This window comes from Salarias fasciatus, chromosome 16 (assembly GCF_902148845.1).
Source record: "Salarias fasciatus chromosome 16, fSalaFa1.1, whole genome shotgun sequence".
NCBI classification, from domain to species: domain Eukaryota; kingdom Metazoa; phylum Chordata; class Actinopteri; order Blenniiformes; family Blenniidae; genus Salarias; species Salarias fasciatus.
The window spans coordinates 23,418,450-23,559,768 of NC_043760.1; the positions used below are offsets into that span (position 1 = coordinate 23,418,450).

Sequence of the window (141,319 nt, forward strand, 5' to 3'; positions counted from 1 at the left end):
AAACCCACAATCTGCCATCACATGCTGGTTGTGGAGGAAAAAGCGTCTGGTGTCTATTCCAGTTCAAGTTTAGCGAGACTTTCAAAATGGAGTTTGCATGTTCTTCCTGTGCATGTGTCACATGCTGGTTTCCTCCGGCTTTTCTCCGACTTTCCCGTGTCCATCGTGTCTCCAGCTCCGGCTCCTTACTGGACGGTCTGGTCTGATACTGCTGCATCTTGAGTCGACGGTTTTATCTGAAATCTTCCAGACTTACGGCATCTGCTCAATCTTGCTGTTCTTCACAATAATAATTGATCGTTTTGGAGTATTTGTGTATGAACAGAGAACTTTTCACACAGGTGTTTGCCCTGGCTTCCTGTTACTCTGAGGATTTGGAAACACTTACAGCCGGCCTACTGAAAGATTTTAGCTTCACAATACTATTCCAAACTCCGGTTATGCTATCAGCCATCCAGACCTCCAGGATCGCTTTCTGTTCCCAGAGTCAGAAACAAGCACACATTTTTAGAAAAAGCTCCCAGAGAAACTGCAGGATGACTTCAACTCTGAGTTCTTTAAAAACGATGTTTTGCTTCTGCCTTTAACAGAGATTCAGTTTAAACTGTACTGTTTTTTCAATTGTTGTCTTCAGCTCTGATGGTTCATGTTGTTTAAAACCTCCAATGTGTTCATTCTAGTTAATGTTTGGTTGATATTATTCACCATGTGCTGTTGTATTTGTTATTATTCTATATTAGCTTTACCTTTTCTCAAATGAGTCCCATCCTTAGACTCACTTCAGCATACAAATAATTGAGCTAATGCTGTTTATAGAGCTTTTACTGACTAGGTTTGGGGCGATTTCTGAGAAAGTCAAAGGTAATCTTAACAGAAAACATCCACAAACATAAAGGGATCAAGGATTTAATCAAGATATAATAGGCTGAGTCCTACATTTAACAAGAAACCCCTCTTCAGGTTTGAAAAGGTCGTCCATACTGGCTGTTTGCTCTGCTCTGCAGCTCCTCGCCCTGTTTTCCACGCTGCAGACTTGTTGTGAAACTCTTCCCACTGAGCTGGAGAACAACACACATCGGCGAGCAGGCGTTAAGTGTTTCTCCTCCGAGGCGGCCTAAACTTCTTCACATCTCAAATCTGCGGCGACAGCTGTCCCCGGCAACATTCGTCAGATCGGTTTCAGCGCACATGTTGAAATGATGATTCCCTCATTACGTCGGCCATCAAATAATATCTCCAAAGCTAACAGTTGACAAAATCCAGTAAAAAAACATTCGGGGTGAGCTCTTAAAGGAAGAATTAATGGGAGCAAAAGAAAAACAGCTCTTAGACAATTAGCACCAGAGACCACTCTGTAATCTTAAGATTATTTTCACCACTTAAAAGCAGCACACATGGTTCGTATTGTGGCAGGGCAGAATGAACAACACTTGAGTGGATTTGATTTGGTCTCCCTAATCTGCATTTCCTTTAACATGCCTTTCTTCTGTTCCAAAATGTCAGCGCTGATCAACTCCAGCTGGAACAAGTCGGCGTCTGTCGGCCCAGTTGCAAAAAAAAAAAAAAAAAAAAATGTTTGAGGAGCTTTTTCCCAGGAGGACGGGCTTGAAGTGTTGGGTCTGAGGAACGTTTGTAGCCGCCGCCCCTGATGTTACGCAGAATCAAAACTCACTTAATTTGTTTTGTTTAGATCTCAAGCAAAACATCTTGAGAAGATAATGATCAGGAACCTCATCATGAGTGATGAAAAGATTTCCTTCCTATGAGAGATATTTTTATTTCCACTGAGATCCAAAACTGGACAACTGAAAATAACAATGCTGGAGGAAGACAAACCAGTGACCAGTTTCATCGTAAGGAGAATATTATTTTGTTCGCATTGCATAAAAACTACATTACATCTTCAGGATCACTTCAATTTTTCTGCACTAAAAACTAAAAAATTCGTTCATAAGACTTATCAAATCGCTTTCCTTGTGCGACACACCCAAGGTCACATTGGGCCGCATGTGGCCCCCGAACTGAAATGAGTTCCACACCTCTGATCTACAGCCTCCACAACACATATAGAGACGTCTCATTAATGACCCAAAAACAGACGATCTGATCTCCCCGTATGAAACAGTGAGTTAAAATAGAGTGAAATTAACCTACAATTCGTTTTTTTTTTTTTTTCTTTTTTTTTCTGGGGAGCCTCCAGGGCAATCTCCGGGACCCAGAGGGGTCCCCAGACCTCGCTTTGAGAAGCACAATATTGGATCTGGTTAACAGAAACATCCCAGAGCTATGTTCATTTAAATAACACGATGTACTACGCGCATTAAAAAAAAAAACTGTAATTGCAAAATCAAAAATTTAACCCTGGGGCTGGATGCTTAACCAAACATGCTTTGGCTGGTTAGGTTTAGTCACAGAGGAAATGTCTGGCGCACAGATTGAATTTGTTCTCTCAAAAGTCAAAGGCAGGAAAACAATTAAGTGTCTGCCGCACATTTCACTATAAACCACTTGACACAGTTTTTCACATCACTGGGGCAATTGTCTGCAGAGAGCGTCGAGACAAAGCCATTACTTCCAATGTCTTGAAAAGATGGCATTGTCATTTTATCATTTTGAAACATTTCAATTAAGCCCCTGATGGAGATAATAAACATAAGGATGTGCGACTCGCACTGTTTTCTTTTGTCTTGTCGTGTCCATTTTCGGGGACTGCTGTTCAAGCAAGAGGTGCATCAGAAGGATCTTTGGTCCCATAGGTGGGGTGTGTGTGTGTGTGTGTGTGTGTGTGTGTGTATGTGTGTGTGTGCTTTCCAAGTCTCTGGAGCCCTGTCCCCTCCTCAAACCTCGTCTTTCATTCAACGTCTAGTCCTTTCAAAACAAGGTGAAGTTCAGCAAAGTTTCTCTGCAGAGATGATCAAACAGTCACATCACTAATGGCGACGGGTGACAGGGCCAGTGAATACAGATCAGCTTTAATTGTGGTGGGTCTTACTGCCACTGTCTGTCAATCTGAGCCTTTGAATTGGTGAAAATTTGCTCTGTTCATTCTGTTAAATGATGTATCCAATTAAATGCTTTAGAATTCATGATCTTCAGTCAAGGTTAAATGAAAGCAGTTACTCCTGTCAGTAAAGTGATTAAAAGCTGCCTACATCAGGCACATTTGGTGCAAAAATTTAAATTTGGGACTAAAGCGCGGATCTTTATTCATTACGTGTGGTCCTGCTCTATAAATGTCCAGCACAGTCGCTCTTAATCACCTTGTTCATTTTAAATCTCACTCTAGTCCTTTCTATTAAAAGGCATCCTGGTAGTCAAATTACAGTGTTTTACATATTCTGATTAAACTGAGGCCGGTGAAAGCAAGTTTCACGATGGCAAATGAGCATTTAAAAAGCACATTTTTCTGCTGAAAATTCATGTTTGTTATGATGACAAAAAAAAAAAGAAAAGAAACCAAAAAAAAAAAAGATTTGGAGCTTTCAAAACATTTTCTTAACAGCCGGCAAACAATGCAACATGAAATTTCGTCCCATTACCTTTTTAACTATGATTGAATGGACACTGCGAGTCCTGCTAAGCAAAACAAAGAAAAAGGTTTTTGACTATTGACATTAAAATGAACAAGTGCACAAGAGCAAGGGAATTAATTTCCCTTTCTGCAAGATGAATGTCGTACCGGATTATTAATGAGCACATAATGTGCTTGTGCAAGTAAGTTTTCTCTGTCGTGGTGATGAATGTGACGATGAAGGTGAGGAGCATGTTGACTAATGAGTATTGTCCAGGGATCTGATCTCCGTGGCCTCTGGGGAGAAAACCACTGTCTGAATTTCACACATCACATGGTGTTAATACCCCGAGGTTCCTCAGTCAAGCTGCTTGTTAAAGACGCCGCTCTGTTCCTCGCGCCGTTTCCGACCCGTCCAGACGCGGCGGCGGTGCTGTACGGTCTGGGATGCAAATTAACGCTTCTTATTTACAGCTCCTTATGGACGGAGCGTCTTTGATTAGCATCAGATTATTGGGTTTAATAAGTCGGCCAGCAGCACTGTAATTATTTGCTGGCATTCAAATAAACTAATTAATGTAACTTTTCACAAAAGCCTGTTTACAGAAAACTAGTGAAAACATACTTTTCTTTTCTTTACCTATACAACAGGAAATGGCACTCAAAACTTAAAACCTAAAGAAACAACCTGACATTTATTGCTCATAGGTGGAAATCAGCCAGTCTTTGCACTTTATTTCTGAATCCAAGCTAATAACTGTCTTCCTAATACAGCCTGCAGCTCCTCCAGCAAAACAACTGCTCGTGAAATATTACAGGGATGTTTTGTATTTCGTGCAAAAATACCAATACAAGCTTCTTCTTTTTTCCTCCACATAAAACCAAATGTACCTCACGATGATTAAAGAAACAACCTTTGATTGTGGGATATCCTCAGATGTGCGAAGCGGGTTTGTGCATGGAAGAGCGATCAGATGTAAATGTCAAAAGTCCTCGATGGCGACGTCGGGGTGGCTCGTGTTTGCACAGCGTCGTAAAAGTTACAAGGGAGAAAGAATGTGTCAGGAGCAGCAGAGACACTTTAAAGGGAGCAAAATACCAGCTTCGTAGGTTTCTATCTTTCGAGTCCTATAGACGCGGGATGAAACACAGGCCCGAGGGCCGAGATGCACATTTGAATGACTGCCAAATACATAAACTAGGCTCACTTAGGGGTTCATGGTGAATAAAGAGGGCTGCGGATTACATCAAATCTCTTCTCAAACCACTACCCCTGCACGCCGCTCCCAGTGTAGAGACCATTTAAACTCTAGAAGGGGCCAAACATCAGCAGTTGGTCTCCTTTAAACAAGTCTGACTAAAGTAGAAAAATAAATAAAGCCTCCGGCGCTCTACTTTAATGTATTCAATTAACTGGGGTCCCTCTAGAGAACTCCAGCGCACACTTGGATAAAGAGAGAGCATATCGCCTGGAGATGAATACGCTGAATGCACTCATTCTGAAGACCATGATTGGAAATCTTCCTCAACAGGTTCTTACTTAATTAAACTTCCCTTCATCTGACTTTCTGTCGCTTTCGAGGGAAAATTGGGAGAGGCTCATTCAAAACCATGCAGAGAAACTTTGTTCACTACTGCATGTTGTTTACAGGGCAATTCGGGAGGGCTTGTAGGGCCCCGTGATAACCTCCACCATCGCCGCGGAAAGTCAACTCAGCCCTGAAAGAACAGAGAAGTATATGAAATCTCCAGTTCAATCATAGACAATTATGTGGTGAAGTGAAAGAAATTCAGCAGCCGTCAAGTCTGAGTGGGAGGGATAATTATCTGGCAGTCATTACAGCACCCATTATAGCATTTAACGACATTCATATACTGTATGAACATATTGCACTTGTTGGAAACATGTAAGTTGAAAATAATCAGAGCGACCGAGTTCCTGCGGAACGCGCCAAATCCCTGTGTACGTCGAGAAACGCAACATGTTCATCATGCCCTTCAGTGAATGATGTATGTTAGTGTGAAATTTATCTAATTATCTCAAATATGTCTCGTGAGAATCCATTCAGCATCCCTCCGCAGCGTATTCTCCCTCTGCAGCCTCAATTGTGCAGCAGAGCCCCAACAGTCTCCTCTCTCCATTAAAATCAATCCCTCATCGCGTTCGCCTACTTTCGCCATTCGCCGCACTTTTTCCATAACAAATCAACTTAATCAAGCTCATTAAGTGTCATTATTAGCTATTTATTGTTATCTCCCTCAGTGTAGCGCTGACAGGTCCACCCCGCCCACGTGTGTCCCCCCTGATACCGGGACCTTTTGCTTGTCACGGCGGCTCTGCACTCGGGTCTAATTGGCCTCAATTGTGTTGTTCTAGCAAAAAAAAAAAAAAAAAAGATGAAGAAGAAGAAAAAAAGAAGAGGATTGCAGCATCATTTTGCTTCACAAGTTCTTGAAAATGAAAAAAAAAAAACAAATCCCTGAGTATGAGGAGAAAGACATGCGTTCGGATATATTTTCTTTAACAGCCTTGAACTGGAGGCAAGTGTGTGGAAAACAGGCATGGAGAAAGGTGCCTCCGACTCCTTTTGTGTTTAAGTGTGGTGTTAAGTGCTGTGGACACTCCTTAATGTGGCATGGCGAATGTATTTCCACAGCTGTCAGGGTGATGGACAGAGGGGCGAGTCCCCGCTCGGCGGCGGCGGCGGCGTGTTTCTACCTGCACACGACGACGAGGAGCGGAGACTGATGAGGGAGAGGGGAGCAAGGAGGAAGGAGGGCGGATGTATGTGCCGTGGAGGTGGGGGGGGGAGGGGGAAGTGTGGGGGGGATGCGGGGGGAAGTTTGTCCCATCGCAGGAGTTATTAAGTTTGTCTCTCGGACACACTTGGTTTCACCAGGGTGCTCGTCCCTCATTCATAATAGATGCTAATCTGTTCAGGGCTGACTGATGACAGAGCTTCCTGCCCTTCATAGAATTAGTCCTCGGCTTTATCAAAGGACCCAAACTGCCTGCTAATTAGACTCATTTCCTCCAGCATGAATTATTTATTTCCATTGTAACTGATCAGAGGCGATTGTGACGCATCGCGCCGCCACCAGTTTTCACACAGATGCGCATGCCGCCACAAGGATTCGAACTCTCGCTTCAGTCGGTGGGATTTAAAGGCAGCAGGAGCTCGGCTGCTCCTGCACTAAATGACAGGTTTTCATGAGCGTTTAAATGGCGCAGGGCCCTATAAGACCTTATATATCAGAAATATAATAGATTGCAAATGCATTCGTATTTGACAGGAACATTTTGAAGAGTTATACTTTAAGAACAGGTGGGAAATGTCTCTTTCTCTTAAGTGAGCTCTGGTGGAATCAAGTACTTTTACACAAGCGCTCAAGTCGTTGGTCCTTCATTTGACTCTTCAGATGTTTTACTTCATACTTGACATTTACATTTGGTTTTAAATGTGTGCTTCATCCTGTCCTTATAGCTCTTCAAATCAGCAAATAAATCACAACGCATGATTATTGATCGTGGAAGAACGATGGCCAGAAGAATATTAAGTAACATAATTTCCAAACCTCTGTTCACTTCTGTTTTCACACTTTTTGGTTCATTTGGATGCTTTGATTTCATCGTTTTACTTCTGAATGCACAATTAACTTTTAAATAGGAGATCAGAGTATCTCTATACATGTTAAATTACACTATAAAACAGTCTCTACTGGCTGTGATTTTAACTCCTACTTGTCTTCTTTGAATGATTTTTCAGGTGATAAATGTAAAAAAAAGTATATTACTCGTGCAGTGGAAACATTAAGACAAAAATTAGGATAAATCTGTTCAAATCCAGCAGAAATCCTGCAAATCAAAAGTCTCTTCAGTGAGATTTGTTGTTGTTTTGGGTTTTTGGGCCTAACATAAAAACACAACGCAAGAATTTTCAATGAAATTGTTGAAAAACAGAAAGAAGAGTCTGTGACTCAAAATGGAAAGAGGCAGAATGATTACACTGACCATTTTAGCCTCCAATCTAGACGTGAATTATATTATGGCGTTGAATCTGGCTGTAAAGCACATTAAATAGAGCCACTACACAAATTACAAACACTTCCTATAAGCTCTTGTGTGGCGTTTGCCACAGTGAAGGTTTCTGGGTATATTCCATAAGTTCTGTTCTCATCAAAACATTCACTCCCTAATTACATCTACTTAAGCAATTTTGTGAAGGAAAAAAAAAAAAAAAAAGAAAGAAAGAAAAAAAAAACTGTTGTGCTTAATTGCATTACTATCTGGAAGGCAGAAATATGCAGAGCGAAAAAACGTATAGCAACGTGAGGGAACTGCTAATTAAGCCAGATATTTGGTATGCATTACCAAATAGCACATTACACCCCGCGCAGATAGGAGGCTAAAGCGCGCGAGGCTTCTGTTCTCCAAACTGTAATCAAACAAAGACAGATGTGCGGATAAACAGCGGAGGGAAAGTTTGAAACGGATATCCGTCGGCTCTCCTCGTGCACGGAGGAGATTTCTCCCGCAGATGAAATCCCTCCGACCACAATACCTCCTGATAAGGTTAATAAAAACAGTCCAAGTATTACAATAGCTCGAAATGCAGAACAGCTCAAATATTCATGATGGGGTATTGTACTGCCTTTCAAAAGCTTGTATTTACAAATCAGCCCAATACAATGTGCTCCTCGAGCCTCTCAGCCATTTTTTCTCCCAGCAAGGGTCAGCGCACAACAAGGCTCAGTTTTATCTCACAATTTGAAAGTTTATTCAGAGTTTGAAGCGGTCTTTAAAAATGCCCCCGTCTCCACAATAACACTCAAAATGTTCCTTTCGCCGCCGTTTTCCACACGAACAATAGGAAATTATGTCGTGGCAGAAGAAGAAGGGAGAAAAAAAAACCCTTTTTATAATGAACACCACCTTTAGTGATTGCAAATAATTGCGTTGAGTGGCTTATTTGCCTAAGGTCGGCGAGGGTGACTTCTGTATAACTAATATAAGGATGTGAACCCTCACCCTCACTGATGAGGTCTATTCACAGCTCCGCTGCCCTGTGCCCCCTCCCAGCTCCTTTACGCTCCCGCATGATGAAGAGTACGATGCCAAAGTTTCTGAATCAATGATTTTGCACAGTGATACTGGTCGGTCTGTTCGGCGGCGGGAAGCGGCGGCGCGTGCCGCGTCTGCCCCTCGGCACGACGCAGGGCAGGGGGAATTGTATGGGGGCTAATTATGCAGAGAACACAAAGCTCAGTAAATGAATGCTACATTACAAGTAAAAGATAAAAAAAAAAAAGAAAAAGCATGTGTGCTTTATTTGACTACTTTCATTTTTCTCCGTTGTGTTCAATCATCATTTTTAGTCAATGTGTCTAATTAATGCAGTCAAGTCAAGTCTGACACACAAAATACATGAAAATCCAGAAGGCCGATGCAGATAAAGCCACTTTATGAAAGGTTTTTAGAAGTAGTGGCTGCATGTTGAGTCTTTTTCTTCAATATTTTGGTAACATTTTTTGAAAAGCTTAAACAGTTTAATAATAATTATCATTATCACTCAGCACTATAAATGACAAGTTTTTAATTAAGTAGCATGACTGGGACATGAAGACAGATGATAAATCAACCTGTGACTGAGGCCTCAACTGCTTGTCTTCACTGGATGAACTCCTGAGAAACTACTTTTAGCATTATAAAATTTTCTTGAAATTACTCCACATATGGGACTAACACAAATGAATTATCATTGAAGAATCACAAATTTGATGAAAACATTTAAAATGATGTGTCGTCTTTGATTAGAAGAACAAAAAACCGCTTACAAAACCTGCTTCCATTCATATATATTTTATGTAATGTAATCAATCAAATTTGAAAAGGTCAGCTGGAAAAAAGTGGAAAATATTAATTGACGATACTTCTGGAAGAGTAAATAGTTCAAATGCATATGTGTGTCATTCCACATCATAACAAACCAACAAGGTCAGCAAGATGGACATAAACCTGACGCATAATTTTAAAACGAGTTAGAAAAAGATGGCCTCTTGACTACATGTCATTTTAATCTCACATTTCCATAAATATCTTTTGTATATTAAACTTCTGCATGTTTTTTATTTTACTTGTCGTCTATATGATAGATGACTTCACTGGCATTTTAGTTAGGATATTTGTATGTGTGAGTCTCTTGTATGTGTGCACACACACACATCTTTGTGTCACTGATTATGTTTACCTTTTGTTTTTGTCCTTCATTTCTAAAGGCACTTTATTATTGGACAGACGGATGGACGTCTCTGTCTTTCCGCCTTCAGTCCATTCAAGACTAACGCACATTAATACATTTCTAATCCAGACAGCCGTGCCGAAAGCCCGAACGCTGTCGGATGTTTTCCACTGACTTCCATCTGCATGTGAAACATAAACTTAATAACTCGATGATTCGACGTACCAGGTTTCACATGTATGGCCGCCATCCTTTCATTTCATCCGGGCAATTTAGAACAATCTTGAAGCAATCTGCGGAAATAAATTGCGCCGTGCATTGTTTGTGGACACATGCGATGCAACATGAAGCCTTCTCTAAACACAATTTGCAAACAAAAAAAACTTGATCTGTTTTGTTTCGGCGCTGACCCCTTCCCATTTGGCTGGGCCGGGTTACAGTTTACTGTCATGGATTATTAGCGGCATTCTGACTCGTGGTGGAAAACAAAAATACAGAAATGACTGCACACATTGTCTTCCATTTGAAAAGAGATACCCAGGGAAATCATCAAGAGAACAAAAAAAACAAAAAAATTCAGGATGCCGCCATAATTACTTTAGGGTATCCGCTACTCTCTCATGGAATATATCAGTGGCCACCATGTTTGGGGTTTGACCCACAGTAGCTGCAGGAATCTCGTGCAAACAGGGGAGAAGAAGCGTTCCTCCCATTATGGAGGCTAAAGAGTCCCTGGATGAGAAAAGCAGACCCTGCAGTAAGTGACCACCTGGATAATGACCACGAGCGAGCCTCCAGACTTTCCTCTACCCTCCCCAAGCAAGAGCAAAGTAACCGCTGCATATCGCCATCATAGAAAAACAAGCTTAAAAACAGCTTCGCTCCGAAACTATTCACATTAGATGAACTGAATGAGCTGGAGAAGTTTTATATGAAACGCTCTTCCTTCTGGTCTGAAACTGAAATGTATAAATTAACATGAATGGTGTCAATACAAAATACATGGCAAAAATGACTTGAATGTTATTTTTATCAATCCAAGTCTACACATACTGTAAATGACCATCCAATAGCTTTATTTCTAGCCCCATAAATAACAGTTTCTGTGAGATTTCTGTTCTGTCGCGGTTTCACTGTGCTGCTCTCAGTCATAATATTACATTTTATTAGAGGATAATTTAACACTTTAGCACTGCTTCAGCTAAGATTGAATTTGTACAGCTTATCAGCTTTGCAGTATGGACACTTTGAAGAAGAATCTAAAGGACTGTCAAGCTTCAACAATCTACTATAATCAACAATATACTGTTAAAATAAAGGACAAACAACCCAAAAATGTCAGTAAATGTGGCAGACCGTATGGTTGTTAGTTTCAATAAAAATAGTAAAAATTTCTTCACTGCTGAAATCCACAAAAGGAAATGTTTGCAATGAAGGAAACTTATTGGTAGTCAATTAGCTAATTTACACAAATTATACAACATGATTATATCACAGAATGCGATTTCTAAGATGATTAAGATAATGAGCAGCGATAGGTGCAGATGGAGTCAAGTTTTGCAGTTCACATGCAGTTCTTGCAATCACTGTAGGAGTCGACAGCCTATTAGGACTAGTGCCTGAGCGCCGCGCAATTAAATGTCTCCATGCAAAATGAGCTCTCAGGCCATGTTTAATGGGCAGAGAACTAATAAAGGTCGCTGTGAGTGGCAGGAGAGGTGACTCACCTTACTCTGGCTGCACAAACGTGCTGCAAAGACAAGAGCATGGAGGGCAGCTGGTCTCTGGACGGACTCCTTCAGGCTCTCCGCCGTCGCCATCACGCTCCAAGCTGTCAGCATCAGCAGCTGTCAGCACATCACACACCGGCAGCACGGAAATATCTTCAGGTCAGTTCATTCACTGTGTGACACAGGAGAAGCAGATGTATTTGGGTTCATATGTAAATGTGTATAGGGAAAGATCATGATGGGAGCTGGAGGTTTTGTCTCCTGCGACACACACGCAATGTTAGTATGAGCAATGTGGTACTAAAAAACAAAATCTTGATAACAAAAAAAAAGATAATGATAATCTCATGATATCCTTTAAAATGTGATTTCTTTCGCAAAAAAAATACAGTTAAAATTCTTCTTGCTAAGCAGGACAACCATGGCTGAACAAATGTTTCGGAACAGCAGCTCTTCTTTAATTTCTTTAAACAAATGCATTAGTAGTATCACAGTTAAACTCCAAATGAGAGACATTAAATGGAGAAACATTCAGGTTCTCTATCCTCTGAGAGAAATTCTGCAGCATAAAAGCCTGCAGCAAATAAGTCTGACTGTTATATTGCTAAAAGTGTCCTATACACGTTCTGAAAAAACATCAGGTCCAGAGTGACCCTGGTCATATAAAAAAAAATTAACATATTTCATGACTTGTCAGGGATATTTCTGGACTAAAATACCTTGATCCTGCCTGTTTGCAGCGGTCTGGACCACCAGGAGGGATTCAGAGTTTAATGACCAGGAGAAACACACATGAAGCAGCTAAACTGATGCTGACTGGCTAAGCTAATACGCTAACAGCAGACTCATGTGACATTAAATACTCGATAATGTAAGATTGCACGTCGTCAAATCAACATTTACGGTACTATCGAAGACAAAACACATTTTCCACACCTCTAGTATGAAGTCACATATTTACAAGTTGTTTTTTCCCTCTTTCCTTCAAGGCTACTCGGGTTGGTGTTATATCAGATACTCACTGAAGAGTCCAGGCTTGGAAGAGTTTCCAGGTGGAGTTTGCATGTTCCTTCTCGCCATGTGTGTGATCCTCCTGCAGTCCAGAAACATGTCAGAGGTTAACTGGGAGACTGAAATGCTCATATGGGTACCCTGCCTTTGCCCAGCTGCCACCACCTCCAGGGAGTAATTTGAACAAAGGCCTGGATTTCAACTCACAGCTTTCCCACTGTGGAGGGAGAGCGCTAACAATCTATATGTTTGCTTCAAAATTCCATGTAAGAGCAATTATTTTTTTTACTATGATAGAATATTAGATATATATTAAATTTATTACAGCAGCAGAGTGAAATGTTGGTTTCCTCCGTGGGCATGCACTGTAACTTCCATGCAACTCTGGAGAGTTATAAATGTGATATTTGCTTTAGCTCCAGCTATTTCCTCTGTAATAGCATACACAGAGAGACAGCGTGACACATACCATAAACCCCTGAGTCGATACTTTGCTTTTAATGGAGAAAGATGAAAATATCAATACAAGCTCATTTACAAATACATTTTGTTGCCCAGTTACTTATAGTTAATTGATTTTAACAGCTACACGAGAGATGAAGCGAGAAATCAATTGAAGGACCAAGCTAAGTGACTGCATGACAGCTCATATTGAGGACAATTCGACATAGTCTAATCTGAGGACAGTAATCCAACGAGAGCGAGGCGGGAGGAGTGAATATTGCAGCCCGGTTTGACAATTCACCTCCCCGCCGCCGCCGCCGCCGCCGCCTGAGCAGCAATACCAAGCTGTCTGGCAAGAAAACATGAGATGAAGTGGAATAAATTTTTCTGGTAAATGTTATTACAAACAATGTGCCTGGGTGAAAAAGAAAGAGGGGAGAGCAATCTGCGCCGGCTGACCATCCCGCGAACCGTTTATCAGCTTGAAATGCTATTTCATGCATTAATACTCCACGGACTGCATTCCCCCCAACACTTTCACTACAAAAGCCTCCGATTTATGATTACCAGTCAACTAAGCAATAGGCTGCGGCCCCTGCCGACACGCCACTTCCTTTTACTTCCCTCGCCGTGAGCTCATCTCAGGGCCCCTGCAGGTTCAGAGACAAGCCTGTCAGGATAATGTGATCAAGGTGGATGCAGGCAGAGAGGAGCTAAATCGTGGCTGGGCGATGACATTCTTTGATTTTTAACCATTACAGAGTTTTCATAGAGCTGCAGTCAATTTATTTTATTTATTCTAATGAAGAGCATTAGGAGTGCCATAGTGTGCTGCACTGCACATTGATCGCCTCGTTAATCACACTTTGCAGACACTCGCAAATCAAGTTCTAACAGCAAGCACTGAATCAAGTGCAATGAAGCATAAGCTCCTTCACAATTTATGATCTTTCAAATTGCATCTTTTCAACCATTAAATTGCAAGATACCATAAATTTTTATCCCCTCTTCTTCAGTCCTGGTATCGATTCTGTCGTGTGAAAAATAGAAGAGTAGTAAATTCAGGCAGTTAGACAGAATTTAAGCCTTGTCTTCAGAAAGGAAACTGAATGGCACGAGGAAGGCTGTTAATTTGCCATTGAGAACAAATATCAGGAGTGATAAAAATTTAAAAGTCCAACAGGGGCTTTAAAGACGTGGCTCCGACGGGCTCCAGTCACTCTGCAACCTTGAACTCTTTTACTTCGCCGGCTCGCAAATGCCCGTGCACCTTCAGGGTCTTTTACCGATCATTTTTTAAGGTTAGGTACCTGATGTGGTGAAGAATTAGAATTAAATCCCTCAACATTCACCGCTTGACAATGACTAGATCGTCATTTCTGTAACAGGCAATGGGATCCTGCAGCTTTTTGAAGATGTCAGAACAAACCTTCAGAGTTGACCGGCGAAGGAATCTCTAGGCAATATTTCACTTTCTTGTCGAACCCTGAGAAAACGGTCAGGTTTGAATGAAAGAAAAAAGAAGAAGAAGAAGAAAAAAAAAAAACACAACAACTTCCAAACTCTGAAATTCAGTACTTAAGAGTGGTCATTACATTTAACCTGTGGACATCTAAAATGGTTTCTACCTGCCCCATACTGTTCTCAGAAAATGGCATAATTGTTCTTAGATTGCGTCTCACTCACACCAAGCTGTAAGGAACACTTGTCAAACAATACAGTCAAATTAGTTCTCTGTGATTGAGCATGTTGAGGATCTATCCAGTACATTATATATCTAGAAAAAGAAACAGAAGTGCCAGGAAAGAGTCTCAATTACCGTGATAAGGTAAAGGAGAGGAAAGAAAACCGGCGAACGGGGTTCCAAAAGCGAAGGGTTAACCTCTTCACATCTGTACAGGCACCAACTCTTAAGTTATGATTGGAAAGAGGGCCTGCTGTTACGCGTGGGCATGGAAATAACAATGCCTGCATTATGAGACCCTGTCTCAGGAAAATTCCCAATTCAGACGTGTGTGTGTGTGTGTGTGTGTGTGTGTGTGTGTGTGTGTGTGTGTGTGTGCGCGCGCGCCTTTTTTCCAATCGAATTGTCCTAAAGGGGAGAAGCAGCTTCGCGCGAACGTCTTAATTGAGAGAAACACTCGACAAGGATTTAAACAGTTAAAAAGGAAATTAACCCGACTTAGCCGAAGGACGTGACTTTTCCAAATGTCTTAACTAGTTCTGAAGACTGTGAAGACGAGAGAAAGCCTTCATTAGCCCTGAGCAGAGAAAAGCAGGGCAGCATTAATCACGTAACGCTGGAACAAGGAGGTGAGCAGCCGCACGGCGCGGGAGGGAGACCGCCCGTCTCCGCATCCCAGCGCCGGTCGGGCCGGGCAGCCAGCGTCTCCGACGCAGACACTCCCCGAGGGGAAGGCAAATCAGCAGAGGAAATAGCACGTAAGGAAAACAAACCATAAGAAAAGGCATAAAAGCTCACAAACATTGGATTGATCCGACAATTACAACCCATCTGGCTTGTTAAACTCAATCTGCTATCGCACACACAGGCCTGCAGTTTGGCGTTCTGCATTTGGCTTGTTCCCAGACCTGCTGACAGCTGAAACTTAAAGGACGGGCCCGGTCTTACTCTGCATTTATCTCATATTGTTAACAATTCTCATGGAACCGACTGCCTCCGACAGGACTGCGCCAGTGAAGATGGAGTGCGAAATCTTTAAACAAGGAATCAAACATTGTTTATTTTATGGTTTACGAGAGAAATCTCTCATTGGTTGGTTTGTAAAATTTAAAAAGAATCATTTGCAAAACAACCTGAGCAACCGTACTCAGCATCTCGTTGTTTGCAGCACCAATCCTATAGTTCAGCTCTAAACGCAGGGGGTTTGACGGGCTGAACGTGTGGGCTCCGGCGCATCAAAACTCGCACATTTAGACCCTAATTTGATGATCCATGACTGAGGAGCTCCTGACACTCTGCAGTGATCTGCAGTCACAGCTCCACTGTACAATGCGCCACATTTACGCGCTCCTCCCGGCGATGACTCAAACAGATAACTGGACCAAAACATCGCCTGACTCTATAGGCAAGCACATATCAACCGGCGCACAATGGTGCACTCAAAGAGACACTTTCACCAGCCCAACAAAGGGAGATGCTACGGGGTATGACAACTTCTTGTGAACAACAAAATGCAGCCTGACAAGCTTTCAAGGGATGGTTGAGCTCTGGCAGATTACAGAGATCTTTATCTTTTCATAAAATGGAGTGCAGCATTTAAGTGCCAATGACTGAGAATACAATCTGAATTGTAAAGTGTGCCACAGCCATTACATGGAGATGTAGGGCCAGTAATGGTGAGAGTAATAGTGTGATGACAGTTTCACTGCACAGTGACATTCTCCAGGGCATTGTCATCATCCCTGACAGGTAATATGGGTCCACTGGGAATTGCGTGTGTTTTACAGTTGGAGTTTCTTCTTCATAAACACCCACCGACCCATCTTTACTTACAGCTTCGTCAAACCCCAGGACTCACCCCGGCTTTTCAATATAGCTGCAGGTCTGAGTGAGGTAATTAGATGTTAATGTGAAATAATGGAATCATGGCGGGTTGTTACATAGGGAGAAATGCAGACCGTGGCATGATCGCAGAGTGAAAAGCACAATTGCTTAAAAATCAAAACATGCTGTCAGCGGCTCACCTAAGCAGCAGAAAAATGCCCTGACTTTGGAATACATTACAATGGTAATTGCTTCGACGAAATTACCTTGTCTAAGATGAGCTCGACCAGACATCTGAGACATGCATGTCGATTGGCTCAATTTCGTGATCATTGGGAAGCTGAAATCAAGGCCTTTATGTGAGAGAAAATCAACGGGGAAATTGACATAAACATCTCATCGGAGGCATTACACTGAACAGCAGAGAGCTTCATTTTCACCGGGCATTGTTACAAATCTATTTCAAGTGAAGCCATACTCTAAAGAGCCATTCTCTGCATTACAGCCGCTAAACCGCAAGATGTGCATGCGAGTGGAGAGCAGAGGTGAAAGTAACAGATTACAAATACTCACAATAACGCAATTAAATACAATTTAGGGATACTTGTACTTTGATGAATAGTTCTTTCTGTGATCGTACTTATACCTGAGTACAATTTAAACCATGTAATCAACAAAAAAAACCTTTAATGTAGTTTTTTCACTGCTGTATATCTATAATTTTTTAAACTTTAATACATTTTGCGCATGTAATTTCTAGTTACAGTGAAATTAAATGTGGTTCAAAAGTAGCTTGAGTATTAACAGCAGTACTTTAATTCATGATAAACATTAAATGTGATATTTTTTTTTCAAACAACACATTTTATTTCTTTTTTTTTTTTTTTTTTGCAGTCGCAATAAATGAAGTTTTATGTGACATAAATGTGGAAATGCTGTGTTTTCACTGTGGCTTTAGTCACCAAACCTGTGCTGCTGCTGCTGCTGCTTCTTTTAAATGGGGAAAGGAGGCCGAACAACAGACGAGAAATGACTTAATAAAGAAAAACACAGCGTCATTCCCGGACGCCACCTTTGATTGTTAGTTGTGTCTCCTTCTGTCTGGGCTTTTCCTCACTCATATCAGGACGGGGAGAGTTAAAATGCTTCTCATGTCTGTGATCTGATGAGGATCACCTTCATCCATTTGAAAGGTGATTTCCGAGCAAAATTGTTTCTCCGAACACATGCTGCTTGAGCCGAGAGCACATTTTTCCAGCATGTTAACAAACATGTAATTTCCATAAACACGTCCAGTAATTGACAGCTTGATTTGGGCTCTGCCAGGAAGCTGACAGACAGTTCTTGGCTGCTTTAATGCAGACAGCACAGGCTTATGGCCTCACCAGGCTGTAATGAGCTTCTCAGGGCTTTGTCTGGATTAGAGCAAGAAACACAAACAGAATCTCACACAAATCCAATCCAACATTCCTTATCTTGTTAGAATTGTCATTTGCTATAATTCAAAAAACACCTTTTTAATAATCCATACAGTAAAATGCAAGAGGTAACAGCTTCAGTTTCTGATATAGTGAAGAGAGATTGTATGGAGTTTCTGCAAACATCACAGAGTTGCATTTAAAAGGTTTTGGACAGTTTGGGACTAAATATACTGCACATAAATACAGTATTGATTTTTAAGTAAACTAGAAGTACATATTTGTCTCTTTTTGTACAATTTGATTGAAACTTGATGATAAAAACGTGTTAGAGTATTGAAGGTAAGTTTTTTTAATTTTAATGTTGATGTTCAGTTTGATACATAAAAATAATAATAAAAAAAACTACAATTTCTGTAAAAATCTATCAAATAACAGACTAAAATGAATCAAATTATGCTAATTTGCATAAATATAGCATTTAAAATGTTCTTACTTTCGAAAAACTTCTTTAGGAACTCCCTAAATAAATAAATACCTGAAAACATAAATGGATCCACATGTATGAAAGTTAATTATTATTCTTGATGAGTTAGGTCACCTGTACTCGGTGCTGAAGCTGCAGACTGGCAGCGGGGTCTGCGCTGAGTCCTGCAGGGTCCTCGGTTCTGCTCGAGCACCAGCAGCACATTCAGGCCTGCTCTCCTGGTGAGAAGAAGCTGTGGTTGAAGAGCAGTGCAGAGATGATGGCGTGCACAAGAGGGGGAAAAATAGACTCTGATAAATCTGTATTGAACAGTGTGCGAGGGATGTTAATACATATTAATGGTGACAGGAATATTTGCAAGTGAATACACTGGTAAAGGGGATTAAACATAACTCTCCATAGAAGGGGAGGTATCATCACTCCCATTCTGGCGTGGGACTCGGCCCTATCAGATTCATCCCCATGCACATTGCCAGCAAACACTAAGCCCTTATCTCTCCGCTGGGCCTCTCCGGAGAGTTTACAATTTCTCGCTTCGTTGGAGCCTGAGCTGAGCTTGTTACTGGCACAAAGGCTGAGAGGTGGCCTGGTTGAGAGCACAAAGCCGCCCCCACCTCTGGACGGACACATTTCCCTCAGATAACGGACGACTTGTTGGACAGCGACGCGACACTGTCCCCATACAGTGCCGCAGCCTCACGTCGTCCCTGCAGCGGGACTCGCGACAAAGTTAAAGTCAAAAAGAAGAGAGAGAGAAAAAAAAAAAAGACACAACACAGCGGCATGGCGTCAGTGAAAGGTCCTTATTAATGAGATGTGTTGGAGGTGGCGGAAGGACGTGAACTCGGCAGATGCTGTCTGGTCCCTTGGAGACACTTTGCCTTCCCGCCTATGGGCGCTATATTCTCTGAGGGCACCGCAGACGACGTCCCATTTGCTACTCCGCTGATCACATAACTCCCAGAGGGATTAATGATAGGACCACAGACATGAAATTTAGGGTAAATGCGCCTTTTAAGCACACCAAAAACTAGGCTCAGTCATTTTTAGACAAATGAGCCCATTTAGTGGTTAAACATATCAGTGTGACGTCCACGCTCGTTCTCCAGCTACTAGACTCAGCTGTAACATGAAAACCACACATGATAAATACCTGATCACTGTGGATTTACAGCGAGAACGACGGCAATCATTTTCTGGATCAACATCTTTGGCAGTTCAGACATTTGAATAAAATTTCATGACAAGAACAGTTCATTCATTCATCCACAAACAGCTCTGACTATTGGAACATAACACAGTAAATAAAAATGTAATTTCATCAGTAGTAAACACGTCATGTAGCTTGAGTTTAACGATGCAAATTGATGCCATTTGAAATAAATAAAAGGGATTGTGAGTTTATGCATGAAATGATTTTTAAAAGACACAAAAAAAAAAACAATAACAGTGATTAACATGTGAAATCAGCACCTACATGTTGCCTGTTGTATTAAAATATGGTGTTTGAGAATAAACCTTGTCTGCATGGGCCTCACTGATGAATTATTCATGTGTAACTGACCCAGAGGAAACATCTTGGTTTCCAGTTTACAACTGACGAATAAACTGGAAGACTCGCGAGGCCAAGATACTTTCTGCACATGATGGTTCTGCACCGCCGAGGAAATAATTCAAAGCTGCTCTTGTTGAGGACATGCCAAGTTCAAATGTTGATACTGTAATTTCAGATTTTAGGGAGAGTTTTGTTATGCGCGCAGACACTGATTGCACTGTTTCAAACCACAGAAACGGACGGGTGATGGTAAATGGATGTATTTACCCCACGACAGGATGCACAGCGCTCCATGAAAACCGGCTTGGTGAAAACACAATAGCAACCGCTGTATGCCGCCGCAGCTTTGTTGAATGAAGGGCTGCATGCGAGCCTTGCTTTACAGCGGAGATGAGCGAGAAATCTGCGAGTTATTTCACTGCATTTCGTGAAAGAGAAAAAAAAAGATTTCAGCAGGTTTTAAGTTGACAAGTAATATTAGATTGCCGCTTGTCTTTACAGTGGGTCTCCCAGTGTCAGCAACTTCAGCAGACATGTTGCTGAGACAGCTCCGGCATTGTTTTCTGGGACACAGTGAAATTCTATTTTCAGTTTTACTTGGTGCAGTAATTATCTGCATTGTTGGTGAGAATAAAGAAAATAAAGTGCATGAATATGTGCCGGTCAATTGGATTCTGTCAGTTCAAGCAGAATTGGGTACACAAGCGAGCAGCTTGCCAGCTTGTAATAACGATGGTGTTTGCGTGGAACAATTTCCCCTCTAAAACAGCTCATCAACAGCAGAGAGAGTCTGTCACCCAGGGTACGGAGTGACAAGTCTTCTGCATCTCCGTCTGTTATTAACATGTCTCTTACGACAAGCTCAATTATCTGACACTGCCCGCAATTTCCATTCCTTTTTCTGGCACAATGTAAAGTTCCTCTCCTTCATTTTCGAAGCTGGTCGTTTTGGATCCGGCAAATACTGATATAAGACATGTGTGGGAGGAGGAAGTGAAAACTGAGGGAAAAAAACATCTGCAAGTCAAGTTCCTGCAGGCTCGCCGTGCCGAGGCCTCGATAATTTCTGATATTTGTCATTCAAAAAGCCTGAATGCTAAACATTTTATTACAATAAAGTGATTTGCCGGTTTCTATTTGACAATGACTGTGATGTATGGAGTGAGGGAGACGGGATAATTGCACCGGCAGCAAAACAAAACTTTCCATTTAAAATACACACCGTGTGAGAATTTTTGAAATACTGGAGCCTCGACATCATTTTCGGATTTTATTCATAGGTTCCAGCTTTCCTGGTGAAATAACCTGGTGGCAAGTTACATTAGTAACTTGAAAACCTTCCAGCCGGTGAAGCTATAGGTGATATACATCCTTTTAAACTTGTTTAGTGAAAAATCCACAAAACGCTGTCCATGTCTGAATTGTTGTGCTGTTGAAGCAGAGAAAAGTTGCAATAAAGGCTGATTAGTCTGGATTTTTAATGCTGTAGCAATCAGGGATCTGTATGTGTACCGACGTCTGTGACCTCCGCGCATTGTGTAGCCGCGCTCATTTAAATGCACAAATGACATATACAAATTAAGTTAAAGGTGCTTTTACACAGCAAGTCTTGATTAAATAATGCGGGAGCTTGTTTCTTATTTGCCTCCCTTTAACGAACCATTTAGACGGCTTTTCCACAGAACTGCCTAATGATTATTTTCAGACTGTACAATCTTGCAATCATTCTGAATACCTCAACTAAAATAGAAGATGAATGGCATTCAAATGACTAACTCCACATTCCTTCATATTTTGACTCAAAGAAAATAGGGGTAGGGATCTTTTACAGTCTTTTATCTGTCAGATTTTCTCGTCTCAGGATGCAGAGCCCGCAGTCTGAAAAGTTCAAGTCGGATCATAAGCGAGTCACGGGGGACGGCTCAGGAAGCGTTATGTTTGAGAGCACAGCTCACAGGTCTGTTTGAGGCTACCTCCCGGTTTTGAATCTTTACATCTATATGCTACTTCCACTCGTGTACATAGAGATACATGTTTAAAAAAAGGAAGGAAAAAAAGGGAAAGAAACGGCTCCTCCAAAGTGAAATATCGCTGTAGGTGGGAGTGTCTGGGTTGCTGTGGGGGAACGTTAGAGGAAGTGGTAATGATGACAGCTCTAACTCAGTGCAGGTGCACTAAAGCATGGCAGGTTGGTCAATTGCCCAGAACCCATTACTTCTCCCTGGAGACCAACCTTGTAATGTGCTAGGTACCTTCTGTAAAGGATTGACCTATTGTCAACAGAGAGATCTCTCAGGTTTTACATAAAGACGCGAGTGTACCTCACAAGGTTACACAGACGGGCTGGGGGTGCATTAATCCAGGGAGTGTGCCGTTTCCAAATATTACACATCACACATGGAAAAAAGCTCTCGAAACAGTGGCTCATCATTAATGCGGGGATCTTTATACTGAGAACAATAGAGCAGTAAAACCTACAAAACGCTCTACCTGCATTTCATGCCTGGTGCTGCAGGACAGGTTCATTACTGAACCTGTTGAGAGACACTTTGCATATTGTGAGCAAAGCGCACGGCGGCGGAGGAAGGCGAGATTCAAACTGTTTCTCTTTTGTGAGTGCCTTCACAGGAGCGCTAAACATTTGTGACTGTGGCGGAGATGGGAATAGGATGACCTTGTGTGCCAGATACATCTCTGTTCCCGTGTCATCTTCAGACAGCCACTGTTTGACCACTATCTACTAGATGCATTCTATCCGACACTTGTAACAATAGTGTAAATGGGACGAAAATTGAGCTCACCTTAAAGGCGGACTTCAGTCCTCTTGAAGGCTGAAAGCCTTGGATGAGCCCAGTGCCCAGTGGCAGCTCAGAGTCCTTGTTTTGCTCCCTGAGACGTGTGTAATCAGAGAGAAAGTCCAGCAGAGATTACAGTCTTCAATCAGTCAGCGAGGAAAATGATATGTACATCATTGTCTCTGCCGCACATCCCGGGCACTGTCAGCCTGCATGCATATTACCTGTGTCAAAGCTGCCAGCGACATGACGAGAGAAACTGAGAGCCATCACAGAGCCGCCACTCAGGGGGGTGTCGAGTCGCAGAGCGCGGCAGCCAGATTCAGTCTCCATGGGGACTCTACTCTGACCTCTGGGATGTTGTTGACACCATTTAATGTACATTTTCAGATACAAAATGTCTCCTTTCATATCTCAAAATCGTTTTCAATGGGCTAAAGGCCAGCTCTTGTCACCGAGAGAAAACACAGAGCACACACACTTGCAGTTTTCCTCCGACTGAAGTTCAGGAAAGTTGACGCCGTTTGACCTTGACGTGCACAATAAAGGAGAGTTATTTCACACAGGGTGGAAAGAACTATCGGACTGCTGTGAGGAATCACTGAAATTTATCTTCCTAATCTTCTCATAGAGCTCTAACCTTATCCTATGCAATTGTCTCCGCTCTGAAAAGAGACTCATACTGTGTGTGAGTATAAAGAACATCATAATGTGGGAAAATTTGATGTCTCATTGTTGTTGATTCAATTTTCACAGTCGGACGAGGAAAAATGTATATAGGATAAATGCAAAACAGTGGGAGAGAGGAATTTTATGACGCAAAGAGAGATCTGATCTGAACTCCACCCTCCTGAAATAGAACGTAGTCAGACCATAATTTCCCCGAGACGAGAGTGTTTAATTTGAGGCGGTGAAGGGCACCTCTGCGTCGGGAAAGAAGACGACGGTGGAGGATAAGCTGAAGCCGCGATAACGTTTACACACACACCATGTGTTCCTGCGCAGCGGCCTCTTTAAATTCCAACGTTACACTGAAAAAATAACAACCTAAACACATAGGAAACCAAATTCGGCCATCGGGTTTACATACGACGGCGGCGCTGTCCCTCACCGGGGATCTGTTCACCTTGAGACGTCCAGACCTTAACGCAATGTCAACAAAAGCACTTTCGACTCGACGATTCTATTTGTCTCCTCTGGTCCTGCTGGGGCTCCGGAGGGAGGTCACCAAATAGTCTCTGGAGTAAGAGGGGGAAAAAAAAAAAAAGCAGCGCTGACCTTCTGCTAAATTGGCCACATTCAGAAGACAGGGAATATCAGGTTATTGAGTTGATCCATGCTGTGTTTCCTTGCCTGCGGAAAATGATCTGTGCTATTGTGTGTCTTCTGCAGTTGATCAAGGGCAAGCATGTGCAGAGAATGTAGAAACACCAGGCACTTCAGAAAAAAAAAAAAAAAAAGGAGTTTCAAATGTCCTAATGGTTGAAAAGGAAAAACAGCATTAGTACCCTGAAGTAAACAAAATATTAAACACGATAGTAAGTGCTTTTCACTTATGAAGAAACCAGCGGTTCACACCCAGAAGAAAATTAAAGATGGGCTTTATGCTTTAAATTCTGAGATGTTTCAGGGGGAAAAAAGACATAAATGAATGCAGCTGCAGAACCTCAACAATTCATTGCACTGTACTTTTCAAGTTGTTGATTCCTTGAGAAAGGCAAATAATAGTCATTTTGGAAAATTGCAGGCCTATCCTTCAACAACTGGGGAAAACAGTTAAAATTGGCACGGATAGGGAAGAAGCAGCCCACTTGCTGAAGCATTCCATATATTTGGGACAGCATAATGAAATAAGTCACTTCTGCCAACAGTTCACATTACCTCCCAATGGTTAAGAACCATAATCCCAATTGCATTTTGAATTCTATCACACATACAGTTGGAAATGTTATTGCCTGATTACAGTCTTCCTTTCCCTCTGCACAGTTATTGTATTTATGCATTTTGCACATGAATTGGAAGAGGAGCTGAACACCACGTACAATTACACCACTATTCAGAAAGTGTGCTTGAAGAAGCAAAGCTATTTGGCACAATAAAAACAAACAACGTGTAGTGCTGCAATGTATGAAGTGATACCTGTCTATCACAAAAAAAAAAAAAAAGAAAAAAGAAAGCACAGCAGATGCATAATTGACAAAGCTTTTCTTGTACTCTCCAAAAATAAGACCCCCGGGCTGCTGAAAGCTTGGCTCATTATTTCAGGAGGTTATGTCTCCAAGCGCACCTGAAAAACAGAAACGAGAGGGAGCTCAGGAGCTCAAACACTTTGACAAAGTTGCTCTGAGACCCAGGTGGCCGGCTGGAGTGACAGCGCGGACGCTGCCACGCTCAGCAGCCCCCCGATCTGTTTTCCTCCCTTTAACCTGCCGAGGAGGATCGCCCACTGATGGCAGCTTTTATCAGCGGCGGACAGAAGAAGCGCGCCTCCTCCTGCTACGAGGCAATGGCACTTTGTCAAGCGAGACGACTTGTCCAGGCTCCGATACTGGACAATGCTGGGGTGCGATTTGCATCATAAAAGGTGAAGACATATCATACACAACCAGCAGCAAGCAATATTCAGGGTATAAGTGTAAATTCGTCAAAAAAAAAAAAGAAGAAGAAGGCTGAAATATTCCTGAATCTCAGATCTAAAAACATATCAAAAGGCACTCAGATTTAACCAAATTTGCAGCACTTCACAAGTGGGGGTGAAAAACCCCCCCTCATGATTCTGGGCTCAGATCGTCCCTGAGGTCTGTGTATCACAGATTTCATTCCTGCAGGGGAGCAAAGATTATTACAATATTCAGATTACCGAGCAGAGGAAATTAATTGGACTAATTAACATACAAGTAAATGATGATACCGTTAACACATTTCATTAACTCAAACTGTCATTCTATGTTCCTGGTGCACTTGGTATTGCATTACAATGAATTGGATTCATTAAATTATGCAAATGGAAAAGAATGACAAAACGGACGAGTCCTTTTCAACATTATAGGCCACATTTTCTGACTCGTTTCCGGCAAATTGACGAAGCCTCAAAAGCATGTGCTCCTCGCTCAGATTTACCAGATAAAGCTTTTCATAGACTACCATTCTAATTATGTTCACAGGCACTAAAACCAGGTAGGCTATAATGCGCTTTCAACTCCCCTATGCTGCCTTCTGGAGTCTAAAATCAAAGGGGGAAAAAAAAGCAACAGTTCGTAATTAGCAGAACGTCGTATGTAGTGAAAGAGACAAGGCATCTGGATACTGTGTGTGTGTGTGTCGGGGGGCTGCTGTAGGATCAAATCTACAAGTTTTGGTCATGAAGACTGTGCATACAGAGTCAGGAACCGTTTCTCTTCATGGAAAATCTGCCAAATTCATTCTAATTCATTCATGAATTCAGGTGAAAAAAAACATGATCACTTTCCTTGGGCGTCTCTGTAGGGTTTGGTCAAAGTCACGAGACACGGTACTTTGTTCCCCGACACGCCTGTGTGACGTTAACTTGTGGCTAATTGAGGGTCCGCACCTCCTGTTGGCCTCGGTGACTTCTGTCTTCATCTCAGAGGCACTACGGGGAGAAGGTCAAGGGGTCAAACATACCTCTCATCCTGCTCCCGTGGCTGCACTGACATCTACTGGACTACAAGCCCACAGTGTGAGCCGTGCACGGGGGAGATGACCCTCCTGGTCGGCCGGCGCCGCTTTAAACGGAGCTTTCAAGAAAAGTACAAGAACAGAGTAATGAAACTAGTCTTAAAAGAGGCAATGCAAACTTGAAATAAAGCAAAAACAGAAAACAAAAAGACATTCAAGTGTAACAGAAATATTTATATTGATGTTATATTGACATATTTATACAGAAGACAGGAGTGAGAAGAAAACTCGAGCGTACAGATCAGGAAGAAAAGCCTTTCAGCGTCTTTGCAATCTCACTCAGAGGGGAAGGTAAAATCTCCCGAAAAGGAGGAACATATTCTTCATTTGCTCAGAAAAACAAAACAAAAAGAACCTTTATGTATGTGTTTTCTGTTAAATCTGACAGTTTGAGGGTGTCTGAAGGGTCAGAAATCAGGCCAAAGCTTCACATGGAAGAGGGGAATGTAACATACAGTTAAAGAAAAGCAACACAAACACAGAAACATCGACAATGGATTTAACAGACAATTCCTTGGGAGGCTTACAAAACATTTTTTTTTATACAAAAGAATGAGATTAAAGTGATGAAAACAGTGCTGTTAAAAAAAAAGTACCACTTTCAGAAATACACAGACTTTTCAACCATGTGACTGGACAGCAGAATGCAGAGTTGTTGCTATAATATGAGCACAAAGTTGTATATAGAAACAAAAAAGGAAAAAAAGAAAAGAAAGGAAAAACGAACCCAACGTCATAAGATTTGACAAGCATGCGTAATATGATGACATCTTAATTCACCTTAACTTTTTCATCGTCACAGATCATTTCTTCACAACGCCCCACTACAGCCAGCGGAGCTACAGGGGCGTTTTATTCTACTTACAGGACACAGTTAGGAGTCACCCTGAGTTTGTGGTTCAATTTGGCAAATACCACCAAAAAAAAATGGCTTCTTCTTTTTGTTTTTAAATGTATATTACAACATGTTAACTTTGTTTTGAAGTCCTCGAAAAAGCTTTTACAAAAAAACACGTCTGAATTACACGTAACGGAGATTTCTGAAATACTCTAGACCTTTAATATCACAAATGCGTCATCGTCCATGTAAAGCCAAATATAAATAGCTATTCAGTCAAAATACTTATTAAGCAAATGAATCATATCAATAGTTTACAGTAAATGTTCAAGAGGAATTACTATACAAAAATTTGATTGTTTCCTATTACACCTTCAAAATCTAGCCGGTGTGTAAATTCATAAGAAAACTGTGGGAAGGAGGACTTCGCAAACAGACTGACTGCAAGAAAAAAAAAAACAACCCATAGCAACAACAATCATAATTATAATAATAAAAACAACATGAATAATAGCATGGACAAAAATAATAATGTTACTTTAGCAGGATAAAATTAGCTTTTGTTGTGAGATTTAGACTACGGAATAAATCTTGCTCACCAAGGACATAATTAAAAACACCATCAAAAAAAGGCAAAGAAAAAAAAAATCACTCAAGCATTTTTAATGAAAAAATATTAACAATAACAAATAGGTAGATCTGAAACAAACTGGAATCCTACACTTCCAACTCGACATTATAGTACAAAATAAGGCATTTCCTTGTGTATTTACTGCAAAGGTTTTCGTTTTTTTTCCCCCCGCCATTATCTTCTTGTCTCCACTTTGCTTGTTTCTTCTCAATAAAAAAACTGACAATGGACATTGACTGTGTTAAAATATATTCATATAGATATTTATATAGCTCTAATTTTAGTCTTTCCTTCAAAACTTGATTAAAAATGCAGGTAGGAGCATACAGTATGTGAGAGGTTGGAGAAGTTCGTCGGAGGAGCAGCGGTCACTCCATGACTTCGCTGGCAGCCACCGCGGTGACGAGCTGCAGCGGGATCTCGGCGTTGGCCAGGATGTCCTGGGCGTTGCTGGAGCCCTGCTGGATGTTGGTGAGAATGAGGGTGGTCCCGCCCGCCGTGGTGATGATACTGTCTGAGGACCCTGCGGATTCCATCGAGGCCACCACGGCGGCGCCGCCGCCGCCAGAGTTCACGCCTTTTTTGTTCTGATGAGTTTTAATGTGCTTCGCCAGGTGGTCGCTCCGCATGAAGCGCTTGGAACATTCGGGGCAGACAAACTTCTTTTCTCCTGACAGAGGGACAGAGAGAAAATATCGTTGAAGAGATCTGAGGCTGAAAACACTGGGAGACACATGCCACCCATCAAAAGATCAAAGAGCGGCAGAATAACTTCAGCACAACGAGTTCATGAAGAAACCCAATTCAGACACAAGGCTAAACTTACTTATTCAGTTCTGAAAAACACCCTTTCCTCAATCGATCGGTCTTCTATACTTATTTATTCAACTCGGGGTGACTGAGTGCTGGAGCTGAGCCCAGCTGTTACTCGGCCGTACTGTTAGTGTTGTTTATGTGTCGGCTGTTTCTACGTCAGAGTCCGTGGTCTGTGTGGTGCAGATCTGTATCAGTGTGTTGTAGATCTGTATCTATGTTGTCTTTGCCTGGCTGTTCATTCATTGTGCTGTTGCAGGTGGAGGGGTGTGACTAGCAGGGAGTGGGGGGGGGGGGGGGGGTTCCAGTATCTGGACAGCGCATTTTGCAACACTGTTCTGCCTTCAGTTACTCGCCTGCAACTGTTTGTTTTTAGAGCACAGCACTTAATTTTCCCACATATTATTATGTTACAGCCTTAATCCAAAATGGATTAATTTTTTTTTTTCCACAGAATTTTGCATTATGGCAAAGTGGAAAAATGTTTTTGGAAATAATAATAATATTAATTTTTATTTAATAGCACCTTTCAAGGCATCCAAGGTCACCATAAAATGATCATGTTTAAATACATTAAAAAAAACCATAAAAAAAGACATTTTAAAAATATTAGAAACATTGAGGGATTTGTAGAACGACATTGTTTAAAATGAATATGCTTGTTTAAAAGGATCTAAAAGAGTTGATTGGACTGGATGGGAGGGAGTTCCAGAGGTGAGGAGCCGAGCGGCTGAAGGTTTGGGACCCCGGGTCATATGGGCTGGAGGTACGGTGAAGCTGAGGGGTGAGGCAGATCTGAGGGCGCCGCTGAGTGAGAAGATGTGCTGGAGGTCAGTGTGATGTGGGGGACCGAGGTCACGGAGGGCCTCGAACGCCAAAAGTAAAAATCTGAACTGAATGCACTGCTGAACTGGGAGCCAGTGGAGTTTATAGCGAACTGGGCTTATGTAGTTGATGGAAGGAGTTTGGGTGATGATTCGGGCTGCAGCATTTCTGACCAGTTGGAGTTTTTTGATGGATTTGAGAGGGACACCAGACGGGAGGGAATTGCAGCAGTTCAGATGGAAGGTGACCGGAGTGTGGACGAGTATGGCGGTGCTTCTGGGTGAGAGAGAGGAGCAAAGGCAGAAGTGTGATGTTATTGATGTTTTTGGAAGCTTGAAACGGCAGAGTGCTGTCGAGGATGACAATCAGACTCTTAGCCCGAGAGGAGGGAGAAACAGAGGAGCCGAGGATGGAGATGGACAAACCGGGAGCTTTGGTGAAGACAGACTTGGAGCCAACGGAGAGAACCTCTGTTCTGCCACTGTTGAGTTTTAGTGGTGGAAAGGTAGAGCTGGGTATCATCTGCATAACAGTGGATAATTGCAGTGTGCCTGTGGTAAATTCAGTTGACTGAACCGTCACACTTGGAGGAAACCAGGCATCGCTTGCTCATCACCAGGCAAATACTATCCCTAGGGTGAAGCACGGTGAGGGCAGCATCATGCTGTAGGGATGCTTTTCAGCAGCAGCAACTGAGAGACTAATGAAAGATGAATGCAGCAATGTGCCGAGAACTTCTGGATCAAAACCTGCTCCGGAGCGCTCCCGACCTCAGACTGGCGCGACACTTCATCTTTCAGCGGGACAACGACCCAAAAAGCACAGCGAGATGGGAAAGGAGCGGCTTGAGGACAACTCTGCAAATGTCCTTGAGTGGCTCAGCCAGAGCCCAGACTTGAATCTGAAGGAACATCTCTGGGGAAATCTTAAAATGGCTGTGCACCAACGCTTCACATCCAACCTGATGGAGCTTGAGAGGTGCTGCAAAGAGGAATGGGGCAAACCGCCCAGAGATGGGTGTGCCTACATTGTAGCAAAAAGATGAGGCTATATCTGTCAAAAGTGAATCAACTTATGAACATGGAACTTCTTAGCTTATGTTTAGAAAATTGCAAACATTCAAAAAAAGTTTTCCAGTTGTTATTATGGGTTATATAGACTACAATTTTGAAAAAACATCATTCAATACATTTTGGAATCTTGCTGTAACATAAACTAAATGTGGGGAAAATGACGTAATGCCTACTGAAACGGACCCACAAAACGTGCTCACCTCAACCAACAGTGTACTGACATACTTAGGAATTTAACAATCATGAAGATTGCTGTTTGCAATGGATGAAGAACTCAAAAATCAAACATGAATAAATCTATTAAAAAGAGGCTGGAGTCACTTAAGAAAAGAGCTAATTAAAATAAAGCTAATTGAACATTTCCATTTGATGCTCTTCTTTTTTTTTAACTGGTCATTTTTAACAAGTTTTTGCCTTTGGCAAACTGTGATATTCTATTCAGCTATCTCAATTTCAAACTGCACCCTATTCCAATTAAATGACTTTGAAAAGATGAATATTTCTCTTGATTTGACTCACTGCTTGGTGACCAGTTTAGAAAGGCTGGGCTACCACATATTTAGGTTATTCTTTTTTTTCTTCTTCTTCTACTGCAGTTAGTGTGAACTGCTTTTTCTTTTATAACATGTTTTCTTTTGTTTACATTTAGTTAAGGAATTTGATTTAGTTCTTGTGCTTTTGTTTCATTAATTTTACAAAGAGGTTAAATTCAGGATTTTTAAAAATTAATTCTTGTTGTATTTGTTTCATTTATCAAAAGGTAATTTGCCTGTGGTTTGGTGAACGGAGGGGTTTGCTTTCAGTTTTACATTCTACACTAAGATGAGCAAGCCATGCCAGTCCATCAGATCAAACAGAGAGAGAATCGCTCACACTCACTCTACAGGCAAATTAGGGTCATCAATTAGTCTCGAATGCATGATTTTGGAATATGGAAACAAACCCGCGTACCTTTGGGAACACTCGTGCACGCACAGGAAAAACTTACTCGACACAGAAAGGATTCAAACGGGATATTCTGAGATGAGACTGCTGAACACTACACTAATGAGTTGTGTTCCAGTTATAAACAGTTTTTTACTCAAATATCAGCTTCCAAATCTTCTTATTTCCATTTTTTTTTTAAATGAAAAAGCATGGAACGTGCACCCCACCAGGAAAAATTCCCCCCTCTGGTCTAATAATTGATCAAATATTAAAAGGCTGTTCAGTGTAAGAGAGTTTTAGCATTTGCTCTTACTGGGTACATTATGACCTGTGGGTAATGTTAAATCGGAATTTATTTCCTAACGTCAATCTGTCACTGAAAAAAAAGAGAGGCTAATTGACACAGCACAACTGATTATGATTATTACCAATTGGAAGCCTGAAATTATTGAACATCGACTTGAAAAGTTAACTGTGAATGCTAACTGTTAACATCTCCTGCGGCTGACAGCGTAATGAAATGCCACTTCAGGCCGTCTTGTCAGAGGCTTCCCTGCCAGCGATACTGCAGCATAAGACAACATGCGCTAAGACAAGATATCTCTTTCAAAGGTCTGAGTGTCATCAGATATTGTAGGTCTACAGATCAAATGAATGGCTGTTTAATGCTTGAACATCTGAAGGTTAGTGTTATTTGTTGGCATTGTAATTATCATTTTAAACTGACATGTCACTACTGTGCCGCGAAAATAAAAATACAGTAAATACTGTTCGGCATCAACCAGTGTTAACAAAAGCAGCCCGGATACAGGTAAGCTCTGTAACATGAGTTTGTTATGGGGCTATGAAAACGACTACCTGAGAGCTATTTTAAGAACACGTATGCAATATGTCGTTTTTGTTTTCTTCAATGTGTTTTGTTGGAAAAATGGCTGCTCGGTGCCTTCAGGGCATTTCTGTGTGCAGTTTGCACGTGTGGGCTCTTGATCAGCACTCCTGTTTCCCCCAACAGTCCAAAAACATGCATTTGAGGCTAATTAATGATTCTAAAATTGTAAGTGTGGATCCGAGTGTGTGCGAGACTGTCTCTCCCGTCCAGGGTGAAGTCTGCCTTCACCTATAGTCAGTAACTGATGACGGCGACCCTGCCTTTAAGCTGAAAGCTTTAAAAATTTTTTTTACAAAAAACAACCTAGTTGACCTAGTTTTTGTCATTTGTGCAATAAGAATACGTAGTTTAATCTTGCCTTCATGTGTTATGGTCTAACGTTTTAGCACATTTTATCACATAAAAACAATTACAGCATATAATATCAATATGAGACTGTGCGCTTTCAAAAGCGTGTGACAGAGAAATATGAAATGTTGGATAAATTCAGTTAAATGAGTGTCGATATCATTTTTAAAGATAAAAGTTGTAGAAATATTAGTCTTTGATGAACATTTACTGTTGTATTAATATTTTTTTGCCACAAAAACTAAAGATAAATAGTTTTCATATGGTTATAGTACATTTCATAATAGTGTAATGTTGTAATTTAGTGGATCTCTCATTTGTAGCTCCATGAACGCTGAAAAAACTCTGCTCATACTGGCTTCAACTCACAGCTAACAACTGCTACACTGGACATACAATCATGATGAAAGACAAAAAGCTCAACTTTTCACCCCGACAAGCACTTGCTATAGCAAAGCGTTTGTATTTCAGTCTGATGTGAACAGAGCTCGGGAATAAGACCACAAAATAAACTGTTTACACCTCATTCGGAGCTGGAAAATTACCACGATGTCCTGAATCCTAACCTGACATTTTACAGGTAAATCCAGGGGGACAAACGCTGTTATTTTTTAAATGGCGTACACTTTGCAGGGCACAAATTAACACATTTTACTGATTTTATGGATGTTTTCCTGATGTGCAAACACGAAAGGGAGCTGAGAAAGGGCACCTGTGTGTGTCCTCCTGTGTCTCTGCAGCTCATCGCTGCGTGTGAACCTCTTCCCACAGAACATCCAGCTGCAAACAAAAGGGCGCTCCCCCGAGTGCCAGCGCAGGTGTGCTCGCAGGTGCGATGTCTTCCCGTACACTTTCCCACAGCCCGCTATGTGGCATATGTGCTGCTTCTTCTTCCCCATGCTGGATCCTCTGAGAAACACAGGTAAGGATATTTAAAACCCTGATATAAGCTCTGGCCTGCAGAGATCGGAGACTCGGTGAAAGCTTCGGGCAGACGCACTCACCTGCCTCCCGACTCCTTACAGTTGGGGCAGGTGCAGGCCACTCTGCGCAGCCGCTTGCCCTCCTGGGCCAGCTGATCGTCCTCATCCACCAGCCTGACCCGGATGTTGGACAGGTCGCTTGTGTTCAGGGTGGAGTCACCGCTTAGCTGCCACTCTCCGGAGTCTGGCTCTTCCTTGATTTGAATTTCTGAAATTACATGCAAGTTAATATCAACACCGAGTCTGGTGGTAATAATTTATCAGAAGCCTGAACGGTGACAGCTGCTTTCGAACAATGTGTGACTGACGGCATGGCAGAAAATTTTACAAGTTAAACTCCACATTAAGCAGAGTGATAAAATAATTACTGGATTGACAGGAAATGTATCAATGACAATTCTGATAATTAATTAAGCGAACCCTGTGGACTTTACGCACCACATGAGTGGCAGAAAATGGATGGATGGACTTTGCTGCAATCAAAAATTTCACCACAATGTTTTGACAGCTATAATTACATAAAAATGAAACACAAAGTGGCTTTAAGTATATGAACAATGTGATCTTTTGAAACACATGAAAGGTACTTGTATTTACAATAAAAACTAAAAAAAAAGAAAAAAAAGATAAATATTCCTCTGAAGAAATCCAGCCTGTGCTACTAAAAGCTTTTTTGCTTTTCATGTCAATTTATATTCAGAAACTTTTTTTTCCCCAGTCTAGACAGACAACATAAGCCACTTTAGATTTTTTTAAAGCAAATACTAATTTCAACTAATCACGGTCCAAAAACTGCTACATTAAAAGTGTTTCTTATCACAATATGACAGGGGGGCCAATGTGCAGAACGCCAGAACCCTGCTATAATAAAATTAATTACTATTACTAAATTCATTACTATGGATAGATGCATTGACATATTGGCATGTTTTCAGAGGAAAAAAAACAACAAAAATCCGGTTAAATGCACAAACGTGAGAACCTTCACACATATTCACTGGGCTGACCAGAATTGTAACACGAACTACACAAAAGTCACGGTGAACTTTTTGCTTTGCGTAACAAAATCTAACTTCCATTGACCTTCCCCGTACTACAGTAATGAATGTAGCAATTAAGTACATTGCAGCAATTCTAAAGTAATTTGCTCAAGTTAGACCTTTCAAAAAGGCATTAAAGTGGCAGGATTTTCAAGCATGATGCAAAAAAAAAACCTGAAAATTAAAACACATTTCTACATAATTATAGCATTTAAAAAGTAAATTAAAGAGCGTTTTGACTTTAAAACCTTTAAATCGGTCTGCCCACACTCACTGCTGCTTAGACTTATTTTCCCTGATGTGCTCAGTGGTGGAAGCAGCTGTGCAAGAAATTACCAAAGATCAAAAAAGAAAAAAAAAAAAAAAAAAAGATCGGTGTACTAATGTGGAAACAATGAAGGTCCACACTGCTTCAAAAAAATGAGCAAACAGGTGACAAATAACTACCAGTCAGGTACAGTAAATACACAATCCTGAGGAGAGGTCGAATTAATGAGATCAACCAGCTGGATGCATCATCTGTGCCTGTAAAGTTTCTTTTTCATGTTTGATCTTTTTCATTTAAAAAAAAAAAAAAAAAAAAAAGAAGAAGAAGATACCGTACCTCCGTGTGCTTCAGTGCCTGCTTCCTGTTGTGCCAAAGAGTTGACCGTCACTGTTTGCAGGTTGGGAATCTGCCCCGTGCCGATGCTGCCCAGCGACAGTGTCTGGACTGGCGCCAGAGTGATCTGCTGGGGAGGCGTGGTGGGCAGCTGGAGGTTCTGCAGGTTCTGCACTCCTTGCACCTGAAAGGTCTGCCACTGGATCTGACCCGATGGGGTGACTGTCTGGGCTTGTATGATGAAGGTTCCTGGGTTGAGCAGCTGCACGTTTTGCAGATTCTGTCCGCCTGCCGCCACAGACTGCACCACCTGACCGTTGGTGGTTTGGACAGGAACCTGCTGCAGCTGGATGATGGGCTGAGCTGTGGACGCCTGGACATTCTGCTCCTGATTTTGCTGGATGAAGCTTTCTTGGAGGTCCGAACTCGAGTTGGCCGGCTCAGTCGACGCCGACGACAATGACGTGTCCTGTGTCAACAGACCTGATTCACTTACTGGAACGTGGAGCTGAGCGGAAGACGTTGGCACAAATATCTCAGGATTTGCACTGGAGTCATTTACTGGTAGTGTCTGCGAGAGATGATCCTGTGTCTTAGCCAGAGTCTGTGAGTCGTCCACGGGCTGTCCCGCCATAATTAGCTGGCCATCGGCAGTGACCCCTGTAGCTATAGTCTGAGCACCGGACAGGCCGAGGGAGTCCAAGTCCACGCTATTAAAAGGAACAAAGGTAATGTTCCCGGGCAAACCCACAGGCACATTAGCAACAACCTGGCCCTGGTTGTTGAAGGTGGAGCTGCCGATGGAAACCCCCTGGATCTGGTGGACGTTAGCAGTCTGTGATATGAGGTTCTGGTTGTTGTTAAGGATGCTTGCAGTGGATGTCACGTTGAGACTCTGGCTACCATCGGGCAAGATCTGAATCTGCCCGGAGGCATCCTGAGTCAGAGTTGCTCCCTCCACACTGGACGTGGAGAAGCTCAGCTGTCCATCTGCTGTCTGAATCTGAGGAATAACTTGGTACTGAATGTTAGGCACTGAATTGGCAGAGGAATCGTCTGTTCCTGAAGTCACAAAGATTGGCTGACTCTGCAAGTTCTGGAGAGGAAGAACGTACTGTCCATTGGATGTTAAAATTCCTTGACTTTGGATCTGTATTATTCCAGACTCATCCTTTGCTGCTGTCGTGGGGGTTAACACCTCCCATTTGTCAGTCCCAGTGAGCTGTGTCGATGGATCCGATGTCTAAGAAAGGAAACGGGCAACATTAAAAGATGATTAAGCACCTGCTCATAATGAGTTACCTTTTGCAATGCAAAATACTCATTCAGAGGTCTTGCTATAATGACCTGTTAGAAGTTTGAACAAAAACCATTATTTTGGAGGAAAAGAAATCAGTATCACACTTGAAGGGCAAAGAAGAAAGTTTTGTCACCTGTATGTTGATTACTGAAAACTCATGGATTTAGTACTCTTGCATCAAGGGCTTTACACAACATGTTTATATATCATAAAGGATAAAGTGTTACTGTCAGAAGTCTCAATGGTGATTCAAAGACTCAATATCTGACTATTATTCTGCATCATTAGTGACAACACAGTCTTACAGTCCACAACACCACCCTCCTCACCTAACTGAGCCTGCTGGGTATGTTCAATCTCTCTGGCATCGAGTGCATCATCACTCATCCAATTGTGAACAACAGCGCTCATGAGAGCCAAAATTAATGTGAGCAAACACACTTGAGATCTTGACGACTGCATCAAAACGGTGCAGCATGAAGAATCACATGAGCTTCTTTATATACTCAACCAGGCTACAACAGCTGTGATGGTAAAGTTTGTTACTATTAACACAAATGAACTGTGTTCCAGTTGCATTTAGAACATTTCATATACAACACATGCTTACCTTCCATTTGATTTTAATGTACACTGGACACACCAGTATAGATTGATTAAAAAGCATTACAAGAAGGCAATAAACTATCTTATAAATACAAAAAATACAAATTTTAAATTTGTAGAAAATATGGAATCATTCTCCAATCTGACTCTGAATTGCAACTTAATTCTGAGAGAAGAATAAATAAACAGATTTTACCTGATATGACAATTTATCATAAAAAAGTTACCCTTGAAAGTTTGTCAAACGTTGGGATATTTTTTTCAAGCCACAAAGTTTAGCCTCAGTAACGTTTGCTCTAAGAACGTGTCTCACAGTTTCTGTAACTATTTGGAAAAAACTATTCAGTTGTATCAAGTTTCTTTCGTTTTTTTTTTTTAATGCCAAAAAGCAGCAGCTATGAATCTATTGATCACATGCAAACTTCACCTAAACTCGTACCAGCAGCTCTGCTTTCGTCATGATTGAATGCTTCACTTCTGCTTAAACATTAGCCAATGCAGCAGAGGTGCCGACTTACCACATCAGCGGCAGCACCTCTGTCCACCTCTGACGAAGGCGACCCAGCCTTAGTGCAGGTCGCTGCTAGCAGGTCGAGTGGTGATGGCTGAGTGTCCTGCCCACAGCGGGCGAGTTTAAGAGGAAGAAAGTGGGTGGCCATTAGTCTGGGCCACACAGAAAGTGTGACTTGTTGCTGAAGAGTGGAGACTCAAGAGTGGAGGTTAAAGTATGTTTTTTTGTGTCCGGGTTGTTGCCCCTCAGGCAGCACCTGCAGGCGCCCTTACACCAAACGACTTTTAGAGTGTTTCAGCACTTTCCCAAGCTGTGAATCTTTAACATGACTTGCTGCACATTTCCCTCATCTTAATCGTTTGGTGGAAGTTAGTCAACAATACTAACAGCCTTGTTTTCATGCGGCTCATGCAAAGAGTGACGTTGATAGTCTCAAAAACCAATGATCTTGCTCAGATAGCAAAGCAGAGGCAGAAAGCAAATGCAGCATATTGACAAAAAGCCATGCACACTGTATTGTATCTCTTAATGGCAAATAGTCATGGTAAAATACCACACTGGAACCTCTTCTGGTTTGTTTGACTGTAAATATTTGTTTCGGAGGGTTATTCAGTGTGCTCACAAACATATTTATGTGGTCAGCAGCTTCTTGTTACACTGGAAGCTACAGTGAAGTGGATGAAGCAGTTAACAGGCAAGGGCATGTTAACAAAAGTTAGAAAACACTGTAAAGTTTGTACGAGAGGGCAAAGAAGCAGCGAGCACAGAGCTACGAATAACTATACATCTTACGTATAAGGCTGGTCCAGAGAAAATGTCTATGAGCAGCAACCTTTTATATACATCTAAGAAGCAATTTGCTAGTTTGACATCATAACTGTCGCAACCTGAATTTGAACCCCTCACTCAAACGAAAAAAACAATCTGATCTGTCAACAGGGAGGACAACAGGCATTTATTCTTGACAGAAAGCTTAAAAAAAAAAAATCACACTTACAGCCTGACTGCATTGCCTGTCTTAATCTAACATGTACAATAACTGTACAGTGATGTACATATGAATGAACTGTTGCATTCTTTTCATTTTGGTAAAAAAAAAAGGATAAATGGTTCAATCATTCACCATTAGCTTGGCCCAAACAGAGGTTCAATGTAGGTTTAGTCAATAGGTTACAAGCAGTGGTAAAATATGGCTGAGTAATTTCAGAATTAAGACTGACATGTAGAAGAAATAGTACCAATGTGCTATTTGCTTGTCATTTAAAGTCGCTGATGAAGAAAATCCACTTTCTTGACTGACGTGGCTTTTAATCGCACCTATTTTTTCTAAGATTTATTTGAGGCTAAAAATTAAAACGGAGGTAATGTTTGGAACCGGCTGGAGTTTACAGTCTGTCACTTCAGTAGTAGCAGAGGAGGCGGGATTTGCAAGCGGCTTGAGAGGAGGTGTTGCCTGAGAGGTTCAAATCAGGGTACAATACCCCTCCAAGTTTGAAATGTGTGAACTTCGGTAGGCACTATCTCAATGGCAGTCACGGCGCAAAGCGGGTAACGATACCTGGTCGTCTCTGTCTTCCTCCTGCTGCAAAAAGTCGCTCCGACTGCTGTCCACGTCCAAGGCAGCCATATCATCCGCTTTCATCGGCTGTTCTGGGGCTAAGAAGTGAAAAAGCACAAGTTACAGGTTAGCTAACCTCAACTAAACAAACCGGAGACACGCACAGAGCATTGCCATCGGCGACGTACCTGCAAACTATAAAAGCACTGCTGATGAGGGCACCAGCTTCCATAAAACCCAGAAGGTAACAGGAGAGCTGTGTAGCGTTATGTACTGAAAATGCTAATGCAGCTAGCGAGCACAGTGTTAGCTCCCTGTGCTAACTTAGCCGGAGATGATTAGCATTATCAGCAGCCAGCATCCCCGTTAGCCTGCTAGCGAGCTAATTTAGCCAGAGGATGCCTCAGATAGCTTGTTAGCTTACGTGGGGGGAAAAAATAAAAAAAATATTACATACCAGTCATTGTCGTAAAACGCAGGGTTCTGATAGTCACCAGCCGCCAGACATGATCAGCACGCTATACTGATTGTATAAGCACAGAAATGGGTGATAACTGTCAGATTTGTTTCTATTTTGATTGACGGGCGGTGGGTAACACAAAGGGTGGGGCCTCCACTGTAGTATCTGCGTCACATACAGGAAGTCCCGCCTTCATGCGTGAAGCTGATTGGTCATTCATTTTTCACAGGGTGTGCTTATTTGACAATCGACATGTCAATCATCTTTTGTTAGCTTCTTTTCCTGTTTATTATTCTTTTTACAGTGTTGTTGAATGTGAATAATATTGATGAATTACTTAATTTTATATATTGTTAGCAAAGAATCAGACCTGCTTACTGCTGCTCCCGTTTTCAAACTTTCACTTGAGACCTGCAAACTGTCACAAAACTTTTCTGGAGAAATCCCTCTTTCATGATCCTGCTGGCGAGCACATCATGTTTCTCCCACACACATTCCCACAAATACTTATGAAATCAAGTCTTTTGCAACTGTTGTGATTAAATCTGAACACATCTTTCAAAGTTCTACAAACTTCTCTAACATTACAAAACTTTTAAAGTATAAACTATCTGTCTCTGCCATGTAATCACCACCAATTTAAGAGGACTGCAACAAATGCTTATAAACTTTTTTTGTGTTTCATAAGGTATATTTTCATCTGGGAAATGTGCAAAAAAACATGTATGCAGCTTTGACCCACAAGTAGTTTTAAATGTGACCATCCAGTTTTTTACCCCTTTTGAGGTGTAATCAGAAGTCACAGTTCTGACATTAACTATTAATCTACCAAATAATCTTAAAAAAAATCTGAAGAATAAAAATCAAGAACTAAGTACAAAAAAATCATAAATTTAGGGTTAATATCTCCTTTAAAAAAATGTCTACAAAATCCTCCTCCAAATTCTGGGTTTATTGATCTGCTGTGGTGAGACTAATTCAACATCTATATGGTCATGAGAATATATGCCTGTGTATATAAAACACAATAGAGCTTCTTTCTTAACTTAAATGATGCTAGACATGCTATGTCTGTTTTTATATAACATTCTCTTTAAAATGAAATGGCTTTTAACATATGTGGTCTCCCTCAGATAATCCAGACATTTTAATTACAGCTTGACTTTATTGGCCCTTCGCACAGATTTATAGGTTATTTTTTGGACTGACATTAGTTGGTAATTATTTAGCCAACATAAATCAGTACTGAACACACAGATAATTTCTTATGTGCTATTTATTTAAATGTGTAGACATGTTTCTATCTGTGTGGAACTATGCTGCAAGAATGTCCCTCTGGGATTTATAAAGTATTCCATTCTATTCTATTCTATTCTATTCTATTCTATTCTATTCTATTAATGAAGTTTAAGATGTTATGTGGCTTCATGAAAAGTTTGTGGCCCACTTTGCCCGAATCATTGTGATTGATGGATAAAATAATGCAGTTTATTGTAGGATTGGGTGTGTGGTCAGATCTGTTTCTTCCAATTTTGCATGTGCAAAGCTGATTATAGCTGGGGAATGGGAATTTGAATGAATGAGAATTCTCTTGCAACTGTTATCTTTTCTCTCATCTGCATTTTCTTATTTGTAAATAAAACTCTTAGGCGATTTTGTGTCGATAACTTGAGGAAAAACGCACTTGAGGCAGAATCTGAGTTTGTATTTGACTGGATTTCTTCCCCTCCACTTGATTGTGTGCATTACAACATTGTGAAAGTGCATTGAAATGAGAGCCTGCATGCTATTGTATCTGCTCTATGGCTGTGATGCTATCAGGACCCCACTTCTGAGTATTATTTGTGGTGTGTCAGTTCCTCACAGTGCGCGACCGCAGTGAGGCTATTTCTCCCAACCTTCAATTCAAACTTGGCCCATTACAGCCAGACTACAAAAGCACTTTCCGTGCACTCAGGAGCTCACTGCAGTGAATGGTGGATATTTCCAATCACTCTGCTGTCAATCCAAGTGTCAGGTAAACACAGGCCAATGGAAACAGCTTTAGAAAAGCCTTGCAGCTACGTCTGTCTTACTCCAGGAGTCCTTGGAAACGTATCAACAATTTCTACAAAGACCTCCAAGTTAAAGGGAAAAGTCAAATATCCTAAAAGCAACACAAATGCAACACCCGGACGGACGCAGCGGCCCTACGCCAGACATGTGTATCTGGCACTGTGTTTGTCTTCAGACCGGTGAGTGTTGTCTCCACCTCGGGCTGCAAACAAAGGAAATGAGATTGTATTGACAGACCTTGTATTCACCTCATGAGAGGGATCTCTCAAGTCTGTAGTGTAATTACCCAGTGGGAGTTTCAGCACATCTATAAGGATTCAGTGTGATAGATCTAACAGTAAATAAGGACATCTATGGCCTCCCTGCTGCATGAACACAGACTATTTAGCTCTTAGATTATTTTTTTTGTACAACCCTGGCAACATGTGAGACTATTATAGCACTTTAAACTTTGACATTATTCATGAAAAATTGCAAGGAAAATATGTTTATTCAGTTGTCACTGTCCTCCGGAGGTGGGCATGGTTGTTGTGGTAGAAATGTGGAAGATAACTGAGTGAGTCCACAAAAGGTTCTGAGTGTTTTGTATTAACATATTGACAGTTGTTTTCATGAAGGCCAGTCCAAGAGAGAGTGACCCCACGGAGAGAAACTGCCCTACTGGAGGCACTGTAAATGGGACCTGAGAGAGAAAATTGAAACTGGTGCAGCATGAAGACATGTGGATGGAATAACAAATCTGCCTGTGCGAGACAACTGCGAGGCACCTGCGACAGGAACAATCACTCTGCTCTTTGTTTGAGAAACCAAGAATTGACAGTTAAACATACAATCAAGGTTGAGGTCAAATACGGTTTACTGAAAAGTTTTTACACTTTTTCTTGATGAATATTCAATATCTTTGCTTTAGCTTGTGGTTTCATTTCCTTTTAAACACATTAATCAATCTCATCAGCCAACTGTGAAAATATAAAGAACTCCAGTTCAGACAAAAAGAATCTCTCGCAATGAAAAAATGAACACATATAACAAGGTTCAACAGAGTTGCTTACAAAACAAGAAGATATATAGGAAATATGGATCTGCAGAGCCAGAGGAAACATGTAGAGGTGCTGATTATCTATGTGGGGACATTTAAACTCAGTGGCCTCCTTGTGTAGCTCACTTGTGCGATTGACTATAATCCAATATTGTCGTGCCATAAAGTCTGATTTAATAAGCCCATAAAGTTTATTGAAACGTTTATAGTTTTCATTTAGTTTCAGTGTTTTAGCGCTGAGGTCAGAGTCAGTGACAGTAATGGTCCAGCGGAACATGTTATATTCATTGTGGATGTCAACAAAGACAACAGAAGAACAAACAGCATCTCTTGCTATGAAGTGATCGAGAAGCAGCATTAACCGTGACCTAAAAGAAGCGTTATATGGCTAAAGGTACACATACTGTCCACAGACTGAACTAAAACAGATTGTGGAGGTGTTATTGACATAGTGTCCACTGTTTGTATGTGTGCAGTATATGCGGCGTAGTTACACAAAGTTAAAATGAAAATGCATAATCAGTACATTATGTGCATATAAAATGCGTACAGGTTTGTCTCACATGAATTGCTCAAATCAAATGGGGAATTTAGCTGCTTACTGATGCCTCTGATTTAGAAAGGTCCATTGACAAGTCAAATGCTGAAGTCATAAAATGCAGAGAAGTTGTTCCTGTAGCTGGAAGAAGTCAAAAGAAGGGAAACCACGCTCCATATGTTAGGATTTAAAGACAGCTTTATGCACCTCCTCACAGCTGTTTATGGCATTTTTTTCACTCAGCGTTGTAGTGACAGCATTTTATCACCCTGACAGGAACGGTCATAAATCACTGTGTTAAGCGGAATCATGGCAGTACAGCACGAACGAGAGCGAACTGTTGCAGAAACCCCTCCTTAGTGGACATGAATCCTTTATTTACTCAAGTCCAGACCTAAATTCAGTCTGTGCGTTCTCTGTTTTATGACACAAAGCAGAAAAGGCACACAATAGGAGCAATTACACAACAGTGTATGTATTGAAATCTGAAATAAAGATGATTTTCCTCTGTAAAAAAAACCCATTAAATTCCACAACACAAAAATACATCTTTTTTTTTTTATTTGTTATAACTTGTGCATTCTTTTTTTCTTTTATTCTTCAAGGCCTTGAGTGTGCATGTGATTTATAGCAGCAGGCCTGTGGTTTGTTTGCTGGGTGTGTTTAAAAGCCAGCCTTCCACTCCGTGCACCTCTTGGTTTGATGCCGCTGCGGTTTGCCTCGGGGCAGAGTGGCACCGCTTGATTGATGGTGCTGACAGAAGATTTGTACCAACAGAGATTCACTCGCTTCTCCGAGCCCGTTTTATGAGTCCTACCGGGCTCCTTTCACAAGTCAGCTATACGACCACTTGAGGATGTTTGTGAATAGTTTAATAAGTACTTGTTCTCTCTACTAAAGGTGGGGAAATTCCTGGATCTTCTTACTTATTTTAAGTATTAATGCTACATTGATTACATTGTTTCCAGCTGTTGCTACAACTAAAGGAAAACTACAAAGTACACTTTTAAATCTACATAAAAGTTACTTTTTTACCACAAAATATAGTGAAAAGCAACTAAAACATTGAGTGTTTTTCAAAAGGATTTAGAATTTAAAATGTAGCTTTTTCAGTACCAGATAATTGATTCACCTGTATACAACTATATGTTTAAAGCACATTTCTTAGATGAAAAGTAGCACTGTATTGTAAACAAATGTAGATCTCAAGAATTATTTACTCTATTAAAATTAGACAATTTTTGGTCACAAAAAGAATGAAGGTGGAAAAGGTGAATAAATTCAATTTGTGCACTTCCTCCACAGTAACTCGTAATTTTCACAGCAGCAAAGTGAATCACAGGGAGTAAATTCCTAAAGGTACAGAAAAACACCACCTTATAATTCACTTCCATTCCTGGTGGTGGGTTGTGTTTGCATGTGTTTTGGAATTACAGTTCGATTCATATATTCTTCTCCTATTTCCCTTTATCCAACTGAGGAGAGCGTGGTGCTGATCCCAGCTGACGATGGGTGACGGCAGCCGGGTCTCTCCTGAAGAGACATCAGTCAGTCACACGGCAAACACAAGTCACATGCTGCTACTCAAGCCTACGGGCGATTCAGAAACACTCATTAACTTGAAGCACATGTTTTTAGACAGTGGGAGGAAACTGGAGCGCGCCCACACAAAAGAACAACATGCAAACTCAAAAGAACTACAATATAGGGATATCGTGGCAATTTTGCAGAGAAAAATCCAACAAATAAGACTGTATCCAGATGTAAATTTAGATTTTAAAATTTCTTGTCAGTGTCATTTCTGCAAAATGGCCAGTTTTACAATCTGAAGGAGCTTGTTGAGAATGTACTTTCAGAACAAGATGATTTAAAGAAAAATAAAATGTGTTGTTCCAACCCGTCAGTATTGTTCTAAATAGCTTTGTTACTTCCCCTGAAAAAGATTTATCATCACTTTATGAAAAACTAACTGCTTCATGACCCAGACCAGTGAGAAATACCCATCAATCCCTCGAACCTCAGTTTTGCAGCAGATGAGTAATTTTGTGTGTGGGCTTCAGGCTAACCGCCACCACCACCACCACCCTCAGAACAATGGAAAAACTGTTTTGTCTCAAGCTCCCATTGCGCTGCTCAGACGATTTGGATAAGCTAGGTTTCACCTAGAAAACAGTCAGTTAAAGCTGAATTGGTTTAAAAGTTTCTGGCCTATATGTTAAGTATAGGAGAGTTGCAACATCTTCAGTTTGCTGCTTGACGTTTTTAGTGATCTAAATCAATGGTTAATGGTAAAGCCACCAAGTGATGCCGGCTTTAATGTTATTTCATACATATGTTGTCATCCATCATTCCTTCTAAGTAACCACAATAAACACTATCCTATATTTTGCCACTGATCTCAGACCGTAAAGACTATAATCCACCTTATTTCCATGACAAACACTATGCTTTGTAGTGCTAGCACAGGCTTTGCTCCATAAAACATCCCATCCAAAACTTGGGATATCTTTCTGTAAAATGACCATTTTTATTCAATCTTTTTGTTCCCATCAAAAGGCCATTTTATTCTCTGCAGTCTTAATGGTTACAAGATATTCAGCAAAGCACTGCTGATCTACAGCTCTTTGTTCGGACTCCCACGAAGAACACAATCTTACTCTGAAGCGCTGCAGCCATACAATTCCATCAGCATAAACGTTTCACAAACACTTACACACAAAGTATAGGGGCGAGAAAAACACTACTTCAGACAACAGGAATCGTTTTCTGGTTGTGCTTGTGGATTGTGCCAACTTCTATTTTCATACTATACAGAATATTTGAACGTGTGGATTTTTTTTTTTTTTTGGGGGGGGGGGGGGGGGCGAGTGGATTGAATGAATATTTGTCTTTGTCGTGTTGTTGTGTATTTGCCCTCATTATTCAGGACGAGGAGTAAGAAACTGTATACATGCTATTCTATCAATATTTAAGAGAGCACACACACAGAATAATTGTAATAAAGTCTGTAAATGAAAGGTTAACTAAATCTATTTATAAATAATAATTTAAAGTGACCACTTCTTTTGGCCGAGGCACCTGCGTCCTGGCTGCGCCCTTCCAAAATCAGCATCACTTAACAGATTTAATTATAATTGTCCCCTCTATGCTACAGTCAATGTCAGCTGTGTCTTTTAATTCTCTAATCAGTGGTCGGCAGGACCGCTATCACCATCGCCATGCAGCTTCCCACTCAATACAGACATCCCAAAACACACACAGACTGGTTTTGTCAAATGTTTTATTGAGTGTAGACATCTGGGCTACTGTAAAACATGCATTATCTGCAGAAGGGGGAGAGGAGCAGGTGGCATTGTCCCCGCTGTCAGCTGTGTCAGTGTTGGCACCCGTGATGGAGATTAATGAAGTATCTGGAGAGTAATATGCTCCTTCAAATGCTGCTACAATTTGGAGTGGGGGGCGATCCTGATCTTAAATAGCAAAGCTGTCAGAGTTTACTGAACCTGTGCTTTGGCACACAAGGAGGGATTCGATCCTACAGGGTGGAAAACAAAAAAAAAAGTGAGAAAGTGGCAGTGTGTAACGGCCAAAAATAGCGACAATAGAGTCAGTTATGTAAACAAACACATTGTTCCGGTGTCACTTTTTCTTTGGTGCGTTTGGTGCATTAAATTTAAAAAAGATGATGTCTCCATCCTCCACAATGTAGTTTCTTCCTTGTTGTCTGTATTTTCCAGCTGCCTGTGAAGAAAAAAAAAAAAAGAGTTAAAACAAAAGCTAATGAAAAAATACAATATTGTATTTGTCTAATATTAGTTTAATTAGAAATACAAAAGTGTAAGAACAAATTACTACAGTATTAAATCCCAGTCTATTTTGTCATCGCACACGTGTGTGCACACACACACACACACGCACGCACACGCGCACACACACACACGCTCAGCAGCATGCATGTTTTGTTCAAGGGGGTGCCTGAATTCCCACTGAGTGAATAATCCTCTCCTCTGCCCATTTCGGTTTCATGTGCAGAAGCACAAAATGTTAATAAGTCTTTGATTACAGCACTATAAAACTTCTCAAGGAAACAAAATAAGTTCTAACATTTCTTTTGTATACAGTAAGTGTTTGTTCTGCTTCCCGGCAAACTCAAAATAATTGACTTGAAGTGCTAATACCGACAGGTTTATGCATTCTGGTTCTGCACAGTGCACAATTAATTAGAAGAATCAATGTCCCTTTAAAGGCTCAGGAGACCATTTAATCCAAGCTCAATACCACCAGAAACACTGGATGGAGAGGGAGACAGGAAAAAAAAAAAAAAAAAATCAATGGCTATTTGTGATTCCTGAGTATGTATTAAACCAGACACGTCTAACTGGTTCATTTGCACTTGAAAGCAGCCATCTGGAGCGGCAAGCTTGGCTTAAGCAGATATGATTACTAATAATGTGATATCCCCATACACTGGCCCTATTCAGACAGCCTATTCCCACAACTGGCATTAAATAGCACGGACCTTAATGCCACAGTCAGAAACGCTCCATGTTCTTCTGAGGCTCAAAAAGGGATTAGTAAGAGAGCATGCAGTAAGGACCTGACACTCAGATCTCAGCCTCGGATAACAATGGTAAACCCCCCCTAGAGACCGGCACGTTTCACTCACTGTTTGCATCTTATGAAGGGTGTGGACAATAAACTGCCCGCTGCATTAAATATCAAATATTTTATTTCTTAAAAAAAGAAAAAGCGAGCTTGAATAGTAAGGAGATTTAAATATTTTTTCAGTGCTTTCTTTCTTCCCTGGTCCCCTCGGGGCCTTTGTGTCACTATAATTACATTAGTGGAGCCTGTAAGTGGGCACATGGTGTTGATGGCGATGATGGTGGGACTGCAACAGCCGCGGTTCACAAGTGTCACAAATATCATGGCTACAACACTACTGTTTTTATTCTTTTTTACTATAAATCTGAATCAAGAGGTTTGTCTTTACTGCTATCCTATGGAACAGTGTCGTGATTTTCTTAGTGTGGGGTGGGCCTCCCCTCAGAGGTGCCATTAGTTTTTGGTGGAGTAAATAATAATGAATACAATAATTATCGATTGATGAAGTGATTCATTTCTTTGTCGTTGCAGAATTTACATTCCGTCAATGCAAAGTTCAACTTTTCGTAAGGTAAGGAAAGCACATATCGATGTGTTTTACGATGTGCCGCCTACTGCTGGCATTCAGTTATTGTCTTCACAAATTCACCATGAAATCAGTTATTTCATTTGACAGCGGTGTGCACATGAACAACCTGCGGCACAGTTAAAAGGTCAAAACAAACGCTGGCCATCGTAAAAATAAGATATGCAAGACACATTTCTGTGCTGCCCATCCATGAAACAGTCCTTATTTGAGGAATTTCACACTTTATTTAACTTGCCGCTTTATATCACTGTCACATGAGCACGGCGCCTTGGGAATTTGGCGACGGAGCGCTCTGAGCTAACAGCGCACTCTATAGATCTGATAAATGCCTGGTGAGGTGAAGAAGTGCTTCCTCTGAGCGACTGCGCCGCGCGACAAGCAAGAACTACCATCAGCCAGTTAAGGCACATTGTGATAAAGATATGCACAGCTGGAGCAGAATGGCAGTGTTTAGAGCCAGAATCAGCTGGCTTGTCAGGAGTGGCGCTGGAGTGTGTGCAGTAATTTCTTCCCCTGAGTAAAGGTGAAGAGCAGTTTTCAGTCGGAGCTGTGTGGCGACTGTCAGCTCCACTGATCACAGGAGACTTCCCCTCATCTCCTCTGGCACCCTGACTGCTCACCTTGACAGCGCTCTCACTGCCTTCCTCTTTAAAATCCTGGAATTTCATTACTTCCGCCATAATGAAGCCCTTCTCAAAGTCTGTGTGGATCTTCCCCGCAGCCTGTGGAGCCTTAGTTCCTTTCTGTCACGGGGAAAGGGAAAGAGAGGACAAATGAATTGTTTTGGAGAAGATGGATTACAGCACGCGGGCGACATGGTGTTTGATAGGGTGATAGCGTTGTGATCACTCTGGGGGTGTTTTCAGTCCGGGGGTATTCTTGCCTCGGTCCTGATTTCTGGATAGCTTTCCACTCGGCTGTGCCCTGCTAGGCCGGCCTGGACACCGATAAGGACCCAGCACTGCTATCAATGCCTTCTGATTCCCATTCCATGGTGGTATTGATTTCTGTCCAGGCAATCTTGCCTCATTGTGGGTCGCTGCTCGGCTCTCTGGTCATGACAGCAAGAAGACCCAGTGTTGCAAAGAGAGAGGCCAGAGCGGAGCAGACCTCATTGCATCAGGACCAACTACTGTGGATTCACGTCATTCAGATTCAATTCAAAGCTTCAGTAATATTCCACTGACGTGGATTTATAGCCGAGAACTTTTTTTTTTTTCAAAAATGAACTCTGAATAAACAAAGCGATTTTATGTTGAAACATACATTTAGAACTAAATCTATATAAAAACGACAATTTGGAAAACACACATTACCACCTTAATATAAATAAATGAATATACTTTTCTGCCTCGAAACCTCTCTGGCACTCTAGGAAACAACTGTGGACGTTAAAATGTGCAATTTATATGCACTGAAATAATGCTGGGCGGAAATGACAAATGACCCAAATAAGTGACGTGGCTGCTGTGTATCATTATGACTCCTGCCTGTCGACCTGCTCGCTCTCTCTCTGCTCCGCAGCTCCGTGCTCAGAAACTGTTGAGCAGTTTTAATTATGTATATAATCAGGTTGGGGTCAACATATTTCATGCCAAAAGAATGATGCGTATTTAATGACTCTAATACATTACCATCTATTTGCAATCTCATTGACAGAGTGCTTGTGAGCTTAACTACCATTAATCAGCATCAAGGTTTGTCTATCTGGAGAAAAATAGATTAAGGGAGGGATTTTTTTCATATGGCGCATTACAAGAGATCCACATTGTCCTAGTTAAGAGCTATGCAGAGCAGGCTGATAGATAATGGTCACCTCGAGGCTGCCTAATAAAGCATGTTAAAGGACTTAGGAACACGACATTACTGAGTGTAGTTTTTACAATGCAAGATGTATTGGCTTAATATAGTTACTCACTGATGCTTACCTGACTAAATGCCCCTCACACACAATCAAGGCTGGCTGTAATCAGTTATGTCGAGGAGGACAGGCGTGCTTTTTGAAGATGCCTTTGAAGTGTTTAGGCACTTTTCTGTAAATAGTGACGACACACGTGTGCCTCTAAACTCTGAGGCCATCTCAATAACATCCGATAACGCTGTGTCGGAAAGGTTCTGATTAAAAAAAGGAAAAAAAAAAAGATGTACATAGCTTTTTAAAACTTTTTAGAAAGAGGTGTTGTTCTTGATAAAGTCATATGGAATGACATTGTGTGCTGCTGTTAATAGATCAAGCATTGTTCTTTTAATCTGGCCTCAATTGTGAGTGAGTAATCCATACATTATATCAATTTGATTTCCAAGCGTTCAATACTGAAGTTTCAGCCCTAACATTCGCTCTCAGAAATGCTTTTTTATTTTCAGACTTGCATCAAATTTTCTATCTAAAATCACATCATTGGTCTGCGGAGTAAATTTTCGGTTAAAAAAAAAAAAAAAAAGCCAAATACACGTAAAAATTCTTTGTATTTTTTCCCCCCAAAGAGAAATAGATTAATTTTTCCCTCTAAATTAAAAAGTCAGTTGCATTGTTGTCTATCCATTATGGACAGTCGCTCTTTTCTCGCACTGATTTGCTACGAATATTAGAAATCACGGTGGTCATAAAAACATTTTCACTTGGAAAAAGTCATAACAAACTAATATGTGTTCAATTAAAGTCGTGAATAGAAAATCATCGTGGGAAAGATAATTATGCACAACACATGTCATTGTGCATATTCTGTGAGTAGATTCATAATGTCTACTTCGGATGAAATGAAGACTGAAGCAGCCTCAGTATTCAAGAACTGAAAACCCACTCCATCCGATTCTTCTGCCATTATTACTTCCAAATAAACATAGTTCATAGCAGCCCTATTTAAAGATTTTGAACAAACTGAGCAACATTTGTCAGTAAAATCTGAACAGTGAGCAGGCTCACATTTAGGGAACAAAACCCATAATGATCTGCTTGGTGACAAGTTCTTTGAATAGACGCCATTGTGGGAAATTGCAATGCTTTTTTGAAAACGGGCCTCCATTTTCAAATGGACCTGTTATGTTTATGGGGGACTGAAAGCATTCTGTGTTGTAAAATTTGATTTTTGAAATTACAATCCCCCTGAAATATCCGATGGGATAAAAGAATGGATATAATTGCATTCGACAGCGCGTACCCCAAAATCTTCAAAGTTTCCTGAAAAGTTACTGCGTGTAATTTTGAGCTACCTACGGCGTAACTCAATCAAACATCGTATTGTGTCTGAATCAAAAACTTGTATCCGCTCGGAGAAAAAAAAAAAAGAAAAAAAAAAAGAAAAACACAATACCAACATGCAAAGACAACATCTGTATTGATGTAAATCCTGCGATCCCATTGCACAGAGCTCCTGGCGGGCTGGGCTCAGTAAACTGAGACACACAGGGAGGAGGAGCCCCCAGCAAGACCCACAAACAGTCGAATGAAAAGCAACATCAATTTTGGCACAGACAACCTCCGTCACACAGATTAGGCAGGCACAATGCGCAGGCCCCTTATCTCCAGCGGCAGGAGGAGGGCAGGCAGATCTGCACAGGATGGAAACATTCTCATGGACGTAATGGGCAAAATCAATTGTTGCCCTCCTCAATCAATGTGGCCCCCACTTTCACTGTTCAGCAGCTCACCAGTAATTGAAGTTATCCTCGGTCTGTAATGACTAGCCAAAGCACAACCATGACAAAGTTGAAAGTGTGTGATATCAGTGAGGGTGCCAGCAGGGTGGAACATAGGATACTGTGTGTGTGTGTGTGTGTGTGTTTCTGGTGAACACCCTCCTGGTGCTCACATGCATGTGCGCCGCACAGCGGGGGGCCGGCTCTTACCCGAATGGTCCATGCGCGGACCTCATCTGGTCCGGCGGTGAAGAAGTACTCCAGCTGCAGGGCGGCGTAGCCTGCCTTGATGATCTTGCTCAGGGCGCTGGCGGAGGAAGAAATAAAAAAATAAAAAAATTGGGCTTGAATGGAGGGGTCTGAACTGCTTAAGTATTCTTTATTGCTGTTGATGCCTTGACAAAGTTCAATCCAGTGGCAAGGCCCCATTCATTTCAGTATAAACTCATTAAGGGAATAAGATGGGTCACTTCGTTTCACATAAGACATTCAACTCTCCAATGGTTTCTTTGATTAATTAGAAAGCTTGTAGACTCATTTAACATTTTTAAGAATTCAACCCAATGCCTCGGCCTGTGCAGCGAGAAAGAGAGAGAGAGAGAGAGAGAGAGAGAGAGAAAAAAAGAATCTGCTGTCACAATTTTTCTCTCCATAGAGGTTTTCACACGAGAACAATAAACCCAAAATGCCCAAGTTATAATTATACCTACAGATGACAGATGACAGTTAAAAACTTAATTTAGAGGAAAACCCTTTGACTGAGTTGTTCAGTAAGAAGAGGGATCCTTTGCTTTATAATGGTAATTACTCTGCCATTTATTATTCTATCAGCACATGCAATTAAAGGAGTGCATGGAGGACACAGCTGATAATAAAGTGTGAGGAGACTGAATGCTAATTAACCTCTGCGTCTTGTGCTCTGTGCAGTATTTCTCTCTCTCCTCTTCACTGCTGTCCTGTAGCTGGCTTTCCAGGCCTCCGCTGAAGGGGATGACCAAGGCGCCGGGGTCGTGACTGTCCACCCACTCCTTGATTTTCACCAGCCTGGAAAAAAAAGAAGAAAAATGCCTCAAAACTCGCCGAAGAACTTGATTAATAAGAAAGTATCTGCGGCGCCATGCATATTCATGAGAGCAGCTGAACATATGAGTGCTTGGGGGAGGCTGCGCTCCTGAGGTGGCGTTTGTCTCACAGAGTTTGACTTTTCCTTCTGTGAAAGTTTTCAAATACAAATATGAAGTAAAGTATCGAAGTATTGAAGATGGAAGTCTACAACGCTCCTGTACTCACCGAGCATTTGAGTGAAAATTCACATATTAAATAGATTAAAAGAGAAGAAATGCATTGTTAAGAAGCTAATAGTATCTAACTTTGTAAAAATGATTAAACTGTAATTTAGCTGTCTTGTGGTTCAGGAGTGTGAAAGGCACTTGATAAGACTTACTGTTGGAAACAAAGGGATTAAAAAAGAAAATTGATCTGCAGGGTTTAGATACTGTATGTCTCACGTGGCTGCAAAACATTTTGCATCTAAATAACGTCCCAAGCAATGTATCACATTAAAAGGATGTAGCTAATATTAAGCAAAAACGTTTCGATTGTTTTGCATATCTGTAGCAAAAAATATGCACAGTAGCTGGTAATTCTAGTTGGGAAAATATTTTTGAAAGAAATGTAATTGAGTTTAGAAAAAAAGTAGTTAGCAAAGAAAATACTCATGAAAAGAGCTTTTCCGAGCTTTTTGACACACAAATAAGCTTTTAACCTCATTTTTTTTTTACAGTGAAACCCAATTCAGTCACCTGCTGAGTGCCTAAATGAACATTTAACTGTAAAAGCCAGGAAGGAGCAGAACAGCTGAGCACTAAAGCCTTTCCTTACTTATGAATGTCTTTGTCAGTCTCTCGACTGCCTGAGTTTTTTTTTTTCAGCATTTCTCCAGGTTTTTCTTTCTGTCTTCCCGTCCAGCAGGACACCTGACATTGCAGGACAAAGATATCCTCGCACTTAATGGTAACGCTCAGTCAGAACAATACAAGGGGGTTAGGGCAATTATGAGATTAGCCCCACAAGCTCCGAGGCCGGGATTGGACAGGTCTCAAAGAACAGCATCACACAAATCCATTTTCACACGCCGGCTCCTGGGCTGGATTGATTCTAAGGGGTCCCTGTCATTATCTGTAATCCTAGTTTCCTGTTTAAAGCCCATAAGAATCAAAGACTGGGAGGGACCCGACCACCTCAATACCACATCTATTCCAATAACAATGTCACCGTTTTATCACCGGCCCCACCGTATCGCTGCTCCTACCTAATGATTATCAATATACAATACATGACGGGGTAACGGGCACAAGATGAGCGCAGTTCTGCTTTGATTGAATGTTTTTCTCACAAGTTAAAATAACACCAGAGGGTAAATTCTGAACGGTCTCGCATGCTAGTTTGTCTGTCTGCTCTGATGCTCCTCTATTAGGAGCCATAACCTAATATTTTCCCTTTTCTGTTCGCACCACGGATGCAGACAGAGCTGATGTCTGACTGCCGCCACAATAAGGTGGTAACCGACGTGTCACCAATCAGGGACGGGAAAATAAAACACATTTAGTCAAAGCCAAAATCCCGAAAACGCCGGAGACGGAAGGGCGCTCCGAGAGGGGAAAAAATCCAATCTGAGATAATAACAGCTGTAGTTTGTCACTTTTAGCAGCACAGCTGTCTATTTGGTGGCACGTTATTTGCATTCCTCAGGTATTGCGTTCTCTACAGGCGGCTGAATAATGATTCACAAATCACTCTCTCCACACCAGTCAAGGGCTGTGATCCTTTGAATAGACCATTGTACCTGAGACTGTAATTGGTGAAGACTTGACAGAGCTGAGCCAAGCTAGCAAAGTAACAAAGAGGCTCTCGGTAGAAAGCTGAGGGATGATTTTAATAATGTGGAGCCGAGACGGAGAACGTGAGCTGCAAATGAGCACGGGGGTCTCTGGGTCCTCGCACTGAGTGACACAGGACCAGACAAACACCTTGCCACAGAAACATGAAACTCCCCCTTCCCTCAACTCCAGAAACAAAGCACTGTCAATTAAGAGCTTTGATGCTCTGTCAACACGGCTCCTAAAACCAATTCTGTCAACTTCACCGCTGCGTGGCCATGCACTCTGCAATTTGTATTTATGTCCCTTCCAATTATTTGTCTGAAATTTTACACGGGATGTGTAAATTTGGGAGAATGTTCATGTAAAACATCCTTCACATTTGATTTCCGCCTTTCTTCTAATCTTGAAGTCATCGTAAATCATAAAGGTAATTTGTTGCAGATATGTATTTCAATTGAAGTGTGCCCTGTGTTTAAAGCAAATCATATTTAATGCAAAAGGAAAAAAAATAAATGCCCAAAGATTTATTTTGACAGCACTAAAATAGGCTTTACTTATGTATTCATTAAGGTTTACTTTTCTTTATCTTTATTTCTTGCATGATAAGGGGAACTTTGTAGAGATAATGTTGAATTCAGTCAAAGAAAATATATATATAAAAAAAATCAAGCGCTTAAAAAAAACCTTTCAAGTCTAAGCACACACAAACAAATACTTTTTTTTAATTAATCAGTGGTGAACATGGTGCGTGTGTGTGTGTGTGTGTGTGTTTGTGTGTGTGTGTGTGTGTGTGTGTGTGTGTGTGTGTGTGTGTGTGTGTGTGTGTGTGTGTGTGTGTGTGTGTGTGTGTGAGTGTGTGCGTCTTGTCAGTCTCCCATTGTGTCCCAGCACTGAGTGTCATCTCTCACTGCTCGGTTAATAGAAAGATTCAGCACTTTCTGGTCTTGATGTCCTTCTCTGAACAAATGATGCCTGAAATTTTTATTCTTTTTATAATGGGATTCCGATGGCCTTTGCTGCAAATCAAGTGGAAATTTTTGCATATCAAGTGGGAAAAATTAAATGTTAACCACGTTTTAATGTGATTAAGGGTGACAGGGACATTATTTCTGCTAATCATTCACCGGCTTGAAGCCTCAAACAAGGCTAAAGAACAAGCCATGTTTGTGCTTTTTCCCCTGCTTTCATATCAAAGAGAGGCTAAAGTTTTCACACACGTGCTGTGTCGAACGCTTACAAATCTAAAAGATGTGCAAATGATGAAAATGGTGAGAACAGTGTCAGCTATGGGCGCCATGCGACGCCACATCTCTTTGTCTTGCACCTGGAGTGACGGATGTCATCTTATTCGTTCTGAGCTTTATGCCTGTTGTGCTCAGACTACATCTAATTTAAAGCACAACGTATTGCAAAATGACAAGAATGAAAACAATTGGACCTTCCTCAACACACTGGCTCTGAATAGAGACGTCCCACAGGGGGCCACCCTCCGGAGCTACTCTATTTGTCTTTTTGTGTGGGAATCCTACGGGGGGGTAATTCCTGTGTTTCTGCATGCCTAGGGCTTCCCTGGGCTTTGTCAGGGCTTTGATCTGCTTAAATGGCTCAGGAGGGGAAAACAATGGGAGTTTCTAAAGTACAGGGGCAGCTACCTGAGAAATTGACCCGAGCCCGTGTCTGATATACACTGGAGCAGGTTGGCTTCATTATGAGTGCTTGGCCAGTTAAGCCTGTGAAAGGTGGGCCATCACCTCCAGTATGAGTGCTTCTTTCAGCCGCTGACAGACCGGGAGCATAATCCGCGGACCTGCAACCTGCACTGAGGGAGCACCACCTGAAGCTGAGCACAATATCCGAATATGTTACTGAACAACACACCTTGGCAGCGGTGGCTTAGGCACAGACTCATCAGGTAATAAACCCAGAGTCCTCTTTGTTTTGTTTTTTTTTTTTTGCCGCGGTCCCAGGTTGCAGGGATGAGCAACCTACTAGGGGGTTCGGGATGCTGCAGCATGCAGCGTACACAAACCCCCTCCCTTTTCCTTCTTGTGTGGAGGGAGACAGAAATGAGAGGTATGAGCTCATGGTGGCTTTTGAGGCTGGGGAGTTGGTGGCTCTGTGGGAAGCTTTTCATCCTCCCAGTGGTGAGCTCCTGAGCGACAAGAGTGCAGACGCTCTGTGCTCCCTGTGGCCATAGCCGGATGGAAACATATTACACATCAGTCTCTGAGAAATGAGGAGATCTGACACACACACACACACACGCACGCACGCACACACGCACGCACACACACACTATCGCCAATATCATCAACTTCTTTCAATCTTCAAAGCAATCATCGGCTGCAGGAAACAGAACATGGCGAACGCACAATGGGAGCAGCTTTAATTAAGAGCATCATCTCACATCGTATCTCAAACAAACCTTGAGGGTGTGCTGGTAACAAGCTTTTTTAAAACAACTTTCCTTTCTTTGATAACTGCACCCATTAAATCTTTGCGACTTTAAATGTTTGCACATGATAGATAAAAACCTTAACAAATCATTTGGTGCCAGTTTTGTCTTGAGGATGGTCGTTGAGAGGACATAATCAAAGCCGCAACCTTGTTTTAAGGCTGTTTAGGGGGGGATGAAGGAGTGTGGGGGTGGAGAGGTGTGTGTGTGTGTGTGTGTGTGTGTGTGTGTGTGTGTGTGTGTGTGTGTGTGTGGGTCGGGGTGGGGGTGCAAACATCAGAAATTCAAACAGTAACCCAGAAGAGTACATTCTACATCACCCAAAATAATTCGCTATATGGGGTATCCATGCTGTCATTCATGGCAGTTGACTGGGCGAGAGAAAATAAGGGGGCTAGGGTAGAGTGGGGGGAGTCATCAAGATGTGACAATTGTGACAAGAGCAGGCAAAGTGTAGCGCCGAAGAACACCACACGGATTTCTCCATCTCTTCTTTTTTTCCAGGATGACAGCTTAATGTCTACCACATGCAATATTTATTCTCATCGTGTGTCAGACTGTCTAGCTGTCCTAGGGAGTACAAAGAATGCCACTTATTAGAATAAAAGCAGAAGGAAGGTAATCAAGGACATATGTAACATCAGCCAATCATGCCCTCTTCCAATCCGACATCTTTTTTTCTTCTCCCCCATTCATACCGGTCCAACAATAATCCTGATAATAAGCGTTCAGGGGCTGTATGTGGCAACACTAAATTCATTTATTTGTCTCATTAGAGCCACCAAGGCTGCAGGCGACTCTCTGTGGCATGTGTTTGGTCCTAACCGTATCACAAAGATAATAAAAAGCGCTGCTCAAAAAGCCTAAACTATCAAAATGTATCATTAAGCAGACTTGAAGCGCACAGATTTTTCTTTTTATGGCCACAAACTGCAGGCTTTACAGGAGAACAATTCCCAGCGTGCCATCAGAGGGAAGTAAGCATGTTGTTCTGCTACAGAGGTGTCTAAATGTGCTGCGAACTGTGGGGGACTCACTCAGAATTTACCAGGCTCGGTCCCTGTAAACAAGGGAGAAGTGACAATCTGTGTTGTATTGTGGAGAGCAAACTGATTTTTCAGTGGGCCATTAAGGAGAAAACAAGAATAGAAACGAACCTCTGTTAGGCTGAAGTTTGGGCTCTGTCTCATTAGTTACAACAACTGCACTGTTTTTTTTTTTTTTTTTTCCACAGAACACATCAAAGACAAAGGGGTGACATGCTACATGTCAACTGTGTCCTTTCATTACCTGGACTGGGGACAGTCAATAACCGGGTTAACTGAGCCAACAGGACTTTACATCTGTTTCAGTTTTACGATACAGCCTCTCCTGTTGTTTTCGCTCATTGAAAGCCAGCTGAAGGCATCCATTAGGACTGACTGTGGGCAGTAGGGCACACATCTTTCCATGGGAAAGTGTTTCTCGGGATCCCACACTGCACAGGGAGAGAGTGGACGACTATGCACAAAATCAAAAGCACTATTTGATCGTATGTCTCCCAAGTGGCTTTGAAAAAGTGAACTCAAACTCCCCGGATAGTAGTTCCTAAAAACTTGGATGGAGTCAGCGGTTTTGCACTCAATAAAGTTTCAGTTGTGTTTATGGGAATTATGGTTTGGAGTAGCTGAAGTGGGTTTTGCAGCGACTGCTTTCATGTACTGGCTTTCAGTGAATCATAATAGTCCCCTCCATTCTCAGTTTTCCCTCCGTCTGTAAAACTTGACGGGCGCTGCTCGGAGCCGGCTGGTTGTTTGTCGAAACGATCAAGGCAAAAAAAAAAAAAAAAAGAAAAGAAAAAAGAAAATGCATATTTAACTTAATACTTTGACTTTTCAAAACCAGAAATGGAGGTAACAAAATTCAAGTCAACACTTAACACCGGGCTGATGAAAGATCTTTTCCTCATATTATCTGGTCTGAGTGCCACAAGCGACATGCTGCAACTGCTCCCAGGGCTCATGCTTTTCTTTCCTTTTTTTTTTAATTGTCAAAGCTCCTCCTTCAGGCAGCCTGCAGTACCAAAGACAGGAGAGACAGCTGTCTGCGCTCACTTCCTGTGGCTAAGTTTTCCTAAACTTAAGCTGTGATTGCTTGCTTACCTAATACCTAATTATTCTACCTACTTCTCTGACCACAGACTCTGCAATAGTTACATTTTCATGATTCTATTTCCTTTGTTGAATCATCCTTTACCAGTAATCCTCAAGCTAATTTAAATACACATGAACTAATTAAGAAATTAGGCAAAAGGGGATTTCTTATCTGTTTAGTTTTTTTTAGCTATTTAAAATTCAAATTGAAGCAAAAATGCAGTGTTGGGAGGCTTTTTTCATTGTGTTTCTTTATTTGCAGGTGACCACAGCACAGCCAGGTATGATATTAAAACAATGCGCTCGCACAGTAGAGGAAACCATTCTTACTAATTAGAGAAACTGTTTTGGTGATTTTGGCTATTCTGTTGATTTTTTTGACAAAGATAGCAAAAACACAAAACAAGTCAAAATCATCTTTGAACTTATGATGATTAAAGTAAGTACAGGTTAAGTTAGTGTCTCACTTAATGATACCCTGAAAGAAAACAATTCTTTAACTGAGATAAAAACAAATTATGTACTTTTTTTTCTTTTTTTTTTTTTTTAGAGCGAAGGGGGGCTGCATAATCTTTTGAACACCATGGTTGTCTTTTGACATGCAAGGCATCCAGTGGAAAGAAACAAATCAGAACAACAACATGTGCAGAAATGCGCATTAGTAACAACACATGCAGGTATAGCTGAGCTTCAGCGGCTGTGGCTTCCTTTAATAAAACATAAAGAATACCAAGGCAGAAGAAGCAGATGTAACACCCGCAGAGAGGCAAAAAATGTTCCAGAGATTAAAAAAAAAAAAGTGTAAGTTTGACAGAAAGTACAAAATACACAAACCCAGTCCTATACAACATGTATATATACACATACCTGCTGTTACATACAGGCAGACAAACAGATTCCAGAGCCCCCCCAACCCCACACACACACACACACACACACACACACACACACACACACACACACACACACACACACACACACACACACACACACACACACACACACACACAGTTAATAAAAGCTACAAGCATCGGTACCCTGCAGTTCTTCCACTCACTGGGAGAACCCACACGGCAGAGGCACTCACAGACAGGTCACGCTTGCTGGTTTCCTTAAAGGTCAACTCATCTACTTAAGAGGCACCAATTTACTTTAATGCACATTGTCCAAAAGAAGAAGGGGGAAAAAAAAAGGACAGAAAAAGAAATGACAATGAAGGAAAACATCAGAGCATTGCTGGAATATTCTCAAGTGTGTCTTTTGCGAAATATGACTGCTCTGCGTTCTCCGCGAACCATTAAATAAATATATGATATCAAATCTATTTAAAAAAATAAAGACTGATAAAGTCGGTGTGGCCACATGCTTGTAAAATAAACAATATCTCAGGTGACAAGTTAAAGACGCCAACGATGGGCCGACGGCAGCCACCGCATCGTCAGCAGCGCTCTAATGACCTTCTCTGACACACAAACTGGGGCATGTGGCTCAGAAACAGTCTTCCAGGCGGCTCACCGCCGCCGCCGGTGGAGGAGAAAGCCTCTTGATAGACTCTTCGAGATGCCATTCCCTATCACGCAATGCCTCTCAGTCATAAACACATGACAAATGCTGCCTTAATCATTTTTTACGAGCGGGGATGTGCAGGGGGCAGTGCATGGCTGGAGGGGAGAGGGGAGCGGCGAGCAGCAGGCGGCCCCCTCTGCACAGAGGAGAGGGCTGTGTGGTAAAGTCTCCTCTGGAACATCACTCGGCCAGCGCCGCTTTGATCTCCACACCGCAATTACACCAGCATCCAAATGAGCATGGAGTCGCCTCTGAAACAGACTTCAAACATGCACATGTACGCATTCTCATACACATACACATGCACTGTATAGGATTGGAGCCATGTGCTCCTCTCGACAGTAAATGATGTACTGTCTCCAGCAGTGAACCTGGGGATGAAAGGAGGCCTTGCTCCTCGTCTGATCCCTCCATTAATGATGGCTTGCTAAAGCTAATACGGTGTATTCTTGTCTAAACAAGAGCAGCTTGGTATGTGGTTCCCATACTCCAAACAGGGTGATCTTGGTTAACAATGGAATGTTTTGGAGGCTGACAATCTCTGACAGAAACTGTTGAAATCACTCATGTGTTAAAAGATGTCGCGTGTCTCTCTACAACCTGCTAATAGGTGCTCATGTTAATAAAGTCAATTACCATGCTTACATTAAAGTTGAAAGAAAAGTTTTGTGGAGCAGGCTGCTAAAATTAATAACATTAACCCAAATCTTGGCAGCACACCTCTTATATAGGGCTTAAAAACACACACACACACACACATAGAGGGAAGTGAAACTGTGAGATGGCCTGAATGGGTGTCCAGAGAGAGACACAGATAAAATTGGCTTATTTGCCTCATTCTGCGATTCGCCTCCTTTTCCTCGACACATTAAAGCTGAGATTGCAATTTGTCTTGCTGTTTGCTTTGAATAGTCCTTAACCGTATCATCATCTCAACTGTGCTGGTGGAAAAACACGGGAGCATGGCGACAGCCAAATGGCAGTCTGGCGTCTCTGCTGCAGACTAGCTGCCATTAGGGCTGAGAGCAGCATTTATTGTACAATTAGGGCCAGCCAGATCTACCTGTAATCATCTCCATACAGGTGTGAGCTCCTCTCTGGACAAGGGAAGTGACTCATCACTTGTCAAACATCAACACTTTGATGTCGGCATTGTTCATCGCAGAGCCCTCAGGACACCTCAGCACTACTGTTTGCCTGTTTAAAATGCTCTTAGATTTATAGCATTTCGCGCAGTTAAAAACACACACACACACACACGCACAGAACATGAAAAAAAAAAACCCCTCTCTTCCTACAGATGACGGATGCTCCAGTTGCCATGAATCATTTGATTTATGAGTCCTCGGCCTCCTCCCCCCGTCTGACAGTCATACTTTCGTGTCAGGAACATTTTTAACAAACAGTCATAGGTAAACAACTTCCCTTGTAGTACGATGCTGCCAGGTAAAGCACCAAAAAAATTTTTTTTTGTAAGGGACTGACACCACAAGCCTAGAGGGCAATTGGAAAAGTGTGATAACAATCCACAAGTTGGTGTTATTGACAAAACGGCTGCGGTGTGGAAAAGTAGCCCTTTCAGATGTAATAGACGTGTAACGACAGCCTCCCAGACCTGCTCTCGCTGCGGCCAGATGACAACATTACAATAAAAAAAACAACAACAAGTGATCGTGGCACGGCAAGGGAGTCACGGAGCAGGAAACGCCGCATACAAGTTTTTATTAGTGCGATGAAGTTGAGACTCGTGCCGTGAGACTTGAGAATAGTGCTGTACCTGTACAGGTTAGCCGGTGTATTATAGCCTGTGCGTCGACACTACACTGTACCTCATGAACGCTGAGACTGTGGGAATTTTATAGCTCTTTAAGAGATGCTTGTAAAATAACAGTAACAACATGTGAAGGCAAAACTGAATATGAGAAGCAAAGCCATCTCAGATAACATTTGATGAGTCTTATCTTTGTGATTAATTGATGGCTTCCAGGTGATATTAATCACTTGTTTGCCTTCGAATGTACACGTGTTTGTTTTTGTTGTCATTGAAAGCCTTCCCCCTCTTTGATATCATATGGAAATGAGAAATTTTGATGGGAAATAGAGACCATATGGTAGTATGTGCCTAATGAAGTGCAGAGTCTGGAGGCTGGCTGAGGTTTGCAAGAGCTGGATGTTGTGTTGGAGCTTACTTAGTGCCACCTCCAGGCAGATTCCCTCACAAAGATATGACCGTTTTCTGTCAGCAGGAGACCACAGTCAGCCTCACACGCCAGCACATGAGCACACAGAGGCTCACACAGACACTTTCCTTACCCGGCTGCAGATCCAGACAAAGTTAAATGTAGCGACGGACAAAAGTGGAAGTAAAGCTGTCTGGTGAAGAATCTGCTCTCGTTCTTCTTCCAAGTGCTTACCATTTGTTCTTCCTCCTAATGTAGTCTTTCTCGGAGAGATTAACGAGGTAGATCATTGGTTTGGATGTCAAAAACAAGTATTTGTTCAACACTTCGATCTGTAAAGAAAAGAGACAGAAAAGGCAAGCGCTGAAAAGATCCTGACTTTATGAAGTCAAAAAAAAACCAAAAAAACAACAGAGACACAAACTAGTGAGGCCAAATCAAATTAGGATCTGGTGTATAGGCACTGTGGGAAGCAGCTATGAAGCTACAAAATCAAGATCAGCATGGCCAGATGTCATTAGCTTGTACAAAAGTGATGAAAAAAAAAAAATAAAAGTAACAAAAAAAGACTGTGCATAATATTAACTTGTGATTTGCACAAAAGACATGTTGCTGAAAAAACAAAGGAGGAAGAAAACAGCAGTGGCACTTTTGGGTCAGATGAAAAGATTAGGGAGATGAATGATTTTAATAAATTTGACAGTAACATCAAAGACTTACCTCCTTGTCGTTCCAGTCGAGATAGTAGCGAACGTGTTTCTTTTCATCCACTACCCAGCTCTTTATTTTGCACATAACGTCCTGTTTGGGGTTAAAATAGAATGAACAAGAAGCCATTAAAGGAGATGAAAAAGAATATAAACCCAGCAGGGTATGGGGTAATTATTTCCTAAATGCATGGCATCCTGATGCCAAATTGAACAATGGCTTTTTGCTCGCATTCAGGCAGGAGTGGGCCTGGCTTTGACAGGGATGGCATGCATAAGACCCCCATTCCTCCTTTAAATCACGACAAAATGCCTTCTGGGGTGTCTCTCAAAATCTCAGCTTCATACATCAATATTCCATTGGGACGGTTTAATGAAAAGGATACAGAGAGGAGACAAAATTGGAAAGAGCGGAGAACTAATTGGAAGTTGGTTAGTAAGGTGTGAATTATTGGTCCTTCCTCAGGCACTTTGCAGAATGTAGCCTCACTGAATAAGCACTAGTGAGGTAGAGAGCTAATTATTCACTGTTTCTTCTGGAGAAAATATTGAGTATTTTCAGCTATGTATACCACATTCATCACCGGGGTACTTGTGGGTTGAGACCACAGGCAAGACTGGGTCTTGACAGGATCTGGAAGCGGAAAAGGGTGGGAAAATGGGAGGGAGGTCGTTATAAAATTTGTAATAAAGAAATTGAGCCTATTATTGTTGATCCAGCCCCACAGAAATTAGCGGAACACATTCTTTTTGTTCCTGTCAACTTGACCTCCCCCTTCATATAAAAACTCCCCCACCCCCTGCAACACTCCCCCTACCTCCTTTTCCCTCCCCAAACCCTTGCAGCACTTCACAATCATACTCCCTTTTGAAAGAACTGAGGAAAAAATCCTGCCAGAGCCTCAATTACACAATGGCAGAAAAAGCTCCACACACTGACCCCCAGCCAGCTGCATTCACTCTCTGCACATCTCTCTCCACAGGAATTCTAAAGGCCTTTTAGTCAGGCAGCCAGAGTGCAGCCAGCGGGAGAGAGCGCAGGAAGAGCTGCATACACTCCGCCCGCGCCGGCCCAAGTCTTCACAGAGAGATTAATCATCTGTGAAATGGAAACAGCAAACGGCCAGTGACACAGGCTGAACCCGCTCCAGGTTTCCCTCATCAGCTCGCAGCCGCCGTGCAGCGCTCCTCTAACAGGCAGGTGTTAATAAAAGGCATATAGGTCCCACAGGGGTCAAACACATACGCTTGCCACCATGAAGCGCCGCTGGTGGGCTGGTTTCTTATTATTGTTTTGTAAGGATAGGGATTTTGAGGATTCGTATGGACAAAAGCAATGAAACATTGTTCTTGTAAACACAGCACAATTCAAAAGGATTTATATCTTTAGAACAATGCACGAGTCCTCTGCTGCTGCATGCACATAAAGACATGGACTGAGCTCATTAAGGGCTTTTTAATGTTATATGAATATTTCAGGCTTAACCAATAATTTTTATATGCATTTGTTTTTTTTAAAATCGATATTTTATTTTAAATTTTCTACACAATGATTACCGAGCTACAAAGAGAGTTATATATTACTTCAATTACACTGACAATAACAATAGAAAGAGTATGATTAAAAAAACAATCTAATATTTAATGTGCCCACTAAACCATTTCTAAAGTAACAATTTGATTCATTTAAATGTCACTTAAATCAAATATCTTTTTTGTTTCAATTTCAACAAAGTAATTTCTAAAAACTCCATGAAGCAGATTTTGATGAATAAATTTTAGGCCACATACAGACTTGCCCAGCTTTTGGACTGTTGAGTACAACAGCAGAAATTAAATTCTGTTTCCGAATTATTCAAATTAGTCAGCAAAAATGAAAAATTTAGGGACGTGATCAGGCTGTAAACAGCTGCACATAATTTTCCTGGTATTTGTTGGCATTCTTTGGCTCAGCAAAATGAACTGCAAGCAAGTTGCTTCTTGTAAAGTGTAGATTTTTAGAAGTCCTGTTGTTGCACCTCATAGATGCTGGAATAAACACGTGTGTGTGTGTGTGTGTGTGTGTGTGTGTGTGTGTGTGTGTGCCTACACACAGCAGAGTGTGTCAAACACTGAGCTTAGCCTGTGAGACAATCACACAATTCCTTCTATTTGAAAGCTTAGTGCAGCCTTTGATAGGCGCCATTCTTTGCCATCTAAAGAGGTCTTCTATAGATCCTCACTTGCCGACGCGTGCGCAACCTTTGACAAGTAATGTAGATCATTTTTATTCATTGCCTAAAATTGTTGGCAATTATGTGCGTAAGCGGCCACCTGCCTAGCCTGAATGGCTCCTGTCTGCGGGGCTAAAGGGGTGTGGGGAAGTGCTGCTGGCTGCACAGGTGGGAGGGGAGGGGGGTTCGTCTGAGGGGAACCAACCAGTCGCAGGGGCTTTTGCAGCAGGTGAAATAGCCCCTCTCGTTAGCGTAATGAGTGGTCAGATCCTCGGTGTGTTGGGGCCTGAAATTGGGACATGCTGCTCCAAGTGAAAAGGCCAGATCCCTTCCGCGCGCCGGCCCATCCTATACCGCTCCAATAATGGAAGGGCATCATGTGACATTTGCAACCAAATCGGCGCTAAAGTTGGCCAATCGGCCTCATTACCGTAACAATATCGCCATGTGACTGTGTGCGAATCAACATACAGTTTGATCTGACATCCTGGCTGCGGATGTGCAGGTTTTTTTTTTTTTTTTTTTCTCATCTTACCCTGCGTCTTGCCCTGCACCTCTGAGAGCCGAGAATCCCCTGTCAGAGAATATTCTAAACATTTACGGTATTCATAGCAAGGTATCGGCGCGTGTGTCATCCGCCGTATGGCCTCACACAATTTCCCGAGTTGCTGTAGGTGTATGAGCGTGAACAGGAGCGCTGCGATGATTTGAGTATTACTTTAGATGAAAAGAGCTGTGTGGAAACACTTTCATTAGCCCGGTGCTGTGACCCAGGGTCAGCAGCTGAATAAGTAACTCTCTATTAATGATTTCTACAGCAGAAAACCCCTGACCCCTGATCACTTTCAATCTCAGAATGGGAGAAAAAAAAAAAAAAAAAAAAAAAAGGGCCGGGGGAGGGGTGAGACCTATTGGAGGGAGATTAAAAAAACATACTTTTTTTTTTTCCCTCCTTGGCCATGTGTGTGGGAGGGTTATTATTTGTGCCTTGCTGTGAGGGGGAGCAAAGGGCCTGCTGGGACATTGACTCACATATTCTGGTTTGAGTTTCTTGTCACCGCCTCTAATGGCCGTCTTCTCCAGCTTGTCAATAATAGGGCCGATCATCTCCTCATCCTTCAGCCTCAGCTCCTCGTGGATGATCTCCATATCCCTGACTGGGTCCACCGTCCCCTCCACATGGATGATATCCTCATCCTCGAAGGCACCTGCAGTGACAGCCACACAGCGAGAGTATAAAATGATTTCAGTAATGCTGCTTTACGAGAACACGTATAATACAAACACCAGAATCAGAGTAACAGAATCAATGACATTGACTTCTTGAGATCAGATGCAATACAGCGATTAGATTCGGCCCGGGAAAATCATTATCTTTTGCAGAGAATATGGGAAAAAAATAAACATCCACACGAAAAAGCACCAGTGGGAGTCACAGGAAAGTCACAACAAATACAATCAAATATTCAGGAATACATTTAATCCTTCTTTTTTAGCCTGCATCTGTCAGAACTGTAAGAAACCAGCTCACAGTGTCAAAGTAAGTTCCACAGAAATTGCCTTTAAGTGCAACAAAACATGCATATCTGTCAATCTGCACCAAGAGGAGAGCATCTGGTCATGTATTCCCTTCCCCTCTCTCTTGTAACTATTAGCCATTAAGTTAAAATATGACAAACGCACAAAACTAAGTAGAATTTAAGAGAAAATGTCAACATTCACAAATGAAAGAGGACATTCTTCTAATCATTTGCATCTTAGCTGCGGCTGTGCCGGTGATTAGGTAATGACGCTCTGAAACAGACCATTTAGCCACCAGCGGCTCTCAGGACTCCTTGTGATTTCTCCAGCAGAGCTCAGGGGCAGCGAGAGGGAGCGGAGGGGGGTATGAGCGTACATCTGTCACACGGGGGTGACAGCCTTTAATATTAATAGTGGCGACTGTAGTGGACTGTTCTCCTCAGTGTTATTCTAATATGTTCTTTGATTTTTCACATCATACGATTCGAGCACAGTTTGTGTAGTAATATCATTTCATTTTACGTTTGGAAATAAAAAGGAGACCATCAACATAAAAAGAAAAAAAAAACTCAAGTGTAAATTCAGTCTTGAATATTTACCTGAAGTGCATTAAATCTTTTACCTAGATCATCAAACACTCACAATTATATAAAAAAAAAAAAAAAAAAAGGAAAAGTGAAAGTATGCAAACCTGTGCCAGTGAATCTGGAGATAACTTTTTTTTTTTTTTTTTTTCGGAAGAAATATTGCTTACTAAATACATGATAAGTACAAGTACCCCCGGAAACACTTGAGTAGATAATTGTACAGTGTAACACCACTAGGGCATCTCCATTCAAGACTTGTGGAAGCGACACCAAAGATTAACATTATGGCGTAATGCAAAAAAGCCACCTCATTTAACAGTGAAGTGGATGTCAGGCGAATGATGCCTCCAAGTGTTGAGGGACGCTATGTTTGGAATGTGCTCGGTGAAGTCAGTAAACGTTATCCGCGAGCCGTATTCATGTGTTGACACCTGAGCGTGCGAGGAAGTGTTGAGAGACGAGGCCCCGCGAGATAATGCCTCAGCACGTTCTGGGAAATACGTATAGAAAATATTGATGATTCATAGCTGTGAATAGTTGCCCGAGTTTCGGGTAAACCTTTGCAGAGTTGCATCCTGAGAGGAGTCAGAGATCACTCGAGAGAGTGTTTGCTGGAGAAAACGTAGTCTCTCCACCAATCATGGTCGAATCCTGTTTATGCACTCAGGTTACATTCACCTCGCTGGTAAGACCCACCGCAGTCCAGAGTTATCTCAGAATGTTCATGTTCCACAGCCATTTTTAACATTGCCATACAAACAACTGCATTTGCATGTTGAATAGAATTGTTGCATTTTTTTTTTAAAATTTCATCTTCAAATGTAGCTTTTATATATATTATTATGGATTTTTGTGTTTTAAGAAAAATAAATCAATTCTTTCATCGAGTGCGACTATATGTGGGCGCCCTGAGCTTATAGAGGCAGAATTGAGCTTCGTAAAGCTGTCGTCATGTTTCTACACTCGTCTATAAGAACCAGTACTTCATGGCTTCCGAGTGGCAGCATGAACATTCAGCATTGTAGATTTCTGTATGGCTCACTGTTAGTGTGTGGAGGCTGTTCTCATTGATTATTCTCATGAACTAGAAAACAACTCCTAATAGCAGGAGCAATTACAGCTGAGATTATAGAGAAAAATCAGGAAATGGACAATAACAATGACACCAGGCAACAACTGGAGGATGGTTTCTGGGACGGAGTCAGGGTCATATCTTTTTTTTTTTTTGTTTGTTTTTTTGTTTCAGTGTAGCCAGGTTGTTTTGGTGTCTAATCCTAACCAATGTTAACAATGTTTATATTCATTATGAAAAAGATAAGCATGGGCCATTAGACCGGCTGTTGATGCCATGAAATGCTCACGTGGAACTAATTTATTAGTTTAGAAACACTGAGTTTCAACTTATTTATCATTTGCAGACATTGCGACGCTGTAATTCCTTCTGGAGATTGGTTTGCAATGTAAACCGAGCCAAAATATACAAACTTTTAATGATGTCCCCCCCGTGCACATTATCATATCTTCTGCTGACTTACGGAGAGATTCGTAAAAGTACAAGCCTTTAACAATCTACCCCGACGAGAGAATGACAGACGACCAGAACCCCCTGCACCTTATTACTCATGCAGTTCAACAGAAGCTGAAGACTTTTGTGCAAGCTGTCATCCTGTGCGTTGTCCTCATGGTGAAATGAACTTATTCAATTACTCTTTGCCTAATCAGGCTGTTTTGGTTCCTCTCCTCTTGCAGAGGTACTCCACAGTATAAACAGTTCACTTACGCCATACAGAAAGGGCCTAATCAGTGGAATTATTGTTTTGCTGCTCCAATTTACCAGCTCCCTGTTCAGCACTGATTGGAATGAAAATTTGCTATTGTGTCTGCATGAACTCAGAAAATATAATGCAATGTAATCATTTTGTTAGCTGCAAGAATATACATACATTATGCACAATTATGATGTACAGCTTTGATACATTGTGGAAAAAACATAAATCTGTTGTTCAATTTAGACCTATTAATATTGATTAGAGCTCAGCGGTTTAAGGGAGATTTAGATGGTTAATAAAGCACTCGTGGTTGTTATGAGTCATTGTTAGTGGAAAATGCTTAAAAAATTCCGACAAGCCAGTCAGTTTGTGATTTTTTTTTCCAAAAAATAAAATAAAAAAGAAAAAAAGCAAAAAACAAAAACAAGACAATCATTTAGCAAACACACGAAACCCTTTGTAAACTATTGTTATGCATCTTAATAAAAACAGTGAATAAATCTAAATTTCAAGCAGGTTTTCAAGGAGCAGGAGCAGCAGCTGATCGCTCTGTATTTAGTCATCAGCCGACTCTCTCTGCTCACTGCCACATATTCCAAAGTAATTTGGTTTAATTAATTTCGCCTAATTTAACATTCACATCTACTTTACTGCCTCCCCATTGACGGCTCGGAGCCGGACAGCAAATGCACGAGGTGAAAGAAGAGAGAGAGAGAGAGAGAGAGAGAGAAATCTGATGGGGCACAATTAGTCTTTTAACAACTGGGTCGGGGTTGGGCTCTGAGAAGAAGACTGTGGCGCCATACAAAGACAATACAAACACAAAAAGAAGAAGAAAGAGGTCGGGAAGGCCCACCTTGAGGAGCCTCAGTTCAGTTTTCACAGTGTTCATGTGACACAGTGAATGCTCTGAAGTCAGTATTAACAGGTGCTCCTTCACTGACAGTACAAAAGGATTAGTCTTTGGGGGGGTGAGTGGCGTTCAGGGGCTTGATTAAGGATAAGCTCAGAGACAAAAAAAAAAAAAAAAAAACACTGCAGCAGCATTGCAGGCAGGTGTATCCTGACAACATATAACCTGACCAGCATATTGATTGTAATCTCAAAGAAGTCAACAAAGGAAAAACATCTTTTTTTTATTCTTTATTTGATGAGTGCATATTTTCAGTGTAAATCTAAATTTCAAACTTAAAACCAGATAAAATAAATTAACCGTCTGCCTTCAGGTAGGACAAGATCAACACCTACAAAGACCGAGCAAGCCGATGTTATCTTCCATCATTACTTTTCTTGTCAGGCACACAGACAAGGCAGTTATCTGAGTCAAGACAAGATCAATACTGATTGAGCTGCTTCCTCTGATGTTGCTACCTGGGAGGATATGTGGTCAACATAATTCAGGCAAATTACAGTATTCATTGACTTCTAACTTCCTGTGCATGTTTTCACATGCAGGACGGGGACGAGCACATCTAAAGAACTTGCATTCCTCACGCTGCTTTTAAAATGTTCATGCAAACTCAGTGCCGCAATTCTCCTGGTATTCAGAGCAGTAAAAGCTATTTTATGAGTCTGTCAGGAAAAGCACATTATGGATGTCTTCCCGGCATAAAAACACTGGCGATGCACATAAGGGTATTTATGTTCATTCAGGAAATATCTTCTTGACATTCATTTTAGGATACATGAAATTGACAGCAATTTGTAGTACGCGGCTTCTGTAACAGAGTTTGTAGAATATTCAGCCTTGTTTCTCCGCGTATGTCAATTACGGCAAATACATTTGCTGCTAAAAAGCAGTTTGATACCAGAAAATGGTGGGTTGGAGCCCTTGAGAGATACACTCATGTTTTCCACATGATCCCATCTTTCAAAATAGATCACAGAGAAATCACAGTTCTCAATAGTGTGAGTATCCGCTCCTCACAGAATGCCTCCAATCCCTGTGTAATCTATTGACAGCTGCAGCATCTCGCAAAAACTGAGTTTTAAAGGTGCATCTTTCAGACATTTTTGATATCACAGGTGAAGTAAAGGGATGAAAAAAAAAAAAAGCTATATGTCAACGAAAGTCGCACAGAAAAAAAGCCTGACCAGTGGGCAGCTGAACGCTGGACGTAATGGGGGGAGTCTCCGGCTCTACTGAACTGCCAACGGACAGAAAACAACAGGATTAATTGCCTTATTATTAGCTTAACCTCTGTCCTTTCATTTATCCTGTTGAACCACTGAGCATGAAAGTGCCATGATTGAAAGGAGCTGTCATATGCAGACCAGTGTTGTCCCACATCATTCAGAGAACAAACCTTTTTAGATCCCTAACTACTATAGTGCTGCTGATTGCACAGACACCAGCAATTTCCTAACCAACCGCCACCTGAACAATGATGTGTTCAGCTTTCAAACCCTCCAGCCTTTCAAAGGTGAATCATTTCACAGTTTGGAACGGGATCTCCATAGCAACTCCCTTTTGAAGGGTTTAGAATCACCATCCAATAATTCTATGATCATCGGGCCCTCGCCATTCCCAATGGTTCTTTTCACGGCGGACAGGCAAAGGGGGGCACGAGGAGGAAGCAGGAAGATGCTACAGTCTATTTCAGCAATTCATCTGGCAGGCCCATTAGAATTCAAAATATTGCGACCTTCAATCACCGAGCGTGTTATCTGGAGCTGTGGCGATCTCCAGTCAAGATGGGGTAGACATTTTTCTCTAATCATCCACGATGAGTGGAGGCTGACAAAAAACTCTTCATTCTCGCTGAAGCAAAATGCTCATTTAAATGCGGTGACAGCACCTCGACGGGGCCCGGAGGCACATAAAAGGAGGACTACCCTGCCGCCGATAAATGCTGGAGATTTTACAGTGGGGGTATTGGTTAAAACAACAACCGACGTAAACAAAGAGACACAGAACCTGGCTGGTGAGTTTTTCTGACCTATTTTCAGTGCGATATTCTGACTTTCAACCCAGATAACCAAGAGACTGTCACTGTCACACCACACAGGCTTCTGCTGCACTGGTTTAGGGAAAGAAGTGGGTTCCTTTACTAGTTAAACTTGACTTAGTTCCATAAATTTTTTTTACAATAATATTTATTACATACTTCTGACTTTAAAAAGGTTGGGAGACACAACAGAAAATTGACATTGTAAACACATGTCTGATGATTACCGGATGTGTACATACAGACAAAATCCTCCCTCACAACCAGAATGACTTTCAAACAAATCCACGAATTGCTGAGTTCACCGAGCTGCGTGAGGTGTTTTTGGACGTTTGTCAAGTTTGAGGATTTGTGAGTTGATGACTGATTGAGCGATAAGGCTGAGTTTCTGGAGAGCAGCCATTACTGGCGTCAGCCGGTAAGCAGGTCGGCCATAAATCGTCTCGGTCTGAATAGTCAATCCAGTTTTCTTGTAGAGCCCGAGGCAAAACAATCAGTTTGATTTTGTCACTCTGAGCAATTAGCAGAGGTTGGGATGACGTCTGAATGAAGCAATAAACAAACACAAATACATTATTCTAGCATATCACTTATTGCACTCACTCTTTATCATCGCATTCCTGCATTCATCAGGTCGGAGTAATTCGTGGAGGTCACCGAGGACACTGAATTTGTCAAGTAGTAAACCTTTTCAAAGCTGCTGAAGAGGCACGATTGTTGCTAAACTGTGAGTGAAAGAGTTTGATTGGATCGACATGAAGAGTCTGAACGTGTTTCCGTTCCAGGGACAAGCAAATACAAGCAAACAGGTCCGGATTGAGACTATTCAGGTCCCAAATCGGACCCAGCTGACAAAAGCAATCAGGCTGTGAATTCTCTATTACGTGTTTTTGTAATCATATTATTCTTTAAACTAGAAGATGAAATAAAATACAAAACAAGCGTAAGAGAAAGATCATACAGTTGGTGAAAGTGTGTGAGATAGTCTCAGGACAACAACGTTTCAGGAGGAAACATGAATAAACAGGCCGTCTGCGTTACTACAATGTGACTGTACAGCGTTCACACAGCGTTCACACTTTCACAGCTCGATGTGGCAACACATGCAGGTGCTGACAAGTGGAATTTTTTTATGCTTATTTACAAGCTGACATATATTTATTTCAATTTAATATTTCCTCACTCCTTGAACTAATGTTCCTCAACAACTCCTCAACTCCTCAACAAAACAAAAAGCTCACAAACACAAAAACAATATCAAGCCTGAAAACTGTCAAGTTAAAGCAGATTCATCAGTCTACTGTTATTCTTCCTCCCTGGCTCATGGTCGGCCACGTTCTGTGCCCACATGTTTATATCTCTTTGACAATGTCATTTAATTTGTGCATGTTTCAGTGGTGAGGACTTTATTCTCTCTCGCTCTGCCCCACCTTCTGCTCTCTCCATCATTTAATTCACGTGGTGACTTGTTCTTCCTGTTATGACAGAAGCAGGTGAACAATTCCTCTGTGTGTGTGTGTGTGTGAGAGAGAGAGAGAGTGTGTGTGTGATTAGGACATGTGACGATGACAGTAAGGTGACTGCAGAGCGACTCACTCTGCCTGATGTTTACTTGCTTCAATTTGACTTTTTCGCTAAACGTGACGGGGCAAACTGTGTCAGAGAAAAAAAGAAAAACATCCAAACCACCAGTCTGGGTTATCTTGGTGTATCCTGCAACACAGATGCCAGTTTTTCAAGAAAAAAGAAAAAAAGTTGAATGCAGACTTAGTAACGTTTTTATCCCACATCCTGTCACTATGAAATATCTGGGATTTTTTATATAACAAAAATAAAGTTATATAAAAATGAAGACTTCCAAAATGTATTTTTGTTGACCAGCTTTCTTCATCAGCTGGTAAAACAGAAGCACGAACTTCAAGTTAATCGCAGATTCAGGTGCTGAAAGCATGAATGTCATGAGAAGAAAAACCCTTTGCCAGAAATAACAGCTACTTTCCAGTCTGCTGCCCACAACCACAGAAAGTCCCTTCAGATCAAATGCTCTATACTGCGATATCTTAAGGCTAAATTCTTACTGAGTGCCGCGCAACCGTAAATAAATCTTCATTAGAAGTGAACCAGAGGTTTCCTGCAGTGACGGGGGCGCGGTTTGGGAGCATTCAAACATCTAATTGCTGTAAACCAAACATCTGGGAATAAGGCCAGGTGAGCTGGCAGAGCTGCTGGCGGGGAGCAGAGCGGATGAAGTAGAACATGTCTGTGTCTTGTTTCAGACGCTGAGGATCCAACCACTTTCCAGTCACTGCAGAGCACTCCGCCTGCAAACCATTCATGTTCCGAGACCAGGAAACTCCATCCATTCAACAGAATCAGCTTTCAGGATGCCATCATCCACTTTAATGGTTTTTTGGAGGGTATTGTTGAACATAAATCCTCTGTTCAAACACGCTTTTTAGAGTCATTTGAGGATGAACAATATTCATAACGTGCAGACAAGACACCGAGGGGAAAATCCAGTTTAACTAGTCTCTGGAAAGAAGATGAAGTTATTACCGGAGATGGAGAATAAAAGACCTTTTCAGGCAGGAGCGGTGGAAACGTGCACGGACATCTAAAGCATTGCCAGACTTCGAGGCTTGATCCATTAGAACGGAGTCAATTGCTTGCATCCTCACTTTACATAAACAGAAACTCTCTCCCGTCCCTCTTCCTCTAATTCCAAACCAAAACCATACCACTCCAGACACACAAAGTGTGATTCCCACAACCGTATAATCAAGCTATATAAAAGCAGTTCCTTCGGCACTGCAGTCTGCTTAACAGCAGATAGATATAATTACAAAACAAAAGCAGCTATGTTTAACGGTTAACTCGTGAAACAAGCCGCACCGTCTCCAAGGACTTCCCAAGGGTGGAAACAATAGCATGTCACAGCAGATCGCTGCAGACGCACACACACACACACACACACACACACACACACACACACACACACACACACAAAAGCTACTTTTGATTTCTGTTTTCCAGTTGTTGTGGACGATTGTCTACTTTGTGTGACGAGAAACAAAAGAGTTGGCTTGGGTGGGACAGCATATACATTTTGGTCAGTCCAGGGAAAGGTATATGGTGTGTATATCTACCGTGTTATGTTCTGTTTCTAGCTCTGTTCTCCTCTCAGCTGCAGCTCCTACTCTGATCGCTTCCTGCTGTTCCTTCAACCCTTGGTACTTCTCAAACTTTTCCTGATGTTGCCGTCAGCTGGCACTGCCACATCTATCACTGCTGATCTCCTCTGTTGTCTGTTAGCCGCCATATGCCCGGCGCTGCTCAGCCGGCAGCTGTTTGTCAGTCTGGAAGCTGACGTCCCGCAGGACAGTAGCGCTGTTGATACGGCCCGCCTTCAGGAGGACGTCCCACTGGGATTCGGGTACTTCAGGTCCATACTGGGCACAGATGTTTCTGTACACCATTCCAGCCAATTGGATATACTCATGGTATAAATAGATATGGTATATTGTGGTATATCATGGAATGAAGTTGTCCCAGAAGGTGATTTTCTTCAAGAATTTTTGTCAAAAGTTTGTAACTTGTGAAAGTTCCTGAATAAGCCAACAAAAAAAGTGTAAATAAATATGCACTCTGGGCCCTGATCTACAGGTTTGTAGGGTTTTTATAAAACAATTTTGATTTGATTTTAATCTTGTCATGCAATTTGGTGATTTGGTGCAAATAGATTAGCCTCAGCTTTTTCCTCCTTTGGCTTCTATTTTGGAAACTGACATCGGACAACATTTCGCCTGACATCCGTTGTCCACTTTGTAAATCAGGACTACAGTGGTTGGTCTTCTCATCTCCACTCCTTACAGAGTCCTCCTCATGCAGAAAGGCTATTTGAAAATTGTGCTGCAACAGGAGTAATATGTTTGTCAGTGATACGCCGAGACAGTTCGGGAACAATATAGAAAAATGGACCTAATCTTAACCCTTTATATCCTTACGCTGTGAGCCTGCCAGCATCAACTCCAATCAGAGCTCCTTTCACGCAGTGGGAAAGTCAATAACAGCACACAATCAGCAAACAAATTCAGCTATTTTTAAAAGGGCCCCGCATTCATTTCAGTTGCTGTAGTTTGAATTATTCTAGCGTGTAACACTTTAATTGTCAAAGACAAAGACCGTGTCAGAGACACAGAGGGAAGAGAGGCTGAGGACGACCGGGAAAGTGATTTAAAGACTGTCCCCTGAGGGACAGGCTGGGAATAATTTACTGGGATAATTACATCTGCACGTTCACACACTAACAAGAGCCAGTATCTGAAATCACACTTTATAAACAACATTTTTTTGTAGAAATACTTGTAATAACAGACATGATCAGATCAGATTCAGCATGTAAAATTCAATTCGATTCAAGAAAATTGTACTGTTATGATTTGTTTATTAACCACTTACCTTTTCTGTGCCTGAAACGAATGAAAAGTGAAATGAGGAATCACATTATAATAAGAAGAAGCACTCCCTCTCCACAACGTTATAATGTTTTCAACCTCCTGAATATGTTCCTGATTGTGTGAAGTCTAAACCAGCCGCAGACGCTTTCGCTCCTGCGCCGCTCATTCAGGAAGCCTCCCAGTAGGAATGTGAGGTTTGGTCTGACTTCATTTATTCTGACTCTCATGTTGATCTTGGCACCAGCCGCACAAGATGCCCTGCGAGGAAAGCTCCAGCGAAAACTACGACTCCTGTTTTCCAAGCTCTCTGGTAGCCGAGCACATCCAAACGCTGTGAATGGAGTCAATTTAGCTGCTGTAAGATAAAACGTTCTGCACGTTCGCGTCACGATCTTTTTGATAAGAATGAAAAGAGGAATGAAAGCGTCGAGGCCCGGGACTCACGCGTCATGTGGAAGATGCCATCGCAGGCACTGATGTGGGACAGGAAGGCGTTTCCCAAACCCTGGCCGGCGTGAGCGCCTTTCACCAGCCCGGCAATGTCAACCACGTTAAGGAAAGCTGGGATTTTGCTGCAACCCAAGAAGTAAAAGAGAAAAAAAAAAGATAAAAATCTCAAATAAAGATAAAGCTTCATTTCCATATTGGATCAGATGAATTGAGTTTCCTAAAGAGGATAATGTTAAATGTTACTGATAAAGTAATTCACTGCTGTTTGAGTAAGACGTCAAGTTTGAAAAAAACAATCTCAAGTTGTCGTCCTGCCATCTGAAACCCCATGAAGCCTTAATATGAATCGTAAAGTTGGGTCGGTTTGCACAATATCTTTGAAGACACATGTTCCAAATAAAATAGAAGAAATCTGAGAATTACTCGTGGTTTCCATCAGGAGAGAAACATACTTGGTTTTGTACCAAAAGCAGGCTTGTTTTAAAGTTTCATTTTTCTTGTTTTGATCTGATTAACGTAAAAATATGGAAAGTGTGTTTAAGGCTGAGCTGCGTCGTATTTCTCCTGTTTATGAAATCGACAACTGATCGTGAAATCAGCTCAATAACAAAGGCCACATTTGTCTCATGGACCGGTTTTACCATTGTGACTCACTGAATCACCACAGATCCTACCTGTACTTCCCCTAATGCAAAAAGTAAAAACATCTGCGGTTAGAAGGAGTGCTGTGTTCAACTAACTCTTCATGCAACTTCCTTCACCTATCTGTGCCGATAGGCATCAGGATATGCTAAATATCTAATAATAGGTCACAAAAAACACTAAAACATGTTCACCAAACTAGAAATGCAGTGACACCAGTGTCAGGCATCGGTCCGAGACTGCACAGTACTTGTATTTTAAACTAAAAGGACATAACGTGTCGATTTCTCTGTCACTTTCAGGTTAAAGGATGTGTTTTATAATCATAGAGTGACAGATTAGAACTTTAAGCATTGACTGATTTCATTTGGAATCAATGAGAATTTGGGGGGAAACCGGAGTAACCCATCATTTCACAGGAAGGGCGGATGCCTCCCCGGGCCACCATGGACTCTCCGCCCCTGCAGCAGCGATGTTTAATAACATCCTCCAAACATCAGATCGTTGCTGTTTTGGCTCTTTCCACTGCGTTTTATACAGTATATATCAGCAGCCTCTTTTGTGAGCGGTAGCCCGTGCTGGTATGGCTACTGGAGTAATAAATAAATACATTCATATGGAATAGCTATGTTTACCATGTGACTGACTGATGGTACAGATCACATGAAGCACAACAAATCTGAATTCGCCCTGCTTTAACAGCCTCCATAAACGTGCATGATAACCAGGTCTATGAGGCTCAGATGCGTCATCTCCGTCTCTGAAAGAAGCCAAGTTGAGCAGCAATCTCCCATCAGACAGAACACATTACACAGCTACACGTCAACAGCATGCTTCTCCTCATACCTATAGCGGGGGGAAAAGCTGAGAGCACAGACCTGAAGTGTGAATAATACGACAACGATGAGGCCCCATACCTGGCAGGTTTGTGGAATTGGCAGAGGAAATCATAGCGTTCATCTGGAATGGGCACTCTGCTTTCATTTGGGTCAATGGTGCAGAAGGGGAAATTTTCAGCTGCAGCCTGACTCTTTGTGAGCACGTTGAAAAAGGTTGACTTCCTGAAAATAAAAACAGCAGTGAGGTCAAAACATCCAGAGCTGCCGGTGTGTCAAGCCCGGTGCTACAAAGACATGATCCTAACAAACTCCAAAATATTATGCGGGAGTCTCTCTTCTTTTCTATTTTCAACTAAGATCGTTTTGATTTTCCAGCATAGTGAACATTTAATCTGAAATCTTCATAATATGTTCAGCTAATTACAGAACTAAATAATCCCATCATAGGTCAACTGCAAATCGTATCGAGGAGAAATTTCCATTTCTGCTGGATTCTGCTGTTGAACTCATGTTGTGATCACAGTGAGATTTATTTTCTGTGGCAGCAGAAGTTCAAGTGTGCTTCAAAATCCACAGACAGTCCTGAGTGTCTAAGAGTAATAATGGCATGGCAGTTAACTATAATCCAGGAGTTTCCATCGTACTTCACATTCGAATGACTGTTGGCTAAATCCTACAACATTAAATTGCTTGATACTGCTAAAGTGCAGTTATTAATTTCTTACATAAAGCGAGACTGCCTCTAACATACTTAAGGCCTGTTCCTAGGTGACCTTGGGAGGTATGTCCGGATCTCTCTGTGCCAGGTATTTACCATCCAAAAACATGTTAGGGGCCAACGAGTGACTATATATTGCCCTCAGATTGGATTGTGTTGACTGTCTCTCTGTGTTTGGACCTTGATGGACTGGTCCTGGACGTCCCCTGGATGTGGATGGAAAATGATGATGATCTGGTGCACCATGCTGCATGATACGTAATCGGTGTTGGTCTGTCTGCTTACCAACTGCATTTACTACAGTAAAACAAGGAAATAATGTATCTGGTTGGTGTATTCTCTGCCCTGTTGGTTGACAACACAACCCCTGATGTTGGTTTGGACCGTTTAGCCTCCGCTGATGCTACTGTCTGTCTGAAAACAAACCAGTCATATTTGTGTTTCTAGGTAAGATTGCTGTGAAATGCTATGAGGACACCAACTTGAATTACAGATAAGTCTTATCTAACCAGTAAGTATTTTCTTTCACACATTTATTGAGTAACTGTGGCCTACAATTAAACTCAAGCAATAAGGCCAAAAGTGGTGAAATACAAAGATAGATTAATAATAAAATAAAAGACAGATTAACATGTAACACATATTCTCATTCATCTGTCTTGAGAGAGCCGAGTTGGTGAACCAGGTATCGCAGCGATTTACAGTATCTGAAGCACCTGTGTGTGAAGTGACTGATGTCTGAGTTCAAAACAACACATGTGAGAAACAACATGAGAAGCTAAACTCACACTGGTTTTCTCCCTGAATACTTTAATAATCCTAATCATTTCTGTCGTCCTCACAGAAGCTGCTTAATTTACTGATGAAGCTGTTTAAATGTTGTTTACCCTGAACTCACGTTTACTTGTTCATATATCAGAAGAGATGCATTAACATGAGAGACTTTAAATAAGAAAAAAACTGCTTTTTTCTTTTTAATTAAGTCACAAAACAAAATAAGTATGGTGCGACTGATTATGTTTTCAACAGGGGTTGAATCGATACAGGTGGGTAGACTTGGGGAGCGAATAGTGAGCCGTCACACAGGATTAAGTGGACAAGAATAAAAGTTTTCCTGAGCGGGAGAATGGCGGTAAACACTGAGCCCATGTGCTGCTCTAAGTAGAAATAGCTGAAAGCTCGGCTGAATCACGCTCTCAAGTTTCCCCATGTGTGAAGAATGGTCAGTTACGCCCAGTTAACAGCTGGCTGGCATCTGAGCATAGTTCATTCATGAAGAAACCATAGGAGGGTTGACAAGTTGTACTTTGACACAAATGTGGTGTGGCAGGCCACAACCTCAGCCAGTCCCACTCCTTATCCCAGGAAGAAATTGTGGTTTCTCTGTGGTAAGAAAGGAAAACAGTGGACGCGAGAGGGCTGGATTTTTCGTGCAATAATCTGAAAAGACCTGACAAAACAGATGCCAGCACACGCAACATGTGAACACACATCTGCAGAAAACTGAATAAGCAAGTTTTTTTTTCCACTACCAACAAACACTAATACATGCACTTCTGAATTCCTAACAGAGTCTAGACTTCTATTTTGAAAAACTGCATTAAAATAAATGCTCTTCTGTTGGAAATAAGGCAACAAATGTTTGAAAGATGAGAGTCTGTGATGTGGAGAGCGGATGAGCGACACTGCAGCCCTTCCTGTGTCTCGGTGGAGGCTGTACGGCAGTCACACAGGGTCAGCTCAGTGATTACACAATGCCACAGATGTTGCTGAAGGTCTTGGTAGATGCTGACAAAGTGGACCTGGTCTGACATCCAGACAGTATGTCAGCCTCTTAACTTACAAATTGCCCGAGGTACAAACATGTTAGTATAAGTGTGTGTAATTTCTTATTTTTAACCTGTGATTTGCCCACAGAGCGGTCTACGATGTACCCTGACCTTTGACCCAGAGTGTCTTATGAGTGATAAGTGGATATTCAAAACAAGAGTTTGTTAATGCATTCATTCATTTAAGTCTTACAAAAATTGAACATTTCAACCTCAAATTACAGATGAAAAGATGTTAACATCGTTTGAGTTCCATCAGTCGTACAGTTTCATTCAGATCTTGAGAATACTGGTGAGCCCTCATCAAGGAGACGTCACACTGAATTAAACTTCTATTTTCTCTCATTAAAAGACAAAGGTGCAACAAAAAAAAATCCACATCCAATAAATTCAAACCAAGAATTCAAGCTGCTTGAAGCATTTTATTAAAACCATGGGTTGTTATGAGCAAGAGCTCTTTAATGTCACAGGTTTACCCACAATCACTTTTCTGCTGTGACACTTTGAACAAAAAAGGACAACAGGAGAGTCTGGAGCTGTTTTCGTTAAAAAAAAAAAAAAAGAAGAAAAAAAAAAAGATTGGCCGCTCTCACACTGCCATTTAAACAGTTAGGATGCATGTAAAGGAAGACATAGCTTGAAGAGCACTTGTGGGATATGATCCCTGGCGACTGGGGGCAAACGTGGCTTCAGACTCGAGAGCCCACACTTGTAGCGAGACACATTTCCCACATGCAGCCATTGAAGCAGCATAAATATTGTCAAGCTGGCACATACATTCCAATCATGTAGATGATATCTTGGGTATGAATTGGGGCACACAATATAATTTTGGAGGACCTTTAAGCAAAGTCAACAATTTCCTGAATCATGAAGTGAATGTCTGCTCTTTAGACATAAACCCTACGTATATCCTGCCTTTTCATACATTTTTATATGTCACTGATTGCAGATACACTTTGAAAGCAGACAGGGAGAAGTCTAGAGTGCTTGCAAAAAATAAAATCAAAGTTTACTTACCCAACATTGGGCAGGCCAACGATTCCTATTTTCAGTGAAGTCCCAAATCTTCCAATTAGCGGCGGAGGCTTTGGGACATCACCGCCCTTCCCCTATGTGGACATGTGTAGAGTCAGAAAGAGCAGCTGCCATTACATAACCTGCAATGCGTGCTCTCTGGAGAACCGGCCTGTTACACAACAAAGACGCACCTTTTTCGGAGCCATTTCTCACGCTAAAGGTTTTCACTGAGTTCCACAGCAGCTCATCAAATCCAGCAACTATTTCATTGACAGAATCTGTGCTGAGCTCGGTCCTCACACGCAGGCGGTGGACTGAGCCTTAACTTGCTCTCTTGCTCGACCCCCCCCCCCCCCTCTATAAATAGAACATGCAGCCTTGTGGAAATGAAAGTTGACACTGTGAACTGGCAAGCTGACCTGCACCTCCAAATTTAGTCATTGATAATATTGTTGGTCCTGTTGGGTTGAAATGATCAGTAAAAGCACTTTGTCATTTACAGTATTGTCTACTTTGTATCGACATTGGAGAGATCAGCCCCTGAATTTCACTGAAGACATTCAGAAGTTGCGTCTCGGTGCTGACAGCTCGCAGCAATTTCGTCATGTCTCCTCATCTTTATTGCATATTGATTTCCTGCAGCAGTAAAACCTAATAGGCAAATGGTTCGTTTCAGTTGTGTGTGTTGACCCTTGCGGTGGGGGTTCTGTTTACATGGCACTAAAATGAGAATAAGTTGGACAAGAATACAATACCTTTACATTTTTAGGTAGAATAAAAAATAAGTAAATAAACTGTGACAAATTTTTGAGATGACAAAGTGAATACATCTTCAGCAGAAGCATCTTGACCACATTTATTGAGGCTCCACAGATCTGATGTGACACAGACCAGATCAGACTCAAGCCATGTACACATCAGCACCACTGAAATAAAGTGAAACACCTTTTGACTCCCAGCTCACCCCAGATCCCTTAGCAAGAAACAGGTGGAGAAACAAAATTACAACAATTAGCTAAACATCCTCAAATAAAGTTCCCTCTGCAGAAATACAAATTAAAGCACACTGGGGCACAACCAAAAACCATTGCCCAGTCCAACAGCCTGTCTGGTTTAACATGCAGAAAATGAGGCTCTAATAATCTGGATTTGAGGCAAGAGAGGTTGGCTTTGTAAAAAGAATTTAAATGAATAGGTTTGAATTAATCATTTATCTTTTGTTGATAGATGCACCCCCACTTAGACTCACCACAATAGATGCAGAGCGTTTTGTTCGACCAAATAAATCATTCCCATTGTTTAAGGTACATTGATCAATCTAATGGCTTGTAATAGGCTCCTAATTGCCACAGAGAAGTGCTCATGAATAGAGTCCAGAATTACAGATTCAACTCAAAATTTTCACTTGAATGACAAGGCGAGATTATGTTCACCCCTCTTCTGTCAAATACACATCCTCTCCCCCCCTCCAAATCACTCATTTTTGTTTCTACTGGCAGATTAAACAAATATCTCCCAGAGATAAATTAAAAGAAATAAGTAGGCATCAGCGAATGCGGATTATGTGACTCCTGTGGATATTTTAGAGGGATCATTAAAACTGAACGGGAACTCTGCTCATCAATAAGATGTAACACAACACAGTCAGTCAGGTATAAAGAACAGCTCCACCTAAACAGATGCCTAATATTAATTCACCTTAGAAAATCTGCAAGTGTGTTATTATTGAATAATCATCTAAAAAACATTTTATGGGTGAAAACATTTTTTTTCTGCGTGCCACATCAGGGAATTAAATTAAATAGAGATGCTCGCATTGTGCATTAAATTTCATCTGACGGTGGAATTAATTTAACTCTTTAAGCAACAATCAGCCCTGCTTATGTAGAATAGACTTTTAATACTGTTAACAACACTCTGCCAAATTGTCATGATTGCAAAAACGATTCCATTTTCTTGGCAGCGCTCAGTGTTTGATGAGACTGATTTTTATTCACCCTTCAAAAGGTGGGGATTTAAAGCAAAAAAAAAAAGGGAGTATTTGAACAAATTGCGCCAGTGTTTACTGGCAGCATTCACGCTCCATAATAGAGCATTATTTGCCCGTTTTGAATACTGTAATGCACATCTTTCGGTCAAGCCTTTTCTCTGGAAAATTGCTTTAACTTTTAGAGGGATGATGAATCACATCAGAGCAGGTCAATTTTACATTGTGCAATTATCCCCGAGCGTTTTAACAAGCTATGGAATAGCTATGTGGGCTTTATTGAATTGTATTCAGAGGAAGAATATTTTTTTTTATATAGATATGTGAGAATGTCGAGTTTAGGAAAATTGGTGAACGGCGGCATCTCCCCTCCGTGTCCACGGTTTAATTGAATGCGTGATGAGTTTGGCGTTAAATTTTACTCCTGGGCGACAGGACGGGCTCTGCGCCTCTTGTTAAATCAGTTTAATGGGCTCGTGGCGGCCTTGCAGCAGGAATCCGCAGGACGCGCAAACTTTTTTCCGTCCATAAAATACTTTTCTTTAAAAAAAAAAAAAAAAAGATGGGCTACATGCGCCGATAAAGAGAGCTGTCATTTTTAATTAACCCCTCACCTGCACCACCTCCTCAACGAGGAAGCAGAGGGGGGGGGGGGGACGCGTGGTGGGACACGGGTGCGCGCAAACAACATGTCCACACGCAAGACCACAGATTGCGCGCATATTTTGGTTGGAAGTTTTTGCTTTTAACAATGGACCAAAGCCAAATAGATTTTTTTTCTCAACAAAAGCAGCGGACTCGTCTTTTAATGCATTCAGATGATAAATAATGGAACTCAGAGAAGCCGGAGAAGTGACTCCTCCGCTGTCAGTTCGGTTTCTGAACTTAGTGCATCTCAATTTTTTTTTCTATTGTACACAAATACAAAAAAAAAAAATGTTGGATAGGACATGTAACGCCGACTGTTTCCCACTGAGCGCTCACTGTCATGATGCCAACACAGCAGCATGCAACACCGCTTGCTTTGGAGAAGTCGTTTCCAAGTCATCTCTCGTTACTCTTTAAATCCGCACTTTCTCAATGACGTGTCGCGCATGATCTGAATATTACAAACCACACTAACAAGTGTCCCCGCGACCCTTAACCGCTTTAAAAATCATTAAAAAAAGCTTACCTCTCGTGGAAAAGGCGCGTGAGCTCAAATCTGCAATGAAATGAAACATTGAGCCTTCGCGTGAGAATACATAAAAATAACCGTTTGCATTAAAAAAAAAAAAATACCAAATCGTGTCTTGTATGACAGTCTGAGCAGAGGCTGCACAACAGATGATTGACGGCGGGGTTTTTGCTGTTTCTGTCTGCGGTCGACGCTCCCATTGGCTGACTTCAAACCCCAGGCACGGATGCGGGCGCGGGATTGGCTGCGCGTCCTCGCCAGCTGTACTTCAAAGAACACGCGAACTACAACTAGGTAGTGTTGGGAGCTGCGAGCCAAGAGAGAACCCGTGTGACCCGCGTCCACACGGTGAAAATCTCATTCGAATTGGAGCCATACAGCACTGAAATCACAAACACTCTCACCACAGAACAGACCCTGGATATGGCTACGTCAATACTTGGGGTGAGTTGGATTTTGTTTTTTTTTACGCACACACACACACACACACACACACACACACACAAAGTTGCGCGTAAAGTTACTGTCGCTGCTTTTCTCCTGCAGCTGAACATGACTGCAGCTTTATAAACACGAATTAGTTGCCATATGTGGAAAAAACGTATTGTGGTGTGTCATTAGGTTGGTGAAATTCTTCCAGTTGTAGATTGTTATGAAAATATCTGAAGAATGTCGGTATGACATCGCTCTCAGACAGGAGCTCTTCAAACTTTGTTTTGGATGCAGCATTTTCCAGATCGTAGTTCATCAATGAAAAAAAAAATATTCGATTTAGAGTTTATATCTGAGTTCATGATTTTTCCAACCAGATATATTATTATTTTGATCTTTGCTCATAAACACCTGATTCCAGTGAATGACCCACTGTCAGCCGTCAGTATAAATATAAGGGCTGGGAAACAGAGACACAAGTCAGGCTTCATTTTAATTCACTTACTTCCTACACAAACAAAACATTTTGAAGATTTACAGTCCTCAAATAATCTCTCTGAAATGGCAAAGTAAACTTAAAGACTGACACTGGTGTTGTTGAGGTCGTGTTTTTCTTGGAGAAGTGAAAACTCCTGTTCCGTTTATGTCACGTCTTAAGTCCAACTTTTTCTGCTTTTTGTTTTCTGCTTCTCCTCCAGGAAGAACCGCGTTTTGGAACTACACCTCTCGCTATGCTGGCTGCAACCTGCAACAAAATCGGCAACACCAGTCCCCTCACAACTTTACCCGACTCCAGCGCGTTCTCCAAAGGTGGATTTCATCCGTGGAAAAGATCCTCCTCCAGCTGCAACTTGGGCTCCAGTCTGCCGGGTTTCACAGTAGCGACGAGCCGCGCGTCCACGGGACTAACGCCGACCAGTGGCACCGGCAACAGCGCCTTCTGCTTAGCCTCCACCTCCCCGACGTCCTCCGCCTTTTCCACAGAGTACAGCGGGCTGTTCTCCAACTCCGCCAGCGTCACGACGCAGGAGTCGGGACAGTCGGCGTTTATCTCCAAAGTCCACACGTCAGCAGAGACCCTGTACCCCCGGGTGGGCATGGCGCACCCGTACGAGTCGTGGTACAAGTCGGGTTTCCACTCCACCATCTCCGGCGACGTGGCCAACGGCGCGTCCTCGTGGTGGGACGTCCACACCAACCCGGGCTCGTGGCTGGACGTGCAGAACCCGGCGGGCACGCTCCAGACGTCGCTGCACTCCGGGACCCCGCAGGCCATCCACTCCCAGCTGAGCGGCTACAACCCGGACTTCTCGTCGCTGACGCACTCGGCGTTCAGCTCCACGGGGATCAGCCCCTCCGCGTCGCACCTCCTGTCCACCAGCCAGCACCTGTTAACGCAGGACGGCTTCAAGACCGTCATTCCCACCTACACGGACGCTTCCGCCGCCAACGCCATGATTTCGGGGGGCAGCTCAGGAATAAGCAGCTCCTCCCGGTCGTCCCGGCGGTACTCCGGCAGGGCGACGTGTGACTGTCCGAACTGCCAGGAGGCCGAGCGGCTGGGCCCCGCCGGGGCCAGCCTGCGCCGGAAGGGACTGCACAGCTGCCACATCCCCGGCTGCGGCAAGGTGTACGGGAAGACCTCTCACCTCAAGGCGCACTTGCGCTGGCACACCGGCGAGCGGCCTTTTGTCTGCAACTGGCTTTTCTGCGGCAAGAGGTTCACGCGCTCCGACGAGCTGCAGAGACACCTGCGCACCCACACCGGCGAGAAACGGTTCGCGTGCCCGGTGTGCAACAAGCGCTTTATGCGGAGTGACCATTTGAGCAAGCACATCAAAACGCACACGGCGGGCGGAGGAGGCAAAAAGGGCAGCGACAGTGACACCGACACCAGTAACCTGGAGACCCCGCGGTCCGAGTCCCCAGAACTTATTTTGGAGGGCGTGAACCCCAGAATCAGTGTTAAGGATCCGTCTCCCCACGACGAGCCGTGAGGCTGCACCTCCAAATCCCCAAAAATAAAAAAAATTAAAATTAAAAAAACTGCACAGCAATGAAAAACGGGTCCTCTCTGACAGACAATACAAGGAGAAAATATTTACTGAAGCGATTGCAACATGAACTAAAAAAAAAAAGTAAATTAAAAAAGAATTCTCCACGGGCGTAACGAGTATGTCATTAAATCCACCTGAAGAGAAGAGAGATTTACAGCTTCGGCCTCTGGAAACATTTTTAAGAGACAACTTGAAAAAGAAAACGGTTGTTTTGCGGAACCTGTTGAACTTTGGTTGGACAATGTGAGTTCCATCTTGTATATTGACCACTAAAACTCTGTGTTCTTTTCATGTAAATGTTAGGCTCTGATTGTTTTATTCGTGTTGGTATCCTGGAAATCAGGGAGTTTACTTTGGACGCACTTTGTGGATATGTATGTACACGGCTTTTTAAACTTTGGTTAACCATTTTTATTTCTTTGCTAAAAAAAAAAATCTATATATAAATGTTTACCTGTATAAAGTCACACGTATAAGACTTTCATTTTATCGTAATTAAAACATCTGAAAAAAGGCTGTAATTGTGTGATGTAGATTTTATATTTTGTTAGTATTTAATCAGATTAATTTTTTTTATTTAATTTGTAAATTATTTCGCTCCCTGTATGTTGTTGGTGGGATTTTTTTTTTTCCTTTTTCTTAAAATAACCTACAATACCTTGACTTCCACTATTTCCCCTGTGGAATAAATCGATGCTTAATGCCCCGGAAAAGACATTTCATGGCCAAATGAAAATCTTGTTAAATGGTATTAATTATGACTTGGAGCACATCGCAGCCCCATGTGTCTTGTATTTGCGATTAGGGATTCGTGTCTTATCAAATATCTAATTAATCTCCGAGACATCTTTTGTTCAGTTTCACTTTATCGGGGGGTTTCCGAGGGGCTCCGCTGACAAAGGTCCCCGAATATTTATTCTAATTGTCCAAATTAACTGCTTTAATTTGCATACCAATCGATGGACCGAGAATAAGGATATGGCTTCTTCTTTTTCTTTTTTCTTTTTTTTTTTTTTTTTCTATCCTTGCCAGGAACCACATAGATGTTCTGGGAACAGTTTTTTAAACTTTAGAAAAAAGAAGAAGGGGCAAAGAGTCAAATGCAAATGTTGAATCTGAAATGCTCTTTGCACGGCGCAGTCAAATGGTTCGTGCGTGTTATTTGAATATCAGTGGCCCCGCAGTGAAAGGGTTCAAGGATGCTCTCTGACTTCTTTGTGCTTACCCAGTGCAGCGTCCGATCGCTCAAAGAGAAAAGCCGGGGAATAATTACAGCGTGGATCCAGGACTGGGAACACGGAGAAGCATCTCATCCAGACACCCAGCCCTTTTTCTTTCTTTCTTTTTTTTTTTTTTTTTTTTTTAAGAGGATGTTAAATTGACCAGAAGGCAATCGAGGGAAATTATTTTCATTTCCCTCTGTGAAACAGCGGCTTTAAAGAAACCACCGAAAAACATCAAATTAGATTTGCAATTTGATTTACAAAGAAAATAGAAAAAAAAAAATCTAAATACTAAACCCTCAGAAAAGATATATTTTTTCTTTGCAAGATAAAATGTAAGGCTTTACAAAAACACTTGTTCTTGAATTAAATTAAAAATGAAAAGAAAAAACGCTCCCGTAAAAAATGAAAATATTTAAGTAGGCCTGCTTATAAATTTATTATGAGACGTTTTATAAATGGGAAACCAAATATCCGGTATTATTAACTGTTATTTCTTCTTTATGCGTCCTGGGTTCGCTTGTTTGTTACAATGAATTTTTCAAAAAGGGTGTAAAAAAAAATAGTTTTTTTCTTACTTTATGAAAACGCTGTTAAACAAGATTTAAGGCCTAAATCTAATCTGAACAGATTTAGAGCGCAGTAAAAAAAGAAACAGTATATTCGTGTTATAGTGTAATAAATCCAGCAGGTGTCCACAAAATAAAGAAAAAACAGTAAAACGGATAAACAGTCAGCGGAATCATTTATTTACACCGAATCTGTGATGGCATGATTTTCATACAGCGACATTTAACAATGTTTGGATTTAAAGTGAGAAAATAAAACTCAGGAATGTCCCAGAAACCTGAAAAATATCAACAAAACAAATCCGGTTTTCCTCTTTATAATAAAGTGTGAAGAGAAGCTTTAACCCGTGGAAAAACACCGCGACCCTCTGAATTTTCTTTGACGAATAAAATTGCGCAAAATATTTTCACAATCACCAGATCAGATGCAAAGTGATTCCTGCTGTAATCAATCAATTTGACCGCTTCACCCTGCAAACGAGCTGAGCTGCTTCTGCACATTTTCTGTCGATTGCTTCCCTCTGCTGGATGAAAACCAGACCGACACACAATTTCTGCTATTTGCTGCTCTAATAGAGGTTTTTTTTTCCTTTAAACAGATTCACAAAAAAGAAAAAAAAAATACCATTGCAATAAACATGCATCATATTTTTACTGTTTACTTAGAGGAACCAGACATCAGTGCCTTCTTTTAGTCCTGTCTCTGCTTCCCTCTCTGCTCCCACTTCTTCCCCTGCCCTCCCTCTCTTTCCTCCGCTCTCTGCTTCTACTCCTCCCATCTGCTGTTCGGCTCCTCTTCCCGTCGGTGCCACTTCTGTTCCTCTCCCCGTCTCTGCTGTGACGTCCGTCTCTGCCGTCCCTCTGGCGGCTCCGGCTCCGGCTCCGGCTCCGGCTCCTGTCCCTGCTGCTGTGCCTCTTCCTCTCCTGACCTCCGTCCAGCATGCCCTTCTTGCCGGGGCTGCTCCTTCGTCTGTAATCTCCCGACTCCTCTTTGTGCCGCCGAGGGCTCGGCGACCTGCTCCTGTGAGACGAGGCCTTTTTCTGACTCCCGACTCTCCGCTCTCTATCGGAGCCGTGATCCCGACAGGAATCCCTTCTCTTCTTCCTCTTCTGGCTCTTGGACTTGCTCCGACTGTCTGAATCTGAGTCACTGTCGCTGCTGCTGGACGAGTCGCTGGAGCTCTCACTGCTTTCAGCCTTCTTCTTGTGTTTCCCTTTACTTTTCTTCTTCTTCTTCTGCTTTTTGCTCTTCTTCTTCTTGGCCTTCTGTTTTTCTAGCCGATCGAGTTTTCTGCAAAAGAAAACAAGTGATTTATTCTTCTAGAAAGTACACAAGTCCAACAGACTTTCATCAAGTCTTAAATATAAATAAATAGCAAGGCGAAAATCAAGTTTAATCAAATAAAAACTATATTTGACTACAAACATCTGACAGATATGACAATCTATGTCAAATAAATTCAATATAAACATTCAAAAGCTTTTCTTTAATATTTAAAAGAGGTTACAGAGTGCCTGATTTGTACCTGAGGAGTTTCTGTTTCTGTTTGGTGGTCAGTGACTTCAGAAACTCCACTTCAGGATCTTCTTCTTCTTCACTGGCGACGTAATCCTGCGAACACACGCCGCACTTAGAAATCAAAATAGTGATGCAAGGGGAGGAAAAAAAATGTGATTCTCAACTGCAAATCTATATCTGATTACAGCTGAACACCTTTAACAAAAAAAAAAAAATCATTTCACTTGACTTCAGTTGTGGATACAGGCGTCCACTTTTGTGCAAATGTACGGTGGCGGTAAGACAGCAGAGCTGTAGTTAGCGCGGTCTGTCTCAAGGGTATGGCGTATACGTGCGCCCGTATACTGTCCGGCGTGCGCGGAGATGACAGTGTGAGGCGGACAATTACCTGCGATGGATCGCAAACAGTGGAATTCCTACCAAGGACACATCTTTTCAGGGCAAACCCACTGTTTCGCATCTCCGCCATTAACTCGGAGGGGTGCATCGACGGACCTGTTGGCACAAATCACAGCTTCAGAGTCCCATTGACGCCGAACCCAGACCATCCACTATCTCCACAGTGGGAATTTCACAGGCGGCTTTGTTAACAGAATGGGACAGCAAATCAACTCACTCCACATCCGGCTGAGCAAATCATACAATATCATTCTCTGCCAAAGCAGCAGTTAGAGGAATCAGAATACACAATAATTACTTTTTTTTTTTTTTTTCTTCCTGCCGGCGCAGGAGGGGGACCATTACGGCACTCCACCATCAACACCACTGACTGGACTCTCCCAGGGTAAACATTATTACTTTACTACTCAACTCCCTGATTGCACGAGTCGGAATCAGCCCGGGGCCGGGAGCTCCAGCTGAAGCCCGGCAGCAAAAAGTCAGGCTACGTGTGCGACAGACAAAAACTCCCCCCCCCCCTAAAAAACCCAACCGCCTTCCTGTTCTGACTCCTGGTTTTCCGTTTCTCTACTGCCTGATGGACGAAATGTTTCAAGCACAACAACTGGTCAGGATCATATCCCTGTCAGTAAATAAATTCCTTTTTTTGTTTGTTTGTTTATAAAAATAAACCTAACTTTAGTACGTCAGAATACTGTGTGGATTTGAATATTAGGTGGTGACATTTCAAGTTATGACGACAAGCTGCTTACAAATAATTCAACATTAAAATCTCACTTTCACATTTATTCACTTAAAACCACACACACATAGACACACACACACACACACACACACACACACACACAGTGCGATGAAACACAGAAAGACTGAAAGGGTTCCCAAAGCGAGCTTGCGTACCTGCTGCTTCCTCGGAGGCCACAGCGCTGGCATTGATACCCGACAGTCCGAACAGAGGACACTCTCTGTCTGTGTTCACGTGGCCCCATTTATGACATTTGATGCACCTCACATTGCGCACCTTAGGAAATGAAAAAACAACAAACAAACAAAAACCGACATTAACAGTGACAGATTCATTCATATTAATCTTCACTAATTTATGAGAGTGTGTGTACATATTCCTTTTATTATTATGTAATTTAATCCATTCCTCCTGTTGTGAGACTTACATCTACAGGAAGACTTTTGTTTTTCTTTTATTTCTTGAGCAGATGAAAGCATCAAATACCTGAGAATTTTCTCTCAAATCATGAAATATATACAAGAGGTTGAAAATGAGCAGTGTAGCAAAGAACTCCTCACATACCTGGATTCCAAACGGCTGATCTCTAATATTCATGTCATCTTTAGCGTATCTACAAGACACAAAGATATAGGGTATAGGCAACAGGAAAATAGAAAAAAGAAATTCATTGGTCTTGAAAAAAACAATGAGAATCATTACTTTTCTCGAGGCGCCCCCTTCTGCCACTCAAATTTGTACTCTTCCTCTCCCTCCTGGAAGAGAGAGAGAGAGGGAAAAAAGAAACTTGTAGAAACACTGTGTGGTAAAATGAATGACGACAAGCAAACTCCAAAGAAAACTTGTCCGGATGCAGATTGGATGTAAAAGGCCTTGAAGCTCTTTCCGTTCACTGACAGAAACACATTCAGCTGTACCTGTTTCGCCATGAGTGGCTTTAAAAAGAGACAGTTCCGTCACGTGAGAAACTAGTTACCCTGTTCTGATGTGAGTAGGAAATATAAGAACAGAATTCGACATGTCTTCATTGTACTATGAGAATAAAAGAATGATATTTGGCTATTGGACAGTTGGATTTTCTATTTCAGGGATTTTTTTAAGTTCTAATGTGGGCTGAGACTGGTTACTGATTTGAAAAGCTGTGGAGTTTCCATTTTCTGTAGTTTACCTCTTTGGTTTCCTCTTCAGGACAGAAGACATTTGTAGAAGGGGAAAAAAATAGAAGAAGAAAATGTTAGAATATCACACTTGTTTATTAGGATTCAAATCTTCTCAGTGTAACATATTACCTTTCGATGCTCCAGGTGGAGCCTCATACATGAAGTTGAGGCCATTTTTAACGCGATCGTCTCCCATCAACAGCCTGCAGGTGACAAAACAACCAGTTGAAAAGAACTTTTTTAATCACTTTTACGAGAAGTGACTAAGGAGGAGGTCTCAGGACAAAGTGCGCTGAATGCATTAACAGGATGGAGTTGACTCTGAATGTAGTCTTTCCCGTTTGCAGAATAAGTTGGTGAATTTGTGTTCAACATTGATGTAAATCAGTTTAATTTAATGCATCTGTTGTTGCACAGTGAAATGTTAAACGTTATAAAACAGAAGAACAAGTCACATCACAATAAAGCTATAAAGAAAGGAGCAAACAAAACACCACATCTGGTTCTCAGGAGATAATGAAACAGTGCCTCAGGTCTTCCTGAGCCCGGACGGTTGTTTTGAAGCCGACACACAGTTTTTCCACTGTGTAATTATCCAACCTGTTGTTGTAAGTGTCCTGCTCTTTCAGATACGCCTGCATCAGGTCTTCTTGCTTCTTCTTCTCGAAGGTTAGTTTCTGTTCTGCGATCCATACCTGTCAGAAAGAAACACAAACACTTTACACTCAAAGCAGCCACAGGGATCAGATACTAACGCGTACAGGTGTGTTTGATTTCTCATTTTCATGTGACAATTCATTAATATTACTGGAAATTTGTATTAGTTCAGTGAAATTGGATGAACATGTTATTTCTGAAATTCCAGAGTATCTCCAGTTAGTTGCAACCCTAAATCAAACATTGCTAGAGAGATAGATCAACAAAGAGTAAAGTTAAAGATTCTTTGATAACAGTGTTTGTATTTACAGTGAAACAAAGGCAGAACAAGGAGACAATCTAATTGTTTCCAAAGTTACATGATATATGACTAAGTACATGAGTTTAAATCACATCCTGGACAAACTGTCAGCCCTAAACACTAAATATACTACTCAGTATCCCTGAAAAAATAACACCATTTCAGCATTGATGTTACAACAACATTATTTCCACTGGAAATAACAAACTATAATACACAGGAAGTAATAAAAGAGACTTCAGTGAACGGAGCTAACGGCTACCGGAGCTTAGCTCTGTAGCTAGCAGGCTAATTCGACTCTTACCTTCTTGATGTTTGATTTCGACGCAGGATGAAAATCCTTCTTACACATGAAATTTGCAAAGGACTTCCCCATGGCTGACGACCTGTGAAGCTACTCAAACTGTAAAAACAACGCCACTTTTAGAGAACCGAACCGCTAACCCGCCGCTTCATGTGCGTGTAAACAACTCGGCCCGCGGGAAGATGGTTTCGTGTTGGTGCTAAATATCCGGATACGACTAACCGGAAACTAAAGCGTCAATAAAATAAAATAAAATAAAATAAAATAAAATAAAATAAAATAAAATAAAATAAAATAAAATAAAATAAAATAAAATAAAATAATTGATGAATATGAATCAAATCAAATACTCTTTCTACAACTACCAGTTGTACCTGCTGGTTACAACAACAACAACAACATGGATAAACACGTCCCATCCACATTTGGTGGTTTTTTTAAGATGTGTTTTTGTATCATTCATATCTTGAAACATGTTTCTGTTGTCTTATTTTTTTGTGTGTACATTTTTTTCGGACGAACAAAACAAGGCAGGAAACTGGAATTTAAAAATGAACATTTTGAGATTAAAGCTCTAACATGTTGCACAGAAAAACAATAAACAGAACGCACAGATTATCTCATCATAACGAGTAGATACAGAAATCATAACTCTGATAAAGCACCATTAATTTTTTGCAAAACAAAAGAAAGAAAGAAAGAAAGAAAGAAAGAAAGAAAGAAAGAAAGAAAGAAAGAAAGAAAGAAAGGGAAGAGGAGGAGAAAAGCAGTGCAAAATTTTTCGTGGAGGTGACTCTTTCTCAAATGTCAAAATAACTGTAAATTAAAACCGATTAAAATTCATAAACAAAAATAAAAGCCTGCACTTCCCGGCACACAGACGAATATGAGTCTGACTTCAGCTGAGTGGCTGTGGCGTTTCCGTTTCAGTGAACTTTGAGATTCACACAGAAACAAACAAGAATAGAAACTGATACTGACAGCACTGAAGAATAGCACAGGTACGTGTCCCACAGCTTCACACCAATACTATGCACTATTAACTTTACCTGCTTTATAAACTGAGCAGGTTAAGTCAGTGTTTCCCTGATGAACTCGTGTAATAACAGCAGTGTGTTGTTCAGCCTGTGCTGCCATGCTGCCATCATCCTGTGACACCTTCGTGGCTCTGCCCCCCTCCACTGAGGGACAACGCATCATTTTTGGGAAAAACTCTGACAGGCCTTGTGATGAAGTCCAGGAGGTGGTGTACTTTCCTGCCACAGACTATGGTGCAGGGCAGAAGGTGGAGGTAAGTGACACTGACAGCCTGTCATTGCTCTTCAGCCTCACCTGCTGACTGACTTCCCAGCTGGGGGGGTGACATTAACAGGCTTCTTTGTTCTCCTCTGTCTTGTTCTTCTCTTCTGTGAAAAAAAAGTGCACGTACATTGAGATTGACCAGGTTGGCCACACATTTGCAGTTGTGTTGAGTAAACCTGCTTGGCTGTGGGGGGCAGAGATGGGGGCAAATGAGCACCAGGTTTGCATTGGGAATGAGGCAGTGTGGGGCAGAGAGCGTGCTGATGAGGACGAGGCGCTTCTAGGCATGGACCTTGTTCGGTAAGCTTTCCCACAACACAAATGTAAATTAAATGAACCTATAAGTACCGGATCATGAGATAACTCTACATCCTCTAGACTTGGACTTGAGAGGGCCGACACAGCTTCGAAAGCGGTGGATGTGATCACTGAGCTGCTGGAGAAGTACGGCCAGGGAGGCCCGTGCATGGAGGATGAATGTGGCTTCACCTACCACAACAGCTTCCTCATCTCAGACAGGAAGGAGGCGTGGCTGCTGGAAACAGCTGGGAAGCACTGGGCTGCTGAGAGAGTGGAAGGTAATCAGGAAGCGATAACTCCAGACTGTGGATACCTTCACAGGGTCGAGAGTGTGAAATCATATATCGTACCAACACCTCAGCTCATTTTTATACATGTCTCCATCAAAATACAAAAAAAAGGAGGATATGAAGTCCCTTTAATGTCGTTTGTAATGTAGAGATTAAAACATAACTTGAATAATCCTAAACTTACATATTCTCTCCACCAGAGAGCGCCACCTTCTTCATTTTTTGACATAAGCATGTTCCACTCAGACTCTATCCCATGAACACTTCTAAATTGGCATAAGGCTCAGAAAGACTAATATCTGAATAAATTATGTTCATTATAAAGTTATGTGCTTCTGTCCTTGTCATCTTTTCCAGGTGGATATCGCAACATCTCAAACCAGTATGGCATAACAACCAAGATCGACAAGGAGCATCCAGAAATGAGGGAATACGCCCGAATTCAAGGCTGGTGGGATGGAAAGACTGAGTTCAACTTCGCCGCGGTCTATTCCTTTTTGACCACAGCGCGAATAGAAGCTTCTGGGAGCCGGTACTGTGAGGGGAAGAAGCTGCTGGAACAGAGCAACGGTGAGTTTCTAAAACCACCCTGGGAAAAATGCAATCGATCAGCGAGTGTGATGACTTTATTTTTTTTTTTTTACCAAAGGTCACATCACTGCGGAGACGATGATGGACATCCTCCGGGATAAAGACAGCGGCATCAACATGGAGGGCATGTTCATGACAACAGGAAGCATGGTGTCTGTGATACCGACGGACCCCGCCCTGCCCGGGGTTCACTACTTCACCGCAACTCCAGATCCTGACAGGTGCCACGCCTGTTCTCACTTAAGTACAGTTAAGCACGCTTTAATGATTCACTGAGCTTCTCCCTTTGTGCAACAGGTCCGTGTTCAAACCGTTCATCTTTGTGAAGGATGCTCAGCCCATTAAGGAGACCTCCTCCCCCAGCTACGGTCCAGACGACCCAGTGAAGAAGAAACCACGCTTTCAGAGCAAGCCTGACCGCAAACACGAGCTGTTTGTCAAACACGAGTTGGTGGCTGCCATCATGGAATCCTACAAGGTGTGGCCGTCGTTTCAAACCTGCATTTCACCTGAATTTCTTAATGTTGGCTCAGTGGGGCTTATAGGATGAAAACGTTCTCACGCCCCAGTTTTTGTCTCTGTAGGATCGAGAACAGAAGATCCGAGATGCAATGAGGCAGCTGGAGAAGAAGACGATGGAAAAGATGGAGGAGTTTCTGCTGCAAGGCATTGCGGAGCCGATATATCTGACAAACCAGTTTTCTGCTTCTGTCCAGGAAGAGATTTGTGTTTATAACAAACACTGACAGGCAGGCAACACAACTAAGAACTGAAACAGGTTTAAAAAAGCATCAGAATCTTTGTTAGTGCTGCTAATTTCCTGTTAGTCAGATACAGTCCTGTTGGTTTGATAAGCAACTTAAACTCAACATAATCAATCAAGTTTGCCTAAGAATGAACAATCCTGTAAGAAAAGGTTTAATAAAATTTATTTTTAAGCAAACATTGTCATCGGAAAGCATGAAACACACATTCAGGCATGATTTTTAAAAAAACAAAACAAAGCATTTGTTCCAGTGTTGTCAGGATTGAGTTAATAAACATTTTACATTTCAGTATTACACTGTGACACCTGAGCGTAAAATAGACAGCAGCAGCTTCAGCCTTTCAGCTTTAGGTCTACGAGGAAGACACTTTATATTTTTAGCTTGATTAACATATTTCTTCATCTTGTCTTTAAATTGTGCCTGTTTGTTCGACATATTCAGTTAAAATAACTGTTCATTGTTTTTTTTACTGCTTGTAGCTTTCTGTCCCTCCTTTTGTCCTTTACTGGCAAAGTCTGTTATGACTTAAAAAAAAAAAAAAAAAAAGAAAAACACACAGATGGAGTGTAACGATTGTTATACATCAGTGTCAAATCATGCGGCGGTAAATTGGCGAAGCAAGCTTTAAAACCGCATTATCAGAAAAGTAGCTGGCGAAACGAGCGCTATAAAGAAATCTTCCCTTCATTTCTTTGGAAAGGTGGAGTGATGGCACACACAGAGGCGTCACCATGTCGGTGAAAATAAAAGCGGGAGAGAAGGGTGATTTCATTTGCCTGCGTCTCTAATGTGCTTTCTGGGAACGCGTCTGGATGCTTTATCACTCCTCCGATGGCACAAATCACAGCAGGACACACTCCCAGCGCAACACAGCAGAGCGGCTATATGACCTGGAGTGTATCACACTAGTATAAAATACTGACACATGTTCAAATAAATTACATTTTAAATAATTAGTTAGCCTTTTGCGCACGCTCCTACATTATGCACGCGCTCGTTTTCACTGTTACACATGGCAGTGCACGGCAATAGTGCATTTTTTCACAGTCTAGTACTGCCATTACTGACTTCACATTTCACAGAAACCTCAATGATTCTCAAATGGCTAAACAGGAGTGTGTGTGTGTGTGTGTGTGTGTGCGCGCGTGTGTGTGGCTGTCGAATCCAGCCTCAAAAAAACCTGAGGCAGATTAAAAAAAGCTTCATCATTAATTGCTATGGAGAAGAATGCAGTGCAGGGCCTAGCGCCCAGTGGCCTAAACAGTGTTACACTTCGTAACACTTCCCTGCACCAACAGCAGCGTCTTATTTCAACACACGAGCCACACGTTGAACACCACAATAGTTCATTGTGCAACGCTGGGCTGCTCAGGGCGTGGACACCGCCGAGCCGCTTCAGAGGAAATATTTGTCTTTGGGATGAAAGAAGAGCCGAGGTTCTTCATGTCAGGAAGCGGTAGTAGAGGGAGCCGTCCTGGAAGTCGTATTCCTGCTTGATGTGCTGGAGGACGCCTCCGTGCTGCAGCCGGGTCCCGTACAGGACCGCTTCGCCGCGGTCCTGAGCCAAGCCCACCTGCTGCAGCCACTCCACCAGGTCGCAGCCCAGGAAGCAGTTCACCGCGGTTTTCTTCCCACACCTGAAAGGAACACCCGACTAAACGTTGACCGATCTGAACTGTTGCTATAAAAAGCAGAGAAGCGACGCAGCCCACACACACTGAAACCACAATACGAAACATGACAAACAGGTCTGTTGCGGTTTGTGAGTAATGGTCAGGAACTGGAAGCGGAAGCGGGTTAGACTAGACAGGCTCACCTTTGTTTCTTGACGATGTCCCGGAAACACTGCTGCTGGTGGTATTTAGTGAACTGGGCGCAGGTCATCCTGATTTCCTCGGGTAAATCCTCCCCTGGCTGCTCTTCTTTTTTCTTTCTATACCACAGATTGTATAATCTGAAGGAAAAAAAAAACATGAATGAAATGTTTTCTGTACATCAAGACTACGAAAATGTTTATCTACAAAAATCAAAATATAATGTTTTTTTTTTCTTTTTTCGTCAATATTCTTTACCTCCTCTTAAAAGGCAGTAAAATCAGGTGCTTGTCCAGGCCGAAGAGAGCAAACGACAGGAGTCCCTGTAAACAGAGGAGACAATTCTTGACTGCAGTGCTGGAGGACATGAAATGTCTGCGACATTAGGACAGCTCACCTGTCCGTAGTTGGTCACGGCGCAGAAGAACAGCAGCTCCAAGTACAGTCGACCAGGAACACGGTTAAACAGCAACCAAAGGCAGCTGGACAGGTTCTGTCAGGGCAGATGTCAAGAGGATCAGGTCATCTGGCAGCCGAAACAATGAGTTATGTGGCATTTTTGCATTTAGACTTCTTTGGATGTCAGATTATTCTTGCAAAAAAAAAAAAAAAAAAAGTTTAGTGAAATGTATTAAAATCAGGACAGCGTTTTCTAACTTTGCATTAGGAATACCCTCAAGCCAGTGTACCAATAAATAAATAATCAAAGAACCAAGAGATGTCAGAACTGGTTTTTAAAAGTCTTCTGACAGCGGTTGGAAATTACACAGTTCAGTCATTTGTATCTGATTTGGTTTGTGATGCACTAAATATAATAATGCAGGCGGATGAAGGCTGACTTCATGTCACTGCGGAGCTGAAAGGTAGTGGTTTACTCACGGCGAGCAGGCTGACAGTCAGCAGCAGACATAACAGCGCATGACGGGCCACTTGTCTGTCTGCAACCTGTTGGAGCTCCTCCGCCTGGACGAGGAGGCAGTCTGTGGAGTCGCACCGGTTCTGACACTGACCTGACGGTGGCGGCACACCGCAAGATTAATACTGGAAAACTTCCCGGAGCAAACACAGCTTACAGCACGCAGTGTGATGCATTAAGTCGAGCTGTACGTACCTGTATGACTGGTGGGTGTGCTGTTTGCATTTGTGCTGATGATCATATCTGGCATGGGCTGCGGTGCTGCACAGTCACATATGAGACAAGCTGGAAAAACAAGAAATGTGAAGTTGAATTTCCATCTCAGAGCACTAACTGTCACTTTTCACATACAGAACAATTTTTGTTGGCATTTCATAATGCATGTACAGTACATTGTGATCATGTACCCTCCGGGTCGGCAGCGCACGGCCTTTTTCCAGTGGTGGCTGGGACGCACACCAGCTGACTGCAACATTAGAAGCTATGAGTATCATCTTCTACTTAATCACATCAACTGAAGTTAAAAATGACTCACTTGTCACACAAAGCCAATACAAAAACAGAAGTATCTAGTTACTGGTTTTCCAATTTCACATTTGCTTTCCAGGGAAACAAAACCTGACTCACGAAGTCTCAGAGGTCAGAGTCATGTTACAATGTTTTGTTTTTTTCATCATCATGCCTGCGGGATTAAAGATGTGCTCACTGAAAGATCAGAACTTTAAAAAGCTTTCTAGTTTAGTTTAATTATGTGTGTTTTTACTATTTAAAGAACTTTTTGCTACATTGTATTTGTATGAAAACTGCTAGATAAATAAAGATTAATTAACTGAAAATGTGTTTCTGAGAAAGACGTTTCAGCATCGCACTTAAGTTTCAGCTTCTTGGGAAAAAAACCTTTTAAAAAACTATCTCTACAAGTTCCATTGATTATCAATTCATTTATCACTCACCTTTCATAACTGCTTTGGTAAAGTGACAGAAACAACTGTTGAGTTGTTACTTGAATACCAACTAATATTGATTAAAATCCATCAGCAAATGAAATACCTCTGTTGACGTCTGTTGATTCTGGGACTGCTTCAAGCAGATTCTGGCGATCAGATTCAGGATCAGCGATAAGTTCATCATCAGTGTCACACAGATGGTTTACGTTCTGGTTCTGGTCATTTGCTGTCCAACTGCCTCGACTGAGACAAATCATAGAGGCTCCTCCCAGCAGGATGCCGAGGGCCAGGACCACTGTGGTGATGATCACCTGACAAGAAATACAACACGAAAGGCGTTTAGATGCTTCATTGTCAACCGAGCAGGCAAGACAACACAGGTCCTACAACTTGTTACCTGCGGGAAGCCGTAGTAGAAAGATGCGTCAATCACATCAGAGACTTTTTCCCCAGAAAGGAGCAAAATGGCAGTAAAGGCAGCAGGAATCCTGTTAACAAAATTCACAAGATACATCAAACTGAATACAATAAAATAAATACATTTTTCATAAAATCAACCCTCGGTATTCTACTCGAACAGGAAAGTTACTTCCTTCATGGCACAACCATGTTGTCTTGTTGTCTGATAAACTGGTTTTCTTTCATTTGACCTTTTGTGGAGAACTCACTCACCCCCAGCCTGCAATCACCAGCGCGCCCGGAGGAACTATCAGATCCTCATATTTTTTCAAGAGGAGAATCGAGAGCGCGATCAGACCTAAGCAAAGAAAAACACTGGTTACACAACTACAGCCAAAGTCATGTGTGCTAGGTTAGGGTTCGTGCTCGTGCTCATACCTGGCCATATGTAGGTGCTGTACAGCGAGGTGCATAACAACGTCAAAGTCACAATTTGCCCGATGAAGTCGTCTTCCTTCACCACAAAGTTCCACAGGATCATCGCAATGCAGGTGAGAAACTGAAAATAAAAACCATTAAAAAAAAAACATTAACTGATGTGAAGTTCATTACAATTAAATTATTATTGCAATCAAAAGACAACTTTTGACGGTATTTGGTGCGAAGATTACCTGTGCGAGGAAAAGATGGACCGTAAATATGTGAGGTAACCTTTTAAATTTCTTACTGAAAAACATAACAACAATTGTCCACACCTGTTGGGAAAAAGAAAAAAAAAAACACACCAGATGATGACCTGAAGGGATAAAGGGAGCTTCACAGTTTTAAAAAGGTGGTACATTGAAGGGAAAACATACAGCAGAATCAAAAACTGAATTCTATTTCACCACAACCCAGTATGTAGCTTTCATTTTCAAGTTCCTTAACTGAAGGTGAAAAAGAGGAACGAAGTGGCTGTCTCAAGGAGACATCTGTGTATAAACAGAACTTCTCTAGAAATGATCCCTTCAGTGTCAGCTTAGCAGTGTTTGAAATATCTAAGCAACGATTTTCACATAGATGTAACTTCCATATTTAAAACAAAAGAGAGATTCTACTGCAGAAATATTTTTGCTGTGACTTACCAGTGCAACTAAGCTCACAATGCTGATGTTAAATGAGACGTTTTGCAGTGAATTCATTAAAACCCGAGGGTCCATCCAGCTGATCGTCAGCAACCAGGCTGAGACATACATTATGGGGCCGAGAGAAAAGTGCTGATCACCATACCAGACGTCACCTAACAGGAGGAAATGTGCAGAGTGAGTCACGAAGAGAAAGACAATGTTTCTGAAATAGCCGATAAGAAAATAATGATTGCAGATAAAGGCAGAAATGGATGGAAGCTAGAGACAACTCACAACTTCTAGTTCGGCGTTGTAATAAACAGCGTAGATGGCCACACTTGGGGCAGTGGGAAATATTCCATAAAGAAAGGCATAGTCCGAGAGACTTGAGTGGTTGGAACTGTTGCTTTTACTATTGTCCAACAAGTCCACCATGTCCTTACAAATCAGAGGCATTAGCAATCTGGAAGTCAGAACAACAGATGATGTTAAGTACAAATATTGTGTGAGGAATCAGTAAGCACTTCAGTTTGATATTATTAGCCATTATCATTATCTGTGTAAAACCTCCTATTGAGTCATCTATTTGGGAATAACAACTTGTGGGCTGAGAAAGGTCTGAGTCATTGAAATGTCTGCACATAACATGCTGGGGCCACTTCACAAAGCCCCGACCTGCTGACTCCGTGCAAAGAGTTCACCTCATCATAATAATACAAGGTTATCTCAGACCACAAAACCACCTGGAGCTCAAAAATGACCACCAAAGATTGAATAAAAATAAAATGTCTTGTACTCACAGTTTTGCTGTAATCAGTAATATCAGGGTTACGACTGTGGATTTGGTTAGTTTCCTCAGCTGTCCCACCATGGAGAGGCCCAGGTAGAACAATGCTGCACCCCCAAAAGAGTTGGCCAGGCCGTCCAAAAACTGAGACAGAAAGGCGGGAATCCTCTGGTGCAGGACGAAATGGGCGATGATGCCAATGACAACCATAAATACGATAGGGTTTCTCAGGACCTGGAAGATTACAACTCCCACGATCATTAGTTTGCTCTGTTGGTGGTTTCCCTGATCCTTCCACTTCTGGATCTCACAGAGGGCAAAGCCGATGGGATTCAACAGCATCAGGGACACAGGTGCAACCAGGTAAATGTACTGGAGGTACTCTGGGTGGGAGCTCTGGTAGAGGGCTTCAACTGTGGATGAAGATGGAGACAAATGACTCAAGGAAAAGTAGTCACAACATGAAGATGACCACACAGGGATAACTGACACTGATGCAAAGAGTCATTTATAAAGTCTAACCTAAAGTATACAGTGAGGTAAACCTAAAACTTGAGAGATTAGATGTGATCCTGGCTTATACTGAGAGCAGAAAAGACAATAATCCTTCAGAGTATATAAAAAAACAAGTAAGGTAAATAATGGATTAGCCACTAGAGTGACAGCAAAACAGGTTTTTGGAGATTACACATAGGAGCAGATGGTTTAGATAGACTGGTTCACTGGACTATAAAGCTATATTGCTGAAATGAATGCCAATGTCAATTGGAAGTTTGAACTTTAACTTGTTAAATCATGCTCAACTTATTGTTTTGGGATCTATGCAATAAAAATTTCCATGTCCAATTACATGAGTGGTAACATTAGTGTTTCAACCAAAGGTTCTGTAACAGTGTTTTGAGACCAGAATTGATTTCTGACAGAATGTTATGTGTGAAGAGTAAACAGAACTTTGCTTTAAGATGGCGATTTGATAAAGTCCCAACTAAAGCTGTACTATCACATTCTGTTTATGACCTCCGTCTGCACTGCAGCTAATCAATGATTACACTTCTAGATGGATGAATGAGGAAACAAATGTGACCGGATGATAAATAGCTTACCTATTGGATATCCCAAAGCGAAGTCATTGCTTTGGGTGGCAAATATTGAGAAGAGTCCAGCCTTGCTGTAGCGGCTGGCAGGACTGGCAACAAGCAGGGTGAGGACACACACGATGCAGAACACAGACACTTTGGCTACGAGGATGCTCCACAGGAAAGGCCAGATGACATTATTGAAGTCCAGCAGCACCATGTTCTTGAACAGCAGTGCTGGGAGGGCGAACTTGGACACAAAGTTCCCCAGGCCTTTGGCCTGGTTGGGGGTGATGATGTTCGTCCTCCCTGCGATGTACCCGCACAGTATGATCCCGAAACACTCCAGGAGAGCCGGGAAGAGCCTGTCAATGGACATGGTGGAGGAGAGCACAGTGGGGCCCGGGGTCTCCATCTCTCCGACCCTGAAGACGAAGTTAGCTCTGCCTTTGTTACCGGGAGCCTCCATCCTGCCTCGGATCAGCTGTCACGCCTGGTTTGCGGCCCCTGATAAGGTCGTGTCAGTCACTGCAGAGACCTGAAAGAGGGAGACGATGATAACGAGTCTAAACAACGTAATCTGATTAAAACCTTTCACCAGGTCAACCAAACCGTATCGCGATCTTCGGCAACACAATGAAGCGGTTGGTGTAACACAGCACAACATTCTTGACTACTTTGCGTATATTACTTGCATAACTTTTTAGATAAAAGTCACCCTCACCTCCCTCGGAACAGTTCTGTCCGCGAGCGTCCCATGTGCCAATCATTTCCCGGTCGGTGGACCGCCGGTTCACGCTAAACTGAAACTATACAGGCAACACGGAAAGAGCTACAAGTTAGATCAAAGTTTGCTTCCAACTTCAATAAACTTGTTCAGGAGGCTCTCTGAGTTGGAAACCGCCGTGTTTATCAGTCACACCACCGAGGGGCGTACTCCGTGTTAAAATACCACCCAACAACTTTCATAATCCCGAGTAACCTCCACGCCCCGACCAATCAGCGTGTGAATCGGGGGATAATGGCGGGGTTTAGTGAAAACAGCCAATCAGAGTCGAGTCTGGGCACCGTGGGCACTATGCAAATGTGTTGAGAGTTGAGAGGAGGCAGACCGGGAGGAAAAGTTTCAACCCCCTCTTCCCAGTGAGAGGAGAAAACAGTGGCACCGCATTTATTCATTAGAAACATTTTATGCTGGGTAAAAGCTGAATACGATGCATAAAAGTTGTGAGAATCCATGAAGGCCAAATCATGCGTTTGCAACATTGAGACTTACACCCCTTTTTATGGATCACAATGGTTTAGCCCACGGCCTTTCCGCATTCTACTACAAAACAGCGTGGGTCTGCAGGGTGAAAGAGTGTGTACACCGTAGACCTTAAGATTTCTCTTTATTTGTCTATAAACACCAAGCTGTGCTAGCCACGTCAGCCATTATTTTTTGTAACTATTTATCTGATGTGTCTCTTTGTTTTTGCCTCTGGGCCACATAGAAGACATGGTGAGATTAATCCAAACTGCAGTAGGTTTGCATTTAACCACTAATCACTGTGCCGCATGTTTGTGGAGCCAGGCGGCGGAAGTCGTTAAAATACTAATTTGTAGTTGGAAATCGAACAGATTTGCATTCATTATGCAGATTTTATGAAAAGGCTTTCTCCCCAGAAAAGGCTGGTAGAATTTTTTCTTTTCTTTTTTTTTTTTACTCAGTAATTGTACCAGACATGCATTTGTCAATTACGTATTATACAAAAAAAAAAAAAATAAATCAACATTTAAGGAGGGATAGCAACATTTTTTCACTTTTTTGTGAATTTTATTTGTTAACCATTTCTTTCATCTGTATCTATGCCTGAAAAGACCTTAAAATTACCTTTAACTGCTTTTCCAAAGCTGCAGGGCCTCGGTGCATTTCTGTGGGTAAATTCCATGTTCTTCCTGTACGCTGAGGGGATTCTCCAGGTTTTCCATTTTCCCCTACCCAGTGTGTGCAGTGCACCATGCCATTTCACTTTTTGAGGTTGGATAGGCAGTCTCAAACTCAGATGAGGTGGAGGTCATTTCTGGCAACACCTTCTCTTTAAAGAAGATTACAGAGATTACAAAACATGTATGTTTATTTCTGAAAATGTCTTATTTCAAAAATTTCATAACATTTGAAAACAGTACAGAGGTTTCCTATTATTTAACAATTTAAAAAAAAAATACACTAGGGGTGGGCGATATAAACGTATGTGATATAAATTTGGCCCACGATAGGGATTTTGGTCATACCGCCCAACCGCGATGCGAGGTGGCAGTAATGCAACGTTTTAGATGCCCGTTCCCAGTAGAAGTAGTACACAACAGCGATGGCAGCGAGCAGTGAACAGACAGAGGAAGAGCTTGTGGCTCGTGGATCAGCAGCAGTGTCTGCAGCTGGGTTTGTGATTAATAGCGAAAAGGATTTAGTTTTACTTTCTGTCGTTTTGATAAGAAAGATTCTCCATTCTTCCTTGTAGGGGTGGACGATATAAACGGTATGCGATATAAATTTGGCCCACGGTAGGGATTTTGGTCATACCGCCCAACCGCGATAGCACATTACGTCCTCTAGGTGGCAGCAATGCAACTTTGTAGATGCCCAGTTCCCCGAAGAAGAAGTACACAACAACAGCGATGGCGGCAAGCAGTGAACAGACAGAGGAAGAGCTCGTGAAAAAGATTGGTGCAACCATAGATATGGGTGCAACATCGGCTGAACAATATCTGGCCCTCCAGATGATTTTGAGAATCTGAGGCAGCTGCTTCACGGAGGCAGTAACACCGTCCATTAACCTGTGAGTATCCAGCTCCTCCTAAACCGCCTTCATTACCTGTGAAACACCTGGAAACCCTCTGATTCAGTGAAAAACCTGAGCCGTGCAGCTCCTGCTGCCTTCAGGGACGCTTTGTAAAAGTAGCCTGCTGATAGACGCTACTGGTCAGCTGTTAGCTTAGCTGTTAGCCACCGACGACAAACGGGGATCAGTCAAAAAAAATTGGCCAGACACCAAATCAAGTTGCCGACCCCTGATCTGTAATCTGGACATGGTTTGGGTTCAAAGTAATTTGACTTATGTTATTTAATAGTTTAAAAACCACTTCCTGCTTCCTTGTTTCACCATGTGCTATGGTAACCTAAGACTGTTATGCTGAAATTCATATATCAAACTAGAAAATTCCTGCGGAAATTTTGGCTTTTATCATGATACATACCGTCTACCGTGTAAGTTTCAAATTATACTGTGATATAAATTTTAGGCCATATCGCCCACCCCTAATATACACTATTTTTTTGTCTTGCTGGTGGAAACTGTTTTTTGTTTTTTGTTTTTTACATCTTCTGTTCATGACATTTCTTTTTTTTAGCTCCTACAATTTATTTTTTTAGGGGGATAATTGGGTTTGTATCATTTAAACAAGAAATTGACATCAGTTCACAGGCCAAAGGTAGAGATGGTTTTGGCCAAGTGTTTCCTCTGAGCCATAGTTTGAGACCCCTGCTGTAGTTGCAAGGGCGCCTTAAATTGGATGAAGTGGTTTAGAATATGGATGGAGTAAATTTGGATATTTGGGCCTAATATGGTTTTTGCTCTTCAATTTTCCATCGTCAACCTGTGTTTGCAAGAACACCTGAATATATTGAGACCGTTCAAAACTATGGTGACAGAAGAGGAGACAAAGGAAACAGCGGTTTAATGAAAACCTTTGTACTTCATGAACTTGGAAAATGGAGACAGTGAAAGCATTTTTCATTTTGTCTCTAATATGTTGGCATCCTGTGGAATTTCATCATGTCATTTTAAAATTCTTTTTCATTTCTTTACATGATTTGTCCATGACATTTTGCTTGCTAGAACAGATGAAATAATGAGTTGTAAAAATAATAGTTGGTGATAGGTCAGTGAATGGATACTTAGCTTTGTCTGAAAAGGTTAGGAAGGAAAGTACATCACATACAAGAAAACAGAACAGTACAGTGTGTTTTTCTCCGTGTATTTTAATAGTTGATGATTCACCTTAATCACTCTATAAAACAATATTATTGCATAAACTGTTTTCTGTATCAGAGGTACATTTTGGCCAATATTAATCAAAACCTGTTTTCACACTGTAACCAGATCAAACAGGCAAACAGGAAGATGAAGCACAACCTGTGGGGTATTTGCTTATGTATTTGAATTCCAAATGAGTTTACATGGGGGGCAGAACATAATATAAATTGTAATGGTGCTGTGAGAGCCATAAAAGAAAAACAAACAAAATAATTAAAAGTACAAGCAGAAAGTTGATGTAACTATTTTCATATGGATTCCTGTGTCGCTGGAACTCTGATACAAATGTTAGCCCTCCCAAAAAAAACCCAACAACAATAACACAAAAATCAGAATGTGTTCAGGGTGGGAGACAAAAAGAGGAACAAAAGTAAAGACTTATAATTTCTACAGAAATAACTGTTTCTTTTGTTTTTTCAGGTGAGTTACAGAGCAGACCGGTAAGTTTGCAGTTGATAGCAGTTGGGGCATTTTTTGTTGAGTGAGACAACAAAAGCTGCCCCACCCTGTACATAACTGAAGCTGCGCTGATTAGAGTTCGGCCTATATGATGAGTGTCAGTACCAACCATCAGCGTTTCTGCCGCCCAGTAAAAAGTACATCTGTTCTGCTATAATTTTAATGACTCTTCTCATAACTGAGATCTAAAGAAGGTGGTTGTGGTACCTGTCAGCTGCTTGAAGAATCGCTGACACATTCTCTTACACAACAATGTTTAACAACATATGACAGCCCGCTACATAAGTGCTCAGTTTGCGTGACTTACATGCGACTTCAGAGATCAGAAGGTTTTCTACTCACTTAAGACTGAACTTAAGTCAAATCAGTAACTGAGTACTTGTGCCCTACAGACATGTAAAATAAACTTGCACAGTATTATCTAAACGGCATATTTCTATTGACTTGATAAAATATCTTGATCCCACAGATGTTTCTGCATCCAACCACAGAAAATATAACTGCTTCAAAAATATGCAGCACACACAACACCAAACATTTTCATAAAGATAAACCTATACGCAAAAGAAACAGAAAAAAAAAAAATCATCCAGTTAAAAAAGCAAACAAGCAGAGATGGTTTGATGATTGTAAATGCTGCAGAGCCTGTCCAATAACCTCAAAACCAAAAACTGAACAAGAAACACCAGTCAAACCAGTCAATATTGTAGCTTTTTAAAGCATGCTTAGCTCAATAAGACGGCCTGCAAACACGCCTAATGTCCCAATTAGACACACAGCCATGAAGACACAGAGGAGGATGTGATCCAGCACCATGGCCACAAACTTCCACTCTTCAGCGGCCTGGAAATGGAGAACACACGTTATGTCAGATACTTGTTATACAACCACATTAGAAATGCTTTCAATTAAAGTATAGTATACATTGTTGGATTCTTCGTCCGATTTCATAGTTTCTGCGATGTACTTGACTCCTTCGATGGCGCTGCGGACATCGGGATTCTTGGTCATCGGTGACTGGTAAGGAATGGCAGAAGTCTGGTTTCCAGAGATATCTGAGATGTCGAAGTCGGCACCGTAGATGTTTTTGGTCTGCTTTTCTTTTCCCGGACGTTTCATTGTTGAGAAGAACATGATGTTGGGAATGGTTTCAATAAAAACCTGCCATAAAAGAAGTACAAAATAAGCACAGTGTGGAGGACTATACATCAATACATTTGTGGATTTAAAACACCAAAAAAAGTGTCTAACGTATGAGCCAAAACCAGCCCACCTAAAGGTCAAAGGAGACATTAGGGGCATATTTTGAAACGACTAAGTGCTATTCATAATTTGTCCACTGGGGGTCGCACTGTTTTTGTTGAATAAGCACACTTGACAGCACTGAGAAGAATTACAGCAGGAAGATGTTGCAATAAAAGTTAGGTCTTTATAAGCAAAATTACACAAGCATCTAATCCAAACTGAGTATGATCACGTGAAGAGACTCACAAGACTGCAGGAAACGTGCAGCCTGATAAGAGAATAGTTTCGTGCCAATGTTTATCTCAGGAGAATCATTGTGGGGACGTTAATGTCAGGATCCTGTTTCTCAAAGGTTTGCAATCATAAAAATATGCATTGAACGTGATAATTTTGAGAATGTACTTTTATAATTATCTATAAAAGAAAGGGTTTTAATAACTGCGTGGTGTGGTGAAACGTGAAACGTGTTTGGCGTGTGAAGCTGATGTTCTGCACGCTCCCACTAGATGGCAGTATATTACAAAGGAAAAAGAGAAGGAGTATAGTTTCCAGCTGAGACTGATTTATCTGGACACACTGAGCTCCACATCCATCAGCACACTGTGTTTTCCTTCCCTTCCCTCCCTCGTGCCCACCTTGCGGACCCACTCGGGCATGGTGTGGGTGCTGGGGGAGCGGTGGTGGGTGTTGATGACGATGACTGTGATGATGATGGAGGCGATGACGAACACCATGGTGAAGAGCATGTACTTCCCTATGAGGGGCACAGCACTGGAGGTGGAGGGGATCAGCTCCACGATGACCAGCAGGAACACAGTCAGGGACAGCAAGACGGAGATGCTCAGAGTCATCTTCTCACCTGGAAGACAGGGGGAACGGTCATTTTCACAGCTCCTCTGTTTTTTCTCTGTTACAGCGAGATTCTGAATAGTAACCACAGACTGTCACTGTATTGGAAATATTAGCGATAGTTTAAGAATATTCACCTTCCAGTTAAACATCAAACACTCATATTACTGTGGTATTTCAGGGTACTTGTGTTTTTCTGGTAATATAAGCTTATTCATACATGAAAACATCTTGCACTGTTCAGTCTACTTTAATATCACAGGTCACTGCTGACAATGTCCACAGTTTATGTTAATATTGAAGCTGTTGAATCAGTTTATTCCTCACACTGAGAAAAGGCCCGCTCCCTTACATTCACATTTCCAGACTGTTCCATTTTTGTTGACATCCTGTTAAAACATTAGTTTTGAGCATAAATGTTACAAACATAAAGAAAAAAATCTTTAGTATATTTGACAGTGTAATTGAATTAAGTTAAAATGTAGGTAATGCTTAAATCATTTTTCACTATGTTGTTCCAACCCTGCAGTTAAAAGGATCAGATGACAATTTTGGATCACAAAAAAGAAACAACACATCAGAAAAATTTTATATTTTTATCAATCAAAATCTTCCTGACAACTTAAAGAAAAAGAAAACTAAAAAGAAGCAAGATGGAGCCTAATAATTCAGGTGGGATTTTACCTTCACAAGAAAACAAAGAAGCTGACACTGAGTATTTCTTTCGACCGCCTCTAACATTTCATATGCAGAGGCATCTTAAAATAATTCAGATACTTATTAAAATAAATTAATGAGAAAAGGGTGATTAATAGATCTCAATCAGATTGTTTGTATTTGAAGGGACTCAAGGCTCACCGTTTGAAGCATCTTATTCACTGAAAATATAACATGTTTGTCTTCCTCAAATCTGATGTAATTTAAGAAAACATTGCGAATGTGGAGCAGCTATATTTATCTCGTGGTTGGTTCATGCAAACATGCGATCGTGTGAGACAGCCACATGGGAGGGCTGTTTCTATAGGCCCTGCTCCTGTCTGAGGCGCTGAGGCTGCCTGCAGGGCTGTCTCCTGTTTCTATGAGTCCTGTCAGCCAATCAGAGATCTTTAGTATTCATACATCATCCCAATGCTCCTGTTGTTCTGCGCCATAAGCAAATCATATTTCAAGAACGACAGCCAGCTTTTTCCTTTTTCATAAAACCGACAACAGAACAAGTAAACACATTCTGACACAGTTTCACGTAAGACAAGTTTTTCTGTTTTATTTTTGGCATTGTTGGGGTTGTTGTTGTTGTTGTTGTTGCCCAGTAAGAACAGTTATCCCAGAGAGAGCATATTTTGGCATCGGCTTCTCTTCCACACTATCCTGTCAGCAGCCACATCAGAAACAGGGATCAAGTGATGTATTATACATTAAAGCAAAGGCCTGCTTTCAGACATGACAGCACAGAGGGACCCTGGGTAATGAGGCAGGCCTACACACTGGGAACACGGCCAGATGTGCACATAAGCTGTGTAGTTTCTGTTGCTGTCGGTGTCGTGACAATCTAGACTGACAGGCAGCGTTAAATACATTCTTTTAAATAAAACAGGGATTATGCTGCACTAAAAAAAAAAAATCATTCATCAATTTATGCTCAATCAGGTTGCACTTTTCTACCATCCTCGAAATTCACTCATGTCTATAAAGGCTTTAACTGAAACCTGAACTACTTTACAGTTACTTTTGAAGCGACAAGGATAACGCGTCTGAAAAATAATGCCACATTCAGCACACTGTAAGGTCAATATATCATACATCCCGAGAGGCTTTTACTAGAGTGACAAACACTCACAGCATGCCATTTTATGACCATATAATCACTAATAATAAAAATGCCAAAACAGTTGCATGATGGACACAAAGAGTGATGAAGTAGCGTATTAACTTTGTTACTGAAAAACATACTATAGACTCTAAAAACAGGCTGTTTCTGCAGTCGACATTTAGAATCAATCTCATCGAATATCTCATAGTTAGTCTCACAAGATGTATTTGCTAAAAGTTGTATATTATATTCATTGTCTCTCAGTCTACAAAAATACCAATAAATCTTCCAGTAAGATAAAATTGCCAACAACTGGTTGATGGGAACAAACTAATATGCATCCCTCCGTCTTCTACACTGCTTCATCCAACTTTAAGCAGCAGATGGATGGAGATGATCAGATCTGAAGGCAGAGTGAATACCTAACTGCCGTCTGTAGGATATGAACACTTTAAGGCCGAGTTATACCTGCTACCTAACTTTATATATAATTGTTTAATGACAACTGCTGGAAAAGTCACTAAACAACTGAAGTCATTTCACAAATTATCACTGGTGGAAAAGCTCATAAATGCACACGCAGTGGTGAATGGATGCCATAAAAAAAGAAACAATTCATTTATCCCTCTACTACGCAATGTTCTAAAATTTAAGGTCTCAGAAATGAGCATGGACCAAACCAGGTACACACTTGCCACACATATTGTTTACACACTCTCATCTGCATTTGAATGCAAATTTCTTTTCGGCCAATCAGGTCATGCTGCTGGGAGATGGGCTGGTTTTATTAGCTTAACTACATATTTTTTTTACGCAAAAGCATCCTCAGGGTGTCATACCAGGGGTGTTTAAAAACTGTCTAAGTTATGCTTTATGAGTCATATCCAGTTTTATGTGTTTGTGTTGTTGTGAACTTGCCGGAGTCTGTGGGAAGGTAGAAGACCAGGCCGGTCAGGAAGGAGAAGAGCATGCAGGGAATGATGACGTTGACGATGAAGTAGAGCGGGAGCCGCAGCATGAGGAAGTGGTAGGTGATGTCCAGGTAGGGGGTGTCCGGGCAGCAGGCGTAGTACACCCAGTGCTTCCAGCCACGGAAGTCTTTCATCACCCACTCGCCACTCTCCATGAAGTGACTCAGATCGGGGCGATCGCTGTCCTGCGAGGAGAGGCAACAAACACAGTGACTGATTGTCAATCAACTGATTTTTCAAAGATTTATTACATTGGTCAATTTTATAGTGAATAGTAAATTTAAAAAAAGACTTGTCCAAAAATTTCATGCATTCTGTATTAAGTATTCTCAGCTTAAAAGTCTATTTAAGTACAGATGTGTCTTCAATGTTCAACATCAGAAATGTTTATGCAGAGCTTAAGGGGCATTACTGGGTTGATGACAACCAGCTTCCCGTCATACGTCCAAGTGCCGAGCTTCATGCTGCAGTTCTGGAGGTCAAAGGGGAAATGCAGCACTATGATTTCACAGTAGCTCTTGAAGATGGCGGGCGGGTTCCACGTGATCAGCCCCGTGTGCTCCAGCAGCACTTTGGTCTCGTGAACGATGGCGAAGTCGCCGTCAGCACTGGAGACACAGACAGACACATGCCACAGCGGTCGTCATTGTTGGAGATAAGTTAAATGTTAACGCGGAGAGACGTCGGCGCCCGGGGACGGGCGGGCTCGGCACAAGTGGCTGCAACAGCAGAGAGGAAACGGGAGTGTGTCAGATGCAGCATATGGTGTGAGAAAGTGGGGGAGGACCTGCGATTTAGAGGCTGGATTTAGCCTGATGAAATCTGAGCTTTCTCACGCTACGCGCTGGAGTATTGGAAAACGTGATTTCTAGTATCACTGACAGGTGCGTTGATTGTTTTTAGAGATCAGGATTTTCAGGCCACGTAAAGCTTTTGTAATTCTAATAATAATAAAAAGACAAAAAACAGATGGCATGGAAAAATAAAGCCTGCTAGCATACTTGTTGTAGAGAACCAGATCAGGACGCCAAATGTCACCAGAGGGAACTCTGATCTTTTTGATGCCACCATAATCGTCTGGGTTCCACTGCAGGTTCACGTCCTTCCATTGCTGAAACACACAAGGACAGAGTGAACAATGGATGGTATTTCCATACAATAATAACCACCAAAATGATTAATTTCATAAGGCAAACCTATTTAAACATGAAAACGTGACGGTTCAGTGACATATATTTTATTGAAAAAGAAAACAACCTTTTGCAATATGATGGCTTGTCTATATAAGTCTATATTTAACTATATCACAAAGGACATTGATTTGTGACACAAACCTGCTTCAGTCGTACGTTGCTGCTGACAATCTGGTTGACCTCATCCTGTGAATCGACACAAATGTGTTCAGACAGTGGATGACAGTGAACGGTTCTGCAGACGGGGGCGATGCGCGGTGTCAATAGACCTCACCACACTGATGAGCTGGATGAGCTGAAGGCCCACGGTCACAACCACCGGATCCTTGAAGTGACTGACAGGACGGACGGCCTTGTTGTAACCAGTGAAAAGGGTTTTTACCAGTCTAGTTTCATCAGTGGAGGCCCAGGCCGTTCCTGAAACAACAGTGAACCCACAGATACTCGATCATGGGCGTTAACTGAAGGAAAACTAACATTTGGAACATTCACAATCTTTATGGGGGGGAAACGTGGCTCTTGAAGGCATCTCACTCATGTGCTGGGAAGTTGCTGCGCTGCGTCAAAGAGGAGTGTCGCTTTAAGGCCATCCGACACTTGAGATGAGATCATTTAAAAATAGACCGTCAACTATAGGTGTAACCAGCTTGTGAGTGTCAGTGCACAGCAGGCTGAGCCACTTCTGCACGTAGTGTACAGGCAGGATTTTAAAATCATCAAAGATACTAAATAAATTAAAAATAACAGGGAACTTTTCTGTGATGATGTTAATTAAAAGAAAAAGGCCACGTTTTTGATATGACAATATACCTTTAAGTTTCTAATATGATATGGACACAGTCATAGAGTAACACATTCAATCATGTGTTCTCTCACCTGTCATCCCAAAACAAAAGAATGCACCAGAAATACATTTAGACAAACATGCCAGGCAAGACTTGATATCTAAATTTGATGATTTGAGATATAAATGGCAACACAGGTGTTTACAGAGGTATTATTTTTGTTATCTCTGCCACATATCTGTCAAAAGCCGGAGCAGGATCCCTTCTCGTGTTTCAGCTGACCTTGAAATGAAGGTCATTCCACAGCAACATGCTTCAATGCTCGAATGGTTCTGGAGACGTTCAGCACAATACATTAAGGAACTGCCTGTCTGTAATTATGCAGCTGACTTCATGCGATGACAAATGTAGATCAAGAAAAAGACAACAGAACATGTGCCCTTGCCAAAGAGTCACTTTGTTCAACATAAAAAAAACAATAATTATTGCTTTATAGCGTTATAGCTTTGTTGTTTGGTTTTAATCAGCTGACGCTGAGATTACCTCCATTACACACAAACAGTGAAGAATGTTAAGTAATTATATATGGATACAACATTTGACTGTGCACATTCAGCTGGCTTTAATATGTTTGAAGCACTTAAAGACAAAATCTAATTTCAGCAGAAATTCGAACTTCAGATGATCTCTTACCAACTAAAATGACCAGATGAAAGGTGAAAAATACAGCATTCATTCTTTCCATTAAATCCAATTCATCCAAAAGCAAGATCCAACTTCCGACGGGTTGGCCGTCGACTTGAGAACTTGGAAGGTTGAGAACTGAGAAGGTCTGGCCGGCCTAAAACATGCTTTCAGCACTGAACGACTCGCTGCAGAGCCTGGAGCTCTCCGCCCGCTGCCCGGTTGTTGTTGTCTGACAGCTGATGTGAATGGCTGGCTGGTCATTTGAGAGGACCACATATTTTGTCATGTGTTATAAGATCAACATGCCAGAGTAATCCAGTACTAAAATACCCCCACGGTGAACTTCCCACACACGACACACAACACATGCCCGCTGCTCTCAGGAGCTTGAACTGTCACCGGAGCCTCAGAAGCTTGAATTCTGCCTCAGTGTCCGGGAAAAGCAACACGTGATGCCTGTGCTGAATAGACAGGATGAGACACATGCATCAATGTAGGGAATATGATAATAAGACAAAGTTGTAGCATGTGAATAAACAGAATAAAATAAATAATAATAGTGATAAATTCACAGGAAGTCATAGAGTTACTTTAATTATCTATTTACTAAAATGGAAAACAAATCATCTCTCAGTAAGGTTGTCTTCATGACATGCATGGTTGTGTTGCTGAGTCCTCAGCTCCATATGGGTCGCTCTAATAACTAATTCACTCAATGAGTTCACATGGCGTCGCATCAGATAGTTGGGAGTCAAATTAGGGCGCACGCGATATTGTTGATGTGTTAGGTTTAATTAGTCAATGTCTCCTGTTGTAATCACTCATCTGCTCACAGTGTGAGGTGGATGTGATTTCCTGAAATGCAGAGCACTCCAAAACACCTGTTCTCAACCGTCTACAGCGACGTCTGCCAGCAACAAGGCACATTTCTGTCAATGGTATTCTTGTCAGTTCAATTCTATTAGCTTTAAAATATTGTGGGATATCTTTCGGTTTAATAAAATCAGGCTCCAGGACCCCAGAATCATGGATGATCATGTTTAAACAACTGCTTGGATGTCCAATAAATTCCTATAGAGAAACATATGAAGCATTTAAAGACTTTGTGTCCTAATTTTCTTTTCCAATCTGAAATACCGGAGAGGGATAATAAATCTGATGAAGAGGAAAAAGCAGGAAATGAAAATGAAGATAAAGATAAAGATGTACCTTCCAAACCAGAGTCTAATATTCTAAACCTGCCCAGATCAAGAGCAGCTCCTGTTGCCAGCGCCAATGAATATTCAACAGCAGGGAGGCCTCCCAAGATCAGTAGAAAATCTACCCCCCCATTAAAACTTCAAGCTGCATTTTTTCAGAAGATATCCTTGAATTAATTTCAGAGCAGTCAAATCTGGATGCTATAAAGCATGACCCCGAAAAACCCCGAAGCCTGGAGCAGCTCCTGGGTACTGAGTTAGGTGTCGTTGCATAAAGCCAGTCGAGTGTCCCAGGTAGCCGACACCAGGAATCTGAACAATGACGAGGTGTCATGAAAACCGTCCTCATGAGTGAGAAGTTTGCCAGATGTTGGAGTAAACTGGTAATGATGCCGTCCACCTGTCCCAGCTACGTATGACCCGAGCAACAGAACCCTCAGCTGTTCTTTGACAACTGGTTCGCGTGCGTCCCTTTTAAGGAATTCACCCGACTGGTACCGCTGGCAGCAACAGACTTCCAGGAGTCAGTCTGATATCCGACACTGAACTGAACTGAAACAGACGAGTGGCCGAGGAGACTGCCGCGGCTGGGGAAATCACTTTGCATGTGTTGAGATGGTATGATAACCGCTCGATCAAGCCTCTCAGTAACTACATTGGTGTGTATCCAGACCCTGAAGTAGACAGATGGGACCACACAAGAGGAAAAAAAAAAAAAGCCATCCATGTCCCCTGATCTGCGCTGTGATTGAAAGATGGAGGCGGAATCAGAATGTCACAAATAAAATCAACATATTACATTGTAGTATTACAGTTTAAACATTTTCAACAAGAGTTTTTAATAATGAAGCGTTGCTTATCAGCACTGCAGTGACATATTGCAAGCAAATTTGCCAGAGTAAAAGTGAAAAAAAAAAAAGTGCATTAAACAACAGTTCCTTACACAGAAGTAATAAAACGGTCTTAGATATTATCACGTTTCCTGGAGGCCAGGTGTTACTCCCATTTATCTCTTCTTGGCTCGGCACTACCCCACCCCGTCGGCCCGTGATGGGTCAAGCAACTCAATTTCCTCACATCCCCCATCCGTTCAATCAGCCAGCTACTCAAGCACAGGCCTCATTCATCTCACTTAGGGACAAATGACCATTCTGGCAATATGTGAATTAAGAGAGATTTGCTTCAACCCTCCCCCACACCCCCTTTTCTGTCTCTCTCTCTCTCTCTCTCTGCAGTCACTCAGGTCGCTCAGATTTACATCATGTTGCCATCACTTCTCCTTTCTCTCCGCCTGTCATGTAGCGCAGGACAGACCTTCATTGTACATGCTCAGCCGACCTTGTCTTCGCCGGACACTTTCTGGTGCTCCGTCCGGTATTAATTACGCCGCTCTGAAGCCTCACGCGGCGAGTGCACTCTCCGGAGGACGACGGGCTGTGTATTTACATCTCCTCAGTAAATTATGAAGTGTTCAATGGATCTGAATGGAGGCACCTCTGTCATATCTGCAGGGGATGGATGAAAAGTGGGCAGCACACTGGATATTTATGCCTCGATGGAGATTAAGGGGATTAGGGTTGGTATAGCAGCGATTAGGACATACTGTGCAATATATTTCACACAATGTTCCAACATCCAACATTACACAACCTGATTCCTTCATGGGGCTTTTATTTAAGTCTCCGCATGGGTAGTTTCATTTCACATTTTCAGACCAGTTTTTTTTTAATGTTTGTAAAACCGTCAATGTTCATGACTTCTGACCTCATGTATATATATATATATATATATATATATATAAAACATATCAAATATTTCACAGGAGTGAATTAATTTTTTATGAATACATTTTCAGATGTATTCAGGTCAGTCTGCTGAAAGCACTTCCATGCATTTAAGAGAGAAAGGTCAGTTATCGCATAGACCACAGCCTCTTCGATTTAGTCTCATTGCTGTGAATAATGCACATCCAGTCACTACACAACACGTCTGGCAGACCCAATTCGGCGTTATCGCGGCATCTCGCCGAGCGATAGAAAGCCTGATAGCTTTATTGGTGTGGTTTACCTCCTTTCACAGTCAATGACTATGAGGTATGATATATTTAAAAAGGCTGATAATGGCGGGGAAGGCTAAACGGTTGGATGAAAATCCAATTTCGCCCCACAATCGCCGGAGACAAGTCTGAATTCAGCCTGCATTAAGCCACTGTGATGTGACCACAGTGCCTGAGTGATTAAATGTCAAATGTGATTGCTTCTCAAATGCTTTCTGTTGAAATTTGAGGCACAAAGACCACAATGCAGCAGATTGTTGAAAGCAACGCTTTGGATGAACTGGTCCAACATAACTAAAGTTGAAGGAAAAATGTGATGTAAAATAATATCCGAAGTAAAAACAGTCTGAGCAATGCAAATTTGATCTCTGACCCTCAACAGCGTGAAAACAGAAATGGTTTAATGAGCAGCTGATGACGAGCTTGACTGGTTCTTGGAAATTGCTCGGAAAGACATAACCTGTGGGTAATTAAACTTGAAAATCGTAAATTTTATGTGACATTGTTTGCACATATATCCAGTAATTAGCAGCCTCCCCAGAGCATGGTGTTATTGCCTTAGGTAAGGTGGCTTTGCTTTTAATCTCCGAGTCTGTGTGACTGATGTGTTGTTGGGGGGGGGGGCGACTGTACAGTCACGTGCGCTTCAGGCACACATTGTCATTGTCATTATACTGAATGAAGGACTGCCAGGGTCATTCTGCACCCTCACACAAACATATGTAATTTTAACACTGGATTTTGTGTCAGTTTTTCCTTCTATAAAGCAGACAGGAGCAGTGGGCAACCTGCAAACCATGTGCAGAAATGTGAGAACGCTTCAAAAGATGGCCGTGGAAGAAAGAAGGCAAACAAACCACATTTCAGGCCAATATTATTTTCAATTATTCCTTGAGTATTGGCAGAGTAAATGCATTTCAAGGTGCAAATGATCAAATGCATGCAATTCATTTCAATCAGCTCAATACACAACCCTTCAGTTCGCTCTTTATGTTCGATTGTGAGCTCTAATTGTCACACTTCATTAAATAATCAAGCACAACATGGCCCTCTGGTAGAGAGGAAGGCTTTTCTGTGTCCTTCACCATGATCAAAGAAACCCACCCTGCTTCACGAGTTGCACCAATACGTCCTTTCTGTTCGTACGTCTGATGTCTGTTTGGCTGATTTCATGGAAGTCAGCTTGTGATTATCCTTGGAGGAGTTTTCTGTCTGTTTTTGATGGAACAAAATCCCCCGTCTCTTTCCACAGTGTGCTGCTCAAACCCTTACATACATTACATATCATAGGATACAATACTAGCATCACCATATGAAATGGCACAATATTCAAACACCAATAATTGCTTTATGATTAAGAACAGTGACTTTTGAAAAGCAAGTCACAAACACAAATAGATTTAAGATTAAAGATAAGCTGTGGCGCAGCCCAAGTCAACAGTTGCGCACAAAATATAAAGACCGCAAAGCATCTGACAAGCAGCAAAACAGCTTCCTGTCTTTATCGCCTATGGATCCGAACAGCTGTTAACATTACTTTACATTATGTTATTGTTTAAATCGCCAAAGGCAGAAAAGACAGAAGGACATCTGCACGACTGCAAGGGTGTTCTGAGTTTGCATGAATGACTGTCGATTTCCAGTATGGAATCATTTCTGCAGAAAACTGGCTGTTAAGTGCCAAATTCTTACTGGTATTTAAAAAAAAACAAAAAAACATTCAATTTCAACCACACACACGTGTGAACTCAGACAATCATCAGACACATCATTTCTCAGAGTATGGTTTTAATAAATTAAAATGATCATGCACAATTTGTGTACAAAAAAAAATTACAATAGAAAATTAAACTCACAGACAAACCCTGTTTATAACACAATAAAAATGTTAAGTTCAAGCAGTCGTACCAGTGTGGACACATTGAGAGGGAAGGCTCATTTAACTAAAAACTGCAGGTGACCTACAAAGATTTGAGGAGATAAAAAAATACAGCATCATAAAAATTACCCCAGAAAAAATTAGTAGCTTATTTTTACATCCAGCTATACAAAGTTTCACAGAAATAACTGCACAGGGGGCAGTCTGGGAATTGTAGAAAGAAAATAATAATAATAATAATAAAAAAAAAGACCACTACAGAAGAAACAAAAGTGAAATCACAGCGCTACACAATCCGAACACATGCTGGGTTACGACTACAAAGCAACAAAGGCCGTGCACCATGCAGGCTGGTCTGTCAGCTCCTAAAAAAAAAATCCCCCGACAAAAATGGGGAGACACGTAAGTACGTACAAGTGTAAGGTTCATCATCCACGCCCGGTACAGGGGGGAACAGATGTTAGGTCAGCACTAGTCCATACACAAGGCATTTAAAAAAAGAAAAAACCTGTATCAATCAGTGTAATACAAACAGTCATTCAAGTTTGTACACGAAAGAATGATTAGAGAGTTGTTCTGAAAGTCCTGGTCTGTGCTCAGAAGAGCGCCTCTTCGTTTTTAATGAGCACCTCCACCACCTGCCTCTGGTGGCGGATGTCATTCAGCGCCGTGATGGCGTCCAGGTTGGGTGCGCGCATGAGGGTGGGCCCGAAAACGATGGCGAGGTTTTCTGCATTCATCAGGTTGAATTTCTCATTCTGTGTCACCCTGCAAAGTGTGAGAGACACGTCAGAATGTCGCCTGCAATCTGGCAGTTTAATAAAATCAGCTCCTCAAATTCCCGACAAACATAAAATTTTATACTTTGATTCTCAAACAATAAACAGAATGTCTATCTTAATAAACGCAGAGAAAAGAGAAACAACTGTATTTAGCCCTTTCTGCTCCCTCTGAGCCTCAGGGTTCATGTTGTTCTTAATTCTTTCTCATTTAATTCACCTTGATTACTCACCTTTTTAAGTGGGCCATGAGGTACTTGAGGGTTTCGCTATGTGACGGCGGTAACAACCCCAGAGCCTCACGGAAAGCCTCCAGCTTCTTCTCTGCGTCTGTGAGCTCTGGGAATCACACAGAGTGCAGTTGTTAGTTCAGTCAGTCTACAGTCACAGTCTGGATTCATTGTGGTTTGCCGGTTAAGGGAAGGGACTGAAGCTTGGCTAAAAAAAAATCAGTTTTCTAGATGGATAACTTTGTACTCATCCTGAAGTTTATTTTCCTCCAAAAGTTCATGATCACTGCTGATTTACAAATCTATTAATTTATTTATTTTACTTTCTAAATATAATGCTGTAACTGTAATCACATCTGAGGAAATTTAACAGTGTTCTTCAAAGTTAATGAAAAAGGCTGAGCTACATCCTCCAAATGTGTCTAAATGTATATATCTCCGTATTACACTTCCAAGGCACATTTTTTATAAGGAAATCAAACACTGGTTCAAGAGTTACGTAGCGTGATTTTGTGGTTTATATTTTAGATGATAATTTTAGATGATGTCCATGATTATACTGCAGCTCAGAAAAGAGTGGAAAAATGCTCTGGGAAATATAATTCACTGAATCAATGAAATCAGTCATTAGAAAACTAGAGGGGATGGTTTTTCTATCTTTTTCCCAATATGAGACAATGAAACTAAACGGAGCTTCAAACTGAATATAACTTTGATGAAATGAAGACAAATTTCATTTGAAAACAAACCGCTGACAACATTGAGTGGAACAGGTTTGGCGTGGGAAGTGATCCATAAGTTCAAAATGCAATTTTCACTCTTGGTTTGAGAGAGTTTGCAGCTCTACTTTAGATTTTATTTGTGTATATTTTAGAATGCTTGGAAAAAAATGTTTTTCAATGTCCCGAACACGCTGATGCAGCTCTGTCTTATTTGTTGTGGATTTTGCTTACTTGCAGCCTCGATGAATCTGGGGTAAGCGTCATAGGAGATTACAGGAACGGGCAAATCCCTGAGGTACAGTTTCAGTGCACCGGTGATGATATTGATGTCTTCATAGGCGTTCACTGAGATGTCTGTCTTCTCGCCATCTGTGGAGACGTGCGATGGCAAAAGAGAGACGGAAAAGAACAAAATGAGCTTTCACACTGACACACGAGACCGCTGACGGGAGCCATTTCTCCCAGTGATTCGAGGAATGAACTGTGTTACAGTGATGGGAGACCCGCGCTCTGCTCCGGCTCCGGATCTCCGCAAAGTAGCAGCTATCATCCGCATGGCCTGTTTTATTCTGACTTTCCCTGGGTTATGCATGCTTTTCAGAGCAGGCCGTGGCCTACTTGTGCTGGCAGACTGAACATCACAGTGCTGTGAGCTGGAATGACACTCTGTCATGGATGATCTCCCACATGTGGATGTGGCTAAGAGTTCTGCCCACTGCTGCAAGCTTTCCTCGCAGTTAAAATTCACACTGCACTGGGCCAAGACAGGTTTATTCTTACTAAGTCTGCTATTGAATCTCAACACACCAAAGAGGTTTTTTTTTTTTTTTTCCTTTTCTTCTTCTGTCTTTTCTTGTCCACATTTAAGGCAGTGAGAGTACAGCTGTGGTTTGTAACCCCCGAGGTCCCTCCTGTCTGTCCACATGCTGAAACCCTGCATGTGAGCGACATGTCAGTACAGGCGCTGCAATCCCAGATGGAGACTAATCCTTCACAAATGTCACTTTGTCATTAATCTCAAGTGTTCCCTGCGCCTCATGTAAACATACTCTTGCACCCAATGTCCAGTGTCAGTAATCTGTAACGCTCTGCGTTCGTTATGTAAACATATGCGAGCGCGTAGTGTCCGGGGTCCTGCTGCGTGTCGACAGCTATCCGTTAAACACGGATTACAAACCTTTGTCGAATCCCATCTTGACTTCCTCCACCGACTCGCTAAATCCCGATATTCTGTAGAGGCCCTCCGATTTCAGTCCTTGAAGAGCAAACACGAAACAAACAAGCTTTCAGACAAAGCGCCGGCTGTCAGGAGTAATGCTGAAAAATCCCCTCGCACATGATCACCTTGGGTGATTTAGGAAACGCCATTAAAGACTGTTAAATATGCATAGAAAATTAAAGACAAAACGTCCACAATGTCACACAATGGAACAACTTGGGTAGATGCAAATAGTTTTCTGCATCACTGGGCAAAATAATAAAGACATAAATCAAACTTAGCTACAGACACATATTAGAGGGCAAACAATGAGGGGCTACAACGAGTTTCCCTGCATAGTTGAATGATTTAACTGAAGAGCAATCAACGGAGGCAGCAGGAAACAGAGTAATGTATTCCTCATTACGCATTTACAATTACCAGCAATCTCATCACTCCCCTCAGTCATACCCCACAAAAACATTAACTCAGTTAGTAATTGAATCAGACTTTTAGCACCTCGGCTTAATTGGTATATATTGCAGCTCGCTTACTAAAATTAGGGGAACAGTTTTTACATGGATAAATAGTGCAAAACAGACTACTTAGTATAATTTTGACTGCATAGGAAAGGAATAGATATGGAAGCAATCTTGGAAAAATGTATGTTTCTTTGTTTTTATGATGCTGAATTAGATAAAATTATTTCATGATAAAGTGTTATAATAACCTCCTGATCAACAAAAAATCTTGACTGGGTTTGCCAGAATAATTGGAGGATGTTGTCCGGAAGCAAATAATGTTTTATTAAGGCTGTTCATGGGTTCAGTGATTCTCTTCTCAAGTGGAAATGCTTCAGTTGAATGGGATTAACGTCAGCCAGGGAAAGCACAATGACTCCCACTATAAGTCGCACCTTTGAAACAAACATATTCATGCATGGACACCCATAAACATGTTGAACTGACCTCTGGACTCAATCTCCCGTATGCACATGTCCACCACCATGGGCCGGGCTGTGTTGCACGCTTTAACGAGGGTCGTCAGGTCGCAGCTGTAAACTTTACGGATGTGTCTCAGGTCTGGCTTGCAGTTGTTCGGCACCAGAGCCGAACACTGTTTGTGGACATTCATACCACAGTCTGTGGAAACACACATAAAGAGGCTTTAGATCAGAGCAGTCTATTTTTAATTTCTCTTCTTTTCAAACCAGAAAAGAGGAATGAGCAGTTTGTTTTTATCTGTGAACTGGGACATGCCATTAAACAGTTCATTTGAATTCGGTTCATTGGCGAGACATTGTTGGTTTTGGCTTGTAAAAAAAAAAAAAAAGTGTTAATCCGCTTGGTCAATGTCTGCCGCTGAAATGTCACACGACCACCAGAGAGCTATTTCCCTCTATTGAACATGGCATTGGAGTCACCTTCAGCTCTGGATAGACTAAAGTCACCTCCAGAGAGCCAGATATAAAACAGCAGCAGCAGCAGCAAAAACAGTATTGAATGAAAAATTATGGAACTTATTTGGCAAATAAATGTCTGGTAACTGGAAATTCCCTTTTTTTTTTTTCCTAACATTTTTTCCCTGCTGCAGGACATTCTCAGGCATTTAGAGGCAGCTCGCTGGGTTTTTAAATGCCACACCAGTCATGATGTTAGCATGAGCGCCCCACGCTGCGTTTTGCCTTCAGTCACAGTGGATGAGACCGGCGGCCCGGCCGTTTCAGGACGGGAATCACCTCGCTGGGAACAGGGCTACCCGAGGAGATCAGATACTGGGAGAGGCTGTGGCTCTGCTTTGTAGCAAGCAGAGAATTAGAGGAGCTCTGATAATGCTTTGGCCTGGAGGAGGGACAGCCAGCGCTGCTGCATGCTCCATTCTTTTCCAAATCCCAGCTCATGCACAATAGCTGTGGAAGCAGCGATTCAGGCGCTGCGGGCTACTGTAGACCTAGTTTCCCAGACTAAAATGGAGCAGCTTTTCCATGCTCTTAAATCTTCTGAACCATCTCCAACTTCCAAAAGGTTTTTCTTTCTGATAAAAGTCATGTGAATTTTTTTTTTTTTTTCTTTTTTGGAAGCCTCAATAGGATTTATCTTTTTTTATTTTAAATTAAAAGGCTACCTCTGAAAAAAGCCTATGCTGCTGAAGGGCCTCGGACAATATTTTGATTAATATCGGTCCCCAGAGAAATTCGCACAGCCTGGATTTATATGCATTGATGCAGAAATGTAATTACTTTAAGAGACTATTCTCTTAAGGACATGAGACAGGCCGTGTAATGGTGCCGGGCCTGTCAGCACACCCTCACTCTGCCGAGCCCCTGTTGTCTCTGTGAGAACGTTGATGGCCCCGGGGTCCCAGGTGGGGTGAATGAGGGTGAGACAAGGCCCAGGGGACCTCCGGGATGCCGCCTCACCGCTCCGTCAGCTCTGTCAGCGTTTCAGGCTGCAGCTCGTTTCTGAGTGGAGGTTAAAGGGTGGCTGATCGCTAATTTCCAATCGGCACATTATCACGATCTGAGAGCTCCCGGTTGAGACTGGCCCATTTCTGAGAGGAACTGAAAAGAAAAAGTACTATCAGAATTTGTTAGAAGGTCTTTTTTTTTTTCCCCTCCTCTCTCTTCTATCCAAGTGTTTAAGTTAAATAGGGGTTGAGCCGTGTGACCCAGCTCTTTGGTTGAAGTCGGCTGAATTTTAATGTGTGCAGAAAACAGAGCTCCTTCCCCGCACTCCCAGCGCTGCTCCTCATTAAAGAGACATGCCAGCTTTGTTTTCCTTCATAGGCATGATGGGATGAGGCTGGGGGGCGTACTCTGATGAGGAAATGTGGCACAACAAGCACAAGCAAGAGGCTGGCTCTCTCTGGCACTTGGCCAAAAACAGTTCGCACACAGAAAGAGAAGAAGGGGTGGAGGAGTATTTTTTTTTGGTATGCAAATGTGAGCATCATGTGAGACTTTGCTGCCCTAGATTTTGGTAGCTGAGTGTGAAGGAATGGCAACATTTAAAGACCGACTCCGAACGTACGTGCCTTCATCTCGATTGTTGTCGGTTTCCAAAGTCAGTCCATTAATAATTGAAGTCAGAGCTCCCACTGATTTGTGTGACACACTTTGATTCATCAATAAAACATCAAAGACACACATCAGATTATATTACAGTGCTATTCTGGGATGGAGAGCGAATTGGTACGAGACGTAGCCCACAGTGAAATCGAAACCCCATCCGAGTGTTTGACATGCATGAAGTGGATGTAATATTTAATAAGATCCTGACATTTTTAATCCTGGGTGAATGAGTGGTGTGTATATAGCATAACAAATAATAATATTTAGAGGTTATTCAATACAGAAGATTTGATAGATTATGTACGATTGGATGTGCATGAAGTCAACTCAGTTTATGAGGTAAATATTCATGAATTCATAAGAAATGGTCCTTATTGTGTTTGCGATTGTTTATACAATAAAAGGACTCTGTAACTGAAATGAAGTGAAAAAATGAAGCTTTGTAGTAAATTGTACTTCACTATATTTACATTTTATGTTAAAAAAAAACATTCCTTAACCCATCATCCTCCATGCTTTTGCACCATTCACTAACCTAGTGAAGAAAGAAGTGGGTCATAAACACTGTTTTCTATGTCGTGTACTATATCCATTACGTCATGCCCATCGAAGCTTCATTCCATTCGGTTATACAACCCATAATCCTCAAACTACTGTTGAGATTTTAGATTAAAACTCAATAATCCGGCTCCGGATGCACTGAAAACCAAGTAACCCATATACAATAAAAATGCTCACTTTGTTCCCCCACCGACGTAATGAGAAACGGACGTAAAGCACTTTATGTAAGGCCTATGTGTTCATATTGCTGAAACCTCACCTGCACATTTGACCCCCTGAGCCATCAGCCCCCACATGAAGCTGGCACAGTGTTCACACCAGTGAGGTCCCCGAAAGGTATGGACCTACAACAGAGAGGAAGACAACGGTGAGAGATATTAGTGATGAAGTGCACTGACAGGACAGAGAGTGAACAGTGGGTGGCAGAAGCATTTTCCCTCCGCGGACACCGCATCCCCTTTCTCCAGCCTGCCAGGACACCCCGAGGTGCTGCCATCATAAATGACACAGTGGAGGAGGATTATCTGTGTGTGGAGGAGGATTGTTGTTGTTATAGACCCTCGAGCTGACGCCAGTGATGTGGGTGAGCTGTGATTTCGAGGAGGCTTTGCCGTCATGGGCGCGATAAATTGTGACGCCCTCGGAGAAGGAGGAAGCCGTGGAGAGCCTCCAAGGATCATGTAAGGGAGGGGAAGACCCCCACCGTACTCCAGCAGGTAACAACAGCCCAGCCAATCAGAGAGGCCTCTGAGAACAAGAGCAAACCACAACTCTGCCAGCATTTCTGCATTAGGTCATCTACAACTACAGCGGGAAGAAGGAAACCCAAAACAACCATTTTGCTTTAATGGTGATGTGAATAACACTTTAAATACAAATAAATGGACACCTAGAATGTTGACATCAGTGAATTTCCCTGACCATTTAGAATGATGTGATATGTTTTGATGTTTCCAGAATTAAATGATTAGTGTTCATTCTACACATTGTAGTTCAATCACTTCAGTGTTAGGTTCATTGAGATCACAACAACAAATCTGGAAAGTTTAAGAAAACAGTGGCTCAATTTAGTTGTTTTTAAAAATAGCATTACTTTAAAAAATAACTGTTTGCTTCCAATTCATCCAAGTGATATATTTCACCCTGGTTGGAGAAGCTTCCTAATGGCTGAAATACACAATTCAGCACAAACAGGAGAACAAAGCAGGCGAGAGAGACTTGTGAGCATCAGCACTTTGAATGCCTTGACTGTAATATTTCTCCATCCCATTAAGCAGACAAACTCGGAGAGTGAGCCAGAGCCAAAGCAGGGATACAGTCCTCCACTGTTTCCCTTCTCCATCCACATAATCTGTCCATCTGGTGCTCCAGCTAACAGCAGTGGTCCACAGACCACCCAACAGATTTTCTTTTGATACAGGCTCACTGGACAGACCAAAACAGCTCTGTTTTTTATCCCCTCTCTCCCCTCCAGTAACACACTCCCCACCCCTTCCCGCACGGGAAGCCAGAAAAGCAGCCCTCCGGCCACACATGATGAAATCAAGCCAGCGTTTTAGAGAAACAGCAGCAGCAGCAGTTCTTTAAGTCGACTCCGTCTCACCTTGAAGTTGTGGACTTTCTCAGATCTGGGCGTCCTGTCGCTCTCCCTGAGTGTAGCTCTGCGGACCAGTGAGGTGAGCTGTGAATAAGCAAATAGTTTCAGCGGCTGCCAAAAAGTGGCTGAAGGTTTTTGTGGCCCCATCCTCATCCCCAGAGCCGCCGCCAGAATATCCTCCTGATTGGCCTCTCTCTTGGCCTTCTGCACCAGAGGCTTCTCTTCCTTGTTAACCTCGCAGGACTCTCTAGATGGCATTCTGGAGCTGCAGTCTTCAAACAAGACGAAGAAACAAACCCAAGAGGGGGCAAAGTCCCAAAAAATGTAGGATAAACTCCTTGATGTTCAGAGCAAGTATATATCAATTAATATTACTTGCATTTTTCTAATTAAATAGAGGCAAAGCAGGCAATTTAAAAAGAATTAAAAAAACAAAAATCTATGGAAGAGTCCAAAAACAAAACAAAACAGTGGACTCTTTGAATGTTCTCACAGCAGTGAGAGTAGATCAAGTGGAGCCTCCGTGGTGGGAGTGCCAGCTTTTATACAAAAGAGGTGCAGCCTTGGGTGCTCATGTGGTTCTCTGGGAACGTGTATGCAGATGAGCTGAGTGGCTGCGCTAATCCTCTCCTCCCTGTGCAGAGCTGATATTCTCCCTGGAACAGAGACAGCACACTGTTGTGTAGGGATGCTGTCAGGGCAGAGGGAGAGAGGGGGGAGGAGTATGGGGGCGGACCCCTGTAGTAGTCACAGCAGATTAAATGGAAGCCACCAGCCAATGGCAGCGCGCGCCACACCAGCTTCATAGTAGCATCCACCCCGCCCCCCACACACAACCATCAGATATCCAAGCAGGGGAGCCTGGGTGGGATGAAGTGAGAGTGGGATGATAATGAGCAATGAATGAGTCATGCGTCAGGAGTGGGCTGCAGCCCGCTCGGCTTGCGACAGCAGTGGGCCGTTAGAGAGGGGAGCTATTTTCAAAATCAGGTTGCCACAGAAACTGATCACGACCGCGGAGCGCCGACGCACATCACACCAAAACAGGATCTCACCGATTTCAGTGTCACGGTGTCACACAAAGGGCCGCTTTTGGGAATGAAACAATTTGAAAAAAAAGCAGAAGCATGATGCAAAATTAATAAAGACAGAACAAAAAGTGATTCATAATAAATTCCCCTTCTGAATAGCACAGTTAACATCAGGAAATTGTGACAAACAAGTCATGTGTTACAAAGCAGTCTTCTTCTTCTTTTTTTTTCTTTTGTACTATCATGCACAAGTGGGGTATATTTTATATCTTTTGTTTCTTTATTTGTGTTTTGTTCCCTTTAGTGCTCATTTAACACTTTGCAGCTTTCTTTATTGGGTGAAAGCCCATAAATTGCCTTTGGCTGTAATATATGCTCAGTAAATAAACAATACTGCTGCCAGAGATGGCAAGAACAACACTCTAATATCTAGCCTCACAAATCAATACTCAGCTTCAGTATTGTGTTCCATCTTTCCACATTATGATAAACTATGCAATAAAGAATTAAACATGTGTCTGCAGCATCTGGATGCTTGGAGCTCTTTCCTTTCTTTGCGGTCTTTGTCTGAAGGTTCATTTCCTTGAGGTACAACGCTGATGCAACTGTGTCTGCATGCAAATGAAAATCAAATATAGCATCATGATGGAAAAGTGAGAAATGCAGATCTGCGATGTGCCTCGGTAATTCACGCTGCAAGTCTAATGTGATTATGCCTCCTACATTTCCAAATCTAATTCAGCCTCAGCTGTTAAAGTGCAGCGCTCTCACTTTTTACTTCCAAAAGACAGCTGGAGAGGAAGTGACTGTGCACACTGTAGGCAGTTTTGGAAAAGAAAAAAAAAATCAATGTCTTTTACAGCTTTTGCTGCTCCCACCTCAATGTGGAGGTATCAAAATGAGAGTGTGAGCAGCAGAAAGGAGCAAGAAGAGAGGCTTTGAAGATCTGTGAACTTATGTAGAAGCGGCAGTCTAAACTGTGGTATCTGACAGGGACGCGCTCACAACTTGAAAGGCGCGAAGCAGAGAGCTTCCTGTGCAGCGATTCTCCCTCACGCTCGGTGGAAGTCTCGGCTCGGGAGGGTACCTGCGAGTGGTGCGCGATAAAAGACGGTGAGAGCCTTTTATATGCACCAGTTCATCATCTCAGAGCCTGAACCCTTTCAAGGCGTTTTGCAGTGCGATTGTATTGCCTGCTGTTGAGTGCAGGATGAGTGTCTGACTCCCAGGATGTGGTTCACTTTGAACACTGCTCTAATTGACGTGGATTGATTTGCTTGTTTCCCAAACATGTTCAGGGACGGGACCCTTGAGGATGGATGTTTACAGCGTGGTATCTCTTTACATCTCTGCAGCGTCCATCTGTGTCCAGCCTGCACAAGTTTTTGAAAGCGGCGATCTCTTATACTTGAGAGTTGGGCAACGGTTTCTGCAGATAAACCCTTTGGTTGTGATTTGACCCAGAATTCAGTGCAATCGTGAAACTCTGCATCACTCTTTAAACTTTGTTTCCTCACCCCTCCCACTTCTCTTTTAATCTATTAAGCTGAGCTGAGCATTTCTGTGGGCTAAGAAGGTTGTTGCGTAAAGGAAATGCTCCTCTAATGCACTGCTGACCCCACAAAGACATAAAGACCCATTAAGAGGGCAGCAGCGTTTGCTCTCATGATTTGAGTGGGAGCTCTCTGGGCTATGGTTTCCATCACTGACATAACAGCTTTTCTTCGAGATAAATAAGAAACAGTCAAACACACAGCCACGAAAAAAAACAACAACAGCAAAAAAAAAAAAAAAATAAACATTGGTTTTAGAGATGGATGCACAAAATTAAAAGGTATGGAATTCACACAAAAAGACCTGTCCTCAAGCAAAGATTAGAAAAATTACATAATCTTACATAACTAATGACAAGAGTGAGTCTGACCATCATAAATTAATCCCAGAGCACTGAAATGTCAGAACTGGTATGTCTGCACATTAGAGATACACACCATTAAATGCAAAGAAAAAAAATCTTTGTCTATTTTAGGTATGGCCAGGAGGGACTGTAGCTACTTTGGCATTTTGAAAGCATGGAAAAACGTCAGATAATGTATAAAAGATTCTGTCTTGAGTCATTGTCATATAGAGAGGAAAAGAGGCCAGTGTGAATCAGAGATAGAGAAAGACTACACTTGGTTAAAGCACCGTGGCCAGCAAATCCCACATATGCATAAGCTGCAGCACAAATGGCTGCATTTTCTGCTGGTGCTGCAAGAAACCTGAAACAAATTACACCATATTTTACCAGGACAAATAGATTACCTGGATGTGGCTGGAACCGTCTGTGCTGTGACAGTGATTTATGGGAGGCTGCTATCACATTTTGCTATTCACACTGCAAGGTCAGAACATACATAGGACACACTCTTCACAATGCATGGGCACAATATAGAGTGAGGTTACACTCTCTGCTCCTTTTTTAAACCGTCAATTCATCCTAGTCAGTGATTTTACTCCGGAGAGAAGGAACGTGAATAAATATATTGTTACGGGATAAATGTGATTTTAAATAAATGTATTATTTTGAAGCTATCTTGGCTCACTGGTGAGCACTTAAGTGTGGGAGCATGACCCCCCTCAACAGAGCTGAAAACATGTTTTGCAGCTCAATTCTCACTGCACAAAATGGTTTTTCACAACGCCAAGAAGCAGTTCTTTTTTTCTCCACAACATAAAATATTTTTGTGAAAGCCTGTTAGGATTAAACAATAGAAAGCGCCATTCTTATGTCTTATGTCTTATGTATAATCAAATCACAATGCTTTCATCAGATTAATAATGCACATAGTTGTATGAGATATCTGCAATAATCAGCTTACATGGTCAGAGATGTTCAGTCTTTTTAAATGTAATGACTGTCCGCAAGCATAATAGCATACAGTATGTGTTATGTGAATATAAGTCCTTCAAAAATATGCTCTAAATGTTCTTTGGAATTCAAATGTGTGGAGGTGTTTCTGCATGAGGTTGGACACAGTGGTTGCATCTAGTAATGTTTCCTCGGAACTGCATCTTTGTTTCTGGTTGTAACAATGTTGATGTAAATGTCAGGAACTCAGAGCTGAATGTCACGTGTGCTGTGCTCCACTGGTGTGGAAGGAACTCAGTGATCACATGTTAGCCGTGTCTCGTCACGTCAACCAAAAACAATAGCACTGTGTCAGAAATCCTCTGCAATCATCTGTTTACACTTGAGTGTTGGGAAAACGTAATGCTGTTAGAAAATCAAAGTTAACACATGTTTTGCTTCATGTTGGCAGCATTGATTACAGGTATAGTTGTATCATTGTCAGTTCTTGGAGGTCCCACAACCAAAACAAGCCCTTGAAACCCTTCCCAAACACAAACACTGTCATTTATCCGGTCTTGAGAAACAATTTACTTTCCACAAAGCCATCTACTCAGGAATCACCTGTTTATATAAAGGATGACTGGGTGTTATATGGGATGACTAATGATTGTGCAGAATAATTAAAAGGCTTGAGCGGTCCTTTATCTCTTTGTGTAGCTCCACTGGGAGCAGATTCCCTCATCAACAGCCTGAATTTGTGTGATGAATGACTCATTGTGCAAGAAATATTTTGGCAACAGTGTGGAGATAACAGGGACAGGATGACTTGGGTAATGCCTTAAGTGTTTAGTTGTTCTTTCTGTGTTTTACAGAACAATGCAAAAAAGCCATAGAAAATAAATGTATTGTGTTCACTTACTCTAACTTCAACTAGAGATTATAGGAGTTTGGGAAAATTATGAACCTTCTCAAAACACACAAATTTTGTTCTGTGCAAGTTAGACAAGGACACATGGGCATTGCACATAATGTAGAATAAAACCAAATGAGAGGAATGAAACATGAATAACAGTTTGAAAAAGACAAGGAATGAACAGAAAACAAGAGTAAATGTAGAGTGCCTCATCCATCCAGGGTGCATACACACACTCACATCTAGGGACAATTGAGGGTCACTAATTAATGGGAGAAAATAGAAGCACCCAGAGAAAATGCACTCAACACACACGCCACGAAGAAAGGCCCAGCCAGTATTAGAACCTTCCCATGAACGTCTTTCTGTGAGGCCAGAGTGTTAATGACTGCTCCAGCATGCGGCCCAGTGAACTTTATATCACATGTGCTTTATCGCTTTTCATTTGTTCTTTCAAATATGCTACATAAATACATTCGATTTATTGCAGTGGTTTTGGTCTCTTCTAGGGGGCACCAATGAGTTTCGGTAAGGCTGCAGTAGCAGAAAATGTTCAAGAGTTCTGGAGGAGGCCTGATCTCAGTATATGGTTTTTGTTTTTAATTTTTGAGAAGAAATTCTAATAAATATAAATAATAGGTTGATGATAGATCCATCAATTATATTAGAACCTAAACTTTTCCAATATGTTATGTAATGTAAGTGTAATAAAGCCAAATTCAAATTTGGCTTCTTCCTTCTATCGCCATCTCAGTGGATCATGTGATCCACATGTCCGGTTCATGTCTGTTGCAGAGTAAATTGAAAGTTACTAATATGGTTCTATGAATCACTGATGACTGCCAGATGGCAGTACTAAAAACACTTAATGTTCCCTTCACACGTGCACAGTTCGAGTAAGCGTACCAACCACGTCACCTGTGACCCCTGGGTGACCCTAGAAATCTTCAATGACCAAACGCCAAGAGCCAGGGGCACGACTGCCTCCTTCACCGGTCACGGGCTGAGCAGGTACTAACAGAGTCACTCACCAGATAGGATTGGGGTGAATAAGTTGGAAGAAAGGAGCGCCAGCAACGACAGCTAAAGCTAACACCAACTGTGGTGCTAACAGCCGCAGTTGGCTTCCATAAGCTCGGGGAAGAGCGCAAATCAATCCTCACCAGCTACCAAAGCTAACACAAGCTGTGTGCCAAATGGTCAGGCTCAGGACCAATAAGTCGGGAGAAAAGTGCATGAAGATCACGTCCATCAGCACCAACTAAAACTAACAATAGCCGTGTTGCTAACCAGCCAAACCAGGTACCAATAAGCTGGGAAGCACAAACAGCGTCTCCACTGGCAATGGCCAAGCTAACACCCACCGTGTGGTAATCAGCCCCGGTGGGACCCAGTCGACACAGGAAATAGCACAATGCGGCCTTATAAGCAAATAAGCTAGCGCTAGCGCTGTTGATAACAACCAAGATCGATAAGCCGAGTGAAGATTGATAAGCTGAGTGAGCCTGCACAGTAAACGCAGATCACCGGGCGAATAGTTAGCTGAAGCTACGTCCAGGAGAGGGAGCGCCTGATTCTTAGGTTAGGAGAGCGAGGCCGCTGTCCACCCTGCGCTCAATCAAAGAGAAGAGATTCAGCAACCTCACCATCTCCCGGGAGGTTAAGAGTGAATCCCTCGACCAGAGGAGGCGCTGCTGCGGCACCAACCCACCTTAGAACCCAGGTGAAATAAGGTTAGGTGACTGCTGCAGCCTTTGGAGGGTGAACTTCGCTGCTCCAAATAACTTGGTCGCAAGGCTACCAATGACGTATCACGTATGATGCCATAATCTTCAAGTTGTATCCAGCTGTATGCGAACTGCACACGAGAAGAAAAGAGAAGCTGGACCTGGAGTGACACCGGAATTGATCCCTTTCTTGGTTCACTCAGGGGTCACAGGTGACGTTGTTGCTATGCTTACTTGAAGTGCGCATGCAAGAAGGGAACATTCAGTGCTTTCAACACCTTCTGGTGGTCAGTAGGGAAATAGAAGCCAATGAGATGTTTTCTCTTTGATAATTTATGATGGAATGTCAGCATTTGCTTTCACACTAAGTTCAGTAAGTTTTCCTGCGTAAAGAATTGATGATTATGGAAGAATATTAGTGTGTCTGGTGTGAAATGTCTGAAAGGATGAATCAGACACTGCTTTCATAATCATGGATAGTTGAGGCGGCGAGGTTGAGTGTCTTTCCTTTTTTTTCACACTTATGTAAGCGTACCTTCCTCCTCCGCATCTCCAGAGAGACAAAAGGCTGCAAGTAACTGGAAGTGCAGCTTCTGGAAGGATGGAGAGGTTCAGTTGTCTCATGTTGAGTTTGATCAATCAAACGGGCACCAGATCAGAGGTTTGTTTTGTTCTCATCTCACATGGGTGCCCACTATATGCCCATGCCCACTAAAAACATCCGGATTAGCAGCAGCGTCCGCAGCTGGATTTGTGATTAATAGCGAAAAGGATTTAGTTTTATTTTCTGTCGTTTTAATAAGAAAGCTTCTCCATTCTTCCTTGTCTCTCTCTCTCTCTCTCTCTCTCTCTCTCTCTCTCTCTCTTTCTCTCTCTCTCTCTCTCTCTCTCTCCACCTGAACCTCCCTCCAGGATCCCCGAGGTACGCGATCTGATGCCTCCTGATCCACCTGCTGCAAGTGGAGTAATGCTGAGCTGATTCAGAGAATCAATCTGTCTGTCATATCTTTTTCTCTCTTTCTGTCCCCTCACCCCAATTAGAATAGCAAAAAGCTGCCACCTCTGAGCCTGGTTCTGCAGGTTTCTTCCTTTTAACAGGGAGTTTTTCCTTTCCACAGTCACTTATGCTTGTTAAAGTGGAACTGTTGATATACTATAAAAGTGCCTAGAAAGGACTGTGCTGTAATTGGCGCTATATAACTAAAGCTGAATTGAATTGAATTGAATTGAATTATGTTTGGCACTGATCATGAATTTGAATGGAATAACTGTCCAACAAGCAATAAATCACACTTCACACATGGCAAAATAACTTCAATTTTCTTAAAACTCGTCTGTCAGCAATTCAAAACATGAGATGAACTGAGTTTCAAATAATAAACTGCAGGTTTAAAATTACACTGTATTCTTATGTTTGATTTGTTTTTTTCCTTTTCTTAAACACAACTAAGCTAACTGCATCAGATCGATAGTAAATTTTTTTAAAAAAAAGTAGTTTTAATGAACTTTTGAGTTCTGGAGTTCCACAAGGTTATTTTTTAGGACCTATACTTTTCACATCATGCATGCTTCCTGTAGGGCACGTCCATTGTTATGCAAATGATACACAGATCTATAGATCAGTCAAACTATATGATACTGATCAACTGGTCTTTATCATTGTCTCCAAATTCTTTTTTAAACCTATGAAGTTCTTCACCACTCGGCTCCATCATATGCTAAAGAGCTGTTAGAGCCATACTACCCTGGCAGAAGACTTCGTTCTCAGAGTTCTGGCATACTGGACGTTCCAAAGTAGAGCTCTCAGCTATCAGGCTCCTCTCATGAGGAATCAGTTCCCAGTTTCAGTTTAGAGAGGTAGACACAATCTCTACTTAGGAAATTTCTATTTAATAAAGACTCCATTTAGGTCTGACTCAGAGGAACTGAAAGTTTGTGGCCTGAACCTCCTGTCATCATCATGTCTGCAGCAAGTGGATTTATAGCAATCTCATTGTCACTTGTTCCTGTCTCTGTTCTACTTTTTTCACTCTTTCTATTCCCTAACTCCAGCCACAACAACAGACAGTCTCCACCTCTGAGTCTGGTTCTGCAAGAGTTTCTTCCTATTAAAAGGGGGTTTTATCTTAACACTGTGGCCTCTGCTTATTCATAGGGAATTTTTGGTTTTTTCTCTGTAACTGACTTGAGATGACTGTGTAGTTTTTGGCATTATATAAATAAAAGTGAATTGAATGCTTATTGTCATTAAACCAGTTTGGTTCAAAAGTCATCCTTTGTGTTTAACTACTAATTCTCAGTTCTTCCTGTGTCGGTCACTGCGACGCAACACTTCTTGTCATCCCCAGTTTTCTAACTCTGCACAACGTGCTCACAGCATCACGTTCAAAGAAAACCATTTGTGTGAATCTTGTACTGTTAAAAACATGAAGCGGGGGAGCAGCTCCTCCAGCTTGTTTTCCATGTTTTGGGGACAGGTGGCCCGGAGTCAGATTTTGGCAGCAGGTCTTGACTTTCTGATCAGTAATCTGCTCACTGTCTGCTCTGGCTGGAGAACACAAACCTGTGGAGTGTTGACCATATTGCATCTCATTAGATTTCACTTTCTGTAGAAGTACAGCATCTGTTTGGAGTATCGGGTTCCCATGAGAACAATGTTTCTGATCCAGTGGATGTATTTTATCCACCGTTAGTCATCTCAGCAGCTGAAACGAGCAGACCGGTCCCATGAGTAGTCAGTGTTAATAGCTATCTTAGAGGTGCTGATGTATGAATAATTTGATTACAGCACAAAGCGATGCTGGATTAAAATATATTGCGAGAGTGACTGGCTGAATGCAGGACTGTATGTCTGAGTCACCGGCGCGAACGCGTGACAATACATGATAATGTGTTTCAGATGATGACACTGATGCTAATGAAACAAAGAACTGGCTCTCATTTAGAAAGTAAAAATTTCTTAAACTTCCCTAAATACAACCAAAACTACAACAGGAATAGATGGTGTCATGCGCACACTGAGTGGAAACAACCTGAAATCCTGAGAATTTCCCATCAACATAAAACCTGTGACTAAATGTAGAGGTATCACACAAAAGCAAAAGTAAAACTAGACAAGTTTGGAGATTTCCCAAATGAGTCACATTCAAAAGGTTTGTTTAGGATTCACTAAAGCCTGAACATTTCCAGTCAGCACCATAAAAAAATAACATGCATGTGATCAAGAGTATCAGTCAACAGATACAAAGACAATACAATAAAAAGCAACAAATTTGTATTTACTTCCTCTAGTTTTTCTCCTTTTCTTTTGAAATTCATAAAACTACAATGATATTCTTTGGAATAAGCCAGTTTTAAATTGTAGAATCGTTTCATAGGTTTTTTTTTTTTTTTCATTTTAACACCTTGCACATGAGTAAAGACTTACACTGAATGTTTTTTCACCTC

At 41.8% G+C, this 141,319-nt stretch overlaps 8 protein-coding genes across 11 annotated transcripts; 2 read left to right on the plus strand and 6 right to left on the minus strand.

Moving 5' to 3' along the window:
* Positions 1 to 27,899: 27,899 nt before the first annotated feature.
* Positions 27,900 to 39,944, minus strand: sp3a (sp3a transcription factor). 2 transcript variants are annotated; one of them, XM_030111950.1, is made up of 7 exons: positions 39,798 to 39,944; positions 39,341 to 39,438; positions 37,790 to 37,885; positions 35,369 to 36,608; positions 33,746 to 33,932; positions 33,454 to 33,650; positions 27,900 to 28,536 (listed from the first exon to the last, which is right to left on the minus strand). In XM_030111950.1, exons 1-7 carry the CDS (start codon positions 39,802 to 39,804, stop codon positions 28,235 to 28,237), a joined length of 2,127 nt encoding a protein of 708 aa, XP_029967810.1. In that variant the 5' UTR covers positions 39,805 to 39,944; the 3' UTR covers positions 27,900 to 28,234. The 2 variants fall into 2 exon arrangements, with proteins under 2 accessions (XP_029967810.1, XP_029967811.1); XM_030111951.1 differs by lacking the exon at positions 37,790 to 37,885.
* A 6,761-nt stretch (positions 39,945 to 46,705) lies between these two features.
* Positions 46,706 to 83,509, minus strand: LOC115403137 (obg-like ATPase 1). Its single transcript, XM_030111946.1, has 11 exons — positions 83,369 to 83,509; positions 83,178 to 83,269; positions 79,689 to 79,832; positions 78,124 to 78,251; positions 67,430 to 67,605; positions 64,198 to 64,278; positions 63,712 to 63,809; positions 53,166 to 53,306; positions 52,473 to 52,569; positions 49,247 to 49,369; positions 46,706 to 47,173 (listed from the first exon to the last, which is right to left on the minus strand). Exons 1-11 carry the CDS (start codon positions 83,381 to 83,383, stop codon positions 47,072 to 47,074), a joined length of 1,197 nt encoding a protein of 398 aa, XP_029967806.1. The 5' UTR covers positions 83,384 to 83,509; the 3' UTR covers positions 46,706 to 47,071.
* Positions 83,510 to 86,654: 3,145 nt separating this feature from the next.
* On the plus strand, positions 86,655 to 88,785 carry sp9 (sp9 transcription factor). Its single transcript, XM_030111889.1, has 2 exons — positions 86,655 to 86,785; positions 87,472 to 88,785. Exons 1-2 carry the CDS (start codon positions 86,765 to 86,767, stop codon positions 88,768 to 88,770), a joined length of 1,320 nt encoding a protein of 439 aa, XP_029967749.1. The 5' UTR covers positions 86,655 to 86,764; the 3' UTR covers positions 88,771 to 88,785.
* A 1,996-nt stretch (positions 88,786 to 90,781) lies between these two features.
* cirsr (corepressor of RBPJ and splicing regulator) lies at positions 90,782 to 95,896 on the minus strand. Of its 2 annotated transcripts, XM_030112709.1 has the most exons (11): positions 95,708 to 95,896; positions 95,046 to 95,140; positions 94,575 to 94,648; positions 94,454 to 94,467; positions 93,988 to 94,040; positions 93,850 to 93,898; positions 93,441 to 93,561; positions 92,530 to 92,636; positions 92,149 to 92,234; positions 91,258 to 91,913; positions 90,782 to 91,192 (listed from the first exon to the last, which is right to left on the minus strand). In XM_030112709.1, the coding sequence occupies exons 1-10, from the start codon at positions 95,777 to 95,779 to the stop codon at positions 91,301 to 91,303; spliced, it is 1,284 nt and encodes a 427-aa protein (XP_029968569.1). In that variant the 5' UTR covers positions 95,780 to 95,896; the 3' UTR covers positions 90,782 to 91,192; positions 91,258 to 91,300. The 2 variants fall into 2 exon arrangements, with proteins under 2 accessions (XP_029968569.1, XP_029968568.1); XM_030112708.1 differs by having other exon boundaries at positions 90,782 to 91,913.
* Positions 95,897 to 96,613: 717 nt separating this feature from the next.
* scrn3 (secernin 3) lies at positions 96,614 to 99,658 on the plus strand. Its single transcript, XM_030111489.1, has 8 exons — positions 96,614 to 96,708; positions 96,832 to 96,998; positions 97,128 to 97,309; positions 97,388 to 97,587; positions 97,957 to 98,169; positions 98,249 to 98,411; positions 98,488 to 98,668; positions 98,775 to 99,658. Exons 2-8 carry the CDS (start codon positions 96,843 to 96,845, stop codon positions 98,934 to 98,936), a joined length of 1,257 nt encoding a protein of 418 aa, XP_029967349.1. The 5' UTR covers positions 96,614 to 96,708; positions 96,832 to 96,842; the 3' UTR covers positions 98,937 to 99,658.
* Positions 99,659 to 99,827: 169 nt separating this feature from the next.
* Positions 99,828 to 106,917, minus strand: gpr155a (G protein-coupled receptor 155a). Its single transcript, XM_030111486.1, is given in 17 exon segments — positions 99,828 to 100,594; positions 100,774 to 100,911; positions 101,030 to 101,094; positions 101,169 to 101,264; positions 101,651 to 101,781; positions 101,883 to 101,972; positions 102,738 to 102,945; positions 103,032 to 103,122; positions 103,307 to 103,391; positions 103,472 to 103,592; positions 103,705 to 103,788; positions 104,158 to 104,276; positions 104,279 to 104,312; positions 104,434 to 104,602; positions 104,940 to 105,339; positions 106,030 to 106,540; positions 106,727 to 106,917. Coding segments are annotated over 16 exon segments (2,469 nt in total). The 5' UTR covers positions 106,472 to 106,540; positions 106,727 to 106,917; the 3' UTR covers positions 99,828 to 100,398.
* A 3,119-nt stretch (positions 106,918 to 110,036) lies between these two features.
* On the minus strand, positions 110,037 to 118,251 carry LOC115402876 (acetylcholine receptor subunit alpha). 2 transcript variants are annotated; one of them, XM_030111487.1, is made up of 9 exons: positions 118,084 to 118,249; positions 116,880 to 117,022; positions 116,747 to 116,791; positions 116,414 to 116,523; positions 115,825 to 116,020; positions 115,360 to 115,597; positions 112,418 to 112,641; positions 111,462 to 111,698; positions 110,037 to 111,380 (listed from the first exon to the last, which is right to left on the minus strand). In XM_030111487.1, the coding sequence occupies exons 1-9, from the start codon at positions 118,133 to 118,135 to the stop codon at positions 111,252 to 111,254; spliced, it is 1,374 nt and encodes a 457-aa protein (XP_029967347.1). In that variant the 5' UTR covers positions 118,136 to 118,249; the 3' UTR covers positions 110,037 to 111,251. The 2 variants fall into 2 exon arrangements, with proteins under 2 accessions (XP_029967347.1, XP_029967348.1); XM_030111488.1 differs by having other exon boundaries at positions 111,252 to 111,380; positions 116,883 to 117,022; positions 118,084 to 118,251.
* Positions 118,252 to 123,122: 4,871 nt separating this feature from the next.
* Positions 123,123 to 132,076, minus strand: chn1 (chimerin 1). The gene is made up of 7 exons (XM_030111490.1): positions 131,375 to 132,076; positions 130,031 to 130,115; positions 127,109 to 127,282; positions 126,120 to 126,197; positions 125,174 to 125,311; positions 124,224 to 124,329; positions 123,123 to 123,979 (listed from the first exon to the last, which is right to left on the minus strand). Exons 1-7 carry the CDS (start codon positions 131,624 to 131,626, stop codon positions 123,808 to 123,810), a joined length of 1,005 nt encoding a protein of 334 aa, XP_029967350.1. The 5' UTR covers positions 131,627 to 132,076; the 3' UTR covers positions 123,123 to 123,807.
* Between the last annotated feature and the right edge of the window lie 9,243 nt (positions 132,077 to 141,319).

Excerpts from the sequence above, each read along its gene's own strand:
- cirsr (XM_030112709.1), bottom strand. The coding sequence starts at position 95,779 with ATGGGGAAGTCCTTTGCAAATTTCATGTGTAAGAAGGATTTTCATCCT. Across the intron at positions 92,637-93,440 it reads GGCCTCCGAGGAAGCAGCAG|GTCCGTCGATGCACCCCTCC; the intron begins GTACGCAAGCTC and ends TTGTGCCAACAG. Across the intron at positions 91,914-92,148 it reads CAGAAACAGAAACTCCTCAG|AAAACTCGATCGGCTAGAAA; the intron begins GTACAAATCAGG and ends TTTCTTTTGCAG.
- scrn3 (XM_030111489.1), top strand. The coding sequence starts at position 96,843 with ATGCTGCCATCATCCTGTGACACCTTCGTGGCTCTGCCCCCCTCCACT. Across the intron at positions 97,588-97,956 it reads GGCTGCTGAGAGAGTGGAAG|GTGGATATCGCAACATCTCA; the intron begins GTAATCAGGAAG and ends CATCTTTTCCAG. Across the intron at positions 98,412-98,487 it reads GCAACTCCAGATCCTGACAG|GTCCGTGTTCAAACCGTTCA; the intron begins GTGCCACGCCTG and ends TTTGTGCAACAG.
- LOC115403137 (XM_030111946.1), bottom strand. Across the intron at positions 78,252-79,688 it reads CAATTCCACAAACCTGCCAG|CAAAATCCCAGCTTTCCTTA; the intron begins GTATGGGGCCTC and ends CTTGGGTTGCAG. Across the intron at positions 63,810-64,197 it reads TCGACTGGAACGACAAGGAG|ATCGAAGTGTTGAACAAATA; the intron begins GTAAGTCTTTGA and ends TTTTCTTTACAG.
- LOC115402876 (XM_030111487.1), bottom strand. The coding sequence starts at position 118,135 with ATGGAAAGAATGAATGCTGTATTTTTCACCTTTCATCTGGTCATTTTA. Across the intron at positions 116,792-116,879 it reads TCATCCAGCTCATCAGTGTG|GATGAGGTCAACCAGATTGT; the intron begins GTGAGGTCTATT and ends GTCGATTCACAG. Across the intron at positions 111,699-112,417 it reads TGCCCGAGTGGGTCCGCAAG|GTTTTTATTGAAACCATTCC; the intron begins GTGGGCACGAGG and ends CTTTTATGGCAG.
- sp9 (XM_030111889.1), top strand. The coding sequence starts at position 86,765 with ATGGCTACGTCAATACTTGGG. Across the intron at positions 86,786-87,471 it reads TGGCTACGTCAATACTTGGG|GAAGAACCGCGTTTTGGAAC; the intron begins GTGAGTTGGATT and ends CTTCTCCTCCAG.
- chn1 (XM_030111490.1), bottom strand. The coding sequence starts at position 131,626 with ATGCCATCTAGAGAGTCCTGCGAGGTTAACAAGGAAGAGAAGCCTCTG. Across the intron at positions 125,312-126,119 it reads CAAGATGGGATTCGACAAAG|ATGGCGAGAAGACAGACATC; the intron begins GTTTGTAATCCG and ends ACGTCTCCACAG. Across the intron at positions 124,330-125,173 it reads CAGATTCATCGAGGCTGCAA|AGCTCACAGACGCAGAGAAG; the intron begins GTAAGCAAAATC and ends TGTGATTCCCAG.
- sp3a (XM_030111950.1), bottom strand. Across the intron at positions 36,609-37,789 it reads GAGGTGCTGCCGCTGATGTG|ACATCGGATCCATCGACACA; the intron begins GTAAGTCGGCAC and ends TTCCTTTCTTAG. Across the intron at positions 33,933-35,368 it reads AGGCACTGAAGCACACGGAG|AAATTCAAATCAAGGAAGAG; the intron begins GTACGGTATCTT and ends ATGTAATTTCAG.